A 144,179-nucleotide genomic window follows, 5' to 3' on the forward strand; every position below is an offset into this window, starting at 1 on the left:
GATGCCATGGGTGATATCAGAAAGAGATTCCAGTAAGAAGGAGCTGTACAAGCTTCCTGATAATATATAAATGGTATATTTGGGATATGCTAGAGAGATCAGCTCTGAGGGAGTGCGTTACATTCACAAGCAGGTAGTATTTCTGCCTCTACAGTGGACCTCCTGAAGCTCTACCCACTCATTGCCATAGGGTCAGGAATCTGCTGAGGCAAATCATATGTCAGATTCAATGATGGGAGTTCTCCTACTGAATGGTGGAACTTTGTATGGAAGGCTGATGCTATCTGAGAGTGGTCTATAAAAGCCCTAGTTGCAGAATAAGTATATACAGTGGGCTGAATTGAGAGTTGTATATGTGACGGTGCAGGAAAAACTGGGTTCTTGGCCTCAGAGACATGTTTGACTATACAGATGCATATACAGCCCAGGGCTGTACTGTAATCAGGCAGGCAAATGGTTCCTTGATGAACACATACATTAGAGAAGACTGGTAAGGGTGAATTTGTGGATGACCCTACAGAAACTCCTAGGAAGAAATGCATTTGTAGATGCTCACCAAGAGAACCCATTTATGGCACTGGAAAGCCAAGGCAGAGGACCCGGTCTGTCCCTGGGGAAAAACAGTTGGGTACATGAGCTGAGCTGGCACAGCAGTGCTCAAGCAATGCCACGGTGGATGAAACAATGGCATATACCAGTGTCACCCAGAAAAGTCACTAGTATGGTGACAGACTGTCCTAAATGATATCAAGAGAAAAGGCAATGTCCAAAATGACATTGGGAGAATTCCATGCGATCAAGGGCATCAGTGACAAATGGATTACATAGACTGCTGCTCATGGCTCCTGGAGTATTCCAATGAGTCTTTCAGGAATAGATAAGTGTTTGGGGTACCCCTGATATGTCTCATAGGGAATGCACTTCACCGTAGCCAGTTTAACAAAATGGGACCAAAAAGTACAATATATAATGGACATGTACTCCTATCAGTTACACAGGAGTGGCTTAATTGAAAACTAGAATAGGTAATTAAAACATTTAGGTTTGAATGACAGAGGGTGCAAAGGATAAGAGGGATGAGAAAGCCTGGCTAGCAGCTCAGTGGGTGTGCGCTTCATCAGAATATGAGAAGGATTGAGGGAAGAACAGCCTTAGGGAAGGTTACTATGTACTGGGAATAAGGTGGTGGGAAATGAAGCTGTGGCACTAATCTTTGTCTTTCACACCTCATAAGGCTTTCCTTTCTTTTGGCTTATCTGATCTACCGGTTTAGATTAGGATTACGTTTATCCTTCCAGCTAAATGGAGCATTACTCCTTAAAATACTGTATTCCTTTGAATTTAATTATATTTATTCCTAAGGTAATCGTAGATTAGATGGTCAATTTGCCTAATGTGACCAAGCTAAGATTCACCCTAAATAAAGCCTTATTGCCCAGTGGTAGAGACTGACCTGTTATTTTTTATCTCTGCAAACCTACTGTCTACTTCCAGGAATGGGGAAAGAAGGACCTGGTGAGGTTCTATTGTTACCTGAAGGGAAGAAAAAGCCACTTGGGACATTAGGCCTAGCAACAATTCTGGGAAGAAGTTGTATCTTCACCCAGGAAGGGCTCTCTACTGTGATTGATGGCTATTGTGTTTAAAGGGCAATGCCAGGGTGTTTTAAAGTCCAAGCCAGAGAGCTGCACCTATTGAAACGCTAAAGGCCATCTAAATTATAGTAGGATGTCACTGGAACATGTGTTCTTTATCATTCCCTTGTTGCCTGTGTGCCATGAATTTAAAAAGAGGTCTCATTTCTTGCTATATAGTTAGTGGGTATTGAGTAGATAAAAGACCAACACTGTATTCTCTCTAGAGGGTAAATGAGTTGTGCTCTACATTAATATGTGGGAATCAGTGTCAATAAAAACCTATTCCTTCACAGCTGAGTATGATTAGGTCTCCAGGCCAGAAGGAATCCTGAATTAATTGAACACTCTAGTGACCATCCCTGTCACTGAAAATATATAGTCTATGGGTAAGAGATGATTCTGCTGGAAAGGCTGGGGAAATTACACTGCATTAAAAACAAATGTTTGGTGTGCTAAGTATTACTGTTATATCTTATCGACTGCTATTTTGTGTAATATTTACAAGTGGTTTGCGTGCTAAACATTACCTCATCTACTGCTATTTGGCATAATAAAGTATTTTATGGGCTCACGTATGGAAATCAAAGAAAATCCAATGGATACTGATGATGACCCCCAGGGTGAAAAGATATTTTGGGAAACTGGTTTAAAACCCTCAATTGACATTACCCCCTTGGAAACTGATTGTCCAGACAAAATAGTAAATTAGGCCTTAGAGAAACTAAACACACGTATAAATGTCTCTAACAATTTTTGAAAGATACAAGTGCTAGTGAATGTGAGGGCAACATGCAACTGATAAAGTATCTAAAGATTTATGAAGCACATTGCTCAAGACTAACATGTTTAGGAAAATGATACCTACACTTTATTGGATAGCACAAATCTTGGTGGTTGCAGATGTGCTAGCTTGCTTTTTCCTGCATAAAAAACATTAGATGTGTCTGTCAGAAAAAATATCACAGAATATTTAAGGAATCCGTTTTGTGAAAATATGGACTTGAGGTCATGGGGGTGAAACTTCAAGAAAGAATTTAATATCAGCCTGATCTGACGCAGCCTCTCAGAGAACGATCTCAGTTGCCCACAGCACTCTTTCCTTGGAAGGAGTGGAGCTGAAAAAAATGAGAAATGGTACTTCTGTTTGTTGTGTGAAGTCAGCCCTGGGGTGGGAGAACAGGGATGATACAGTATAAAGAATTGGCAGAAAATACAGCTTGTAGCTTCTATGTGACAAGGAGACCCACATACACCTTGGATCTCATTAGTGGAACCCAAACGTCCTTGTGGTGAGATAAACTAAAGAACCGATGTACATGGAGTTGCTGAAAGAAAAGATGAGTTGAAGATGCTATAGCTCTGTATTTCCTGGCCTGTATCCTGTCATAAAGCTAAATAAACATGAAACCTATTGATGTTTTCAGGAAGACGTCCCGACTCTTTAGTGAGACATTCATTATATGACCCTGCTTCAACCTTTCTTATACTTCTCATTCCTAATCTTTGTATACCTACTAACCACAGATAGATAGATATTTTAAAATACTTGTACTTCCAAGAAGTAATTTTCTCTTATCCCTGAATATTTGCCACATTTTCTCCTTTGTTTACAATTACCCGTGAACCTCACCCCACCCCCGCTCACCTCAGTCTTAAAGGATGTACTTTGTTATAAGACAGTGACAATTATTCAGGCCTTATCATGGCATGAATGAATTATATCCCAAGACCCTCTGTTTCTCTTTGATCTAATTATATGGTCATCATGTAATCTTCTAATGATTTTTTATTTATTTTTTCAAATCTTTGTCCTGAACACCTTGATGTAATAAAGAAGAACCCAGATGGTGGGTACTAGAGTTCTGGTGGCTAGGCTAGTATATCAGTGTCTATGCAGTAACATTCCAAGTTAACATCAGTGTTTCATGATTTTATTAATGTCAATCAGCACCACAGGACCTAATAAATATGAAAGAACTGAGAAATTCAAGTTTCTTTTATCCATAAATCTAAGGACTGTGCAACTGACCCAAAGCATTGCAGCTAGTGAGGCTGCCTTTCTAATGTGATCTTCCTCTAACTGCAGTCATCAAGCTTGTTTTTATTAATGTATCTCTCCATGGTCACAACAACATTTTCTCTGAAACAAAACTAATAATGTTTTATCCAATTAACCTAGGCCAAAGAGAGCTTTGTAAATTGATACATATGACTTGATACTAAAATATATGCTTACTCAAGGGAATGAGAAGATAAATCACAAGATGGGGAGAAAACATTTGCCAATGATATATCTGATAAAGGACTGTTATCCAAAATATACGAAGATTTCTAAAACTCAAGACTAAGAAAACAAACAGCACCATTAAAAAAAATGGGCTCAAAGACCTTAACAGACACCTCACCAAAGAAGATATACAGATGGCAGATAAGCATATGGAAAGATATTCCACGTCATATATCACCAGAGAAATACAAATTAAAGTAACAATGACATACTGCTATACACCTATTAGAATGGTCAAAATCCAAAACACTGATGACACGAAATTTTAGTGAGGATGTGGAGCAACAAGAACACTCATACACTGTTGGCGGGATTTCAAAATGGTACAGCCAATTTGAAAGAGAATTTGGCTCTTTTGTGTGTGTGTGTGTGTGTGTGTGTGTGTGTGTGTAAAACTGAGCATACTCTAACCATACAACCCAGAAATCCTGCTCCTTGGTATTTACCCAAAGGGGGTGAAAACTTATGTCCACAAAAAACATGAACAAGAATGTTTACAGCCACTTTATTAGTAAGTGCCAAAACTTGGAAGCAACCAAGATGTCCTTCAATAGGTGAATGAATAAATAAACCTTGGTATACCCAGACAATAGAGTATCATTCAGAACTAAAACAAAATGAGTCATCGAGCCAAGAAAAGACATGGGGGAACCTTAAATGTATATTATTAAGTGAAAAAAAGCCCATTTGGAAAAGCTACATACTGTATGATTCCAACTATATGACATTCTGGAAAAGGCAAAACCATGGAGACAATAAAAAGATTACTGTTTGCCAGGGCTTAGGGGAAGGGAAGGATGAAGAAGAGGACCACAGAGGATTTTTAGGGTTGTGAAACTATGTGTGATACTAGTGGTGAATACACATCACTACATTTGTCCAAACTTATAGAATGCTCAACACCAGGAGTGAACTCTAAGGTAAACTATGAACTTTGGGTAGTTAGGATGGGTCAATGTGGGGTCATCAGTTATAACAAATGTACCACTCTTGTGGGGGATGTTATAATGAAGGAATCTATGCATAGGAAAGGGCAGGGGTATGTGGTAAAACTCTAACTTCCTCTCAATTACCTTGTGAACCTAAAACTAAACATTCTTTAAAAATCAATATGAAGAAACACAAACAGTAATTATTGCTCCCACATGGAAGAGTTATAGTGTAGTTGTTAAGACTATAGACTGTGGAGTCATAAAATCTAAGTTTGTATCTTAGATCCACCATAACACCCATGTGACCTGGTGCACTTGAATCTATGTTTCAGTTTCCTCATGTGTAAATTGGGGATAATAATGACGACAACTTCATCGTAGGGTCGGTGTAGGAATTAAGTAAAACAATGCATGTTAGGTGTGGAAAACTGTGCCTGGATCATGCAAAGCACTCAGTAAATACTGGCCATAACATATTTTGAACTCTCTCTTTTAAAATAGGACTCAAGTTACTAAGGGCATAAAATGATCTTGCAAAAAATTGTCCTCAGAGTGAAGGGAAGATTCAGTGTGTAGGCAACCAGGAATTGTGCTCAGAAACGAAAACATTTTATGAGTCATATGTACCAAGGAAATACTTCTGGTACTGGCTTCCATTTGGCTGATCAGCCAAGGTCAGTGGTTCTTAATTAGTAGAATGTTAGCTTTCTTTGTAAAGTAAGCTAAAGGTGTAGTGTGATGTCAACCGTATTTACTAGGACATGCAAGTAAGAATGTCACTCTGTGTCAGACCGCTGCTTTGTGTAAGATTGTAAATGATTTTGTTCAAATATCTATCAGAGAATGAAATAGAAATTTTAAAAAAAGCATAAAAAAGAAATGTGACTAAAAGAACAGCTAAGCAATAGTTAATATAATTTAATGATTACAAGAATGTTGCTAAAGACTTCTAGCATTTTAAAGGAACAACAAGGAAGCAAAGAGCCAATTGCCTAAGTAATAGTAGTTATTCCTTTAGTTATGGATCCCCCGTTCACTAGACATCTCATTGTCTCTTTCTTGTCTAATTACAATAATATCAAAATTGTCTCCATGCCTCCAAAATGGCAACCCTCTAACGTATGCTTCCCACTGCTATTAGAACAATCTTCCCAAAATACAAGTTTATCCCTTTGGTTCCCCTTAAAATTCTTCTAGTTTTCTGTTTCTTATAAAATTAAAATTCATTATGGCTATTGCTTAAACTTTCTTGACTCTTGGAACCCCTCATATCACAGTTATTTTCTTCAAAGCACTCTTCAGGTAAAATAAATATACAACAGTATGTTTTATTAAGTAGTTAATTCTGACAACTTAATAATGGTAATCTGTGTGGTATGATACAGATATTGTAGTGTTTCCTCCTGAAATTTAAAGTGTCCCATGGCACTCCTGTGAGTTTTCTGTGGCACCCTGGGGTGACTTGGTGCACAGTTTGGGTACTGTAACGCAGTGGCATATTTTTTTTCTTCATCAGCTACTTCTATTTGCTTAACTTAAAAACTGTCTCCCCTCCCTTTGAGCCTCCATTCCACTCATGGACTCTATTTTTTTCCACTTTCATTTCTCAGATATGCTGGAAGATTTTATACATCTGTAGTTTTTCTCATTCTGATTCCTTTACAAGCAATACTTTTCCTGTTCCTGTCTACCTGAAGAACATCTGCCTCATCATCAAAGTTCACCTCTAATATTACCTCTTTTATTAATATTCACTGCCCAGGTAGAGTTGACTTCTATTTATGCTTGCAGTTTACCTTGTACAGACTTCTATCATAGCAGCTACATTAGTTTAACTCTTTCTTTATGGCTTTTACTTTCATCTAGATTGTAGACTCCTTGATCAAGAGGCAAAACCACATCTAAAATCTCAAGGCTGAATCTATAGGATGCCCCTAATCCTCCTTAAGGTGTTTGCCTGAGAAAAGTCAAGGCTGCCAGCATAATTTAACTGCTTGTTTCAGCCACCATCTAAAGGTAGGGCCCCTATCTCTCAATTTCTGTGGGATATTAGGAACCTAACTTCAATAAATGTCACTTAGCAAACCCAGATGTGTTTCACATAGGTAAGTGAAAAATGAGGGGGGAATCGGCCTAACTCTACTAAGTTTCTGTTCAACCTCTTTCCTGTAGAAACATTCTCCCTGTAGAACACCCAGTCAACTCTGTGCAAATAGAAGTTGAGTTCAGTTCCTGTTGTACTCTTTTCTCTATCGAAATAGTTATTACTGATTAAAATCTGTCCTTATCACTTTTAAGTGAGATTAAAAACTGTCCTTATCACTTTTAAGTGAAAGTATCCAGCTTTTTAAAATTTATGACACCATGAAGAAGTTTTAAGGATCATTTAAAATTAATGCATTCAGTATTTCAACTATAACCTGCTAGAAAGATTTTAAACTTCATTCTCTTTTCAGTAAGTATTGATCTTATTTAAAACATGAATTTTCACATCAAAACCTGTTGCATCCTAGATAAAAAGTTCATATCTTCTCAAGTTGAAATTTTATAGCTTACAAAGGGAACAATGTAAATGTTGGAAAGCTTTTATTCAATATTCAGTTGACCACTTGTATATTTTAAAACATTTATAGATTGCATAAGTTATCAATGTATAAAATATGCATGCCACCAATTAATTAGTAAGTGTTAACTTCTTTTTTTTTTCTTTTGCGGTATGCGGGGGCTCTGGATGCGCAGGCCCAGCGGCCATGGCTCACGGGCCCAGCCGCTCTGCGGCATGTGGGATCCTCCCGGACCGGGGCACAAACCCATGTCCCCTGCATCAGCAGGTGGACTCTCAACCACTGCGCCACCAGGGAAGCCCAAGGGTTAACTTCTTAATGTGGGTAAAGGTCCTGACTTTACAAACACTAAATTAAATGCTCTTTAAAATATATTCTTTGACAGTGTATTGCTCAAACAAGGCAATGTCTTGGCTATGTCCCAGTGTAGTGCTTACCTCTTATAGACATGGCCAAGAAATGAGATTGTATCTAAATTCCCTTCCAGTGTTATATGTATTCTACTAAGGTGTAATATAATAGCTTCTTCTCTCTCCATAGGGATACTGAGTTTTCTCAATGATTTTTTTCAATTTTACAGGTAATTCAATTGCCATTAAACAGTTTCTTCTGGCTAAGAGTCTCAAGAGAGTCTTTGCTTCCTAAAGCTACGGACTCTTACAACATCACAGACCATGAATTATCAACAATTCATCACATATTTAATAACAACGGTACTTTCATCTCGTGTGCTTTAAAAAGATTCTTTTTTTCAGTAATGCTCAAAGCACCCTTGTGAAGGAGAGATGTTTTCCAATATTATATCTAATTGACAAATGGAGGAATCATTTGTCACAAGAAGTCACAGCCACAGAAGTGTGCTAAGACATGGAATTCCCAAACTGATGACCCCAAGGTCCTTGCTCTAAACATTCAGTTGTACAGGATATAATTATATGGGTTTGAGGGGAAAAAGAGGGCGAGAATACAGCTGTTTTTTCCTTGTCAGAAAATTGTTATATTTTCTATTCTAATCTTTATCTACAATAGTTTCATGGATACTAAGAGGAGGGGACTGGTATTTGGTGGCAGTCTTCTGTGTGCTAGTCACTGTTAGGCATTTTACAGTAGTACCTTGTCAGATCTACCTAAAGACTGTAGAAGGTGGCTATTCTTATCTCCATTTTACAAGAAAGAACTAAGTCATTCACTTAAGGTCACATAGCTATTAAATGTCAGATTTGGGTCACAAGCAGCCTGAGCTTCGAAGCCCATGAATCCCTTACCTGAAGACTCTTATCTGAAGATACTCCCTTCCGAATAGTTCTATATAAGAATTGAGAAGTGTATAGAATTATCAGATATATCTAATTTTAGGAAAATTACATACCATAACCTAAAATTATACAGTTATAGAATATTAAATATAGAATTATTTTAAATAATAAGCTCAATTAAAGCACTTAATCTGACTCAATTTACAACTGACCAAGACAGCCTTAATGTTCCCATCAGTTTGACTTAAGTTTAGACAGGTTTCTAACTGACTATGTGTCCCTGACCTCCTTCTTCTTAGAATATTGACTTTAGAAAACTTGTGATTGTAAACCCTTTCTCCGCCCTTTCTGAAATGTATATAAATCTTCTCCCAGACTCTTGCCAGTTTTATAACCCAGAAACCTCTTCCTCTAGGACCTAGGAGTCATTCCTTTGAAATGTAATCATGAAGGAAGAGAGAGCCCCTATCTCCTGGTGTCTTTGAGAGGGGAGGAGCCTAACTTCCATGAACATCAATTAGCAAACACAAATAGCCTGATCACACACCCCCCCCCCCGCCCCCAATTTGCAAACTCAAGAATAACTCAATGTACTCAACATATCCTATTGATTATCCTCCCATCTAACAACCTCTGTTCTCTAGTACCTTCTTAGTAGCCCACCCCAGAGCTCAAAAACTCTCCAAGCTCTTTGTCTAAGACAAAGCAGGCTATCCAACTTGATCTGTGCTTTCTCTACTATTGCTGTCAATGTATCAAAATAAAATCAGCTTCTGTTTGCATGTTTTGTTCAGTGTCATCTTATTTTCTTTAACAGAATACTTCCTATTCTATGTAATTTTTGAGAACTTTGCCTATTAATGAAAGCTCATATTAAATAACATAAAATCATATTTTGCTTTCTTATGCCTAGTAAATGTTTGTAAACAATCTCTATCTATTTCCATGAAAATGATATTCAAAAGGTTTAAATAAAATACTACTTAAGAAAGATTGTTCATATTTCTCTAGCAGTAATTTCAAACACTGAGTAGAAGATGATTTCCCAATTTAGGATCACTTTAAATGAACTGAAATGTCTTAAAAATATACATTAAAATATATATGAAGGTCATGTTTTTAATGGCTTTGCCTCTTTTTTTTCTTTTCTTTTTTTCTTTCTTTCCCTTCCTTCCTTCTTCCCTCTCTCCCTCCCTTCCTCTCTCTCTCTCTTCCTTCCTGCCTTTCTTCTTTCCTTTCTCCCTTCCTTCCTTCCTTGTTTCCTTCCTTTTAACTACTTACTTTTTCAAGACCCTACTGCCAACAACAATTACATTTTGTGGTACTAGTGTTTAGGACTTCAACACACGGATTTTGGAAGATACATGCAGCCCATAATACCCCTCATTCCCTAAATTCTCTCTTTTTAGCTCACTATTCTCTGCCTGGATTGCAGTTCTTGTTCTTAAAAAATGCTACCTCAAAGCTTTTGCTGTTTGTCCTCTTCCTTGGAAAGCTATTCTCCCAGACTTGCCTAACATAACACTTTTACTTCATTCAGAAATGTCTTCCCTGACATCCTAGCTGAAGCAACCTTCCTTATCTAAACACACCTCTTTCTACACATAACTTCCTCAACTTTTCTGACACACTGTTGTACATGTGTTAGTTTACTTGTTTGTCCACCTTGCTTCACCACCTTAGAATGTAAGATTCATGATGCCCTATTGTTCATGTTTACTGCTAGCATGCTTGTACCTGTTAGGTGCTGTATTAATCAGGGTTCTCCAGAGAAACAGAAGCAAAGGTACCAAGAGATAGAGAAAGCGATAGAGATAGATAGAGATTTATTATGAGGGATTGGCTCACACAGTTATGGAAGGCTGAGATTATGTAATCCACCATCTGCAAGCTGGAGGCCCAGGAAAATTGGTGGTGTAGTGCCAGTACAAGCCTGAAGGCCTAAGAACCAGGGAAGCCAATGATGTAAGTCTCAGTCTGAGTCTGAAAGCCCAGGAACCATGAGTGTTGATGTCTGAGGACAAGAGAAGATGGATGTCCCAACTCAAGCAAGAGAACAAATTCACCCATCCTTCTCTTTTTGTTCTATTCGGGCCCTCAACAGATTGGGTGATGGCAAATCTCATTGGTGAAGTTGACCTTTATTACTTAGTCTACCTATTCAAATGCTAATCTCTTCCAGAAACACCCTCACAGAAATACCCAGAAATTATGGTTTACCAGCTATCTGAGCATCACTTAGCCCAGTCAAGTTGACACGTAAAAATTAACCATCACAGGTGGTCACATATTTTGCTGATAGAATGGATTTTTTCTAATTGTGCATGAAATTCTGAGTAGGGCTGAAGACCACCTAAGAATGTAGACACAGAAAGAATGGGTGAGCCCTGGATAGACTGGATCTAGAACACTCAAGTTAAGTCTAGTTATTAACAAGCTGAATTTGTCATCATTTGAAGATCCATGAAATAGACCTATCATGACTCCTTTGGATTTATGAGGCCCAAAGTTTTCTTCGGTGAAAACTGCCATTATCAAGACAGCTATACATTCTTCTGACTGTAAAATCATTTTACTACCAGCAAAGCACACATTTCTGTAATTTTAAAACTCTAGGTTAGATTATAAATAATTATATATATTTTTATTTTAGCAAAGATTCAGAATATATCTCTTTAAGAAAAAAGTGTTAAATCATACAATCTTTTGAAAATATACATTCACATATTGGTTTTGCCCTATGATTGATTTGATTTCTAAAAGTTGTAAAATGCAGCTAAATTTGGGAACCAAGTTACTAATAAAGACATTTACTTTTGACAAAAAGTTAAGATTAATTGATTTAATTACTATGAAATCCAGGATTTTATGTAGTAATTTCATAAAATTTAGGATATGGAGTGACAGACTTAGAGAGGTCCAACTGTCTCTTAACCAAAATACTTATCTTAGTTCAGCATATTTTCTGCCTACGGTCTCTATTAAGTAGATTTGAACACTCAGAGAGTCTCAAAACCTATAGACTATGATTCATATTTTTAAATCATCAAATATATTTTCTTTATTTTAGAATGTGGTTTTCCTACAAATAAGAAGTTGTTTTCTCCTAATAGAAGTACATAATTGCTACTTGATAAGATTATCAATACACGGGTTAAAAATATAGGATATATTTAATATAACAAAAGAAGGATAACAACATAATAACTTATTTGTCAGAGTAGCTGTTTCCAAGTATGCTGAGGATTGGATGGGCAGGTTGTACATGAAATAACTAAGAATATGAGATTTTTTGAAGCATTTTAGGTATGTGACATAAGAGAAAAATATCTGAGAAGTATGATGCTATAGGCCAATTATAAAATTTAAACAATCTCCATTAAAAGTGATTTTTAAAGTATCTCATGCCTTAATATAATAAAGTTACTTTAGTATGAGCAGAAGACAAAGTTTTATTTAAAGACTGCCTACATGTACCCACAAAACTGTTCTTTGGTTTCAAATAAAAGACCAACAAACTTGGACAAAACTCTTCAGGACCACTCCGAGCAGATGTCTCACTGGTGGGTAATTTTAGAGTTAGCTTCTCAGTAAGCAAGCCAGTGAGTAAAATAAGTAGTTTTAATGCTGTTGTGCCTTTGTTTCCAAGGTTGAAATTTTTCTGTTTACAAAACTTCAGGAATGACTCAAGATTCAGTGCTTTAATCATGTTGTTTTTTTCAAACAGCTTTTTTCAGATAAAATCCACCCATTTACAGTGTACAACTCAATGGATTTTAGTATATTCACAGATATTTGCAACTGTCACCACAGTCAATTTTAGAACAGTTTCATCACCTTAAAAAGAAACCTGATGTGTTTTAATGGTTAATTTAACTTAATGATTAATTAAATAATTAATAACAATGAATGATTCACTAATGTAGTGATTAATTTAATAATTTTAATGTGTTCAAATGATACCTCAGCCTTTCTCCTGCAACTGTCCTAAAAGACGGATGAAGGAGGAATCTTTGTGGTTCGAAACATCCTCTATTCCAGTGACTTACCTCCTTCTCAGTCTGAGACAAAGTGGGTTTATAACTGAGACAAAAACAAAAAAGATAAAACTAACTCTGGGTCCTCAGTACAACATGAAAGTGTGACTGCCAATTAATGAGTCTAGATTCATGGGCAGTTTGAGAATCAGTCTATTCACATGCACTCCAGAACACATTTCTTTGCATCTTTTTAAATATGAAATGTCTTACATCTTTTCTCCTGGAGGGGACTAAATTGTGGTAAATTTCATACATCTTGATGCAAAAAAAGATCGTTATTTTCATTACAGTACATTGCCATCCTTAATGAAATTCAAATATTTTCTGCCTCATGAAGGAATCAAAACGGTGGATATATCAGGATCAGGAAAACACATGTCTTCCTTTACTTAGTTGATACATGCATATGAATATATTTTACCTTCTCTCTCTTTCACACCTACATGAAAACACACACACAATACACATACACAAAATACACACACACAGTATATAAAGAAAATAGTGCTAGTTAACATTGTTTCACTTGGAATGTTTTTTCAGCCATTTCCAGAATTAAGATTATATTGAAGGATCATTTTAAGTAATTACCATTTTTGTATTAAAATTAGTAATAAAGGTTCATTTAAATTTTTTATTTATTGCTTTTTCAGATAGTTTTGTAAACACAGAAAGTCCGAAAAACAGAAAAACATTATCTTATTGAAACAACATTCCTGTCCTACCTTTAACATTTTCTCTTTCCAACTCTATCATCCCTTTTTCCAATAGAAAATTACTTATAAGCAATTTCCACAGAATTAGTTACTCTTCATATACATCAACTTTTAATGCCCTAAGGATAAGATTTTTGAAGACACGTCTCTCTTGGGGACTTATAGTGCATATTAGCATTTAATGTTTTAGAAGGCTTAGAGTGAAGTCGCCTGTTTAAGAGAATCTTAAATATTCTTGGTCATAGAACCCTTTGTTCAAATAACATTAATTAACATACTATGGAACACATTTTGGGAAGAGATTAGACTGCTTTCTTATTGATGATTTTTATATTGTTTGGGGAATGAATACACTTGGGAATGCAGCTTTTTTCATACTTTATATTATATCCTTAAGATAGAGTTCTTAAAATTGAAATGATGGGTAGAAATTACAGACATTTTAAAAGAATCTGTGTAGGAGTTGTTCAATTGCTTCCAAAAGGGTTCTGCTGGTTACAACATATTTGAGTATGTTTCTTTCCTTGAACATTTGTGTGGATTTGTATTATCATATTTTAAATCTTTGTTAATGTAATAGGAAAAAAAGGGCATTTTACTTGATTTTAATTTATTCTATGAAATATCTAAGATTAGACATCTGTCTGAGATGTTCGAAAAAACCATATATTCATATCTTCTATTAATCATAAAATTTATATTTTCATATATTTTTATTCAATTTGAAAATAATTGTAATATCTGTTTAAGTTTTAGTTACTGTGACCCAACAAATGTTAATACAGTCATCCCTTCGAGTCTGTGGGGGATAGATTCCAGGACTCCTGAGGATACCAAAATCCGAGGATGCTTAAGTCCCTTATATAAAATGGCATATTATTTCCATATAACCTATACATATCCCCCCTTATACTTTAAGTTATCTCTAGATTACTTACAATACCTAATACAATGCTATTAAATAGTTGCTGGCACATGGCAAATTCAACTTCTGCCTTTTGAAACTTTCCGGAATTTTTTTCCCAATTATTTTTGATCTGTGGTTGGTTGAATTCAAGGATGCAGAACCCATGGATGTGGAGGCCCAATTGTATTTAGCTGTGTAACATTAAAGACACTAAATTATGCTACTTCTCTTTTTTGAATCCTAATAAATTTTGAAGTCATTGTCAAGGTGAAAAACAATTCAGCTAAGAATTCTATTTTAACTTGATGTTAGCAGTCTTTCTTTAGTTCCAAGGAGCAAAACCAGAACTGAGCTATTTTAAGAAAAAAACAGGAGTTTCATAGAAAGAAAAAGATATGCATAATTTAATGGTTGAGTAGAGTCTCTCTCAGAATTCAGAGCTTTGGACAATCAAGACACAGGAAAGCTGTTGATAAGCCAACCTCAAGATATTCAGACTTGCCATTCTGAAAGTAAGTCAAAGCTTTAATTAGATTTTGACTCAACCACTCTGTGGCTTGTAACTGATTCCAAATTTCTGACTCCCAGAAGAGATACTCTGATTATGCCAGCTCTGGAACAATGTAGCTGATACTAATATTGTAGATAATGTAGCTGATACTAATATTGTAGATAATATTAGTGACACCTTTTAGACCATAACTTCTTGGGTTCCCCATGAAGACTCCTGCCCTAGGAAAGTCAAAGGATCAGGTCCCATGTCATCAGAAAAGGTTGAAAGAAGTGATGTGCCAACTACAGCGGCACTACCTTGAAGTTGGAGTCCCATCCTCTTACTGTTTCATTTCCCATCCCTGCACATTCTGAGCCTACCATCAGAAGTTGGAGCCGGCTCCATATATCAGATCTCCGTTTCCCTCAAGAGAGGAGATATATATATATATATATATATATATATATATATATATATATATATATATATATACACGATATATATCTCCTCAAGAATGTTATATCAGAGTTAGGAGCTGATTTTGAACTAGTTTAGTTTTGTCCAAGATCCAATAATATTAGAGAGTCAATTTCTGCAAATGTGTATTGAATACCTTAAAAAAAAAAGCAAATTTTCTATAGAGAAAATACTCCATATATTTGGTATATGACAATTTGGTTCTTTATGTCCTCATTATTCTTTCACTGTTTAATCTTCCACAAACAAATAGTTGTATGTTACATCTTTTACTACAATTCTGTTTCTGAAAAGAACAGACCCTAGACCAAATCCAACTTGCAGATGTGTTTTGTTAGGTACACATAACTTTTTCTGTGTGGTAAAATACACATAGCAAATACAGTTTATCATTTAGATCATTTTAAAATGTACTATTCACTGGTATTAGGTATATTCACATTGTTGTGCAACCATCACCACTATCCATCTCCAAAACTTTCTCATTATCCCACACGGGAAGTCTACCCATTAAACAATAATTCCCCATTATCCCCATCACAGCCCCTGAAGACCACCATTTACTTTTCTGTCTCTAGGAATTTGACTACTCTAGATACCTCATGTAAGTGAAATCATATAATATTTGTCCTTTTGTGTTTTGGTTATGTCAATTAGCATAATGTTTTCAAGGTTCATCCATGTTGTAGCATGTATCAGAATTTCATTCCTTTTTAAGACTGAGTAATATGCCATCGTATGTATATACCACTTGTTATTTTATGTATTTTTTTATAAGAGCCATCTGAATGAATTTGAAGTTTTATCTAATTGTGGTTTTGATTTGCATTCCCACACAATGTTTTGAAACATTTAAAAAAGTAGCCAATATTGAAAAATCTAAAGGTTTTACATGGAAACCTAGGATTTCAGCTTCTTTGGAAAAACTAGAAGGTGTGATAATAAACAGTTCTACCTAGCAGCTATGAGCTGGAGCTGAGATGTTGTAGCCACCTTTAGATAGGACATATAGTTTCCTATACCAAGTAGATCACTTTTTCCCAGGTCACCCTACATGGTGTACTCATATTTTCGTAGCTCTTGTAAATAGTAAATTCACCTTCCCTGTCATCAAGCATCCTAGACAATATACACTTTCATCTGGATTTAGTCCATAAATATTCTGATGTTCAACTGCCATGGTGTTGAGATGACAATAATTGACTTAGGGCATAAAGAGAAATTGAGTAGGATGAGTGAAATGACTATATTTCAGTTGTTATGACCATTTTAGATCTATAAATATGAAGTTTTTGGTCAGCTTTTAATTCAGAATGTGTCCTAAATTGAAATTATCTCCATGAGTATTGCTATTTTGAGTGTTTTAAAAATCTAATTAAATTCAAGACAGATTTGGAAATTGCCTTAAGTACTTATGCAAGCAGTATTTGTAAAAACAAGAAAAAGCAAATAGCTATTTTAATGGGAAAAACACTCAGCCATGAAGACTATTTTTCTAAATTTTGATTGTAACAGGGCATGTTTGGAAGGGATCAATTCACAGTTACTACAACCAACAGCCAGCATCAGCATCCTTTCCCTCCTCATGGTATCTGCTTGAATCCATTGCAACTTTTCCTTTTGAATAAGGAAAGGAGAGACGTGAGATCATGGCAGCAGTGATGTGATGCATTCTGTTTCCCTACGTGGCCAGCTTTTGAGCCCTGATTGAGGGAGAAGTTAAAGGCAGAAACATGTAGAATAATTTTGGGCAAAATCAGAACTGCATGGGAACAAGGAAACCAAGTATGTTACAGAATTGAGGAGGAGAATGATTTTTTGCCTCTCTGTATGAAACACAGCATGCAGCTGGAGAATTGAAAACTTTGTCAACATTCAGTGGTGGTAAGCTTTGCATGAATATTGTTGATTTCCAGATGGGCATCATCAATGTGGATGCTTCTCTGTGCAACTTAGCAGGAAGAGGAATGAGACAAGCAGAAAGGGGAGCAGAAGAGTAAGTCCTGAGCAAAGGCTGTGTCGTGACTGTAGCTGAAAGACTGACATGTTAATCCAACATGTGAGAAAGCTATTCAGGAACAACCAGAAAAAATAAGGACACTTTGAGAGGTTCTAATTTTCAGAAGTTAGATTCCTGGGAATTCTTGCCATTATGATTTGGATAAGAATAAAAACTCAGAAAATTCACTATATAGATTTGGAATTGATGGGTTGTTCATTTGTATCAGTTAAAATGCTCTTTACTGCTTGTAACAGACAAAATCACTATTTTTACATGATTTCAAGAGTGAGAAGGATAGTCTTTTGCATAAAAATAGCCCAGAGGAAGTGTGGTATCCATGAGTCGTGGTTTACTTGGCTCTGCCCTTCACCAGAGGGCTATTTCAGGCTACATTAGGGAATTTTCAGCCATTGCAGGTACCATATTCAGATATGAATCCAGAGGGGAAAATAGAGGGAACTATTCCCAGAATTCCTCATAGACTTTGCTTGCAGGTCATTGGCTAGAATTTGGTAAAATGTACAATTGTAAGAACATAGTGGTTAAGAAAATGAGATTTCTAGGATTAGTTTTTTTTTTTTTTTTGCGGTACACAGGCCTCTCACTGTTGTGGCCTTTCCCGTTGCGGAGCACAGGCTCCAGACCCGCAGGCTCAGCGGCCATGGCTCACGGGCCCAGCCGCTCCACGGCATGTGGGAACTTCCCGGACCGGGGCACGAACCCGTGTCTTCTGCATCGGCAGGTGGACTCCCAGCCACTGCGCCACCAGGGAAGCCCTCGAATTAGCTTTGATTTATGAGAAAATCTCCCTGAGGTTAGGAACGGAGATCACTCTCCCATTAGTCACATGGGGTAGAGATTGAACTTAAACAGAAAAAGGAATTTGAATGTGGCAGAGGAAGGATGAAATAGATATCATGTAGACAATCAAGAGCATCTATCTTTGAGTCTACCTTTGAAACATTCAAGTCAGTGCACACTCTGGTCTCCCACAGGAAACCTGTGTTTGATCTCAAAGCAAGTTTGTCTAGTTTCCTGAACTATGAGCCACGCACAAAGGAAAGATGAAACCATGGGGACCATCTAAAGAAAACTCCCTGAATGAACATGTAAACAGAGTTAGCTTCCACAAGAAAACTTACACAAACAAACTCATCTCCAGACTAGGGAGGAGCAATGGAAGAAACACTAGCAAGAACAAAAGAAGAAAACAAAGGTTTTGCAAGCTCAAAGGAGACTCATTACGGTGGAAGATTAATTTAAAATTATTTTTAAATCTTTCAATATTATGTTTTTTTCTCACATCTTTCCCACTCCATCTCTCCCATTCCTTCTATATGTTATCACTTTTGGGGGGTATAATAGTTTTTGTAAGCTCTATTTACCACTATTAAAAAATACGCTGACGATATATATACTAAAGTACATAAAAGGGAAAAAAGTATGAGTGGGAGGAGAGTTTGGGAGGGTGGAAAAGAATTATATGACCTTGCTGGAATAGTTTTATAATTTATACAATTATGCCATGGAATACTACTCTAAATATTGGAATGGATCAAGTGGAGAATCAAATAACTGTCATTACTTTAATTCCTTATTTTTTCAACTCAATGTATTCATATATATAGCAAAAGTAATCTATTAAAAACATATTATATATCACCTAGCTTTCCTCTGTATGACTTCCAACATGTCAAATTCAATATAAATTCATATTTAATGATTTTCAATGTCATTTAGAGGGAACATCACTTTTCTGAAATTTACCTAAAACATTTATGTACATGCATTATATACTTATGCTAATTTTTATGTGTTCAATTATTTAGAGAGTAAGTCTATATTTGTTAAGAAGGTAACAAAAGAATAGCAAGATACGTCTGCACTCTAATCTGAAATAATTGGTTTACATTTGCAAACAGAATTGAGAACATACATATATCAGGTGATTTTTTAAAACTTTCTACCACAAGTTGTTTCAGACAATATTTGGAATGTCCACAAAGTAATACAGTTTAAATAGCAAATGCTTCTAGAGGAAATAGATCTTGAGACCAGTATTGAAAGAACGTGTCAGGCCAGGACTTAGGTTAAAAGAGGTGTGAAAAGAAGTTCTCCAAAGGTAGAAAATGGCCTGCAATTATGCGAGGGCAAAGACAAGTGATGTTTCCTGTCAGAAGGAATGCAAGAGAATTTGTTTGGTGCATTATAGAAATCGTGGTTCTTGAGATGATAAGAAAGGACACTTCAAAGAAACATCGTATTGAATGACTCAGAATCCTAGGGGCAAATGTGGCCATTTACCTCATTTGCTTGGCAATAACAGTTGTTTGGGGGAAATGTACAAAACGATTTTTAATGAACTCTAATCTGTTATAGAAAATCTGCAGAAAGTAATGAGTATCAGTGTTAACTGATAGTGTTTGGAAAAGAGCACAGACTTATGAACTTTACAGCTAACTCAAGATATTGTGGATGATGCCTTAATTCTGAGGAGGCTTGACAGCACTCTTGGAGTACTTGAAAAAAAAGTTTTCTGCAAATAATTCAAATTATATAGTTTAGAAATTTCAATTTACTAGGCTTTATTCATTTCTAATCTTCTTTAAATCAGTGGCACATATTTTTATAACTTTATTTTTATATTAACCATATTTCTCATTAGCTTATAGACCATATACTTTCTTGATAACATGATAAACTCATTTAAAATCCTGAAGATACATTCAACTAAATCTTCATTACGACTGACAAGCTGCAATTTTATCTGACAATGATATTTTAAAAGTTACCTGAAAATGAACTAATTACATTCTCCTCAAAAAGATTTAAAATGGTCATTAATTTGTGCATTTTTTTCCTCATTATACATACTTATTCTGTCAAGGTGGTATATACACACCTACAATTCTTTCTGTATATAATGAGCCACTAAATTTGCAATAGTTGAATTTGAATTCCAAGTGACAAAACTCCCATTAGAAATATTTGCACAACTTGCATCTCATGTAAAACTTTTTTAAGTTTAAAATGTGCTTAGCCAGAAATATATGAGCATTATGAGAAGTTTTACATAGTTGCAAGTGGCCTATAAATGCCTTCACGTCTTCCATGCTAATGTGGGTATTGCTATAAAAATGGAAAGTACACTGTAACAAATTTATCCAATTTGTGGTTCTCTGCCTTTAACATTGGTAACACATTGAATGTGCATAAGGCTCCCTTATTCATCTAATTAAAACATCACCATATCTAGGTCCCCAACTGCTCAATTCAAATGTATGTCTTAGCAGTTTACAGCAAAGTTGTTTCTCAGACTTAGAGGCATAGAAAAGAATAGAAAACTGCTTAGTTTTTTACCCCTAACCAATTTTACATATTTAAAATTCATTTATTATTAATTCAATAGGAGGAAAATTTTTCCTGCTGAGAGACACTTAAGTGAGAAGATCTAGTTCTTCATGAACTTGATGAAGAAAGGCCAGATGTCTTGTTATAAGTGCCTGACAATGTTTCAAATTTAAGATGCCTAAAACAAACTCAGAACCATTCCACCTAAATTAGCTCTCAGTTTAGAACTGGAATTTTTATTTTTGTCAGCAGTAACATTAATGTCCAGTTATCTATATATTACAGAAAGAAGTGATGTGGTTTGGACAAGGATGGTAGCTGCAGAGCTGATAAGAAAGAGTCAGGATTTGAAGATATATACAGACACACATACACACTTTAAATTCAGTAAAATTTGCCCTTTTTAGTATAAATTTCTAATAGTTTTGACCAATGCATTCAAGTAACTGCACAATTCCATCACTCCCCCCGCCTCAAAATTTTCTTTTGTCCCTCTGTAGTCAATGCTGAGACTACTAAGCCTGCCAAAGACATTATTCATTTATGTCAGTGTTTCTACAATTATTATTTCTATCATTTCCATTTGATTCCTTTGTATAATATCCGTCTCACTGCTAAAATTCCCAATATGTTCATGCATGTTGCTCACCTTTTCCATTAGAGCTTTTAACATGTTAAGAATAGCTATTTTAATTTTCCTGTCTAATGTTTTCAAAAGACTATCATATCTGAGTCTTGTTCTGTTGATCTTTTCTCTCTTGATAGTTGACCCCTGCCCCCATCCCTTTCCTCTTTAATGTCTTGTAGTTTGTGATTGGAAGTTTGTCACTGTGCATAGGATGAAGTTATATTTATGCTCGGGAATAAGCATGCCTCTTCTGCTAAACCTTTACTCTGGGAATTTAGTTAACCTAATTAGAAATTAATTTTAGTTTGGTTTTTGTTGTACCATATCCTCAGATTATTCTGATTTCACCTTGTGCTTAAGGTATAGTCTGGATGCCTGGAGGATTTTTCACACGGTTTATATTCCATTCTTAGTGTTCATCTTTCCCTATTGATCCTGCATATCCTTGCATTTGCCCCTCCCCTGGAGGTAAATGGCTAGGACTTGTGGCTCTCTTCTTGCTGGCTTTATGGTGAGGAATGTGGGACATTCTCTTTGTCCTCATCCATTCACAGTCTTAGACAGGTTGTGTGTTCCTCTACCTTGATGTTGGCTTTCTCTACTTTCTTTTTCCTGCCCACTGGTAGGAGCTAGTTGATGGGGCCAGGCCCTTTTCCTCTTTCCCCTAGAGCTTAATTGTGTTTTCTGTCCCCTAACTCTAACCACAATGGCTCTTTACCTGTGCTTTTAGGGTTTCCTACCTTTCCTTCAGAGGGGTAATTCCTTTGGTCCATATAGCAGAAAGATACTGTATAGACTTCCTATCTTATCTGCATCAGAAAAGGAGGCTTTCTGTAGTTTTCTACCCTTTTCCCTCCAAAAAAAGAACACCTTTCTGGATGCACACTGTGAGGTACAGCAAGTAGAACATGCAAGGACATACTATTTCCCTTATGTCTGAGTCTCCCAGGGGTTTTGTACTCTTATGTTAGCACACACTTGGCTGAATAGTTTAGCGTGGCAGAGTTTCCTGTCTCCTGTTCTCTGGCCCAGCTAAGCCAGTGTCCTGTCACTCCATGCAGATAGTTGACTTTACTTAGATTTCAGACTAGTTGATTACTCTGTGACCTCAGCTATCTGAAAGATTTAGCAAAAGTTATAGTCTTTTTGATTACCTTTTTTTCTTATTTTATGGTGAGAGTAATACTCTTTCCAACTTTCTACATCCTAATCAGACACTAGAAGTCTGACTCTGGATATACTTTGAAGATCAAGCCAAAAGAATTTGTTGGTAGATTGGATGAAATTTGGGAGAAACAGAGGAGTTAAGAATGTATAAATATCTTCTCATCGATGTTAACTAGTTCATTATAAGATTAAATATTATTTGACCTTTTAGTACAGAGAAAGAATTGAGAAGATTATGTGAGAGGGAAGATAAGAAATTTAAAGTATAGATAATTATTAGGATGGATGAAAAATAGAATACCCTACACTCTCCAAATTGGATTACCTAATGAGACATCTACAAATGTATATCATCCCATTATTGAAATATATTTAGAAAAAGTTTGTAAAATAGAGAAATAGCTAATGTTTTTTAAATGAGAGGCAAGACAAAATGTATATAGGATCATAATTCCATAAAAATTACACAAAGAAAATATGACAAAATGTTAACAGAGATTATGTATGAGTGATTTGTTTTCCTCTTGCTATTGTTATGCTGTTTCCAGACATTCCATGATGAAATTATTACTGTGTAATAATTAAAAGTAATTTTATATAAATGGATTGCATTGAAAGAGAATGTGGTTGATAGACGATTTCCTTGTATAAGCATTTCAATAGAAAGAAAGTGAATAGGAAATAACTAAAGATATAATTCAATATCAGAATATAATTAAAAGGAGAATGAAACATGATGGAAAATGTTACAGCTCAAGAAGTAAACAACATGGTCAAAAGATGAATTTCGTTGATCTCCTTTCTCTAGTTATCCCAGATTTAACCTGAATTTGTCTTTCGGCCAACCAGTACATTCCTTGCATAGTACTTAATTTCCTAATCACCAAGTCTAGACTACTACTCATATTAACACACTTGCTAAATGAAATGCAACTTCCTATATTCAACTCTCTTTCCCTTACTGAATCCATGATCATTCAGGGTACAACACTAGGTAACTTACTTTCTAAATGCCTGAGGAACACAATTAAGGTATATTAACTAGAAGATAAAAATAGGGGGAATTGTATTTAATCAGCAAATACTGGTCAGCAAGGTATTTGAGTCCTCTTAACTGACAGAATTAAAACAAGGATGTGGGAAGAGGAAGCAAAATCTTCAAACATGTTTTTAAACAATCTGTTTATATGACTGTACTATAGAACAGTTTGAGGGTTTTTTTTCCATTCCTTGGCTAAAAGCAAAGAAGATTTACTTTTCTTAAATCCATGTTTCTAGTCCATAGCTTTAATCTCAGTTTGTCACATGCATTATCAGTAACAATGAAGAGAAAATAAAATTTCAGTGGTTTAAAATACTTTTACAGTATTATTGAGAGGAAGAATGACCTGCAGTTATTTATCATTTATAAAGGATTGATAAAATATAATTTAAAAATTCAAAAAAAAATCACAAGTGGAAATTTCTTCTCATATGTTATCACCTCATTGGTATAGAAATTATATAATATTTACTCTGTATGCATTTTCAACACATTGTGATATTTTTACAAAGTATAAATAGCCACTTTATGATTGCTGTTCTAAATATCACTATGCACTTTTAAGCAAACATGAAACTTCCTAATTGGGGTCACTGAATTGAAAAAGATTGTTGATTCTTCTGAAAGAAAACAAAATGGAGAATAAATTTTAAATGAACTTGGACAAGAATCTGAACTTAAACTCAGCTGTATAACTACTGAATATATAAAAATGCTGCCATAAACATTCTTGACCAGAAGAAAAACTAAAAATTACAAGGGGAAAACCCATCGTGTGGTCATGTCAACTGAGTTTAGATTTCTCAGGTAATTTAGAGAGAAGCAGACAATTTTCATCCAATTTGACAAGCGAAATGGGACTTAAAAGAGAGGTTTTTATTGAACTTAAAATTTCATTTTAACCCTCAAAAATAGAAGTAAATATTAGGCAGAGCATGGCTTTCAGGCAAGGAAAAATAAATATACTTATTGATGAGAAGAAAGCATAGATCCAGCCTATCAGTGTCACTGATTCACTGATTCATTCAATTATCTAACAAAGTTGATTGATACTATCAGAGACTAATTACATCAATATTCGAACTCTTCTCTCATAGTATAGCTTGAAAAATATTTATGAATGTAAGAAATGAAAGTTTATTTCCAAAATACTTTGGAAATAGCAATACAAGATGACAATATATGTCATGATTCAATCATTAATTTATTTAACAAATATGTATATCATTAGGCAGCATGTGGCTAGGCATTAAATAAGTGGGGTGGATGGATGGTGATATCCTGGAAGAGAAAGAATCTAGTTTATACTAGAAATTACAGAGCAGGTGTCATGTTAGTGATGATGTTTGGGCTGTCTCAAAATAGGGGTACATTTAGATGGTTTGTAGAAGAAAATATTCCTTCACAAACAACAATGGACTTGAGGAAGGCAGACAACTTCAAGGAAGGCAGGTATAGGCATGGTACATTTAGGTAGCTTGGAATAAGTCAATATGTGTCACACCGGCTAGAGTAGATGACTTATTTTAGACAACAGTAATGGGTGAGGCTGGGGAAATAAAATGGGAAAAAAACTGTGGAGGACATCAAAAGTTCTGAAAAGCATGTTAAATTTTCTTGTGTAGATAACATTAAGTCATTTATGACTTGTGATTAATGTCTAATGTATATGAAGGCCATAGGAGTATGATACATGATGTGGAAGGGTCAGCTAAAAGGAAAGTATAAATCATCTTGGCATGACTCTTGCTGCTGTAATAATAATGATTCCAGAAGTATTTTAGTTGAGATTAATTGTATTTTTAAAGTGAAAGTTTTGAAAAATTGAAACCATAAGACATGGAAATATCTAATGTACACTTGAGCATTTTTGCATGAGAAAATTAAGATACAAACATGTTAACAAGTGTAATATAACATTAAACAAACTTTTATCTGAAGCACAATGCAAAGTAAGGTGTTAGGCAGAATGCAAAAGTTTTCAAACTAGGTTACCAAGAAACAGCTAAACTTTTCATCTCTCGCCTTTTTGGGGACATATAAAAACCTACAATGATATTCATAGTCAAACTCTTTGCACATTTAAAAATGTTTAATGACTATTTTATTCTGATTATTTAATAAATGAACTGCATTATAGTAAACAGAAAATTATTATAAAATTAAATGAACACTGCAATGTACTAAAACAATATAAATCTTCTAAAAAGATGAATCTAAACAAATAAGAAATAGCTAAAGAGTGATCAATAAGACCGAACTGTCCTAGACTTTAGGAAAACTAACATTTTGTGTATGATAAATATAGCATTTTCAACCATGTGGAAATGAAGAGTTTTGGGAATAATTGTTTAGATATTTATATAAAAATAAGCAATATCTTCACAATATATAAGAACATAAATACCCAATTAATTAAAAATAAAATTAAAAGTAGAAAATAGCGAGAAAAACAGTGAATTATTTCTATTTTTTATTGTCATGTGACATGATGTAGTGATTATAAGTGAAATATAATTGAATAGAAGGTTAGCTCAAATAATGCAGGACTTGTACTTATTTTATTTGTTTTTTGTACCTAGAAGAGTTCCCAGCATGTGGTAGCAAAAAATTTTACAATTTGTATGAAAACACAAAAGACCCCTGAATAGCCAAAGCAATTTTGAGAAAGGAAAATGGAGCTGGAGGAATCAGGCTCCCTGATATCAGACTATGCTACAAAGTTACGGTCATCAAAGCAGTGTGATACTGGCACAAAAACAGAAATCTAGATCAATGGAACAGGACAGAAAGTCAAGAGATGAACCCATGCACCTATGGTCAACTAATCTATGACAAAGGATGAAAGAATACACAATGGAGAAAAGATAGCCTCTTCAATAAGTGGTTCTGAGAAACCTGGACAGCTATGTGTAAAAGAATGAAATTAGAACATTCCCTAACACCACACACAAAAATAAACTCAAAATGGATTAAAGACCTAAGTGTAAGACTGGATACTATAAAACTCTTAGAGGAAAACATAGGCAGAACACTCTCAGACATAAATTGCAGCAAGATGTTCTTTGATCCACCTCCTAGAATAATGAAAATAAAAACAAAACAAGATAAAAAAACAAATTGGACCTAATAAAACTTAAAATCTTTTGCACAGCAAAGGAATCTATAAACAAAACTAAAAGACAACCCACAGAATGGGAAAAATATTTTCAAATGAAGCAACTGACAAGGGATTAATCTCCAAAATATACAAACAGCTCACGCAGGTCAATAGCAAAAACAAACAAAAAAACCCAATCAGAAAAATTTGTGGAAGATCTAAATAGACAGTTCTCCAAAGAAGACATACAGATGGCCAGAAGGCACATGAAAAGATGCCCAGCATCACTAATTAGAGAGATGCAAATCAAAACTACAATCAACTATACCTTATACTTGTCAGAGTGGCCATCATCAAAAAATCTACAAACAAGAAATGCTGGAGAGGGTGTGGAGAAAAGGGAATCCTCCTACAGTCTTGGTGGGAATGTAAATTGGTATAGCCACTATGGAGAACAGTACGGAGGTTCCTTAAAAAACTAAAAATAGAGCTACCATGTGATCCAGCAATCCCATTCCTGGGCATATATCCAGAGAAAATCATAATTCAAAAAACCACATGCACCCCAATGTTCATTGCAGCACTATTTACAATATCAGGATATGGAAGCAACCTAAATGTCCAGCAACAGAGGAATGGATAAAGAAGATGTGGTACATATATACAATGGAATATTACTCAACCATAAAGAAGAATGAAATAATGCCATTTGCAGCAACATGGATGGACCTAGAGACTGTCATACGGAGTCGAGTAAGTCAGACAGAGAAAAACAAATATCACATGATGTCACTTATATGTGTAATCTACAAAAAAGGGTACAAATGAACTTATCTACAAAACAGAAGTAGAGTTACAGATGTAGAAAACAAACTTATGGTTACCAGGTGGGTAAGGGGGAAGGGATAACTTGGGAGATTGGGATTGACATATAAACACTACTATATATAGAAAAGATAACTAATGAGGACCTACTGTATAGCACATGGAACTCTACTCAATAGTCTGCAATGGCTTATATAGGAAAATAATCTAAAAAAGTGGATATATGTATAACTGATTCACTTTGCTGTACACCTGAAACTAATACAACATTGTAAATCAACTATACTTCAATAAAAATTTTTTTAAAATGTAATGTATATTTTTTAAATGTTGGGGAATACTGAAGACATTTTTAAAAGATTTGAGAGTTTTAACATCACAATCAAAGGCTAAAATACAGTAAGTCCCCTGCATACAAACCTTCAAGTTAGAACTTTCAAAGATGTGAACGCTTGTATGTCCAAGCACATTAGTTAGTTCATGTGTCTGGCATACATTGTCATGTGCGTGTGTCCTTCTACAAGTGATTGGGCTTTTCTGTACTTTACTGTATAGTACTGTATAGAGTACAGTAGTACAGTATCTTTATTTCAAGCCCAGGATGTCCAAAGCAAGCGTAAAAGCAGCAGTGATGTAGCTGGTACTGCTACCAGCCCCTGTATGCCAGCTGTTGTACTGTACTACTATACTTTTCAAGGTACTGTACTGGAAGATTAAAAATGTTTATTTTTTGTTTATTTATTTTTTATGTATTATTTGTGTGAAAAGTATTATAAACTTATTACAGTACAGTACTATATAGGTGATTGTGCTAGTTGGGTACCTAGGCTAACTTTGTTGGACTTACGAACAAACTTGACTTATGAATGCACTCTCAGAATGGAACTCATTTGTATGTATGGGACCTCCATGTATCAAGTTATATAATAGAAAAATTAAAAGGCAAGTGAGAAAATAAGGAAACAATTTTACATGAGTTAATATCATAGATAAAAACACATTAAATCACTGAGAAATAATTGCCATCATATTAGAAAAAGAGAGGACAGGCTATGAACAAAAATTTCAGTAAAGAAAACAGTTTATGGTCAATAAACAATTAAAAAGAAGTACTTACATACCACTGATATTTAATGGTACAACCATGAGAAATAAATTTTTACTTCTTACGTAGTCAAAAGTTAAAAATTACCATTCTTAGTACTGATGAGGGTATATAGGAAAATTATATACTTTCAAAATTTGGAGGTGGAAATATAAAATGAAGCAACATTTCGTAGGGGCAACTTCGCAATGTGTATCAAGCATTGTACAATTTTCATGATTATGTACTACAATTTTTAAGAATTTAAATAAACAATCCTTATATAAATATTTGGCCATAAAGACTGTTTATTTTGGCATTAGATATATTTGTGAAGTATCAAGAATAATTTATAAATACAAAATAAATTATGATACATCAGTGTGAAGGAGAACTATGCAATGAATGATGTTGGTGTAAACAATTACTTGATTACACGCACCCACACACAAGAGCCCTTTTAGATTTTCACACATAGAATCAAATTCAATTTTGTTTACGTAACCCATGTGTTTCAAAGAATCTCATAAAGTTAATAGTATACGTGGTTTTGATTTCTATAACAGTATACCTAGTTTTGATTTCCATAATTACAGGATCTACTGTTGTCTTAGCCAAAGTTTTTCTTATGTTATCTTGGTTAAAGGTAAATAGAGGAATGTAAAAATGAATGAAATTACAAAGACAAATTGGATGACCCATAATCACAATAAAATATTTTCAATACCTCTTTCAATATTTAACAGACAAAGCAGACAAAAAGAAAAAAGCTATAAAATACTTAAATGATGCCATTAACTAATAATGCTGATTGACACTGAATAATGCTTATTAACATTTACCTAACAGACATATGAAACCTGACACCAAAAGATTAGGCAATGCACATTATTTTCATGCTTTCTATTTTATTAATTTATTAATTTCTGTTCTTTTCTTTATTATTTCTCTTTGCTACTTCCTTGAGTTTATGATGATGTATATTCTCTAAATTCTTGAATTGGATATTTCCTTAATTAATTTCAATTATATTTTTTGTTAAAAAATATAACTTACATACTAATAGTAGAATTATAAACTGACAGAACTTTAGAAAACCATTTGCAATATTGAATAACAGTTAAGCTGCACGTGTGGTAGCACTCTATACTTCTGCTTAATCCTGGGAATATACCCTAGAGAAACTCACATATGTGCACAAGGACATTATGTACAAACATATTTATTGTAATTTTGTTTGTAATAGGAAAAAATGAGAAAAGCTCAAATATACATTAAATAGATAGACTGTATATTAATCATCTATTAGAATACCACATAGCAGACAAAATTATTGAGCTAGATCTTCACGTATAGTTTAAACATATGGATAGGGATTAAACAAATGTTAAGTGAAAAAAAGTGAGTTGTAGAAAGATGTATAGTATGGTAGCATGTTATGCAGTTTATAAATATGTATGTACACACAACTGTATGTACAATATTCACATAAATGTATATGTACTATATATGTGTTTGTGTGTGTAATGCATTGTGTATGTGCGTGTGTGTGTGTCTACATACCTGTAGAGTAAAACTATAAAAACATGCTTTCGGATGATACACAAAACATTTAGGATAGTTGTCACTTCTAAGTAAGGAAAAGAGATTGCAAACACTAACAGAACAGATTTAATATGTATCTGTAATATTGTATTCTTATTATTTTGAGTAATCTAAATTTAAGATACAAAAATGTTACAAATTAACAAAATTTAAGGGAAGAAACATAGGTTTTTGTTATATCATTATCTCTGAAATATTTAATAATTAAAAAAATAAACAAGGGATCACCGGACACCCCCTTATCCATTTGTATTTTCCTTGTGCCCTAACAACCTGCTTGTGTACTCTTGTTATCACCTTTATGGCTTAACATTAGTGTGTATTGCCTTCCAAACTAAACTGAAAACCCTCTAGTTCAGGCACAATGTCAAAGAAGTTTTGTATCCTAAATGAGGTAATACAAATTTTTGGAGAAATGTAAGCTAAAAATACTGCTTTCTTAGCAGTAATAATTTGTGTTTTCTAACTATTGAATTGTAGGTCCTTGGACAACAAGCAAAAATAACTAACAGAAAAAGACATGATAATCATAAAAGGACTGAAACACATGAAAATATTTGCTATTGAGACAAACACATTTTGTATACATTTACCACAGCATTTTTAGAAGAAACAGAATAATTTTAAACACAATCCTCCCTTCTGGATTTGTAGAATAGGTGCCAACCACCTGTATAAAATGTGTAAAATTCAGTCCCTTGCAGACATTTCTGTATATTCAATAAGGAGTAGACATAAACACATTTATAAATATGACATCCTTTTAGAAACAAAAAGCTAGATTGTTCTTTCTGGGACTTGGGAGACCTCTGTAAGTGGATCTCAAAGTGAGAATAAGGAAAAAAATGAAGGCTGAAGCCATTATGAGAACTGCCGTAACAATTTCCTAACTATAGGAAATGTTTTGGGAAATGTGAAGAGTCGACTGAAGAAAACACACAATGTGAGATCTGTGGGTTCAGTTTTATTTGGGGACTTCCTGAGGACTATAGCATGGGAGGCAGCCTCTCAGAAAGCTCTGAGGAACTACTCTGAAGAGGTGGCAGGGAAGGTCAGTATATATATGATTTGGCAAAGGGGGTATGTGCGATCAAGCACACATCTTGGTAGAAGGTTGCTGTTAGTCACAAGGAGCAGATGTATCCATTAATGATCTTAGTGCTTTTCTAGGTATGAGAAGATGCAAGAAATTGGGTTCATAAAATTTTCTCCTGAAAATATCTATCTGAAGGCCTGCTCTGCCGGTTTTTCTCAGAGCACAGAGTGCCTCATTTCTGATCACCACTCTGAACTCCTCTCAGGATCAGAAAGTACTGTGGCAAATGATTAATCCTTGTGGAGCCAGATGGCAAGTGTCATTCTTTAGTTGTCAGAAGCATATGGAATAGAAATGCAGTATCAAAGGTTATGAACCAGTTTCTCCTTCTTTGTCTCCATTTGCTAATAGTGCTTCCTTGCTCAGCCAGGGAACTTCAAGGTGTAAACTGTTTCATAGAATAAAAGAGAAATAGTCTAGTCTACTGATTCAAACTAGTCAGTACCTCTGGGTATTTCTTTTTTTACTTCTCTGCTTATGGATATTTTGTTTGCTTCTCAAAGAATTTTAATATTTTCTGACAAGATGTTTTGTTACATTCCTTTTGGAATTATTAAACAAAACTTTTTTTTCCCCTTCTTTCTCTTTAGTCACTTTTATCTTTCACTCTGAGTTACGTGCTTGATTGTCTCCTGCCTGGGACTTCCCAGAGTGTTAATGATTGTAAATCAAAAGATAGTAGCTAATCTCAATCTTCCAATCACTAATATCTATAAAATGGTTAACTAATAAGAACCTGCTGTATAAAAAAATAAATAAAATTCAAAAAGTTAGAAAAAAAAAAGATAGTAGCTGTTCAGGAATGCAACTTTAAATGAGCTTTGAGTCTTAAGGGGACTATGTTTTGTTTTGTTTTGTTTTACTAACAATAAAAGGAATTTCATTTTCAATTTTATGCCTTGAAATACATCTAACTGAGATATGCAGACTTTTAAAACATATGTCATCAATAGGAAAATGCTTTGATATGTATTTTTATATCAATGCTTTTGGGAGGCTTATGCTTTATTCTTGAACTTTGAAAATTAATACAAAATACTCTGAAAACTATGTTTTACTCTCAACAAATTAAAATGTTTATCTTAGGGGAGTGCTGAATAGGATATCAATGTAAATTCTAATATATTAACCCTATTTCATATGCCTGAATACCCTTAAAACTAAGTATTATTATTATACTTGAGAAATAGCAGGTCTTAAAAATTTTCCTATCATTTAAGAAAAAAATTTATGCCATCTGTGACAGATGTGTAATTCAACACAGCTTATAATGATTTTAAAATAATTCCATAGGGCTTCCCTGGTGGCGCAGTGGTTGAGAGTTTGCCTGCCGATGCAGGGGACACGGGTTCGTGTCCCGGTCCGGTAAGATCCCACATCCCGTGAGCCATGGCCGCTGAGACTGCGCGTCCGGAACCTGTGCTCCACAACGGGAGAGTCCACAGCAGTGAGAGGCCCACGTACCATAAAAAAAAAAAAAAAAAAAAAAGAACTTCTATATTTAAGAATTATATCTGATTGTAAATGTAAATTAGTCTTATTCAAACAATAAGCCTGATATAATGCAAATTAATTGTATTAGGATGATTTCTGTGCTAATCAACTGAAAATGCTAATGCAAAGTAGCTTAAAAGGTATTTTCCTGATAAAGTAAAAGTCCAAAGATAGAGTTAACTCCAGGGATGGTATGAACATATTTTGAACATTCACTCAAGAGCTGAGGTCCCTTCCGAACCTACTTGGCTAGCATGAACTTTACTCTGGCCAGTTTCCCCATGGCTGCAAATTTTGCTCACATCTCCACAAAAAAGGTAGAGAGACCTTTTCCAAAGCATGTAAAATAATACTTCTCTTTACTCTGATTGGTCAGTTCAGAGAGTAGTGTGTCTGCTAAAACCTGTGCCAGATAAAATCACCAGAGACAGAAGTGGATTGAATATCAAGATAATGAAGCATTAGACCATCAATTGTATAACCTTTTCCTAAGGCACAGACAGAGGCCCTAGCAATGTGATCATATGTTCATATTTTCTTTCTTGAAAACTTTGCAAAATAAAATATTTTAATCCAAATTAATTAAGACTGCTGTGTCTGAACTTTGACTTTCTCTGTCACAACTACCCTTCATTTCAGGTGTTGTTCAAGTTTTGAATATTTGGGAGGATCCTGCTAAGGAGAATTTGATTGGAAGTTCCCATCGTTTAGGGTTAATGGTATATATTCATGTGGTTTATAGTCACCTTTACCTTTAGTTGGTATAGTTAACACTTTGCTAGCCTTCCAATTTACTGCTCATTGTATGTAGGTTGAATTGTAATATGCATATATCTTAAGATAGCTGGTGTGGGAAGGGTGTGGATAATTATGGGAAAAAAAATTAAATGTAGAAAATAAGAAATAGTCTGTGAAATATTCTTTCAACACAAGAACAGTAAAATTGTTAGCTGAGGATTCAACACTCATCTTTAACTTATTAAAGTGGAAGATTATTCATGTCTGGAATACATTTCATATTGTAGAATAAACAAGTATAAGTAAATTATATTTTTTCCTTTTTGATGGAAATTACATGAAACAGAATTTTTCAGAATTTCTTAGACACGTGCCAGTAGCAAAACTAAAAAGAGAAAGTGATTATCAACGGTAAAATCAAAGTTGTTTGATTTTAACTTTTTTGAATGAAAGATTGAAGCATATTTTTATTCTCTCTATAGAAAATAATACTACAAAATTATTTCAAAGGAAATGGTGATGAAGGGCTATAGATTTTGAAAAGGAAGGAAAGTGTAGAGATGAGTCAAGCAGTTCATTAAAATTGTATTTTTCTGCTTTAATTTTAGTCAGCTTTAAATTTTTAAAAATCTGTTATTAATTTTCTTGTTTTTAATATTGAATCATTCATATGTTTACATTTATAGTTTGCATTATTTTTCTTATACACAGCCCCCAAATTTTATAGTTTTCAGAACCCCAAAAATCTTGATCCTCTTGACCAAAGGGATGCTATAGAGACCAATCAGGATTCCACTTTGGAGTAAAAAATAGAGTTGATTACTGGATATGATTTGAGTTCTTACAGGACAGTGAATATACAGTTTGGGTAGGCCACTAAGATGTCCCAAGTCAGGATAAATGATGTAAAGTAGATTAGTATAAAAGTTAATTTGTAGTTTAAGACAATATTGGTAAGTATTAAGAAGAGAAGAATCATCTGTGTATATGCAACATGATTCTCTTTTCCTCCAGATAAATACACTAAAAGTATGAATTTATAAATAAAGAGAAGCATTATTAGTCATCTAAATATTTTGCTTTAGAAAGAATGTATATGAAGACAGTTGATAGAGATATCTTTTCTGTACCAATCTTATCTCAACAGAAAATATATGGCCCACTGAAAACAGGATAATTTTGATGTGATTATTGACATAGAAAAAAGAGTGGGTGTAGGTAGATCACAAAGACTACTGCAATAAAGTTGCCTTGGCAGCAGATGACCTGGTACCACCCCTAGGCCTAGGGGTACCAGGAGATGTAATTGGAACCCAGAGAGAGAGTAGGGTGTCATCTGCTACCTAGAGTGACTTTTGGTTCAGGGATTAGCCAGTTTGAGCTCACTTAGAAAGGGAAAAATAAATACCCTTACCTTACTCTTTTCTCTTCCTTTGAACTATTGCTAGATTTCTCTACTGGCTGAACTCAACTGGAAGTCAAAGGAATGAGAAACCATGGATATGATTCATACAGGTCAACCTCCTGGGTTAGAAAGCAGGATAGAGAATAGATATGGAGGAGCAAAAGGCACTAGATACTGGTGAATAAGTGATGATGATAAATGATCAGAACAATGTCAGTTTAACTTAAATTTGTGTGTTCTACAAAACTATAATTCAAAAAAGATACATGCACCCCTATGTTCATAGCAGCATTATTCACAATAGCCAAGACAAGGAACAACCTAAATTTCCATTGACAGAGGAATGAATAAAGAAGATGTGGTACATATGTACAATGGAATATTATTCAGCCATAAAAAGGGTGAAATAATACCATTTGCAGCAACATGGAGGGACCTAGAGATTATCATAGTAAGTGAAGTAAGTCACAAAAGAAAGACAAATACCATACAATATCACTTATATGTGGATTCTAAAACATGACACAAATGAACTTACATACAAAACAGACTCATAGACATAGAGAACAAACTTGTGGATGCCAAGGGGAAGGGAGAGGAGGCAGAGACAGATTGGGAGTTTGGGATTTGCAGATGCAAACTATTATATATAGAATGGATAAACAACAAGGCCCTACGGTAAAGCACAGGAACCTATATTCAATATCCTGTGATAAACCATAATGGAAAAGAATATGAAAAAGAATGTATAACTGAAACACTTTACTGTACAGCAGAAATTAACAAAGTATTATAAATTAACTATATGTCAATAAAATAAAATTTAAAACATGAAATGTAAGAAAAAACATTAGTTTGTCCTTGAATTGACTGATTATTTACTGACGTGGATAATGGAGATATTCCTATTGAAAATTTGTGACAGAATGGTTTTTTCCCATTGACACTTCCAATCTCATGAATAATTATATTTGAAGAGTCTACACAATTCATTTTACAGTTGTACTCATAACAAAATAGTAAATAGAAGAAAATTATTTTTGAAGAGTAAAAGTAGTTCTGTCATTTCTTATAGCATTTCTCTGCTCAGCTTTTAGGAGACATCATGAAAATGTATACTAAAATTTGAATATATAAACTTAATTATTCCATTCACTGGTGCTACAAAATATAAAATATTTCTGGGGAAACTTTCATCTGTTTATTTGATCTTCTCAAAATGATAAGCTCAATATGGATCCCAAGGTGAAATTTCATATTCCCCGCAATAAGACAAATCTCCACTGAACTTCAATTCATTTTATCCAGCTATTAAGGGGTGGTAGATTATATGATAAATGAGATTCAGTTTAAGACCTCAGTTTTCATATATATAATATATAACATATATAAAATATATAACACAGATTATATATAACATAGTTATACATCTTAGAGATTATGATGGACCACTTTCTGTATTTCTTTATTACTATTCATTGGAAAAAAGCTTTCTCAAAAGAAACAAAGATAATATTGCCATTGTGTTTATTAATTATCGCTGTATTGCTTCTGCATATAGTTTTGTTCCTCCACATTATTTCAGAGGGAGTAAATTGTATTAAGGAAACTTTCATCTTCAGGCTTGAAAGAACTCTAGCAAACAAAGTAAGCCAGTATGAGAAATTTATTTTTCTCATACTCTCAAAGCTAAAATTTATTTAGCTTTGCCATGAAAAAAAATGTAAAAGCTAAATTCAGGTTGATGTAAGGAAAGAGTCATGAACTGACTTTATGGACTAACGTAAAGAGGCTCCCTAGCTTTCTGCCATAGTTGAATCTGGGATCACATGGCCCCTTGTTTTTGAGAGATCTGGCAGCTTTTCCATTGTTGAATTAAAGGAGACACTACTTGTTCATCTTCCTGCCTCACTCATATTCTCCATTCCTTCCTTCCCTTTCTACTTTTCTTTAACAAATATTTACTGAGCACTTACCCAAGGATGGCTCTGGTGATATGATTATAAACAAGATATGAATGATCTTTTTCTTCAAATATTTTCTAAATAAAAGTAATAAAGTACACTAAAATTATAATATAATTTTCATTTTCTATGTATTTTATAGATAGGGAAACTGAGATTCAAGAGGTTAAATACATTGCTTAAAGTTACAAATCTAGGCTGTAACTGCAGGCAGCCTGACACTAGGATTTGTACTTCCAGCCATGTGCTATATTGCGTCTCAGAGGAGAAACAGAAGTGAGTGATTCTGATGACAACCAAAATTTCAATCATGATATAGATGAAGAAGTTTTAGATTATGATAACTGAGAGTTGCTTTTATGAAATTAAGCCTGATGAATAATAAAACACTAATTTGCCTTCTGTGTGTCAGTATCACTTAATTGGAAACAACTGTATTTTTTAATTGTATCTTTTGTTACACCAAGCATTTAGTCCTCTTTGGAAATGTAGGTCTTTTGTTTTTATTATTATCAACTGAATTTTGGGCATAGGTGACTCCAACTTTTAAAGTACTCAGGAAGCTTGAGTAACATCATAAACATAATCATCTGATAAATGATTTTCTGGAATCCATTTATAGAATCAGCTTAGAGCTATGCATACTAATTTTGAAGTGGTTTCATTCCTGGAAAATGATAATTTTATTTTGGATATTTATGCATGAACTATTTTATGATTGGATAGTTCCATTATTAAATGTACTGCTTCTATCATGCCAACATTTACCACGAATAAAGATGACTATCATTTTGGCATTTCTTATTACTCAATATTTATTATGATTATTGCTATTGATTTCAAATGCAATAGCATTCTCTTTTCATATAACTTTTGAAACATATTCAGAAAAGTTGTCTAAAATATAAATAAAGTGCACAAATCCTTTTCATTTGCTAGAGCAATATACATTCACTGAGACCTTTTTTTTTTTTGGCTAATACATTTGATGCTTTGGAGGTAATTAGAGCAAGAAAAATTAGTGCAGGCATAAATAGAAGCTTGACTTAATTATTCTCAAATTTCATTTTCAAGGCTTCCATATTGTCCTGTCTAAAGCCAGTCATTGATCTCATGTTGATTTTTGGCATCCAGCACTACACCTATAAGGTTGACTCTCCTCTTCTGCTTAAGAGAATTCCTTCTCTTCTGATTCATATTATATTAGCTCTTCTCTCTTATTTCCCCACCAATTAGTTTCCGTATCAGAAAATTTCATACATATAAATTACTAATGATTTAATGAGTTATGTGCCACGACACCTCATGTGGTAGCTCTGCACTTTAACATAGGGCTCTTGGAAAGAGAAATATTTTAATCTATGAGAAAAAATATCAAAGAGTTAATCAAGTCCAGGAATCACAGCAAGTCCCATACAGGATAAATCCAAGGAGAAACACACCAAGACACATATTAATCAAACTATCAAAAATTAAACACAAAGAAAACATATTAAAAGCAGCCTAGGAAAAACAACAAATAACACACAAGGAAATCCCCACAAGGTTAAGAGCTGATCTTTTAGTAGAAACTCTGAAAGCCAGAAGGGACTGGCAGGACATACATAAAGTGATGAAGGAGAAAAACCTACAACCAGGATTACTCTACCCAGCAAGGATCTCATTCAGATTTGATGGAGAAACTAAAACCTTTACAGACAAGCAAAAGCCGAGAAAGTTCAGCACCACCAAACCAGCTTTAGAACAAATGCTAAAGGAACTTCTCTAGGCAGGAAACACAAAAGAAAGAAAAGACCTACAATAACAAACCCAAAACAATCAAGAAAATGGGAATAGGAACATACATATCGATAATTACCTTAAATGTAAATAGATTAAATTCTCCCACCAAAAGACACAGACTGGCTGAATGGATACAAACACAAGACCCATATATATGCTGTCTACAAGAGACCCACTCCAGACCTAGGGACACATACAGACTGAAAGTGAGGGGATGGAAAAAGATATTCCATGCAAATGGAAATCAAAAGAAAGCTGGAGTAGCAATTCTCATATCAGACAAAATACACTTTAAAATAAAGACTATTACAAGAGACAAAGAAGGACACTACATAATGATCAAGGGATCGATCCAAGAAGAAGATATAACAATTGTAAATATTATGCGCCCAACATAGGAGCACCTCAATACATAAGGCAAATACTACATCCATAAAAGGGGAAATTGACAGTAACACAATCATAGTAGGGGACTTTAACACCCCACTTTCACCAATGGACTGATCATCCAAAATGAAAATAAATGAGGAAACACACAAGATTTAAATGATACATTAAACAAGATGGACTTAATTGATATTTATAGGACATCTCATCCAAAAACAACAGAATACACATTTTTCTCAAGTGCTCATAGAACATTCTCCAGGATAGATCATATCTTGGGTCACAAATCAAGCCCTGGTAAATTTAAGAAAATTGAAATCATAACAGGTATCTTTTTCAACCACAATGCTATGAGACTAGGTATCAATTACAGGAAAAGATCTGTAAAAAATACAAACACATGGAGGCTAAACAATACACTACCTAATGACCAAGAGATCACTGAAGAAATCAGAGGAAATCAAAAAACACCTAGAAACAAATGACAATGAAAACATGATGACCCAAAACCTATGGGATGCAGCAAAAGCAGTTCTAAGAGGGAAGTTTATAGCAATACAATCCTACTTTAAGAAACAGGAAACATCTCAAGTAAACAACATAACCCTGCACCTAAAGCAATTAGAGAAAGAGGAACAAAAAAACCCCAAAGTTAGCAGAAGGAAAGAAATCATAAAGATCATATCAGAAATACATGAAAAAGAAATCAAGGAAACGATAGCAAAGATCAATAAAACCAAAAGCTGGTTTTTTGAGAAGATAAACAAAATTGATAAACCATTAGCCAGACTCATCAACAGAAAAAGGGAGAAGACTCAAACCAATAGAATTAGAAATGAAAAAGGAGACGTAACAACTGACACTGCAGAAACACAGAGGATCATTAGAGATTACTATAGGCAACTCTATGCCAATAAAATAGACAACCTAGAAGAAATGGACAAATTCTTAGAAAGGCACAACCGCTGAGACTGAACCAGGAAGAAATAGAAAATATGAACAGACCAATCACAACCACTGAAATTGAAATTATGATTAAAAATCTTCCAACAAACAAAAGCCCCATAACCAGATGGCTTCACAGGAGAACTCTATCAAACATTTAGAGAAGAGTTAACACCTATCCTTCTCAAACTCTTCCAAAATATAGCAGAGAAAGGAACACTCCCAAACTGATTCTACAAGGCCATCATTACCCTGATACCAAAACCAGACAAAGATGTCACAACGAAAGAAAACTGCAGGCCAATATCACCAATGAACACAGATGCAAAAATCCTCAACAAAATACTAGCAAACAGAATCCAACAGCACATTAAAAGGATCATACACCATGATCAAGTGGGGTTTATTCCAGGAATGCAAGGATTCTTCAATATACACAAATCAATCAAGGTGATACACGATATTAACAAATTGAAGGAGAAAAACCATATGATCATCTAAATAGATGCAGAGCAAGCTTTCGATAAAATTCAACACCCATTTAGGATTAAAACCCTCCAGAAAGTAGGCATAGAGGGAACTTTCCTCAACATAATAAAGGCCATATATGAGAAACCCACAGTCAACATCGTCCTCAATGGTGAAAAACTGAAACCATTTCCACTAAGATCAGGAAAAAGACAAGGTTGCCCACTCTCACCACTATTATTCAACATAGTTTTGGAAGTTTTAGCCACAGCAATCAGAGAAGAAAAAGAAATAAAAGGAATCCAAATTGGAAAAGAAGAAGTAAAGCTGTCACTGTTTGCAGATGACATGATACTATACATAGAGAATCCTAAAGATGCTACCAGAAAACTACTAGAGCTAATCAATGAATTTGGTAAAGTAGCAGGATACAAAATTAATGCACAGAAATCTCTGGCATTCTTATACACTAATGATGAAAAATCTGAAAGTGAAATTAAGAAAACACTCCCATTTACCATTGCAACAAAAAGATTAAAATACCTAGGAATAAACCTACCTAAGGAGTCAAAAGACCTGTATGCAGAAAATTATAAGACACTGATGAAAGAAATTAAAGATGATACAAATAGATGGAGAGATATACCATGTTCTTGGATTGGAAGAATCAACATTGTGAAAATGACTCTACTACCCAAAGCAATCTACAGATTCAATGCAATCCCTATCAAACTATGAATGGCATGTTTTCACAGAACTGGAACAAAAAATTTTGCAATTTGTATGGAAACACAAAAGACCCCGAATAGCCAAAGCCATCTTCAGAATGAAAAATGGAGCTGGAGGAATCAGGCTCCCTGACTTCAGACTATACTAAAAAGCTACAGTAATCAAGACAGTATGGTACTGGCACATAGACAGATAGATCAATGGAACACGATAGAAAGCCCAGTAAGAAACCCGCACACATATGGTAACCTTATCTTTGATAAAGGAGGCAAGAATACACATTGGAAAAAAGATAGCTTCTTCAATCAGTGGTGCTTGGAAAACTGGACAGCTACATGTAAAAGTATGAAATTAGAACACTCCCTAACACCATACACAAAAATAAGCTCAAAATGGATTAAAGACCTAAATGTAAGACCAGAAACTATCAAACTCTTAGAGGAAAACATAGGCAGAACACTATGACATAAATCACAGCAAGAGCCTTTTTGACCTACCTCCTAGAGAAATGGAAATAAAAACAAAAATAAACAAATGGGACCTAATGAAACTTCAATGCTTTTGCACGGCAAAGGCAACCATAAACAAGACCAAAAGACAACCCTCAGAATGGGAGAAAATATTTTCAAATGAAGCAACTGACAAAGGATTAATCTCCAAAATTTACAAGCTGCTCATGCAGCTCAACAGCAGAAAAACAAACAATCCAATCCAAAAATGGGCATAAGACCTAAATAGACATTTCTCCAAAGAAGATATACAGATTGCCAACAAACATGTGAAAGAATGCTCAACATCATTAATCATTAGAGAAATGCAAATCAAAACTACAATGAGATATCATCTCACACCAGTCAGAATGGCCATCATCAAAAAACCTAGAAACAATAAATGCTAGAGAGGGTGTGGAGAAAAGGGAACCCTCCTGCACTGTTGGTGGGAATGTAAATTGATACAGCCACTATGGAGAACAGTATGGAGGTTCCTTAAAAAAGTAAAAATAGAATTAGCACACGACCCCGCAATCCCACTCCTGGGCATATACCCTGGGAAAACCATAATTCAGAAAGAGTCATGTACCAAAATGTTCATTGCAGCTCTGTTTACAATAGACAGGACATGGAAGCAACCTAAGTGTCCATCGACAGACGAGTGGATAAAGAAGATGTGGCACATGTGTACAATGGAATATTACTCAGCCATAAAAGAAATGAAATTGAGTTATTTGTAGTGAGGTGGATGGACCTAAAGTCTGTCATACAGAGTGAAGTAAGTCAGAAAGAGAAAAACAAATATCGTATGCTAACACGTATATATGGAATCTAAAAAAAAAAAAAAAAAGAATGGTCATGAAGAACCTCGGGGCTGGATGGGAATAAAGATGCAGACCTACTAGAGAATGGACTTGAGGACACGGGGAGGGGGAACGGTAAGCTGGGACAATGTGAGAGAGTGGCATGGACACATATACACTACCAAATGTAAAATAGATAGCTAGTGGGAAGCAGCCGCATAGCACAGGGAGATCCGCTTGGTGCTTTGTGACCATCTAGAGGGGTGTGATAGGGAGGGTGGGAGGGAGGGAGACGCAAGAGGGAAGAGATATGGGGATATATGTGTATGTATGTCTGATTCACTTTGTTATAAAGCAGAAACTAACACAATGGTAAAGCAATTATACTCAAAGATGTTAAAAATAAATAAGTAAATAAATTTTTTTAATAAAGAATGACATTTTGTCATTTGTGACAACATGGATCATGGGTATTATGCTTAGTGAAATAAGTCAGACAGAGAAAGATAAATACTGTATGTCATCACTTATATCACTTATATGTGGAGTCTAAAAAATAAAAGAAATGAATAAATATAACAAACTGAAACAGACTCACAGATATAGAGAACAAACTAGTAGTTACCAGTGGGAAGGGGTATGGGGGGGAAGGATATGCTAGGAGAGGGGATTAAGAGGTACAAACTACTGTATATAAAATAGATAAGATACAAGGATATATATTGTACAGTACAGGGAATATAGCCAATATTTCTTAATAACTTTAAATTGAGTATAATGATATTTAATCACTATGTTGAATACGTGAAACTAATGTAATGTTGTAAATCAACTACGCTTTATTAAAAAATGAAAACATCGTATTGACTTTCAAATAAAAATGTCCGATTAAGCACAAGCATTTACTTCCTAAGCCTATTGTACCACGTTGAAAAGGAGCCAAAAGATAGAACAGTACAGTGTAGGAAGTTTATCAGAGGACAGTGCTTTTCTGGAAGGAGAAGGCTGATGGAAATGTGTGACAAGTACTGAAATGGTGTGGAGGAAGAAAGTATGAGGATGCTCTATTGGATCCCAGAAGTTAGAAATTGGATTCAGAGTAACCTGGGATAAAAAGAGGGGTACAGGACAAATTTGGCTGCTTTCCAACCCAACAATGCTCATCATTTCCGTACACAGGTATTTATTCCAAGACCTAAAGGCAGCCAGGCATTTATTCTAAGACCTAAAAACCCAGGGCATATCTCCACAAAAAGTAATTCTAGAAAACATGATTTTGCTTCTAAATTTTGGTATGTGAGAACTCAAAGCCTCTTGGACACTTCTGCTCAGCAATATGAAGTTACACTTTAATTAATTCTGCTGATATAGATAGACCTTCTAGTAGTTAAGGGCCTAGATTCTGAAGCCAGAATGCCTGAAGTTCAGTGGAGCTTATAAGAGTAATAATACATTTGAAGTTCTACAAAGTTCTCAATAAGTGCTCAATTAAATTAGTTGCTGATATTATTATAAATTTAGGGAAGATGTCTAAAGGACATTAGCCCTATTTGTATAACCACAGAAGAAGAGTAGTAGATTTTTTAGATCAGGGTTCAGCAAACTTTTTCTATAAAGAGTCAGATAGTAAATATTTTTGCCTTTGTAGGCCATGAGGTCTTTATTGCAATTATTCAACTCTGTTTATGGCAAAAAAGAAGCCATAGGCAATGCAAAAATAAATGGGTGTGGTTTTGTTTGAATATATCTTTATTAAAAAAAAAAGACAATGCGGGCTTCCCTGGTGGTGCAGTGGTTGAGAGTCCGCCTGCCGATGCTGGGGACACGGGTTCATGCCCCGGTCCGGGAGGATTCCACTTGCTGCGGAGCGGCTGGGCCCGTGAGCCATGGCCTCTGAGCCTGCGCATCCGGAGCCTGTGCTCCGCAACGGGAGAGGCCACAACAGTGAGAGGCCCGCGTACCGCAAAAAAAAAAAAAAGAACTTCCCAGATACTCCTCCTTCAAGGAAGGACCTGGGCCTCACATGTTGGGATGGTTGTGGACACATGGAATTTAGCTGCCAGCCTCTTCAGTGATTGTCCCAGCTGCAGAGTGTCTCACCCAAGGTCACATCCTTTCCTGGAGTGTTCCACATTCTGTAACTGCCAGATGTGATAGTATATGTATGTCTGACCATCTCCACCCATCCGGGGATATTCTAAATGCTCATTCAATTCCAGAGCTGTTCTTGAGGCAGTCTTTTAAGGCTGCACTGCAGATCAACTTCTTCCTCTGCTCAATCCTGCTTTCTTCCCCTCTCTTCTGCTGGTGTTGATCCCAAAGGCACCCCTTAATACATATTTTGCCCACTAAATTCTGTTTCATGGTCTACTTTCCCAGGAGCCTATGATTTGAGGAAAACAGGGATTCTGAAAGAAAGACCAAGATAAACGCACAGACAATCTGACCTTGCAAGAAAAAGAGAGAATTGAGAGAATAGAGGGGAAAGTAAAAGAAATTAAATAAATAAAAAGCAATGCACAAAGAATTAAGAAGATACTTCAGCCATAAAAGTATGCGATCCAAAAATAAACTGAATAAAATTTACAGAATAAAGAACATAAGAGTTGAACATAAAACATCTGAGGATATAGGGAAAGTCAGAGAGGACCTATCTAAGCGAGAATACTTTTTCCAATGGGAGTTTTAAAAAAAGAAAAGAGAAAATGGAGGACACTAAAATATTAAAGAAATATTATCATGTACCTAAAATGAATCCCCAAACTAAATTGTGGAAGATATTTAATTTTCAGTAACAACCTAACTTTCCTTTTAAGCTTCATTTTGTGGAAAAACTTAATGGGGTATGAAATGGAGAATTCTTGCAGTTTTAATTAGCATTTCCTAATTACTGATAAGATTGAGCCCCTTGTCATACGGTTACTGGCCATTTAGAAATTGTCTATTGTAAATAGTCAGTTCAAGTCTGATGCCCAGTTTTTTGTGTGTTAACTGTCTTCTCTTTGATTTATGTGTTACTTATATAACTCATATATAACTTCTTTGTAGGTTATGTGTATTGCAAACAGCTTATATCATTCTGAGTTACCTGTTCATTCTTTAGTAGTTTATTTTGATGAATAACCCAATTTACCAATCTTTGTCTTTATAGTTAGTGCTTTTTTGTGTATAATACTTAAGAAATTTTGCCTACCCCAAGTCTTGAAAATATTATGTTTTCTTTTAGAAGTTTTATTGCTTTATTCTTTATATTCTCATATAGAATTGATTTTCTGTATGGTTTGAGAGATTATATGGGTATGTAAATGACCCAAAGCTATTTATTTATTTATAAGTCTGTTTATTCTCCTATTGTTGTCTAGTGCCACTTTCATCATAAATCAAGTGTTCAAACACATTAGTGTCTTTCTAGACTCTATCATGTGCAATTAGAGTGTTTACCTATTGAGCCTATTCTATACTGTTTATGTCATTTAAACTTCTTTTTTTTTTTCAGGATTGCCTTGGTTATTCTTTTTCTCACTGTTGTGGCCTCTCCCGTTGTGGAGCACAGGCTCCGATGCGCAGGCTCAGCGGCCATGGCTCACGGGCCCAGCCGCTCCGCGGCATGTGGGATCTTCCCCGACTGGGGCACGAACCCGTGTCCCCTGCATCGGCAGGCGGACTCTAAACCACTGCACCACCAGGGAAGCCCCCTGCCTTGGTTATTCTTAACCTTTTGAATAAGCCTTTAAATTTGCAGACATCCACACACACATACACACAAAACTACAGGAATTTTTACTGATATTTCTTTAATCTATAGGCCACTTTGGAAAGAATTATCATATTTACAATTCTGAGACTTTGATTTATAACTATGGTACATCCCTCCATTTATTTAATTTCTCTAATATTTTGCATTTATTTTTTTCCTATAGGGTATTTGATATTACTTGATACTAATGAAAAGGATACATTTAAAATTTTTATTTTCTAATTTCTATTGAGCTATATTTTAATTTTTATATTAAACATATACAGAGTGCCCTTGCTAAATCTACAATTATATTCTTCTGTACATTTTTTTGTATTTCTCTGTACAAAATTATGACTTTTATAACTAATTTTAGTGGTTTTTTTCTTTCTTTACAATCCTTATACCTTTCCATCCCTTGTCTTATTATGCTCAAAGTGATCCTTAGAAGACTATTGAACAGAAGGGGTGATACAGATCATCTTTATCTCATTCTTCATTTCAGGGGAAATTGTTCAGTATTTCACCGTTTCATCACCTATCAAGATGTTAGCTGATTTCTGCTTTTTAAAATTTTGTTTCTAGACACTTTTTATCTGATTAAGAGTTTTTTTATTTCATAGTTTATTATCAAATGGCTTCTTTGCATTCACTGAGATATTTTCCCAGTATTCTCTCTGTTCTTTCTCTATGTTGAGTTGCATTGATTTTTAAATATTAAATGCCCTTGACTCTCTAAACTAAATCCTATTTATTTATGATATATTATTTTTTGTATTTACTGGTGACTTAGTTTACTAATTTTTTCTTTTTTTTTTTTTAGGATTTTTATACTATATCCAGGGGAGGAGTATGTTATTTTCATTTAGTCTCATTTCCTATTAAGATTTTATATTTTGTAATGTTTGGGCTTTGATTTTTGATTTCTATCCTGTTGCTCCCATATAAGAGGTATCAACATTTGAGAAGACATAAGAAGAAACAGTGGTGTGGATAGAGGGGGTGGGTGGGTTTAGGACAATGTGGTAGGCCTGATATCTGAGGTTCATTTAAAATTTGTGGTCATGACTCTGGAGGGTGAACAGTTAGCATACTTGTAAGTCTTCTCCATCCACTGCCAGATGCTCAGTTGCAGTATAATGTAGATGGAGAGTTGGATGTCGTGGTTAATAGATATGATACAAAAGAGAGAAAGCCATGGGATGAGAACAGGCGGAAAGAGTGTCCTGAGAGGGAGGCTTTTGTAATAAAAAGAGAAGTTACAAAACAGTCTGATTTTAAAGGTAGATAAATATGAAAATATGATAAACACATGCTAAATTTTACCCATAGACACATGGCATATAAATAAAATAATTAAAACTCCGAGAAAAATAAAATCCAACACAAAACCAAAAGTAAAAGATCTAATTAAAGAAAACAATGTTCTACATGTGGAGCAATGTAAGGTGTTTCATCATTTTAAGCAATTGGTGGAATGTTACAGATGGGAGTTGCAGTGATCTTGATGCTAAGAATATGCTCCTTAGAGTATCTCAGTGTTATGATATTGCGATACTAGCACACCATCTGGTTTTATAATAATCAATAGCCACATGGTTTTACTTATATACTGATGTTCATGGGTTTTCAACTTTAAGAATCAAGATGAAACAAGACTTCATTGTGATTTCCTATTTATATATACATATTATCTTTAAAGAAACTGATCATTGGATAAGGTTCAGGGTGAAAGGGAGGATGAAAGGGCTGAGTCAAGAGCTTTCATCAGTAAATAGAAAGGTGTTATTGGATGTTAAAATGGTAACCTACAGTGTAAATAGATATTGTCTTAGTGATGTGCTAGAGCTGGCCTGCATTGGATTGCTAGAGCTAATGGCTAAATTTTCAGGACTTTTCCAAGTCAGTTCTCTGGTAACTTGAAATTAGCCATGGTGAGAATATTCATGAAATATTCCCACCATAGAAGTCAGCAAAGGCTACAAATTGGGGCTTTTTTTTTTTCTCCTCAGTGAACGCACTGTTAAAATTTTACCAGCACATCCCTGGTTATAACCATGGGACAACTGTAAAGATAGAGATAATTACCTAGATTTTTTAAGTAAGACAAATCTCTCACTGTCAACTCTTGTGAGGGAGTAATTAGATATTACTGAAATGCATAAATCAGGAAATACAGCCTTGAGCTACTAGAAAACAGAAAAAGAAATGTTTAAAAGAAATTGATTCAGCAGATTGTAATTGGGATTAGGAAGATTGGGGTGAGAGATTAATTTTTTGTTAAGACATTTTCTGTTCTATATGCTCACTAACCACGTCACACTGGAATTTCTTTTTCTTTTTTTTTTTTTTTGCGGTACGCAGGCCTCTCACTGCTGTGGCTTCTCCCGTTGCGGAGCACAGGCTCCGGACGCGCAGGCTCAGCGGCCATGGCTCACGGGCCCAGCCGCTCCACGGCATGTGGGATCTTCCCGGACCGGGTCACAAACACATGTCCCCTGCATCAGCAGGCGGACTCTCAACCACTGTGCCACCAGGGAAGCCCTGGAATTACTTTTAATAAGTCTAAATATATTAATTATGTAATGAAATATATAGATTTATGAATTAAATTTAAAGCTGCTTTCCTAGAGAAATGAATCATTCCATGCCTCTGATTTTATTTTCCCATTATTACTGCCAGTCATCATTTAGACATAAAAATTGAGAAATGCACCTAAATATGAAATGTAATTACAAATAGTGTCTACCCTCATAGTTACCTAAATCATTTCAATGGGTTAAGTGCTTTCAATTCACTTCTCAGGCATAAGAATGATGTTCCTGACATTCTTTGGGGGATTCTAATCTCCTTTCCTCCCTGTGGAAGTCTCATTTGTCTTTCTAAATGCAGAAGGTGGGCTGTGGTTGAAGTGCAGCTGCCTTGTGGTAAGCAGAGCAAAATACATACAGCAAAGGAATCACAACCTTTCTGCAGATATGTTCCTGTAAGGGGAGAAGCAGATCTTGAAGTTCCAGCTGAAATTATTCTAGAATGGTATGAGAACTGAATTGTATTTTCCTTCTCTCCACTCTGAATTATTATTTTATTGCTTCCTTCACAAATTATCTGGCCTTTTTTCCTCATTTTAATTTTTATTGCTATGAGACTGTAGAATCTATTTTTTTATAGGGCATGTTCCAGGAAGAAATTCATTTGCATGTGTTTCTTATTTTCAGATTGACTTTTATGCTAGTTTCAATGTGAACTTGAGAACCCAGCTGAATTTCAGAGATGAACTCTTGATGGGAAAAGAAAAAAATTTGTTTCAGATATGAGTCACAGTGTGTCAAAATCATATGAAAAGGGGAAAACATATTTTTGGGTATCCCTCACAGTTATAAAAATTGTAATGTGCAATCAATTTTGTTTATGAATGTATGTGACTTAAATCATTTTTTTAAACATCATTATTGGAGCATAATTGCTTTACAATGGTGTATTAGTTTCTGCTTTATAACAAAGTGAATCAGCTATACATATACATATATCCCCATATCTCCTCCCTCTTGCATCTCCCTCCCACCCTCTCTATCCCGCCCCTCTAGGTAGTCACAAAGCACCGAGCTGATCTGTGTAGGGAATTTTTTTTTTTTGCAGTAGGTGGGCCTCTCCCGCTGCGGAGCACAGGCTCCGGACGCGCAGGCTCAGCAGCCACGGCTCACGGGCCCAGCCGCTCCGCGGCAATGCGGGATCCTCCCGGACCGGGGCACGAACCCGTGTTCCCTGCAACGGCAGGCGGACTCTCAACCACTGCGCCACCAGGGAAGCCCTGTGGGGAATATTTTTAAGTGGACTTAAAACTTTACCTTTTTGGGGAAGAAAAACCTCTATATTTAAAGACACATTAAAAACTTGAAAATTACCTACTTATTTCCCAAAAGAGAAATAAAAATGTCTTAACTTACTTTTCAAATCTGTCACAAGAAAATATTTTCAAACCTGTGTTCACAGTAAACAGAAAACTGTCACATTCAGTAGAAAAATCAGGTTTTATATTTGGTTGTCAAAATAGATAAGTGGCATCTGTGACGCAAGATTCAATTTTATCTTCCTTTGGTGCATAGTAACATAGCTAAAATTTATAGGCTGGGACTATGGTGGAAGTATAACCTATCAATTGTTAGAGTTTAAAATATGACTTATACTGAATCAGAATATTAAAGATAGGAGGCTTCTTAATCACAATTGAATCACTTTCCTCCAATTTAGTTGTAATAAAATTGACATAAACACAGTTTCAATGTGATTAGTTCTGTATTGTGGTACTGTAGGAACAGAAGAGAGAAGCAGCTAACATAAGCTGACATGGTTTGAGGAAAAAAATCTCCAATGTGCTGGCTCTGGTAGCCACCCAAGTAAAGAATGAAGGAAATACGTTCCAAGTATAAGAAAATGTACATGAATAGTTATTTATGGGGTACAGTCTGTACCACTTATGTAACTTGTAACAGAAATCCAAAAGACAACTGGCTTTGACAATAAAGCTATAATTTATGTCACTTAACAGAATGTTAAAAAATGTAGTGGCATCCATTTGTGATATGAATTACTCTCTGGCTTAATTCCTTACCTATTTTTGTAGTGTGTTGTATGTTTTCTTAGTTTTTTGTGAGTGTTTTATTTCTTTGATTGACCAGATGGTTGCTCGTAGCAGCTGGAAAATATGTTTTTATACTGAAGTCTAGTAACAGTGGAAGAATACTTCTCACAGAATATTGGAATGCAAAGCCTTCAGACTGGGCACTGTGCCCAAACCTGGATGCATCATAGTTGCCAGGGGAATTTTATGAGTTAATTGCATTTAGCTTTGGATCCATTGGCATTGGCAAGAAGTTTTGGATTACGATGACTAAAACAAATAAGTGTCCTCTTGAATCTAGCAAGAGGGTTAGCTTCCCATTAATCAGACAAATTTAATGGAAAAGAGTGGATACCTTGACACTGCAGGCACTATAGGAAGTTTCTATACCTACATATTGCTCTCCCCAACACCATCCCCCTCTTCTGTGCTTTGTTTTGTTCTTATATCACTATTTATGAGGCCTTATATGTTATTTAATTTTTCTATTCATTTTCTGTCTTTTCACAATTAAATATGAAATCCATAAAACAGAGATTTTTATCAGTTTTTATAATGGATAAATCGCTAGTTGATAGTCAATAAATATGACTTGACTAAATGAAAGAATAAATACAAGTAGAACAGAAAAATCTAGGGTTGCTTCCATAACGTGTGATTACATGGATTTAGTGACCTCTAAAGACTTAGGAATTGGGTTAGAGATAATACCATCAAGGATGTACATGTCAAGAGTTACCACCTGTCCCTAGGAAACCGAAATGATTGGCCACCCTAGTATCAAAGTGCCTGGGAGAAATATGTCCAGAGAATGAATATTTGTTGAGTTACAAACATTTAAGTGTGATTTTAATAGGGTAATGAGTTTTCCCAAGATTATGTCGATGTGGAAGAGACAGTTATCTTCCTGTCTAATGTGCAGAGTGTAGGCTTAAAGGCTTGTTATGCATTTTGCTTTGTAGGTGAATTGTGAGTGCTAGAAGAATGGTCTGAAAATTCCATAGGTCTGGCTCTGTCCGTGCTTTAAGAGTATGAGTTAAATGCAGTGTTTGAAGTTTCTACCCTCTCAAGATCAGCTAACTAAGAAAGATTCCAGGCAGAAGCATCAGTAAAGGAAATAAAATATCATGGAAGGAGTATCTTAGGACACAAGAGAAGCAGTTATCAAGCAAATTTTGATTTTCTGGAGAGGTTAGCAAACTTTTCAAGATAAAGAAACCCTAAGATGCCCTTATTTCAAAAGTCACAATGAACTACATGAAAAGTCTTGTTTACTCTACACTGTTGGCAGCAGAGCTAGTTGTAGTTGATCCCCTGGTCTGCAAGTTACATTACAGATTTGCAAATAATGAAAGCACTTAATACTAGAGTTTGAGACATTGGGACTTATGAAATACCAGCAGTGACACTGAAAGGCAAATGGATATATGGATCTCAATTATAAAACACTGCCTGGGACTCTGTTGGAAAGCCTTAGTGTTTTGATTAATTTGATTAAATGTTGAAATAATAATATTTTGCATTGATTGTGTTAACAACAGAAGATTAAAATGATTTCACAAGTTTCTTCTTGCCTATTTAATGTGTCTACTAGAAAATTTTTAAAAGATATGATTTGCATTTGTGGCTCACATATAATTTCTATTGGACAATATTGTTCTATACTTCTTAATCTCTCTCAATTCAACTACAAATACAAAATGAGAGAATACAGTGTGTGTGTGTGTGTGTGTGTGTATGTGTGTGTGTGTGTGTGTGTTGGCATGCTTGGAATTATTAAGTTAGTAATCATATTGTTTCCCCTTATCCATCTAGAGCTTTTGTCTGATCCTAAATTTAAAATACTAAATACCAGTGACATATCATGAAAGTACTTTTAGCTTCTTTATACACATAAAATGAATATTAAATAGAGTACATTATGGAGTGGAATTGCCATTTTATTTCTAAATAGAGAAAATGTTTTGTAGAAGTATAGAGTAAATCTTGGAACATTTTCCCCTAACTTTTATACAGCACTCTCTTAAGAAAAGAGAGCAATTTAAAGCATACGTCGCAGATGTTACAAGTATTATTTTAATGAGAGCTTTCAAATATTGATACCACTTATCATGTAAAATCTTCTGAACTCTGAGATCATGTTGAAATTCCATAAAATATATTATTACAGTGTTCATGTTTAGTAATGTGGTACTTGCTGAATTTTGTACACAATTCTAAATTAGAAAATATAAATAAAGATTGTCTTCAACTTTATAATAATAAATATTTACATCATTCTTTCCATGAAAGGAATCATGAAAGGGAAGAACCTGCAACCAAGAATACTCTATCCAGCAAGGCCCTCATTCAGATTTGATAGAAAAATCAAAAGCTTTACAGACAAGCAAAAACTAAGAGAATTCAGCACCACCAAACCAGCTTTGCAACAAATTCTTAAGGAGCTTCTCTAAGAGAAAAAGCAACAACTAGAAACAGGAAAATTAAGAATGGAAAAGCTCATTGGTAAAGGCAAATATACAGTAAAGGTAGGAAATCATCCACACACAAATATGATATCAAAACAGCAATTGTGAGAAGAGGAGAGCACAAATGTAGGATATTGGAACTGCATTGACATGTACACACTGCTGTATTTAAAATAGATAACCAACAGGGACCAACTGTAAAAAATAAAAATGAATTAAAAATAGAAAGGAATCATTTGAAATGATTATGTGCCAAATACTTTCCTAAGTTGAATTCTCACAATAAAACTATAATTGTTTACTATAAATACTCTTTTTTTACAAACCAGGCAACAGATATACAGACAGGTTGACTAACTTATACAATGTCTCCCAGCTAGTCAAAGAGTAGATTGGGGATTCAGCCCTGGAAGTCTGGTACCAAAGTCTCTACCTAATCACCATGATATACTCTCTCCTAGCAATGATATTTTGATAATATTTTGATCATATTTCATATCTAAACTATTTTGGTAATCATAAAATATAGCTCATTATAATTACATTTAAACTTTATAATTATACTTTTCAACAAAATAAAACAGACTAACGTATTGAACACTGACCATGTGCCAGAGACAGTGATAAGAACTTTGCATTTATTATCTTGTTAAATCTCACAACTGGGACCCCCAATTTAAGGATGAGGAAGTTGACAACTCCATAGGTTGAGAGCACAAGCCCTGATTGTGCCTGAGGCCAAAATCCTGCTCTTTACTGCATAGAACTAGAGACAAATTGCAAGAGATAAAATCTTGGATGTTTGGAGACCACCAAATATAGAGTGGTGATGTGAATTTAAATATAGGACTTGCGGCAAAATTTAATATGAAGTAAAGAAAGGACAAACTACTGGGCATAAGAACAGAGAATGAGAAAAAATAAGTGAAAATGCACAAATAGAAGCTAACTTTAAAAAAGAATTGGTTCTTTCATTTAACCATATAAGTGGAAAAAAAATGAGTTCCAAGAGAAAATCAGATGGTAAAGATACAGGAATATAGGTAAAATTCTTATATATTACAGCATATATTCCTTTGAAGTTACTCATTATATAGTATCTTTATAATGATTATCTTTATGATCTTTATACTAGTTTGAGATGTTCACATTTGTTTTAACTAGGTCACCTTCAGTGCGTTCTTGAATACAAACTGCTTTTGATTCTTTGAAATATGTGCTCTGAGGCCCTGAAGGAGGTTTTCTGAACAAAGAGGAATTATCATGCTCTTGGTACTATTTGCTATTTTCCTGTGGGTTTCACTTAAAGGTTGATTGAGCCAAACTCTCTGTAACATCCCTATTCTAGAAAAAGATTCAATCCATTTGGTAATTAGTGAGATAGGGACTTTGGTGGTTAGTAGAGCAGGTAGTAAAGATATTTATGGCTTGCACAATATAAGAGGTTATAAAACCACAAGATCAGATCTCTTCACTTCACCCTTTTTGCCTGTGGTCTTTAGGACATCGTAAGTGAACTAATTGCTCTTTGTAGCATAGAGCGTGAACTCAGATTATGAGCAGTGGGCAGTAGGCGTGTGCAGCTATGTGTTTAAATGTACTCGAAGATTAATAATGTCAGAGAAAGGAAACAAATGTTATTTATGAGGACCTTGTTGGGTTTAGACTCTGCATTATAACATGGTGTCCTCACAACAACTCTCTAAAACAGATATTATTACCTTTTTACATTTGGGAAACTAAGGAACAGGGAGGTTAGATAACTTGTCAAATAACACACAGCAAATAACTAATGGGATTGGGCCTCAAACTCCAGTCTTTTTTATTTTAAAACTCAGTTGCTGCAAATCAGCAGTTCCTCAGGGGAATACAACTTAGTTGAAGACTTACAAATTCTCACCCATGTATTCTTTAGTCTTTTAGAAAACACTTATGGTTTCAAATTTACAGCCAGCTCCACACTTGACACATAGTGGACTGAAAGCTACTGGTTTGGGGCTTCATTTTTGGAAACACCACTATCATAAGCAGAAAGGAATTTATTTGGACTTTGTCTCAGAATGACTAATCAAAAAAATTATCAGATACCTCAAAGATGAATAGCATAGTGGCAGACATAGGTCACACAACTGAGTGTTTTGTACTACATTTTCTTTTTGAATTTTATTATTTTTTTATACAGCAGGTTCTTATTAGTTATCCATTTTATACATATTATGTATATATGCCAATCCCAATCTCCCAATTCATCACACCACCACCCACCCTCCCACCGCTTTCCCCCCTTGGTGTCCATACATTTGCTCTCTACTTTCTGCCCTGCAAAATGGTTCATCTGTACCATTTTTCTAGGTTCCACATATATGAGTTAATATACAATATTTGTTTTTCTCTTTCTGACTTATTTCACTCTGTATGACAGTCTCTAGATTCATCCACATCTCTACAAATGACCTAATTTCGTTCCTTTCTATGGCTGAGTAGTATTCCATTGTATATATGTACCACATCTTCTTTATCCATTCACCTGTTGATGGGCATTTAGGTTGCTTCCATGACCTGGCTATTGTAAAGAGTGCTGCAATGAACATTGGGGTGCATGTGTCTTTTTCAATTATGGTTTTCTCAGGGTATATGCCCAGTAGTGGGATTGCTGGGTCATATGGTAGTTCTATTTTTAGTTCTTTAAGGAACCTCCATACTGTTCTCCATAGTGGCTGTATCAATTTACATTCCCACCAACAGTGCAAGTGGGTTCCTTTTTCTCCACATCCTCTCCAGCATTTGTTGTTTGTAGATCTTCTGATGATGCCCATTGTAACTGGTGTGAGGTGATACCTCATGGTAGTTTTAATTTGCATTTCTCTAATAATTAGTGATGTTGAGCAGCTTTTTATGTGCTTCTTGACCATCTGTATGTCTTCTTTGGAGAAATGTCTTTTTAGGTCTTCTGCCCATTTTTGGATTCGTTTTTTTTTTTTTTTAATATTGAGCAGCATGAGCTGTTTATATATTTTGGAGATTAATCCTTTGTCCGTTGATTTGTTTGCAAATATTTTCTCCCATTCTGAGGGTTGTATTTTCAACTTGTTTGCTTTGCAAAAGCTTTTAAGTTTCATTAGGTCCCATTTTTTAATTTTTGTTTTTATTTCCATTACTCTAGGAGGTGGATCAAAAGAGATCTTGCTGTGATTTATGTCAGAGTGCTTTTCCTATGTTTTCCTCTAAGAGTTTTATAGTGTCTGGTCTTACATTTAGGTCTCTAATCCATTTTGAGTTTATTTTTTTTTATGGTGTGAGGGAGTGTTCTACTTTCATTCTCCTACATGTAGCTGCCCAGTTTTCCCAGCACCACTTATTGAAGAGACTGTCTTTTTTCCATTGTATATCCTTGCCTCCTTTATCATATTTTAGTTGACCATAGGTACGTGAGTTTATCTCTGGGCTTTTTATACTGTTCCATTGATCTATATTTCTGTTTTTGTGCCAGTACCATATTGTCATGATTACTGTAGCCTTGTAGTATAGACTGAAGTCAGGGATTCTGATTCCTCCAGCTCCATTTTTTTCCCTCAAGATTGTTTTGGCTATTCGGGGTCTTTTGTGTCTCCATTCAAATTTTAAGATTTTTTGTTCTAGTTCTGTAAAAAAAATGCCATTGGTTATTTGATAGGGATTGCACTGAATCTGTAGATTGCTTTGGGTAGTATAGTCATTTTCACAATATTGAATCTTCCAATCCAAGAACATGGTGTATCTCTCCATCTGTTGGTATCATCTTTAATTTCTTTCATCAGTGTCATAGTTTTCTGCACACAGGTCTTTTGTCTCCCTAGGTAGGTTTATTCCTAGGTATTTTATTATTTTTGTTGCAACGGTAAATGGGAGTGTTTCCTTAATTTCTCTTCCAGAATTTTCATCATTAATGTATAGGAATGCAAGAGATTCTGTGCATTAATTTTGGATCCTGCAACTTTACCGAATTCACTGATTAGCTCTAGTAATTTTCTGGTGGCATCTTTAGGATTCTTTATGTATAGTATGATGTCATCTGCAAACAGTGACAGTTTTACTTCTTCTATTCCAATTTGTATTCCTTTTATTTCTTTTTCTTCCCTGATGGACATGGGTAGGACTTCCAAAACTATGTTGAATAATAGTGGTGAGAGTGGACATCCTTGTCTTCTTCCTTATCTTAGAGGAAATGCTTTCAGTTTTTCACCATTGAGAATAATGTTGGCTGTGGGTTTGTCATATGTGGCCTTTATTATGTTGAGGTAGGTTCCCTCTATGCCCACTTTCTGTAGAGTTTTTATCATAAATAGGTGTTGAATTTTGTCAAAAGCTTTTTCTGCATCTATTGAGATGATCATATAGTTTTTCTTCTTCAATTTGTTAATATGGTGTATCACATGGATTGATTTGCATATATTGAAGGATCCTCACATCCCTGAGATAAATCCCACTTGATCATGGTGTATGATCCTTTTAGTATGCTTTTGGATTCTGTTTTTTTTGTATTTTGTTGAGGATTTTTGCATCTATGTTCATCAGTTATATTGGCCTGTAGTATTCTTTCTTTGTGACATCTTTGTCTGGTTTTGGTATCAGGGTGATGGTGGCTTCATAGAATGAGTTTAGGAGTGTTCCTTCCTCTGCCGATTTTTTGAAAAGTTTAGAAGGATGGGTGTGAGCTCTTCTCTAAATGTTTGATAGAATTCACCTGTGAAGCCATTTGTGCCTGGACTTTTGTTTGTTGGAAGATTTTTAATCACAGTTTGAATTTCATTACTTGTGCTTGGTCTATTCATATTTTCTCTTTCTTCCTGGTCCAGTCTTGGAAGGTTATACCTTTCTAAGAATTTGTCCATTTCTTCCAGGTTGTCCATTTTGTTGACATAGAGTTGCTTTTAGTAGTCTCTTAGGATGCTGTATATTTCTGCTGTGTCTGTTGTAACTTCTCCTTTTTCATTTCTAATTTGTTGATCTGAGTCCTCTCCCTCTTTTTCTTGATGAGTTTGGCTAATGGTTTATCAATGTTGTTTTTCTTCTCAAAGAACCAGGTGAAGTTTTATTGATCTTTGCTATTGTTTTCTTTGTTCCTATTTCATTTATTTCTGCTCTGATCTTTATGATTTCTTTCCTTCTGCTAACTTTGGGTTTTGTTTGTTCTTCTTTCACTAGTTCCTTTAGGTGTAAGGTAGGATTGTTTATTTGAGATTTTTCTTGTTTCTTGAGGTAGGCTTGTATTAGTATAAACTTCCCTCTTAGAACTGCTTTTGCTGCATCCCATAGGTTTTGGATCATCGTGTTTTCATTGTCGTTTGTCTCTAGGTATTTTTTTGATTTCCTCTTTGATTTCTTCAGTGATCTCTTGGTTATTTAGTAATGTATTGTTTAGCCTCCACGTATTTGTGTTTTTTACGTTTTTGTCCCTGTAACTGATTTCTAATCTCATAGCGTTGTGGTCAAAAAAGATGCTTGATATGATTTCAATTTTCTTAAGTTTACTGAGGCTTGATTTGTGACCCAAGATGTGAACTATCATGGAGAATGTTCCACGCGCATTTGAGAAGAAAGTGTAATCTGCTGTTTTTGGAAGGAATGTCCTATAAATATCAATTAAATCTATCTGGTCTATTGTGTCATTTAAAGCTTGTGTTTCCTTATTAATTTTCTGTTTGGATGATCTGTCCATTGGTGTAAGTGAGGTGTTAAAGTCCCCCACTATTATTGTGTTACTGTCGATTTCCTCTTTTATAGCTGTTAGCAGTTGCCTTATGCATTGAGGTGCTCCTATGTTGGGTGCATATATAATTATAATTGTTATGATTTCTTCTTGGATGGATCCCTTGATCATTATGTAGTGTCCTTCCTTGTCTCTTGTAACATTCCTTATTTTAAAGTCTATTTTATCTGATATGAGTATTGCTACTCAAGCTTTCTTTTGATTTCTGTTTGCATGGAATATCGTTTTTCATCCCCTAACCTTCAGTCTGTATGTGTCCCTATGTCTGAAGTGGGTCTCTTGTAGACAGCATATATATGGGTCTTGTTTTTGTATCCATTCGGCGAGCCTGTGTCCATTGGTTGGAGCATTTAATCCATGATAATTAAGGTAATTATCAATATGTATGTTCCCACGACCATTTTCTTAATTGTTTTGGGTTTGTTTTTTGTAGGTCCTTTTCTTCTCTTGTGTTTCCCACTTAGAGAAGTTCCTTTAGCATTTGTTGTATAGCTGGTTTGATGGTGCTGAATTCTCTTAGCTTTTGCTTGTCTGTAAATCTTTTGATTTCTCCATCGAATCTGAATGAGATCCTTGCCGGGTAGAGTAAGCTTCATTGTAAGTTCTTCCCTTTCATCACTTTAAATATATCATGCCACTCCCTTCTGGCTTGTAGAGCTTCTGCTGAGAAATCAGCTGTTAACCTTATGGGGGTTCCTTTGTATGTTATTTGTCGTTTTTCTCTTGCTGCTTTCAATAATTTTTCTTTGTCTTTAATTTTTGCCAATTTGATTACTATGTGTCTCGGCATGTTTCTCTTGGGTTTATCTTGTATGGGCTCTGTGCTTACTGGACTTGGGTGGCTATTTCCTGTTCCGTGTTATGGAAGTTTTCGACTATAATCTCTTCAAATATTTTCTTGGGTCCTTTCTCTCTCTCTTCTCCTTCTGGGACCCCTACAATGTGAATGTTGTTAAGTTTAATGTTGTCCCAGAGGTCTCTTAGGCTGTCTTCATTTCTTTTCATTCTTTTTTCTTTACTCTGTTCCACAGCAGTGAACTCCACCATTCTGTCTTCCAGGTCACTTATCCGTTCTTCTGCCTCAGTTATTCTCCTATAGATTCCTTGTAGTGTATTTTTCATTTCAGTTACTGTATTGTTCATCTCTGATTGTTTGTTCTTTAATTCTTCTAGGTCCTTGTTAAACACTTCTTGCATCTTCTCGATCTTTGCCTCCATTCTTTTTCCGAGGTCCTGGATCATCTTCACTATCATTATTCTGAATTGTTTTTCTGGAAGGTTGCCTATCTCCACTTCATTTAGTTGTTTTTCTGGCGTTTTCTCTTGTTCCTTCATCTGGTACATAGCCCTCTGCCTTTTCATCTTGCTATCTTTCTGTGAATGTGGTTTTTGTTCCACAGGCTGCAGGATTGTAGTTCTTCTTGCTTCTGCTGTCTGCCCTCTGGTGGATTAGGCTATCTAAGAGGCTTGTGCAAGTTTCCTGATGGGAGGGACTGGTGGTGGGTAGAGTTGGTTGTTGCTCTGGTAGGCAGAGCTCAGTAAAACTTTGATCCACTTGTCTGCTGATTGGTGGGGCTGGGTTCCCTCCCTGTTGCTTGTTTGACCTGAGGCAACCCAACACTGGAGCCTACCTGGGCTCTTTGGTGGGGCTAATGGCAGACTCTGTGAGGGTTCATGCTAAGGAGTACTTCTTAGAACTTCTGCTGCCAATGTCCTTGTCCTCACAGTGAGACACAGCCACCCCCTGCCTCTGCAGGAGACCCTCCAACACTAGCAGGTAGGTCTGGTTCAGTCTCCTATGGGGCCACTGCTCCTTCCCCTGTGTCCTCACATGCACACTACTTTGTGTGTGCCCTCCACGAGTGGAGTCTCTGTTTCCCCCAGTCCTGTTGAAGTCCTGTAGTCAAATCCCACTAGCCTTCAAAGTCTGATAGTCTAGGAATTCCTCCTCCTGTTGCCAGACCCCCAGGTTGGGAAGCGTGATGTGGGGCTCAGAACCTTCACTCCAGTGGGTGGACTTCTGTGGTATAAGTGTTCTCCAGTTTGTGAGTCACCCACCCAGCAGTTAAGGGATTTGATTTTATTGTGATTGCGCCTCTCCTACCATCTCATTGTGGCTTCCCCTTTGTCTTTAGATGTGGGGTATTGTTTTTGGTGAGTTCCAGTGTCTTCCTGTTGATGACTGTTCAACAGTTAGTTGTGATTCCGGTGCTCTCACAAGAGGGAGTGAGAGTGTGTCCTTTTACTCCGCCATCTTGAACCAATCTTCCTGTACTACATTTTCTGAGAATGCTGTCCTATCTTTCCACCTATAGCAACTATCAGGAGGAAATATTCTCCATCTCTGCTGATATTTTTTTCAGTGGAATTTTATGATAGCATCATGCTCCTCCATTTCATCCTCCCACTCATTCTGTCCCTGAGTCCTGGGAAGGAGTGACATATAGGTGGTGAATTTGAGAAGAGTGCTGTGTGCTTGGCTTGGCACTGCCCTTCTTTCCTCTTAGGAAGCCAGTCAGCCTGCAGACAGCATGTTCTCTCTCATTCCTCCTGAGAGGCTGGGCTCCTGAATGAGCCAACCCTGTTGTGGCTGGAGGTGCATGATTGTCCACTTTTGGTCTCAGGTGATGCATTTCAATCTCATATGAAGCTCTGTCTCCCAACCTAAACTTGATCAGCAATAAAGGTGATATTTTAGTTCTTATGTTATAGTACTTTTTCTTTTTCTCTCTTGGTTCAGAAATTGAAAGGATAATACAGGTGGTATTTCTCTTATCCCCCGTATGGCTTTATTTTCTGAGAAAACTAAGGAATGAAAGAAGCAGTGGAATTTACAGACTTAGCAGGTGGAGAGGTTTTGCTGTGCTTGGCTTTGGACTTCCCTGTGTGGACAGCAAACTGTGATTTTAGCAGCTTGTCAGTACAAATCATAGGTTAGGTGGGATTTTATAGTTGTGAGGTTTAAGATGACCACCGACATTTAATCTTGGTGGGTGATGGTGCTTATATTGACTCTGTTCACAGCCCATGACTATTTCTCTGGGGACCTCCATACTCATAAAACAAGTGTAGCCTTCCTCATCTCATTCCCTGACAGCAAAAGTTGAAAGATACACAATTTGCCTAACTTAAAAATGATGTGAGGGTGAGAATCTTGAACAAGATTTCCAGCTGGCTGTGCCTCAGGTTGCAGCCTGAGAGGCAACACACCATTTCTAAGAACGACTGACTTAAGCTAAGGCTAGACGAAGTGGGAAACATTTTAGGAAAAACATGAGGGGGCTTTTAATAAGTTCCTTAGAGATGTATATGAGTGGGGGATTTAAATGGCCAGGATCTGTATTCCCATTTATTATGAAACAGTGAGGCTCTAGCTTTATTTTGTTAGTGCTAAGCTTAGCCTGACTTTTTAACATTAGGTGTCTCAATTTTGTCCTGCATTCAAGTCCAGGAAGAAAACTTCTTTGGAGAGACCAATTTTGAAGTCAAGGGAATAGTGTGGTGGTGCAGGTATTGTCTGCTTCCTGAGGGAACACGACTGAGAAATTTTTAAAATTCAACACAGAATTAAATACCATGACCTACAGAGCACACAGAAGGCTCTTTGGCTCTCATGGTCCATAAAGACACAGATTTCAGAATCAGCAGTAGTAGCTTCCATCCAGAAATCTGCTCAGGGTGACTTTGCTGCTGAAGCAGTAAGGTAAGGAGAAAGCTAGACCTAGGAGGCATACATCTCAGGCTTAAACAATTCCCTAACAGACAATCACAGAAATTTTTGTGGTGTACACACTAAAAATGCTTTTATTCATAAGGCATTTTAAGGGTTCTATAATGAGAGCAACCTGCAATGCAGAGTGACAATCATGAACCGATAGTTCACAGGAGGTGGTGTGAATACACTGGATTGAATGTATATTAGTATCCTATTCCTGTTGTCACAAATTACCATACATACAGTGGCTTAAAACAACACAAATTTCTTATCTTATACTTCTGGAGGTCAGAAGTCTGAAATGAGTCTTATGGGCTAAAATCAAGGTGTTGGCATGCCTGCGTTCCTTACGGAGGCTCTAGGGCAGAATCTGTTTCCTTGCCTTTTCCAGATTCTAGAGGCTGCTTGCATGTTTTGGCTCATGGACCCTTTCTTCATCTTCAGACTCTGCATCAGCCCAGTCTCTGCTTCCATCATCACATCTGCTTTCTACTTGGAACCTCCTGATTCCCTCTCATAAGGACTCTTGTGATTACATCGGGTCCACCTGCATAATCCAGGACTATCTCCCCATCTCAAGACTCTTAATTTAATAAGATCTACAAAGTCCCTTTGCCAGGTAACTAATAGGTTTATAGGTCCAGAAATTAGGATGTGGTTATCTTTGGGGTCATTATTTAGCCTAACACCACAACAAAAAGTGTCTCAAATAAAATCTTGTGACTAGTGTGCCATGCTCACAATGCTATTTGAGAGGAGATGAATATCTTTATGCAATTTGTTATTGGAGTATTAATTGTCATTTAATCTAATGGAAGGGACTCTGAGATATTAATGAATATAGTCGGACATTACTTGGGATACAAAGTACAATAAGAAAATACTTTTCATTTCTGACTAAATCATGGCCTTGGATTTAATGTGCTATCCTTAGTCATTTCTGAAGTTTGGAGGTCAATAGATAAAAAGGCAAATGTGGAGACAGGAAGGTCCTCAAGGAAGCAGTGACCCCATGGATGATGTAACATGGGTTCCCTCTCCTAAGGGGCCTGAGTACACAAAGAATGATTTAAGAGTAAGGATTAGCCCATAGGTGAAGACAATTAGAAGCTGGGGAATATTAAGAAGGCTTTCTCCTCCAGTTCTGATATTTCCTTCCTTGTTTGAGATAGCCCAGTTTGTATAACACATGGTCTTTCTCCTCCCATTTACTCAATCCTCCTCCTCTGGAAAGTTGAGGTGATTTATCTGGATGGTATATTTTAAAAGAATAACTGGGAGGGTTTGGTTCAACTTCAGTCTTCTAAATTCTTTGAAGTCCACCTGCTCACAGAGAGCTGTGGTCTTTATTTTGTCCTAGGGCCAGTTCTCTTGATATGGAGAGAGGCCTGCCTTATTCCAGCACTACTGTAATTTGGTAGATATGCCTTATTAATTCTAGGGTTCAGTTAGCATACCCATTCATCCTATTTCTCAATTTATAAAACATCCAGTGGGAATGGAGGATGTTATTTATTTGGTCACCTTAAAGATCACAGAAACAGTGAGAACAAAACAGAGATTTAGCTCAGGATTTCCATGCAGCATCTGTGTTTCAGCAAACTGTTTTCTGAGATGTTTTCTCAGGAAAGTTGTTTTATATTCAAATATTTTTGGAAAACATTGGGTTAAACAAAGTTGAACAAGAGTTTTATTTTACAATTTCATTTAATCTACATTAGGAATTCTCAAAGTCTTTGATATGCTATTAGGTATTGTGATTCTCTGAAGCATATGGAGCTTTTGAAATTTATTTGTTTTTCCATAGACCATTGTTTGTTTTTCCATAGATTGTTTTTGCTCCCTTGGGGTTTAAAAACTTATATACAATATTTGGAAACTTGACTATTGGGTTAAATAATGCTTTCCAAATATACTTGACTTTTTATTCAAATGAAACTTCTTCAATTACCTACCTTGGAAAAATCATACCCCGAAGAATTTTTAACATGTATAGGTATACACAATAACTAAAATAACTAATGAAGCCTGCCATTTTGAAAAAATACAGAGCTATATTTTCTGCATTAATGAAAATAAAAAATGGTTTAAGAACTGTTTATTAAGTTTGTAAACTATGATGAAAACTTGCTTAATGAACTACCCAGTACATTTAATATCACAGGTCACAAAACTCCAAGTGAGAAAATGCACACTACATTTAACCTCATGAGCTAAAAAACTCCAAATGAGTTTCTGTGCATTGGCAATGACACGAGAGAAAACTGCTTTGTTGTGCACTTGCTAACTGTGGGAGGTTTCTTTTGGTTTCATAATGAAGGTAGTTGATGTCACATTTTCTCCTTTGTGTTTGGATTTCTTAAAAAAGCATCAACTCAAGAAGTTAAAAAAGCAAATCTTGGATGAACTTAAAGAAGAAGGCATAAATAAAATAATAGTAGAAATTAATATAACAGAAAAAAAAATATCAAAAAGACAAGAGCATCAAATAGACAAGATTATCATATCCAATACCTGATTCCTTAAAAGACTAATAAAATAAATTAAATTCAATATTAATTAAGAGAAAAAGAAATCACAAAGAAGTAATAAAGAGAATTTAAAAACACAAAACTATATGAGAAATAAAACTAAAAATTACAAGTGATTACAAAAACAGCTTTGCATCATTAAGCTTGAAAGATTAGATGAGAAGATTAATTTCCTTGAAAATGTAATTTAAAAATCCTGTTTTAAAAAGAAATCTAAAAATGGCAAAGACATTCCCAAGTTAAAATTTTTCCTATCCCAAATTCCAAACACAGTTTTTATAGGCAAGCTGATATCAAGAGAGATATGAGTCCTAACTTTTATAAGCTCTCTAGGCAAACTCATTTACTGGATGTAATATAATTTTGAAACAAAAAGAAAGAGATCAAACTGTGAAAGGAAAATTATACAAAACATCACTCTGATATAAATATAAAATCCTGTAAGCACATTGACGAAAGGAATTCAGAAGTAGCTCAAAAAAAGAAAAAGATACATGACTAGATTTACTTGCAAGCCATAGAAAATCCATTAATATAAATCTCAACATTACAGGGAAAAACTCATATCAATGTGACTGCAATGATTTGATAGTTGCCAAAAGCAGTTGAACTATTCAAAGCTCACTTGTGATTGATGAAATAAAAAGCAAAACTTTTTGTTAACTAGAATGTGAGGCTTAAGATCCTGGTCAAAGTAAATCAGCCACCCCATCCCCATTCTCTATTTCTATTTCTATAGCTTTTTCAACTGAATGGAAGCAACTGATATTGGAAACAATTGACTTAATTTTGTAATATGGCAGGAATTCCTGTTAATAACACTTTTTTCAGCAATGTACTGGAGGTAGTGAGTGAAATAAATCAAGAGAAATAAAATATATGACTGAATAAAACCCAAACCTTAGATAAATAATTGAGGAGGATACACTGCCACACTTTACTACCTAATAAAAAACTCAAAAAGTTTGTTGGAGGAAAGACCCATACTTAAAAATCAATTCTATTTCTTAAATTGGTAATAAGTTGTTAGAATATGAAGTTTTTTAAAAGGCAAAATTCATAATAGCAAAAAATTTATTATCTAGAAATGATTTATATAAAACTGTAAAACCTTGGGTGGCAAAAATCTAATTTTTGTTTGTTTATATAAACAATATAATTAACCAATTTTTTGTACCTTTTATTCAGCAATAAATGATATTGTTCATAGGGCTTCCGTGGTGGCACAGTGGTTGAGGGTCCACCTGCCAATGCAGGGGACACGGGTTCGTGCCCCGGTCCGGGAAGATCCCACATGCCACGGAGCGGCTGGGCCCGTGAGCCATGGCTGCTGAGCCTGCGTGTCCGGAGCCTGTGCTCCGCAACGGGAGGGGCCACAGCAGTGAGAGCCCCACGTACCGCAAAAAAAAAAAAGATATTGCTCATATATACTCATATATGCAATCAAAATATAAAAACTCATTCTGAAATGGTATATATCAAGTGCAGAACAGTGGTTATTTCTAGAGAAGGAGCATACAGGTGACAATGTAAATTTTAAAGAACTTTTTAAACAGATCTGATTTATTTTTAAGAGGGTTTTTTAAAGAGAGATTTTGAAGAGATCTGTATTTCCTTACGGCACCAGGAAAAATTGTATCTAACTTTTAAATTTGTTTCCAATATCTTCTGTAAAGCATCACTTCATCACAAGAAGAGTAGCACATAGTGTTTTTCTTGATCAATGGCAAGGCACAACTGTGGACTAATTTTTTCCCCAGAAATTTAAGTGATAAAACTCTACAATCTCTTTAAATCTTCTTTTTAGCCACAATTGATCAAGGTCAGATTTGTAATTGTAAAACAATAAATTAGCTAACGTTTAATTTGGGGTCGATTCATTGATCTTGGTGTCCCTGGGATAACATTTGAATCAATAGTGACAGCAAACTTTGATTTTGAAATAGTCCTTTCTCCTATAACCTAGGCCCCATGAAGTATATTTTAAATATTTTACAAATAATATAAGGCCCCAAATAATAACCCCAAGTTACCCATTTGTTAATGGTGAATAACCATTTATGGATACCTCAGTTTGTGCTGCCTAAATGTGCTTCATTAAAGAAGAAGTGTACATTTCCTATGGGGCGTGATCTCAGTTAAATTCTCACATGAACTGTATGAAGATTCTTTTCATTTTACAATTAAGGAACACTTTGTTTAATAAAGGTTAAGTAACTTTCTCAAGTATGCATGGGCAGATTTTTTAAAAGGGCTCATAAATTGTAGCAGGAAGTTAAACCCACATTATCTGACTCTAAATTCTGGGCTGGTTCCACTATATATTACTAAATATGAAAACACACCAATGTTTGATTATGGTGTCTTAGGCTGGATGTTGACCTACTTTGGAGGGTCATTATCAAGAACAAAGTATATTTCTACTTATGCTGGGAATTTGCCATAGGTTTGTTTTTTCTTTATTCCTGCTCAGTGTCTTTGATCCATCACATTCCGGAGGAAAGATGACTCAGCAATAAAACCTGTGATGGACTGCCTGGGCTGATACACTCCGATCCATAAAGGTTGGAAGTACTGCTGCATACTGGTGGCTGTAGGTATTGCAATGCTCCCTCTCCCTGACATGAATGCAGTCCCAGATTTGCTTGCTTTCTCGGTATCTCTAGCTCTAGCTTTCACTTTTCCTTTCTTTCTCATACATGTTCTATGACATAGCTTCTCCCTGATGATGGATTTTGATGGAATACACATTTTTGTAATTGAATTTTCAGAAAAATATGCCTTCTAAAATTCAACTACCTGCTGTGATACTTTAAACATCTCAAAATTGTCAAGATTAGGAAGTCACTGTAGGTTTCAATATTATTTTTAAAAGGTTAATGTTCACATTAAAAAAATTATGGCTTAGTTTGATTTCTACTGTTAGTTTGATTTGTGGCTTCAGAATCATCATAGGTTTGATGATATAAGATTATGGACTTGGAATTATCAAAATTAATGTCTTATTTTCATAAGACTTTATATATTAATGAAATCTTATATATAACATTCTTCTCCAAATTTTATATATTAGATACTAAATATTAAGAGGTTCTCAAAGCAAATGAAAATGATCAAGACCAAGAATAAACCATTTTAAGTTCTGCTGTATTCTCTATAATTCTAAAAAATTGTCAGTCATGTTGATGAAATATACTTTGAGGATGTCATGGGTCCAGTACTTAGGGAAACTATGATATCTCCATGTCCTTCCCCTTTTTTACCAATCCCTCTTATTACACTTTATTTTTTTTATAGAAGAAAGAATAATATTAAAAATAAGCTCAGGTGAGTTATTTTTTTCTCATTTTTTTAAAAGCAGAATCTTGTCCTAAAAAAGAGTAAAATGAAATTGAATTAATAAAATAAATATACTTTAATTTTTCATATGGTAGACTGGGATAACACAGGCAAGAAATCATATTCAATGGAAGTAATGGGAATCCCTTATTGTGAACTTCCTACAGGAACAACACTTTCATTTAATCTCAAGTAATCTTCACAGCAAACTCACCCTTCACACTTCAGTATTATTGTCATTGCTATATTCCAGGAAACAATACAAGCTATTGCTTGCCCAAAGTCAGGTAGCTAGTAAATGTGCAGTCAAGATATAGACACAACATAGAGAATCCTAAAGATGCTACCAGAAAACTACTAGAGCTAATCAATGAATTTGGTAAAGTAGCAGGATACAAAATTAATGCACAGAAATCTCTGGCATTCCTATACACTAATGATGAAAAATCTGAAATTGAAATCAAGAAAACACTCCCATTTACCACTGCAACAAAAAGAATAAAATATCTAGGAATAAACCTACCTAAGGAGACAAAAGACCAGTATGCAGAAAATTATAAGACACTGATGAAAGAAATTAAAGATGATACAAATAGATGGAGAGATATACCATGTTCTTGGATTGGAAGAATCAACATTGTGAAAATGACTCTACTACCCAAAGCAATCTATAGATTCAATGCAATCCCTATCAAACTACCACTGGCATTTTTCACAGAACTAGAACAAAAACTTTCGCAATTTGTATGGAAACACAAAAGACCCTGAATAGCCAAAGCAATCTTGAGAACGAAAAATAGAGCTGGAGGAATCAGGCTCCTCCCTGACTTCAGACTATACTACAAAGCTACAGTAATCAAGACAGTAAGGTACTGGCACAAAAACAGAAAGATAGATCAATGGAACAGGATAGAAAGCCCAGAGATAAACCCACACACATATGGACACCTTATCTTTGATAAAGGTGGCAGGAATGTACAGTGGAGAAAGGACAGCCTCTTCAATAAGTGGTGCTGGGAAAACTGGACAGATACATGTAAAAGTATGAGATTAGATCACTCCCTAACACCATACACAAAAATAAGCTCAAAATGGATTAAAGACCTAAATGAAAGGCCAGAAACTATCAAACTCTTAGAGGAAAACATAGGCAGAACACTCTATGACATAAATCACAGCAAGATCCTTTCTGACCCACCTCCTAGAGTAATGGAAATAAAAATAAACAAATGGGGCCTAATGAAACTTCAAAGCTTTTGCACAGCAAAGGAAACCATAAACAAGACCAAAAGACAACTCTCAGAATGGGAGAAAGTATTTGCAAATGAAGCAACTGACAAAGGATTAATCTCCAAAATTTATAAGCAGCTCATGCAGCTCAATAACAAAAAAACAAAAAACCCAATCCAAAAATGGGCAGAAGACCTAAATAGACATTTCTCCAAAGAAGATATACAGACTGCCAACAAACACATGAAAGAATGCTCAACATCATTAATCATTAGAGAAATGCAAATCAAAACTACAATGAGATATCATCTCACACCAGTCAGAATGGCCATCATCAAAAAATCTACAAACAATAAATGCTGGAGAGGGTGTGGAGAAAGGGGAACCCTCTTGTACTGCTGGTGGGAATGTGAATTGGTTCAGCCACTATGGAGAACAGTATGGAGGTTCCTTAAAAAACTACAAATAGAACTACCATATGACCCAGCAATCCCACTACTGGGCATATACCCTGAGAAAACCAAAATTCAAAAAGAGTCATGTACCAAAATATTCACTGCAGCTCTATTTACAATAGCCCGGAGATGGAAACAACCTAAGTGCCCATCATCGGATGAATGGATAAAGAAGATGTGGCACATATATACAATGGAATATTACTCAGCCATAAAAAGAAATGAAATTGAGCTATTTGTAATGAGGTGGATAGACCTAGAGTCTGTCATACAGAGTGAAGTAAGTCAGAAAGAAAAAGACAAATACCGTATACTAACATATATATATGGAATTCAAGAAGAGAAAAAAATGTCATGAAGAACCTAGGGGTAAGACAGGAATTAAGACACAGACCTACTGGAGAACGGACTTGAGGATATGGGAAGGGGGAAGGGTGAGCTGCGACAGGGCGAGAGAGAGTCATGGACATATACACACTAACAAATGTAAGGTAGATAGCTAGTGGGAAGCAGCCGCATGGCACAGGGACATCGGCCCGGTGCTTTGTGACCACCTGGAGGGGTGGGATAGGGAGGGTGGGAGGGAGGAAGACACAAGAGGGAAGAGATGTGGGAACATATGTATATGTATAACTGATTCACTTTGTTATAAAGCAGAAACTAACACACCATTGTAAAGCAATTATACCCCAATAAAAATGTTAAAAAAAAAAAAGATATAGACCCACCTATTTTGGACTATAGTACCCATATTTGCTATTACTCTATAATGCCACAGTGAGTTTCAGAAAGCCATTTGCTAACTTGGATTATCACTTCATACATATCACGAGTCCTGTTTTTCAGTTTGTAAGACATGTGAGACAATCAGAAGCCACAGAGTCATGATATCTGCATGATAACTAAGTTAGAAGGTAATTAGGGAGATGCATGATCATTTGCCATTTTAATTTAAATGAAAAGTAATGAAATGCTGTGATTTGAGTAACATCTAAGAGCACAAATGAAATTATTATTAAATCAGCATGCATGTGGTTTATAGACAGAACTAGTAGAGAAAACTATATTGTCATTTGCATTCTTCTAAGAAGCATATTTTTCGTTTAATTTTATGTAATGTCTTATTTTATTAGTGTTATTAAAACATTTTCCAAAAACTGACATTTTCATGAAAATTGTCCTAGTTTTCAAAAATCAACTTTTTAATACGCAAGAAAGATATAAGTGATCTGGCATGATTTCTCCGCACCTGACAGCTGTGGGTTTACCTTCATCTCAGACCCGGAAATATGGTAGATATGAGTCCAAAGTGTAGATATAATTACCCAGGCATTTAAATGGTTAGGCTGTCTTATTATACAGATAGCCCTTCTTTTTTCATTAAGTCAGAAACTATGAAAGGGACAGTAGTTTACAGTCCAAACTGAAGGAAAATAGAGGTCATAGACCTATGCAAATGAAAGAAAAGCCTGGAACAGGAAGATAACCATTTTTTACCTGCAAGTTTCTAAATTATTGTTTAAGGTGAGGAAGTTGAGAAGCTGAGTCTTAGTTAGAGAGCTGACCAAGCAGGCTGGTGTCAGTTCACATCCTGAGGTATTCAGGAGTGGAATGAGCCCAAAAGAATGTGCATGAGCTGGAAACAGGCATGGGGTGAGAAGCTGGGCAGAAGTGAACAGGAGAGGGCTCAGCTCAGTAGCGCATTTTGTCTATAGTGCAGGGGGTGGGATGCTCGGACTTAAAAAAAAATCACAGTACACAAGAAGGTATGATAAGTGAGGTGTGAAGAAATTAATCATTTCTAAGTAAGCAAGTAAAAATAAGTGTAAAAGGGCAATAAGAGTGTTAAAATTGAGATTCCAGATGTTAAAATTAGACAGATTTTTTTAAATGTATTCACCAAATTCTTGGATTCATCCATCCATGTATATATCTATCCACCCATTTAACAAAAATTCTTTGTGAGATAGTAGGATGCTGGGGATTCTGCATGAATATAATAGATATGGTCCCTGTCATCACTAATTTTACATTCTTCAGAGATATAAATTAAACAAATAATCTCATGCAACTAAATAGTTATAACTGAAATATATGCTGTAGATGCCAAGGACAGGATGCTGTGAGAAAGAATTAGCAGTGAAATAACCTGAAGTTTGTGAGATCAATGAATAGCTAGCTCTTTGAACAATGTCACTTAACCAGAAAGAAAAGAAGGAGGTAACCAGGAAATGGGACATAGGAAGTGAGCTTCCATACAAAGACCCTGATTATTTGCAGAAGGTAGAGATCATTTTGGCTGAACTAGTAACAGAGGGAATAGAGTGACATAAAACGATTGTGAAAAGATAAGCAGTGATCAGATCATTCAGGATATTTTAGGACATTTTTTAGAGGTACTTAACTTTCTTAGCCAAAAACCTTCCTAGTATGAAGACAGACCTCAATCCACGTAAGAAAAAATAGCCATGGTGTTTCAGGAAAATATTAAAAATGCTCAGCTTTAATAAATATTCTGGCTAAATTAATGAATATCAAGATAGGAAAAAAACCTGAAAACTTTTAGGTAGTAAAAGAGTTCCCCTCTACTTAGATTGGGGACAACCAACTTTGCTTTAGACTTTCACACAGCAACATTCAATGCTAGAAGACAAAGTAGTAATACACGCATAGTTCCAAACCATAGGAGATATTAGCAAGGAATATTAACCCAACCTCAAAGTAATTCAAGGATAAAGACAAAGCAGATATTTTCAAACACCAAGTGGTTAAGGAATATGGAATCCATGAGTGCTCCTTAAAAAAAAAAAATCCACTGTATAAGGAAATGTACTCAATTAAATACCTCAGATAAGCAAACCAGAGAGCTGTAGTAGTGATGTCAAACAGCAATAAAAATAGCCAACCCTTCTTAAATGGCTCCTATGTGATAGGTGTGTCCTAAGTGGTTTATATGTGTTCCTTCATTTGTTCCTTATATGGCCTCATAAGATAATTCATGCCATTAACCTGCTCTTATGAATAGGGTAACTAAGACACAGAGAGGTCAAGACATTTCTCCAAGGTCATGGAACCAGTGACTAGAAGAGCTCAGGTTCAAACCTAGGTATCTACTCCAGAGCTGCTTGATATACCATTATGAGAGCTGCTTTTCTAGGCTAGATATATCCTGTTTGCCTTCTAGATCCACTTTTTACCATTCTTCATTTTGACTAAATAGACAGTTATCAACAGGCTCACTTGCCTTCTAGACCCCTCTAGAGCATGGCCAATGAGGGACACCATCAAGAGATGAGAAAGTGAGAAGGAAGTGCGGTCAGGGCTTAAATTAAGCCATGAAATTTTATTTTGAATGTGAAATTAGCTTTTCAAAAAATAACACTGAAACCTACAATGACTTCCCAACCTTGTCAATTTTCGATATGTTTAAAGTTTAACTGCAGAGATTTGAATTTGAGAAGGTGTATTTTTTCCAAAAAATCAATTACAGAACTGATTACTTTGGCACCCACCTTGCCACATTATTGTGAAATGGCTATGTCTTTCTACAAAGACCAGAGTTTAGGTGAACTCTTCATTCTGTCATCTGGTCCATGTTTCAATCACCATAACTTGTCCCTTCAGGTTTAGGGTTGGTGAGATCTTCAATGTTACTAGCCTCAGGAGTTCTGCACTATCTCTTTTTGGTTTACCTGAACTCTTACATACTTTGTAAATAGTCCTTTTATTCAACTCTTATCAACTTATCCAGTTCGATAGTTCTATGTCTTTCTTACCAGAATCATGTCTGAAAAATCCTCTAATAAAACATTCAATTATGTTTTAGGAAAGGTTATGCCATCATGTTAAATGGTGCTGCTTTATTTTGTCAAATACATAGCAAGCACTTTAATGCTCAGCACATAGTGAAGTGCTTAATTAGTTAAGTACTTATTGACTGTCTGTGGATGTTGAGGCTTTTAATTACGATGTTAAAATAATATGTGATTATATTTAGAGTTTATCATATTATTTCTACAGTGCTGGGGAAAAATGATTACTCTTTCAAAAGGCATGTTGGAAAACCCATTCTTAAAAATTAGCATAGTTAATCATTGTGACATCATTTCATAAAGTATGATTTCCATAAGGGTCTAAAGTCAAAATAGACTATAAGAAAGAGGTGTTCATTCTTGCCAAATAATACTGAAAGACACTACAGTTGACCCTTGAACACTGTGAGGATTAGAGATGCCAACCCTCCACGCGGTAAAAAAAATCCCAGTTCAACTTTACAGTTGGCCCTCCACATCAGCAGTTCCTGCCTCTGTGGAGCCAGCTAACCACAGATGGTGAAGTTCTGTAGTACATACTTAGTGAAGAAAATCTGTGTATAAGTGGACCTGTGCAGTTCAAACCTGTGTTGTTCAAGGGTCACCTGTATTCTGAGTGATTGCTTTGAGCAATAGCTTATCTTTACCTCCGATTCTGAAAGACCCTAATATAAATCCATGATGGAGAACTCCTCATTGTGGAAAAAATAAATGCTCATCTAAGAAGGGACATGGCTATTTACTTAGAGATTATTTAATCCCGAACTATTATTCCTTGAGGCCCTGAGAAATAGAGTAAGTACACCGTTTTCTGGACTCTTAAATTATTATTCTTTCCAGTACATCCCACTCCGCTATGGACAGGATGCCAGTGAGAATGTATACTTCTCTAGAGTTGTTACAAATGGTTAAGTTTAAAAGTTTTGTACATTTACATTGTAGGCAGCTGCTAAGCCACATTGAGAGATGGTTCCTTAAAGAGAAAGCCCCTTACTTCTAAAAGGGTCCACATAACTGTGTGGCACCCTGAAAAATGGAAGCCAGGAATGCCACTTCCAGGCCTGGCCCCAGAGCCTCCCACGTGATCCCACAGTCTCCCTTTCTCTCACTTGATGCCTGTCAGCCAAATATAAAGAATGCAGCAAAGAACATATAAAACCTAGGGAATGGAGGATCATTTGATTAAGGGATCCTGGATCATTGAAGGGATACATGAACGGGATCCACTTATGCCAACCAGATTTTAATCTGTGATTTGAGCACAACTTTTAAGTTAAGATACTGGTGTTTGTGGTGTTTGTTGTATTATACTTAGACTTCCCTGATTCATATAGAAATTTAGGGTAACTCTTATCTTGATAGAAGCAGTCTACAAAATAATAATACTTTTAGCAATCATGGAATACTAAAAGGATGCTTATTAAAAGTTTATTCAAAATTGAATGATTAGTCTTCAACAATGCAAGAAAATAATAATTGATAAAAGGAAAAGAATGGGCAAAGTCAAAATTGTCATTAGTGATAAGAAATGAGAAATTAATAGAATTAATATAAAGATTTAGAATTACTTAATATAAGATTGTAATTAGCAGTTGCATTTCTATATTAGAGCAACAAACAGAATGTTTGTTACTTTACCAAAAACAGTGACATATAGGTTTAAATCTAATGGAGAATAACAGAAGGAATAAATTTAACAAAGGTGTGTAGGAACTTTTATGTTGAAAAAAAGACAGTGAAAGAATTTTAAAATACCTAAATAAATGGAGAGATATGCAATGCTCATGGATAAAATGGCTCAGTATCATAAAAATGCCATTTGATACCAAATTGATCTTTAGATTCACTGCATTTTCAAGAAAATATCAACATGGTTTTAGGGGATCTTGTCAAGCTGTTCTCAAATTTATGATGAAGATCAAAAAGCCCCAAATTGTCAATACTCCTGAAAAAAATCACCTACTTAGGAGAGGGAGGGAGTTACGCTCAACCAGTTATTAAGATTTATAAATTGATAATAATTAACAAAATTTGGCAAAGTTATTGGCACAGTGGTATGGAATTAGGCTTTAATAAAACAGAATAGAACAGAATAGAGAGCCAGAAACATACGATATAACACAAATCAACTTTGCTGATCTGTGGGGGAAATTCACCATTGCATAATTGCACTAGAACATTTGTTTATCTTTGTAGAAAAAATAAAATGTATCTCTTAGTATTCAAAGAGTGAAAACAAAGAAAAATATTGAAACATTTGATAATATTAAGAGCTAAATCTTCTTTTGATTAAAATACATTATAAAAATGTAATAAGATAAGACAATCTGGGAACTGGCATTTGTAATGCAAATAACTCTAAATGAAATGTCTTACAGAAAACTCCTAATTTTTAAAACTAATAATTTAATAGAATAATGAGCAAAAGTCATGAACAGATATTTAAAAAGAAAGGAAACATGAATGGCCAATAAAATATGAAAAGATATTCAACCATGTTTACGCTTAGAGAAACGCAAATTAAAATGACACTGAAATACTTCATACCCAATAGAGCTGCAAAAATGTAAAAAAGCCTGACAATACTAAATGTTAGCAATGATGTGAAACAACAGGAATTATATTACCCTGCTATCGGGAGTGTAAATTGATCTAGCCACTGTGAAAAACATCCTCACGTTACCTAGTAAAATTGAATGTATGTATCTGATGACCTTGAAATTTCACTTTTTATGTGCAAATTCTGGAGAATAGAGCATCTAAGACATATACAAGGATATCCATCATGATATTAGTTGTAGTAGCAGAAAACCAGAAACAACTTAAAACTTTACCAGTAGTAGTGTGAACAAAAGCAAGATTTTAAGACACCAAACAATGGAATACTATAGAGGAGTGAAATGGAATGAATTACAAAAAATCTATCCACATGACTCAGTTTTAAAATTTTATACTGAGAGAACATGCAAGTAATACAGAAATATACACATATGATTCTGTTTATAAATAGGTCTAGCATAAAAGTAAATGCTTTTAGGGAAAATGTACATTTTTGGTAAAGCTATATAAAGGAATAGCAAGGAGATGATTATCCTGAAATTCAAGAAAGTGGCTTCCTATAAGATTAGGTAGGGAAGCAACATAGGGGGACTTAAAAGTGAGTCATATTGTTATATTTCTTATACACTATGTATATAGGCATTCTTCCTATTTATTATTATACAAACCTATTATGTATATGTATATATATGCATACATATACAATTAAAATTTTTATATGTGTAATCTTATACAATTAAATATGTAATCTTATGTGAATAATTTTTCTCAATTAAAAATTAAGAGAAAAAAGTATGAGAAATAAATTATGAACTATTGTTTTGCATGTTTAGGGAGAGAGAGCTACAATGCAGTGCTGTGAATAGTTTTTTGGGAGTGAGATAATTGAGTTTGTTTACAGACTGAAAGGCAAGTGCAGAAGTGAGGATAAGATTGAAAATATAGATGCAAAATGAAATAATGGATGAAGAAGGTCTTCTAAAGAAATGAAGTGGAAGAAACCTCAGTGCAGGGAGAAACATGTGTTTTCTCAGAAGAGTTGTCTCTATTTCCAAGAGGAGAGGTAAGCAGGGGAAGGTGAGTATAGTCACAGGTAACTTGGTTACTTTTGCCTTAGGTGTGGAGGGAATTCACACTTTTTAGTTTTAATTCTTGTTTATGAAAAAGAGTCAAATCCTTTGGTTCAGGGATTGTGAACCCTGAATTACTTTTTATCCTTGTGACTGAGATTTGTCAGTACATTTTTTATTCATACTATCTTGTCTTTGGTATCAGGGATGATTTGGCTTCAGAAAAAACTTTCAACATGGACTTGGGGATTACTTATTAAGAAACGTTATACATATTAAAATGCATGGGAAATATAACGGAGCCTGTGTTTTGTTGGGACTGGCCAGAAAGGCAGATGTATAGGAACTGGGGCAGGTCAGCTGTGGAAGAAGGAATAGGTGGTAGGAGAATAGGAACTCATTCAGGTTGAGTTCTGGGATTGAGACGGACCAGAAATGGCAGTTTACATGAGTATCACACACAGAGGCTTTAGGTATAGTTAGATGAAATAAAAGACAACAATAAAAGGTCAGAAAAGAGTGGAGAGCTATTATTAAAATATGTAACCTCAGAAGTGGATTGGAGAGTACCAGTTACTCAGAAAATTCTCAAAATGAGTAACATATAAGGAGTTTTGAACACTTGACATTTAAAAAAAAACTTTACTGAGGTATAATTGACATAAACTGTAACATATTTAATGGATACAACTTATTGAGTTTGGGGATAAGTACACACATGTGAAACCATCACCAAATCTATGCCATAAAGTAATCCATTATCTCCAAAAGTTTCCACCCACCCTCTTTCTTTCTTTCTTTCTCTTCCTTCCTTCCTTATTATATTGTATACATATTTATATATTATTTTTTTGTGATAAGAACACAACATAAGATTCCCTCAGCAAATTTTCAAGTATATAATACAGTATTGTTTACTATAGGCACTATGCTGTATTTCTTCATCTATTGATCTTGTGTAACTGAAACTCTGACTAATACATTCCGTTTCTCCATCCCCTCAGCCCTTAAGAACCAGCATTACACTCTGCTTCCATGAGTTTGACATCTATTTTAGATTTCTCCTATAAGTGGTAGCATATAGTATTTGTCCTTCTGTGTCTGGCTTATTTCACTTTGCATAACGTCTTCCAGGTTCATCCATGTTGTTGCAAACAGCAGGATTTTCTTGTTTTTTAAGGTTGAATAATATTCCTTTGTGTGTCTATACCACATTTTCTTTATCTGTCATCCTTTTATGGACATTTAGGTTGCTACCATGTCTTGGCTATTGTGAAAATGCTGCAATAAACATGGGGGTGCAGATAAATCTCTTCAAGATCCTGATTTCAATTCCTTTGCGTATATACTCAGAAGTGGGATTGCTGGACCCTCTGATAGTTCTATTCTTAATTTTTTGAGGAATCTAAGATAACAATGTTGGTGAGAATGTGGAGAAAAGGGAACTCTCATACACTGTTGCTGAGGATGTAAATTGGTGCAGCCACTGTGGAGAATAGTGCTTGACACAGTAAGTACCCTCTCTCTCCCTCCCTATACCCCTCTCTCCCCCTCTTTTGTTCTCTTCCTCTAATAGAGATAATTATACTTATACAATTATGGTTAATTACATTCAAAATCATTCTATATATTTTATTATTATTAAATATTTATTATTATATGGAATAAACTTTTCTTTAAAAATTCCTTCCTGAACTTTGGTTTTGTGACTTATATCTTAAGGACATAGCAAAGAGCTTTTGAAAACACTAGGTTCAATGACATGCTAAAGTTTAGCTAATTCCTTTATAATGGGTGATATTTTTATAAATTTTTTCATCCAAAAAAGAACTAGTTACACAAATACACACTGTAGAAAAACTACATATAGTTTAAAAAGGTTTTAAACACCAAGAATTTCAAAGCATCTTTTTTCTCCCAATTTTTGGTAATAATACTGATTTAGGATTTTCTACAATTTTTGAAAATTACTGTCCAAATTTATTTATTCATCAAAAGTGACAAGCATTCTTTAAGTCAGGTGCAAAATGTTTAAAGCTTTATATTTTAAAAAATTCTTCAGTTAGGGAGAAAGACAAAACACATTTACAATTAGAAATGTATCTTGGGTCCTGCTATAAATTTGAAAGGCCAATTATGAGGACAAGATGTTGCTTTAGCCATTTAAACATATGATAGTTATACCTAGCTGTTTGTTACACCTGGCAAACCAAGATGAACATTTTATAGAGCAATCTGTTGTCACTTGTACTGCCTGCAGTAATGTGAGATTTTCATTTTCCTGGAGAGTGCTGCCTCACTGTGGATAGATTAGGAATCACGTAAGTTTGACAAGGGATTAGCTTTGGCAAATACGCTTCATCGAGCTTTGTATACAAATTTTTCTCACATGTAACATGAAGAAATATCCACCCATTTTACAAGAAATGTTGTAAAAGATAGTATCTTCTCCAGGGAGAGCTACTTAATTATAACTAGTAAACAGGCCTTTTCTGACTTACAATATCTTACGGATTTTGCTTCACAAGATGTTTCTAAGGCATCAAGATAGAATGGTGGAAAGAAGTAATATACATAATCATAATCCCTTCTCAGATAAGTTAGTACATTTAATCTCAACTACTGCAAATTCAGGATGCTGTCTACTCTTGTAATGAACTCATTTTCACATTTAATTTTGTTTTTTACATTATTTTGATTGATTCTAAGGCTGCCGTGATTGAACCTAAATAATGAAGATGATGAATTAAATTACATTATCATGGCTGATTTCATCAGAGTGATTCCACAAAAAGTTGACACTAGTAATAAAAATGGAGTTAATAATTCAATCAATTATTATAGACAATGAGGCGATTATCTATTTCCCATTTTATTTTAGTACATCTGTATCCTCATAACACTGAAATAATTCTCTTCAGGTTGTAAAAGCAAGTCACAGTAGACTAAATCACTTTCTTTTGAACATTAGAACTATGTTACAGAATCATGGGCTTAAATAATATTCTTAACAATCCATTCTTCAACAACCCTGATTATAGATATAAAATTTCTCTTAATTCTTTGCTCTTCTTACTATTCTATAGATTTACAGGTCACAGTTCTTATTCTAAAATATTCACTTATTATCGAGAGACACATTGTTTGGAATGACAGTGATTTTGGAAATAAGTAGCTCCTGTGATTTATTTTTTTAACATCTTTATTGGAGTATAACTGCTTTACAATCGTGTGTTAGTTTCTGCTTTATAACAAAGTGAATCAGCTATACATATACATATATCCCCATCTCTCTTCCCTCTTGCGTCTCTTTCCCACCCACCCTATCTCACCCCTCTATGCAGTCAAAAAGCATGGAGCTGATCTCCCTGTGCGATGTGGCTGTTTCCCACTAGCTATCTATTTTACATTTGGTAGTGTATATATGCCCATGTCACTCTTTCACTTCGTCCCAGCTTACCCTTCCCCCTCCCTGTGTCCTCAAGTCCATTCTCTACGAATGTGTCTTTATTCCTGTCCTGCCCCTAGGTTCTTCATAAACTTTTTTTTTAGATTCCATATATATGTGTTAGCATATGTTATTTATTTTTCTCTTTTTGACTTACTTCATTCTGTATGACAGTCTCTAAGTCCATCCACCTCACTACAAATAACTCAATTTCATTTCTTTTTATGGCTGAGTAATATTCCATTGTATATATGTGCCACATCTTCTTTATCCATTCATCTGTCGATGGACACTTAGGTTGCTTCCATGTCCTGACTATTGTAAATAGAGCTTCAATGAACATTGTGGTACATGACTTTGAATTATGGTTTTCTCAGGGTATATGCCCAATAGTGGGATTGCTGAGTCATACGGTAATTCTATTTTTAGTTTTGTAAGGAGCCTCCATACTCTTCTCCATGTGGTTATATCAATTTACATTCCCACCAACAGTGCAAGAGGGTTCCCTTTTCTCCACACCCTCTCCATCGTTTCTAGATTTTTTGATGATGGCCATTCTGACGGGTGTGAGGTGATATCTCATTGCAGTTTTGATTTGCATTTCTCTAATGATTAGTGATGTTGAGCAAACTTTCATGTGTTTGTTGGCAATCTGTACATCTTCTTTGGAGAAATGTGTATTTAGGTCGTATGCCCATTTTTGGATTGGGTTGTTTTTTTGATATTGAACTGCATGAGCTATTTGTAAATTTTGGAGATAAATCCTTTGTCAGTTGCTTCATTTGCAAATATTTTCTCCCATTTTGGGGGTTGTCTTTTCATCTTGTTTATGGTTTTCTTTGATGTGCAAAAGCTTTTAAGTTTCATTAGGTCCTATTTCTTTATTTTTGTTTTCATTTCCATTACTCTAGGAGGTAGGTCAGAAAGGATCTTGCTGTGATTTACGTCATGGAATGTTTTACCTATGTTTTCCTCTAAGAGTTTCATAGGGTCTGGCCTTACATTTAGGTAAATTTAGGTTCCACAGCAAGAGAAGCCACCTCAATGAGAAGCCCAAGAACCACAATGAAGAGGAGCCCCCTCTCACTGCAACTAGAGAAAGCTCACGCACAGCAACAACAACCCAACGCAGCCAAAAATAAAAATAAATAGATAAAAAACTAAAATTAAAAAATTAAAATTGCTTTTTTGTTTTTCTTTCTCTAATTGCTTTAGGTGTAAGGTTAGGTTGTTTGAGATGTTTCTTGTTTCCTGAGGTAGCATTGTATTGCTATAAACTTCGCTCTTTGAACTGCTTTTGCTGCATCCCATAGGTTTTGGGTCATCGTGTTTTTACTGTCATTTGTTTCTAGGTATTTTTTTTATTTCTCTTTGATTTCTTTAGTGATCTCTTGGTTATTAAGTAGTGTATTGTTTGGCCTCTATGTGTTTGTATTTTTTACAGATTTTTTTCCTGTAATTGACATCTAGTTTCATAGCGTTGTGGTCAGAAAAGATAATTGATACGATTTCAATTTTCTTAAATTTATGAAGGCTTGATTTGTTACACAGGGTATCATCTATCCTGGAGAATGTTCCATGAGCACTTGAGAGGAACGTGTATTCTGTTGTTTTGGGATGGAATGTCCTATAAATGTCAATTAAGTCCATCTTGTTTAATATATCATTTAAAGCTTGTGTTTCTTTATTTTCATTTTGATCTGTTCATTGGTGAAAGTGGGGTGTTAAAGTCCCCTACTATGATTGTGTTACTGTCGATTTCCCCTTTTATGGCTGTTAGCATTTGCCTTATGTATTGAGGTGCTTGTATGTTGGGTGTATAAATATTTACAATTGTATATCTTCTTCTTGGTTTGATCCCTTGATCAATATGTAGTGTCCTTTGTCTCTTGTAATAGTCTTTATTTTAAATTCTATTTTGTGTGATATGAGAATTGCTACTCCAGCTTTCTTTAAGTATTTTAAATATGTCTATATACAATATAGTAAAAATATTACTTAGTAGAGATTTCTTGAGTTTGTGATATTTTGTAACCAAGAAATAGAAATTCAACTTGATCTAGTTTTGACCCTCTTCTGGAACACCTGTGTAACTTAGGGATCAAGGAAGTGTTGAGCATCAGCGTTTAAGAAAAGCAGGGAGAATGCTCAGCCAGGCATGACTGATGTTAGGGGCCTTCATGCCCAGGTAACTTTCCTGTCCCTTTTCCCTGCTTCTTTCAATACATTGATTTCATTCTATTTCAGTGTGGAGCATCTTGCTCTGTTGCCAGAATATATTAATACCTCACTGAGATTTCTTGAGTTCAGTAGTTTACAATTTTAGCCAAGAATAGAAACTCTCACAAATTCAGTTCTAAAAACCTTGGGGAAAGACTCTCAAGGGTAAGGTTCAGTTGGTGTCCAACACTAGGCCAGAACTCAGAGAACAGGTGACCCTGTGCTAATGTGGTTATGCCCACTAATCCCACCATGAACAGTGCTAAGAAAAGGGTTGATGGGGAGAAATTTCATAGATCTTCACCGTTCCAGGATTAGATATCACTATTCATTGAGAAAAGGGACATTAACTCTTTTCTTTAACTTTCTTACAGGCCAATATCAGCTAGGTATCCTCTTCTTGGAAATTCAGATCTGTTTATATGAATGTGCTAACTGTTTTTGATTGTTCAAAATCCAGAGCCTCTCCATAATTTCCCTGACTTCCTGGCAGCTTATGCACTCCTGCTTCTAGGGCTCTCTTGTTCATCCACTTTTGTCAGTCTGCACAGGAAGCCCAGACTCTTTAATTTTGGTGGGGAGGATGGAATCAGTTTGCACAAAGCTCTGTGTGTGTCGGGGCATGTAGGGACTGAGTTTTATAAACATTGAAAGTGCAAGTAGAAGGAAAGACTCAAATTTCTGAGTGCAAGCATACTGCCCCTATGTCAATATCCCCTAACTATCTCCTCTCTCATGCCTCAACTAGTTCTGAGGAAACCCTCTTCTGTTCATACATGGAACATTCCTCTATGTTTAAGAAACCTCCCCGTAAACGGCATTAGGATCTCATTTTCTAGGTACTCAAATATTTATTTTCTCAAAGCTCATTTCTTTTTCCAAAAAGGGATTCTGATTGCCAAAATGTTCTCCCCATCTTATTTCACTATAGCCATCAATTTTGACAGTTCCTGATGTGCTGTGTTAGTAATCTGGGTTCCAAGCTGAAGTTTCTGATACATTTGAACAACAACAACAAAAAAACTGTATATATATATATATATATATATATATACACACACACATATATATAACACATATTATTTGTTTCAAATGTAAATACATATACACATATAATAACATATATTGCATGTTTTTAATATATATGTTATACTTGTATATATATAAATATATATGTGTGTGTATGTATATATATATATATATATACATATAACCTCTACTGTGATCTACTGTGAACAGGGCTCTGAGAACTTTTATAAAGGTAGTGGAGGTGAGTGTAATGGACCTTTAGCAGATCACAGTGTTAGCTATCAAGGCATGATACAAGAATGTTACTAATAGCAATAATAGCTGGCACTTACCTAGCCCTTGCTATTAGCTAGGCACTGTTCTAATTGCTTCATATACAATAATTATCCTAATTCTTACAACCTCCATTTAAATACCTATTTTTATTATTTCTCTTTCACAGATGGGGGACTGAAAAACAGAGAAATTAAATAATTTGTTCTGGTCACACAGCTCAAAATTGGGATTTAAACCCAGGCAATCTGACCCTGTGTCTCTGCTTTTAACAGAACAGTAGCATCAATATAAGAAGATACAGAACAGTGCTAGTCACTGAAGTCCTTAGAGAGATGCTAAGCACAGGAGACCTGGAAGGGATGCTCACTGAAAGTGAAGATGCCATCCCAAGAGACTGGGCTGCATTTCTTAGGGTGATGACCTTGGTAGAGACGGTTACATGGCAGGACTGGGGTTTGGGGGAATAGGCATGGTGGGTAGATGAAAATGATGAAGGACCCTGAGTAGTGTAAGCTGTGTTTCCTCCACAATCTTCAGTGCATCACCAGAAATATGGAAGACACATCTCTAAAAGAGTAATTAGTAATTTGTGGAAGATAGCAATATGGTCATGGTTAACATAATGGTCAGCATGGGACCAAAAGATAGAACTCACTTGAATTAGGTGTGGGCACAGAGGAAACCATGGTGAAATAAATTTAGGAACTCACAGAAATTTTAGATATTTGCATATATGTAAAGCATAATCTGGAATATATATCAGTAAAAGGGCAATGTATTTCAATGTATGTATTAAAAGTTGACTATTTTGTTCAAGAAGCCATGCCAGGAAAACTTATGAAGCAGTTTGTACACCAAGTCTAGAAGGGGCAAGTAAATACACAACTGAATTACTGAGGAGCCTTACTAGAAAGCCTTTAAACTTCATGAAGAACCAGAGGACCCCTTGAATTCATGCTGCTAGTGTAACTAATTGGAAATGAGGGGAGAAAATAGACAACACAGGAGGAATCTGTTTTCATTTGAAAGACTGGATTTGCCATGGGTACTACTCAGCATTCAGAAGTGAAATCTTGGTGAGTAAGGATCCTAAGTGTGGCAATAAGCAGATCTTTCCTTTTTGGTCAGAGGTTTCCCTAAAATAAACCATGGCTCTGAAGAGACATCCTGATTTTCCTCTGCTTGGTGAGACTTGACATGTGGGATGACCTGGAAGATCCCAGTGATAGCTAGTTACACAGCTGTGGCACGATTTATGGAGTATTTATGAAGCACTATGAAGTATTATAGGAAGAAAAGGTATTGCCCAAAAGTCAAAGAAGACTTCATAGAAGAAAGGGTGTTTCACGTGAGTTTTAAAAAATGGGTGTGATTTCAACAGATAGGGCTGCAAGAGTTTTTCCACTCAAGGGAACAAGCAGAAATAAAATAAGAACAACAATCCCATTTTCCATCACATCAAAAAGAATAAAATACCTGGGAATAAACCTAAGGAGGCAAAAGACCTGTAGTCAGAAAACTATAAGATGCTGATGAAAGAAATCAAAGATGACACAAACAGATGGAGAGATATACCACATGCTTGGTTGGAAGAATCAATATTGTCAAAATGAGTATACTACCCAAAGCAATCTACAGATTCAATGCAATCCTTATCAGATTACCAATGGCATTTTTCACTGAATTAGAACAAAAAAATTTACAATTTGTATGGAAACACAAAAGATCCCGAAAAACCAAAGCAATCTTGAGAAAGAAAAACAAAGCTGGAGGAATCAGGCTCCCTGACTTCAGACTATACTACAAAGCTACAGTCATCAAAAGAGTATGGTACCAGCACAAAAACAGAAATATAGATCAAGGGAACAGGATAGAAAGTCCAGAGATAACCCATGCACCTATGGTCACCTAAATCTATGACAAAGGAGGCAAGAATATACAATGGAGAAAAGACAGTCTCTTTAATAAGTGGTGCTGGGAAAACTGGACAGCTACCTGTCAACGATGAAATTAGAGCACTCCCTAATACCATACACAAAAGTAAACTCAAAATGGGTTAAAGATCTAAATTAAGGCTGGATACTATAAAACTCTTAGAGGAAAACATAGGCAGAACACTCTTTGACATAAACCACAGCAAGATTGTCTTTGATTCACCTCCTAGAGTAATGTAAGTAAAAACAAAAATAAACAAATGGAACCTAATTAAACTTAAAAGTTTTTGCTTTCTAAGCAAAGGAAACCATAAACAAACAAAAGGACAACACTTAGAATGGGAGAAAATATTTGCAAATGAAGCAATTGACAAGGGATTAATCTCCAAAATATACAAAGAGCTCACGCAGCTCAATATCCAAAAAAAAAAAAAAAAAAAACCAATAAAAAAAATGGGTGGAAGATCTAAATAGACATTTCTCCAAAGAAGACATACAGATGGCCAAAAAGCAGATGAAAAGATGCTCAGCATCACTAATTATTAGATAAATGCAAACCAAAATTACAATGAGGTATCACCTCACACTGGTCAGAATGGTCATCATCAAAAAATCTATAAACAATAAATGCTGGAGAGGGTGTGGAGAAAAGGGAACCCTCCTACACTGTTGGTGGGAATGGAAATTGGTACAGCTACTATGGAGAACAGTATGGAGGTTCCTTAAAAATCTAAAAATAGAACTACCATATGATCCAGCAATCCTATTCCTGGCATATATCTGAAGAAAAATGTAATTTGAAAAGACACATGCAACCCAATGTTCACTGCAGCACTATTTACAATAGCCAAGACATGGAAGCAACCTAAAAGTCCATCAACAGAGGAATGGATAAAGAAGATGTGGTACATATGCACAATGGAATATTACTCAGCCATGAAAAAGAGTGAAATAATGCCATTTGCAGCAACATGGATGACCCTAGAGATTATCATACTAAGTGAGACAGAGCAAGACAAATATCGTATCACTTACATGTGGAATGTAAAAAATGGTACAAATGAACTTATTTACAAAACAGAAATACAGTTACGGATATAGAAAACAAACTTATGGTTATCAAAGAGGAAAGGGGGGAGGGATAAATTAGGAGACTGGGATTAATATATACACACTACTATATATAAAATAAATAACTTATAAGGACTTACTGTATAGCACTGGGAAATCTACTCAATATTCTGTAATAACCTATATGGGAAAAGAAACTAAAAAGAATGGATATATTTATATGTATAACTGATTTACTTTGCTACTTTGCTGTACACCTGAAACTAATACAACACTGTAAATCGACTGTGCTCCAATTTAAAAAAATGAATGAAAGGAAAATCGGGTTGGTGTGGGGAACAGCGAAGTGTTGAATTTAGCTAAAATGTGAGCTACAAGTTAGGAAGGATGTGGTGAGTAATCCAGGGGAAAAGATATGTCCAGGTGACATTAAAGAGAATTTAAATATCAGGATATTAAATAACATTGGTATCTTATCAATTATGTATGAAGTAGTAACTAAACATTTTGAACCAGTAATGGCATGACTGATTGAAATAGACGATTTCAAATTCAGCTTTCTCCTAAAATGGTTCATTAAGTGACAGAAATAATAGTTATAAAATATTTTAAGAACTCACAGCATGGCTTAAGAATCAGCTAAGTATATTTTTAAATCTTCTTATTTGGTTGAAAAAAAGACAGATTTATTCTTTTAGAAGAGAAAGTTATGTGGCATCAAAAAGGCCACAGAGATAATATATATAACCTATATATAACAATATTTTATAATAATGACATTTATCCTCTTTTAATTAACATTTTCACTTGCTTAATTATCAAATATTATACGTTGGGATCATTAAGTCTGTGTTTTGAAAATTATATATGTTTTCCTCAGGAGTTTATACTTTACAATTCAAATTGCCAGCAATCCTACGATTTCTCTTAGAAGAACAAAGGAACTTTGTTACATATGTACACTTATATAATAGTACAAATGTATCAGCCTGCTTATAAAATTTTACCTGATTAATTTTGGTGTAATTTTTATTATCTTATAAGATACATACAGCATAAGATACCTATACAGTAAGATACCTAGTTTATTATAGCATAGATTATCTGAGTACCTATACTTGAACATACATGAAGTATACAGCACAATGAATTTTTTGCAAAGAGAATACAGCTGTGTAACCACCATGCAGATCAAGAGGTAGAAATCACTGAAACCTCAGATTCCTCCTTGTTCTTTTTCTTAGCCATTAACCTTGTCCCACAAGTATAACCATTACTCTTAATTTATGACATGGATTGTTTGTTTTCTTTTCTGTATTTGAGCTGCATATATACATGGAATCACATAGTATTTATTTTCTGTTTGATATCTTTCATTTAACATAACTGTGTTCAGTTTCACCCAATTTGTTTCATGTAGCAATAGTTCATTTTGTTCCTTTTTGTTCTCCTTTATTCTGTATGTTATGACACTGTATGAATATACTAATGTCTACTTAATTATGATACTTTTGTCTCTAGTAAAGTTGCCAGATTTTTATTATTATGCATAAAGCTGCTAAGAACAGTCTTGTTTGTGTCACCTCATGTGTCAATGTACTCATTACTCATTTGTGTTTAGTATATCGGGGGATGGAATTATTGGAATATAGGGTATGCATATATTCAGCCTTAGTTTAACTTGAATCTTTATATTTACCCTTTCCAGGGGTCATTGGAGGATGCATTTGTCATCATTCTGGTAGAACAAAAAATGGCTCTTTTGTGGTTGCTCTGGCAACATCACTGGTACTGTTGTATTTAGTACTTATTTTTAGGACACTATGGAAATTTCATATGTAAATACAGAAGTGAAGCCAGCAAAGTATAACAATTTGATTAACATCATATATAAAGTAAGAGATTTGGAAATTAACTCAGAATATGCAAACCCTCAAGTCATCATAAAATTCCACTTAAAAATTGATCAAAAGGCAAGATGTTCTGGTGGAATGAGCATGGCTTAGGAGTCAGAGGAACTAGCTGGATTCCTGTGTTTGCCACTTAGTGTCAAGAACTCTGAGGAGTCTGAGATTTTACCTTACTTGCATGCTAACAATTTTGCCTGTCCAAGCTTCATGGATGCTGGTAGAAGTCAAAGACAAAGGACAGTTTATTACTTACAGTAATAGCATTAGTCAGAGTATAGTCATACCTACGTATCCTTGGGGAATTGGTCCCAGGACCCCTGCAGATACCAAAATCTGTGAATGCTCAAGTCACTTATATAAGATAGCATATTTACATATAACCTATGAACATTCTCCTATATACTTCAAATAATCTCTAGATTAATTATAATACTTAATATAACATAAATGTTATGTAAATAGTTGCTGGTGAGTGGCAAATTCAAGTTTTGCTTTTTTGAACTTTCTGGAATTTTTTTTTCCAAATATTTTTGATTCATGGTTGGTTGAATCCTCAGCTGTGGAACCCATGGATATGAAGGGCTGACTGTATAAGCATATTTGTACTAGTTCCCCAAGGCTTGATCCCCAGAAAGTGACATGACGAGGGCAAGATGACACCTGCACACACAGTTGGTTGCATTTCTCTGAGTTTAAGGAACCCATCTTTCATAAAGGGTAATAAACATGTCTGCTCTCTGCTCCAGGTGGACACAATCTATCTTATCTTCAATGGCTGTGAGACAGCCTGCATTTTGCTTTAGAGGGAGACACTGTATCTTCAAAGACTTAGCTACACTAATGTCCTAGAAAAGGTAATTTGGAAAAAAGATTATTCAGTGCTTTGCTTACAAGATAGGCAAAAATGCAAGAGAATTATCTCCCAGTAATAATGACTCTATTTTTACACTATCCTGGCTTTTGGCAAGTTTTCCCACACATACACTACTCTGTTGGCTACTCTGACTCATCTTTCTGGCAGAAGTTGTGACAATGTCTGCTAAATTTATCTTCTATAGCATTTACTTAAGGCTACACTCAATAGGACATCCAGCATCAGAATAAGGTCAACTTATAGCAATTACCATAACTTTGCCCCCAGGATCCTAGACCCAACTAGGTCCAAACTAGGCTTTCTTAGAGTTGCCATTAGGAGAAAGAAATAGGCATTATACTCAGAAATAGTCAAGGGAGAATCCCAGATTTTCAAAATACATCTGTATAACTCCCCATCCCTTTTGTCTTAATAACTAGTCAGCTGGCATTCAAGACAAGATAATCTCTTTCTGTGAATAATCACATTTAACGATCAACTACCTGACTAAGGACTGTGGACCAAGAAGTGATAAGGAAGGCAGAGTCAGAACTATACTGTGTCTACTTTGAGGAACACGCTCAATAATATCAGATCCCTGTGACGTTAGGCAGCATGGAAGGTCCATTGAATTCCTTGATTATCATCCCACTGTTGAGTGAAGTTTACAATAAAAGGACATGTTTGTGAGTCTGAAAAAGGTTGTAAAAGCTGAAAACATGACACAGATAGCTTTAAAGACCATGATGGTATGGCCAGAGTCAATTGTTCCCATTGGAGCAGGAGCTCTGTAACTTGAAAAAATGTCAACAGTGGCTGGGGTACCACTTGATCTCCCTGGGTTTGGGGTGGGGTGGTCAAAGGTCCAATGTCAGAAATCTTCCTGCAGTGGGTAGGAGCGATGCTCCATACATAGGCAGGCTCTCTCATCATCAGACAAATGCATAAGCTTTTGGCCGGAGTCCTATGTCTGACATACAATAATAGACTCTGCTTAGAAACATGGAGTCCTTTACCTTGTGCGCAGGCTATGATGGTGGATGTGTTGCCATTTCTAGTGCACTGATGGATACAGGCAGTAATGGTGGAAATCTGGGTGGTGTCGACTTTTCAGGAGCTTGATTCTAATTAGTCCCATCAGAAAATGGGTCCTTGTTGTGGGCATCTAACATGAATGGTCTAGATGGTTCAATCAGAAACAGCAATTTGTTTCTATATTTTCCAGCTCATTACAGGTTGTCTTCAGTCTTTCAGTAGTTTTCAAGTGGGAGAAAAAAATAACTTGGCCATTGGCAATAGCCTAAGAGCCAGAAAAATATATATAACAAAGTTTGTCTTTGGTAGTATTGGCCAGAGCTTTGAGAACAGCATTGGGTTTTGTTCATTGAGCAGAGTGACCGTGTCCTTCTTCATGGGGTGGGCTCAGCCCAGGCAGCCCACCTTCAGATTTCAGCACAGCTAATCATCAGTGAATCAGGCCCAGGCATTTAGGGGAACCTCTCTGAATTGAAGCCACTGCTAAGGCAATGGCTGTCCTTCAGAGGGTGGAGTAGGGAATAAAGTCCACCCTCCTCCAAAAAAAATATAGCTATGAAGTTGACACTTTTCATAAGCAGCTGAGGGCCACTGGGGCCAGGACAGCTGCATTCTTGAATACATTATTCAATTTAACAAATAGATCTGGTTGGGTCTTTCCCATATTGCTAATAACTGAGTCTGAGTTGAGTCACCCCAAAAATGCGGACGTGAAGCAGGAGAGTCCCAAAGGTTACAGGGGTTAGACACTCAGTTTTGACCAGAACCCAGTAGCAAGCTAATGGCTGTTTTTCTGGAGCGCCGTGCTGGTCACTGTGTGTGGGTAGTGACAAGGCCAGTACCCAGAAGGGCGCTTCTGGATGGAGATTTCCTCTCTTTGCCAGAGACACCAAACAGCACAGTCATCAATCACAGAGACTTGTAACTCAAAGGGAGCATTAGCATTGGGAGGCCTCCATGGTAGAACGAATAGCACAGTTTGCTGAACAGCTTTCCACTCAGACCAACTCAAAGATGCTGGCTTTCCAGCTGGCTGATATAAAGGCCCAAGTAGAATTCCTAAGTGAGGTGCACCCTTTCTCCTGCAACTAGAGTGCAATCAGGGGCTCAGCTCCTTTTTTCTTGGTCGGGGACTGAACAGACAGCAGTTTTTCGCTGACTGCAGAAACCTAAGAGATCCATGAGGAATTGTCTTCCTATACCTAATAGCTGTAAAATTTAAGAAAGCCTCCACACACTTCTGGCTTTCAACTTCTTTGTACAGAATATGGAGATATAATAAAATTTGGAGATATTTATTAAATGCCTGTTAAATAGGTTTTCAGTAAGTTGAGAAAAATTGTGCAGAAAAATTTGTGTGGATACATACAATAATAAGATAGATATATGGATTAAATGTTAAATACTATAACTTTCAGTTAGAATTTGAACTTTCTATTAAAGAAGCTAATCACATTATTCTTAGCAATGTGAATTTATTGTGTCATCCACTTGTGACTAAGTGCTGAATGTGAAGATGTCTTTCTATGAAGTCCCAGATCTCAAGACCTTCTCTTAAACAACAACACATATTACCTGCTTGTATGTATTCTTTGGTTTAAATGCACATTCACGTACACATGTATATTAATAAAACCAGACAGCCCTCAAGATGAAAAAAAATTTTTTAAATCAGGTCTATGTTTTCTAAGTTCACTCTATGTGCCTCTGTGTTTTTTGCTCTTTATTAAAATTAATACACTTCTTAGAAACTATTCTGTAGATTGTTTCTTAACTTTTACACTATTACCCTTTCTTCATATTCATTTATGCAATTCATTCATTCAGGCATTGGTCAAGCATACTGATGTATCATTTTTTTACCATTTCTGGGTACCATCCACTTCACCAGAAATTTGAATGGATATTACGGAGATATAAGAAATAATTTTTACTGACCAGTTATTAGCAATATAATTGTGGAGACCAATACATGGTGTTGCAAGTAAAAGGGTTAAGGGTAAGATAACATTAAAGAAAGGAAGGATGAGTAAATGTGAACTAGATAGGATAGAGAATGCTACAAAGAGAAGCCCAAATTTAAAGAAAAATGAAATTTATAAAGGACAGAAAGGTGGAATTTGTAAAGCATTCAGAGGACACGTAAAATGAAAAGTATTGTGATCTGTGAAGAGAATAGATTGGCTCTAGGAAAGCTGCTGCTGTAACAGTGGCCTAGCTTTTGCATCCTTGGGTCAGTGGTGAAACGTCATAGTTGATTCAGATATGAATTTAGAGAAGACTGTGGAATGTATATTTAATAAACATTAAATAACTTTTCCTTATAAAATTGACTGTCAGGTATGACAGTAATTATTAGCTATCTACTATTTGTGCTCCCCTTCCATTAAATAATTTTGCTCTAGGAAGTGGCTTGCTATTTCCCAGCACCTACTACCACACCCTTACCTCTAAGTGGGGACCTGTAATTAGTTCCAGCCAATGGAAGGTGAGGGGTACTGGTGTGTGTTATTTTCAGACTGTCTAGAAATGGTTAAGAAATGAGTATGTTTGTATACATTCCTCATAGAAATGTGTGTATGCATTTCTCATGGTATCTTTCCTCATCTATTAGCTGAACAGAGGATTTCAAGGCCCTAGAAAAAGGCAGAGACACAAGATGGAAACCTGGGTCCCTGAAGGATCATATGGAATGATCAGGTCAGAAAGAAATAAATACTATTGGGTTAAGCCACTGAGATTTTGGAGTTTGTCTTTGTAGCACCTAGCTAATACAGCAGTATATTTGTCTCAACTAATCAGACAATTAAATTTTAATAATAATATTATCAGAGCACTGTATTTTTATTCTTCTTTAGAAAGAGAGCAACCAAAATTTGACTTAATGTGACTCAATACACAGAATTCCTTTTAATAGTCCATTCTCTGAAAGTCAATGTTCTAAAACAATAGAAATAACTTTTTAGAAATAAATTTATGTATGGAGGCAAAACCCCCCACAAACAAAACAAAACAACAACAACAAACCATGCAGCTAGGCAGACCGAATACTAGCGTGAGGATCTAAAGGATGGTGTGCTGAAAACTGTACAGGTAGACAATGCAGGGGAACTCTGTAAAATATGTTTATTTCAAAGTCTACTGCAAGGTGATTTAGGAAGCATTTCCTTTTTATAGCCTCATTTTAGGCAATGTCCAGTGTCTTTTAGCCAACAATTTAGCTGCTTCAGTAGATTTTACTGCTTCTTTCTAAATTTGTCAAGTTGTCCTTTGCCTATAGCCTAGAATATATATAGCTAGAATATATAGCTGGAATGGATGGCAAGAGAATTGTCTCCAGCTGTGATTGCTCTGTTTCCCTATGACACCCTGAGCCCTCAGTGTCAAGGCTTTTCCCAATGCTGTATCAACGCTCAGATTCAAAGATTACTCTGTTTTGTTGTTAACTGGTGGTATATCATCCCCTGAGCTCATCATTTCAGGAAGTTTATCCTCTGTTATAGTGTCCTTATGTCCTAAACCCTCAGTGCATTATTTATATTACTAGCAAATAGACCTGATTTTAAAATGTAGGGCTCTGTTTTATCTTATTCGTTCCCTTTCTCTTTTTGCCACCTAACTAGTGATAGGTACAACTTTATAGTATCTGAAAAAGCATGAGTATTTTTAAGCTAATCTGGCATATTAGATGTAGACTTGTAAATTTTAAATCTGCAATATTTCCTTCAATGTGGAAATGTAATAGATGTGATTAAGACTAAATTTATGTTTTCATTAGGTAGTAAACATTCAATACATTCCAATCTAGTGCATAAGTGTGAAGAGAAGGTTAAAAAAATGTGTGACTGTTTATAGGTATCTTGTAAATAATGACCACTTATTGATTAAGAAAAACAATCTACGCTTTGCTACACTAAATTAATCTTACATGACCTTATATAAAATGGTTGAAAGACATTGTATCCTTGCTATAACATCTTCTTAAATTGTAAACACATAGGATTTTATAAGCATTTTATTGTTTTATCTGTGTGTATATCATGCCCCTTTTTATAAAGATCTGAAGAAACTTTCTTTTTAAAAAGACCTTTCTAACAAATTTAACTAAATGGAGATACAAAGGGAAATGAAGATGAAGGAAAAGAAGAAAGTATTCTAACTATGGCTAACTCCAAAGTTACAAGGATGAGAGAACAATTTGTGTCCGAGCTTCCGCAAAGCCATGTCAACTGTGTCATTCCAGAAGCACCAGTCTGAGAATCAAACTCATGTTCAAGTTCCTGTTCTGCAGGTCAGCAAGTTTGGGCAAATCACATTGCTTCTTCAAGCCTCAGTTTCCTCATATGGAAAATAATGGGTTAAACTAGGTCACTTCCAAAGTGTCTTCTAGATGGAAAACTGCTCACTGTATTTGCTAACAGAAACTCATAACTTTCTTGTAAATGAATTCATGAGAATGCTCAGTCAGGAATTTGCTATTTGTTCCCTAGCCATTATGCTAATATCCCTACGATTCCCCTCTCCCCCAACCTAACTTCAGAATGTACTAATAAATCTCAGAATACTAAAACTTACTATGGAAAGGATTTTTGTTTGTTTTAACGGAATTCTTTTCTATGAATATGGCTTATTTGAGTAAACTTATATAAAAAAAAAGATGTTTGAACTGGCAGAAGAGGCAAATGAGGAATAACCCTACATCTGGTTAAGTTAAAAACACCAAGATTACTGTGCATATAGGAGATCTCCTTTAATTAGTTCTTCTCAATCAGAAGTAGAAGAACCTTTGAATAGAGCATGACATTTATTTTCCATTGTATTAACTTTGTAACAAAATACTACTTGAACAAAAAAAGTTCAATTTGTTAAATGCATTTAAGAAATGCATTTCTTAAAGTATGGAGAAAATGCTCTTTGACATCTTAGAAACTGCTGTTTTTACTTACAAACAAATTATACCAAATACAAATGATACCAGGCTTATAAATAGGCTTTTCTTAAAGTGCCCCTTAAACAGAAACAAAGTAATTGTTTCCATACTCCTAGATATTTCATCAAAATTCTCTTTTACCTCAAGTTTCTTAAAAAGTTACTTGGATAAATTTTGGGTTTTGACCTTTATGAATATTTAGTCTAGCTACCACACCATCCCTGATTGCTATATCCTCTTATGTATATGTATTTAATGTCTATGGAGTCATTTACCCTCACTTTTTATTTAGTAGTTTTTTTCCATTAGTACCTGTATCTTTTTGTGTTTTCTGTTGAACGTCAATGAACGATTTTTGATACCTTAAAAACGTAGTTTTACTATGTGGTGGAGCTATTTTCTACTTTCACACCAACCCACCACCACCTATTCCTTGAGTCTCTTAACATTCATTGGGCTGCTGAGCATATTTAATAGCATCATGATAGCAGAAATCTAATTTTTCTTTAAAAATAATTATATGGTTTATATGTCTTTGCTAGAGGTTAATATGCTGAATCAAGTTTTGTTTTATTTTTGATAACATTGATAATTTCAACAATTATCACTTAAAGTAATATTGGATGTAGTAGGTATTAAATTGCAGGAAGACTTGCATTTCTAAGAAGTTTTATCAGTTAAAAAGGATTTGGGTTGGGTAAGATAGAAAATCCAATTAATAGTGCCTCGAAAATGTCAGGAATTTATATATTTTAACTGTGATGACCAAGGAACTGTTTAAAAGTGACATAAATGAGATATCCAGAATAGACAATGTTTAGGTTTGTCCTTGGCCTGGAATTACACTTCCATCTCTCTATAAATTCAGTACCCCTTGGTAACAAATCATAGATATTTAGTGAACATTTTATTTCTATGTAAGTACTCAGTGGAAACTTTCATTTTGAAATTCCAGTGTCATACAATGTCTTGGACCGTATTTAAGTTATACCAAACCATACTTAGGTAGGCAAATATTGCCATGATTGGTAGTATTGAGAGTGAGACCTACTGCCCTGCTGAAATAGTCTGATGACCTTCAGGGAAGATGTGAAAGAGGAAACAATTATTTCTGAACATTACTGACTATTTTAAAAGGCTACCAATTTTGACTCCTAAACATATCCAACATGACTGCTCGTTCCAACCCTCTTTCTTAGGTGAAAGGCAAAGGATAAGTTCTTGTATCTCACAGAATAATTAAATGTATGTAATTAAATAGGTCTTAAAGACAAGTATATATGATCATAGTTATCCAAATATTCAAGGGAGAACAAAACAAACAGGATTCCCATTTTTTCTTATATAATCCAGATAACTGAAAAAAATAGTAGCCACCTATTTTTGAGAGTATTTCAGCACGTAAATCTCTTGACTGTTGTCAGTTGTCTGATGTACTTTAAATCATGGAGACCTTGTGTTCATTGCAAAATGTTACAACAGGAAAAAAAAAAGTATGTTCTCTGCTATTATTAATCAATAGCCCATAATACCAGCAAATGCTTAACTCAATCTATGCTGTCATTAATTCTATATAAAATGCTTTTGTTAGTTTAATGCAGTTGAATATTCACATCTCTGTAAGAGATATTACCAGTCCCATTTTTTTAGCTGATTGGAGATTTTAAAGAGTTTACCTAATTTGACATGGATATGAGATAGCAGATCAAAAATTGCACATGCCCTGTATTACTCTCCAATTTATTTTACTCCATTATTCTAAATCTCTAGGTCATAGGGGTTTCAGGTCTAAATAGAACAATTTAGACCCAATATTATTTAAGACCGATTATATCCATCATTTGTACTGAATTATAATTATACATATTAATAAAAAGAAATAGTGGCACAGTGACACGAGTTACCAAAAATCATTTTTTGATGTGTGTGTGTGTGTGTGTGTGTGTGTGTGTGTTCTCTAAAACATGTCTGTATAGGAACTTTTTAGTAGTTGTGTCTGATATTCGTGGAACTTGTCTGAATAAAATAAACCACATGTGGAACAGTTATTTTAGAGAAATGCAGAAAGCTATTTAATTTTTTCACTATCTCTCTTATTTAGCTATGGCACTATACTATTCAATCTATGCTGTGATGGAACAGTATTTTAAACGCTTTTTCTCAGAGAAATCTGCACTTTCTTTGTAGATTCCCTGTTGTCCTGCCATTCCTCACTTTGGATGAACCCACCTCTATTGGTTAGGAGGAAAACAATTTAACAGTAAGCTATCACAATTCCTCTAGCCTTAACCCAGTTTATAAAAGAATCAGGAGAATGAACCTCAATCATTCTCGGTCTTGGGATTTTTTTTTACAGGTGGTGGATAGAATGAGCAAGGCAACCTAGATATGCAAATCTATGCTTTAACACCTACCTTGATGTGACCATTTAGCAGGAGAAATGGCATGTCTATGGTACCCAAAGGTTCTTTTGAATTTGAAGGTCTGAGTCAATTCTTTCAACCTCCATTAAAATGTCTTACCTTCTGCCCTTGGTTTTTTAGAATTCCACAACCTCCTTCCAAACTTCTCCCCAGATTACCCCAAGGTGAAGCTAGCTGTATGCAGGAAGGCTCAGCTTCCAACTAATGTTTACTTCACTTCCATGTTTGTTTTTGTTAAAGTATTATTATAATAGTGCAGTTAGCATAACGAAGAGAATGATTTCTGTTAAGTAGCTGGGAGTAGGCATGTGGACAATTTGTCTTTCCTGGAAATTAACAATTCTCTGACTTCTTTTTTTCCATGATTTTTCTCTCATATTCATTTTTTCCTCATCAACTGACACTGATGCTCTTCCTTCCTCCTGTGTGATAGGTTCCTCAATTCCCCTCTGAATTATCCTTCTAATTATTAACTCCTTAGAAATTAGGTTGAACATCTACTTCCTTGTATCTAAAAGCAACATGCTAGTAATGTAAAGGCAAGATACTAAGGCTTACTAAATTTTATACTCATTTATTCTCTTTAGTGCTTGCATCTCTTGAGAACTATAAATCTTTATCATGCAGTCTGACTGTAAGTCAACACTGTAAAACTTCCATTGCTTTACGTACACAGAAAAGATTCAGAACTCCCAGAATCTGAGGGGAAAGTGTGCCTTCCCATTGTTGCATTAACTGTGTGTCTCAAACAGGATGATTTACGGCTGCTGTTCTTCCTGCTTTTAAATTATGGGATACTGTAATTTTCACTTTGTCTTTATCAACTAAGTTTTGGATTATTTAGTGCACTCTCCAATTTGTAGTGAATATATGAATTTCGATTTAAATTTTTTCCAATTAATAGACTTAAAGATGTAAATATTGAAGTTCAAAGATGAATTATTCATACTCACATTACTGAAGCAGAAAAATACGTATTCCCAACATATTGACAGCTTCACTGGTTATCTTCTACCTATGCATTTATGCTATTTAAATAACTTGCAATATAAGATTAAATAAATATAGTAAGTTTACTAGATTATTTTATGTCACAGCACATTATTTTATTATAAAATTCATATATATGGTCATATTCATCTCTTGAAATATTAATAAAACTCATGAGCATCATTGATAGAGTGAACACTACTGAGATTTAAGTGCTTCAGAGGTAGCTTGAAAGCTTATCTCAGTCACTTAATAGAAATTTGACACAGAAATGAATTGGAAATACGATATGTGTGTCCTGTGGTTGTATGCAGAACAGGAGGTAATATGTGTAATCATTATCCTCTATTCCTCTTAGTTCTTGATGCTGATCTAAAATTCAACTGCCTGAAATTCTATCTGTGGTCCTAGTTCACGCCTTTAAATTGATACTGAGTTGGATCAGGTTCAGTTTGCACCTAACAGATATTTAATTATTTAAAATAGTTATTATGTTCTCTCTCTTCCTAAGGACCTGGGGAGACAGGGTTGGTCGCAACAGGGTCTCAAGTGGCTCTGAGCATCCTAACAGTGGAGAGAAAGTTGCAAAAAGGGGATAGTGTTGATTGTCTTTCTGGGCATGGAGAGAGAAAGGTTTGATAATTTTGATTCACTTTCCAGCAGATTCAAGTCTTAAGAGCAAGCCTGGTTTAACCCTAGTACACTGGGAGGATCCCATACTTTGCCCAGGAATCTTTTTCATACTAGTTTTCTGTACTCACTGAAATTCTGCCACTGGAATATCCTGGGAAGGCTGGAAATACTCCCTAGTTTAGCCTGGCTGCATGATTTAGACAGGCTACTCATGTCGCTAGATCTTTGCTCATCTATGAAGGAGGAATCATTATGGTCTCTCCTACCCTAAACATTTTATGATTCTGACGTGGTACCCCTGCATAAAATATATCATCTTACTTTGATATACAGATTGGAATAATGTTATTCGATGGAATCTCAGAATTAGTGATCCTATTTTTTATGAATACAAAGCAAAAATAAACAGGAATTTTACTTTATTTATTAGAATAAGAGTTGAAAATATGACACGATTTTATAGACCTAGGGACTAGCATAATATAAATGTGGAGGTAATTGTATTTTGAGAGGAAACACTTCCCTTTATTTAGATGTTACATGTGTGTATAAACACCCATTCTCATATTGCCCTAATAATCTATGTGTACATAGGTATAAACGTATGTGTATGTAGGTATTTGTACACGTGTATATATGTATGCATTTCCTATTTTCTATGTAGTTGTATCACTGTTAGCTTTGTTCTGCTTGTCGCTTGCTGTAGGCCAGAGACAGCAAGCTGCTGATGGCAGCATTTCTTTTAGGCTTAGACATAGCCTGAATTGGGCAAAATTTGTATCCAATTTGATCCTCCTTTCCTGGTCTGTTATATTTTGTTTTCTTTTTGGTATTTCCTTTTCAAACACCTGGGACAGTCATTTTCAAATACTACCACAGAAGAAAATAGATTATTAAACTTGTTTACAATGAGTCAGGGAGAGAGACTAATAAGGGTATTAAATCAAAACATAAAGACTAAGTTTCTAATGATTGGATTTCAAACATTAGGAAGAGAGCAAAGAGTGAATTCACCAACCTCTTCAAAACCTACAGCTCCTATACATGCCTAATATCTCCATCTACTCATGAGTCTTACCCAAAGGAGAATTGAAGTATTAAAATTTTAAGTCACTTCATGTTTAAAAATAGCCACACTGCATAGGTTTTAAATATTTGATGTAGAAGGTATCTTATATGTTGAGAAAGAAAAAATACATGTGAATTTGATAGCAGCTACTAATAAAACAATCCATATTTCCTCTCACTATCTGGCAGGTCCCCAGTCCCTTTAACATTTGAAATCTGAGTGGGGACAGACAAGGCTTGTGGTATGGAGAGTATTATTAGCCTACATAAACTTTGCTAGGCTTACCTAACATACCTTAAAACGCAGTCCCAGACTCAGAATTTCTAGATTCACTGGAGTTCTCTGATAATGTAGACTGTCTACACTTAACTCCTAAAGCCTGATAGATCTAGATTATCATTAAGCTCATCAGTCTCAGACTCTATTCTACTGATATTGCATGGCAAATAGTAGTGCTGTGTCTTATTTGACATACTTCGAATGTCTAAGATGTCTGAGTAACTCTAAGAGGGAATTGCCGAAATACATAAGAATTAGAGTTTCATTTACTGCACACTACATTCTCAGCACAAATCTTTAAGTGCTGACTGCAATTTGGCATTAGGCCATGAATGAGTAGTTACTGAACATTTTGGAAAGTCACTGTATTTGGATTGCTGTGGTTAAAATACGATAATTGGACAAACTAAAAACTGTAACTGTTGTTTGTGTGTATATGTATGTTTGTGTGTATTTGTAAGTCGTGTTGTGATATGATCTTAATTCCTTGGGAAACTTAAATCATGTTATTTAAGAAAACACATTATTTCACTATGTATATATTTATTATTTATTATTATACTAGGCTCACTACTTTTGGGGGGCCTAGATAAGACGGATTTTTTTCCTATTTGTATTTTCCTATTTTAGGCAAGCACCTAAAATTTGCTTAGTAGTCATGTTAACAAGTTAATCACCTTCCCTATTGGTATGTTTGTCAAATTTCAAAAGTATGTCCTCTTATTTTCAGAAGAGAGGTAGTTTATTCCAATCCAACCAGGACCACCTAACCCTTATACCCCAAAAGGCACTTGGCTGCTTTTTGACCAAGAGAAAAGAACATTTAAAATTGAAAAATAAGTATCAAATAATTAAATACATCTCTTAAACATCATTTTGCTTTTGACAAGCAGCTTGCCCTTGATTTCTTTCTATAGAAGAATGAGAGCTTTATGCCAAAACCATAAAGTCAAAGGCGATGCCTTCTCCTTTCACAATCTAACCAAGGAAAACTAAGCCGCGATAACAATCCCTAGCTTTTGCTATCAAGTTGTAAAAGAAGAAAACAAGAAATGCCATGGATCTTTATCTCTGTCCTTTGAATAGGATTTCTTTAAACCAGAATGTGGGATGGGGAACCCTATAGAGATCCTAGTTTTCAATTTTAGATAATTATTTTCTTCACACATTTAATATTTTTATTAACTTCCATGAGAACAGGTACAACATTGACAATGTTTGTATTTCTTCTGACAATAAAAAACTACCTTTTCTCATTGACCTCTTCCTGGACAAGCCTCATCCATTTTATAAAGTGGCAGGAGTAGTCCTCCTCAGCTCAATTGTGGAGGGAGGCTCTTCCTTGAACATTGCAGCGAGAGACATAGAAAGCACATTTCCTTGTGTAACGGGGTGTAAGAGAATTAGTCACAGCAGGAAAACAGGAGTGATTCAGGGTAGATGCCATGGTTCTTTTGAAGCATAAGCTGAGGTGATACCATAAACTGGAAGCAGGTGCAGTTCCTGCTATTTTCTACAATACATGGATGCGACTGATGGAAAATTTACTCTCTGTTCATAATATCACCTACTCAAGAAACAGACTTAACTACGTACACCACTGTTCCCTCTCATAAGCATTTAAAATAGTGCATTTTAAAAATTCTCACTTTTGAAAGAGATTTTTAGCATTACTAGATTAAAGCTACTTAACGTTTAGATCATGGACTTAATAATCTGATGAAGGTTATTTTCTGTCTCTCTAGAAAAATGTGGATATATTGTATATATATCCACATTTTTATATATATCCACATTTTTATATATCTACATATATATCCACATTTTTATACATTCACATGTATATCCACAATATATCCACATATTGTATATATATCCACATTTTTACATATAAATTTTCAAGAGTTTACTGAATCCATACAGCCCACGGACCCCAGGTTACAGACTGGTATCTGAGATTACAAAATGTGAACTTTGATCTTTGATTTAAGCATTAAAGATTTAAGATTAAGTAACTCTAATCTTGTGTGTAGTAAAAACAAAACATTTCAATAAGCCAGCATTTTCAAAGTGTGTTCTGCAGATAAATAGTTTTGTTGAGTGTTAAGATATTTTACATTGAAAGTATTTCCTTGGTTTCATTGTCAAATAAGTTTTTAAGAAATGCTGAGTTAAACAAAAGTTAACAATTATAAACAGCTTTCTCTTGAACAGGGATTTCTCACAGCTTTTAATATTCTAATCTATGTTTTGATTCTTCAAGAAGGGAAATAAGCTCAGAGAGTTTGCAGAATATGTTTGCACATTGAACCTTTTTCTTTCATTGAGCATTTCAGAGGAATGGTATTTCTCTGAATCTCAAGAATTTGGGAAATGCTGCAATAACCTTTTCCAAATCATGCCACAAATATTTCTTTTAGAAATGTAACTCCTTTGGACAGCTCTTTTAAGTTGTTTGAACACAGCTGAATCACGTTGATTCAAGCATACTGATACATCTTGAAGCTCTCACAAATGAGTTTCATTGATATTTCAAATTTTAACTGGCACTGACATGCAAACCAATCAATAGGGTATTCCTCTTATAAATATGATCACATTGTATTTAAAAAACACAAGAATCTAAAATAAGTGAATGTGAGGCACTTTTGATTGCATTCATTGAATAAGCCCATTTAATAAGTGAAACTGCAAATTGATTTCTTAAGAAACAGATCCAATATAGGTTTAGTGTCTTGAGTGGAAAGTCCCTTAGAGGATTCAGAACCAAATTCCAATCATACTCTGATTCTGAACTTAATTAAAAGCTCTTCTGTGTGTCAGATTAGAGTCATTTCTACTTATTTGGTTTTATTGGAGTTATATGAACATGGAAAGACGAAAGAGTCATTAATCTAGGACAACATCTAAAGATGCTAGACTATTAGTCCTATTCAGCATCTAAAACAGTAAATATATATATAATTTAGATCAAGATCGGTGTGTTACAGTATAAGCTGATCCAATGGTAAATGGACTGAGCCAATTTTGCTTAAGTATATAAGCTTCTTACATGGAATAAGTTGATTGTTTTTGAAACAATCAATTAATTTATGACATTTAAATTTACCACTTCAGTGACTTGATGAATTTAATGACACTTCCAAAGTACTTAAGATATCTTCATTTAACAGCTAACCAGGAGAATTTAGGCCAGAGTATGTGTAAGTATTCAGAAATCTTTGAATAAAACTTACTCTAAGAAAAAGACAAATACCATATGATATCACTTATATGTGGAATCTAAAATATAACACAAATGAACTTATCTATGAAACATAAACAGACTCATAGACAGAGAACAGACTTGTGGTTGCCAAGGGGGGGGAGGGTAGGGGAGAGAGAGACTGGGAGTTTGAGATTAGCAGATATAAACTGTTATATACAGAATGGATAAACAGCAAGTTCCTACTGTATAGCACAGGGAACTATATTCAATATCCTATGATAGACCATAATGGAAAAGAATATGAAAAAGAATGTACATGTATGTGTCTGAATGTAACTGAATCACTTGGCTGCACAGCAGAAATTAACACAACATTGTAAATCAACTAGACTTCAGTAAAAAAAAAAAAAAAAAAAATTTGCTCTTCCTCCATCTTGGTCTCTATTTCTGCCTCTGTCCCCATCTCTATCTCTGCCACATCTACTTCTATATCCATATCTACAGCTACATGTGTATCAGCATATAGCATCCCTCTCTCCCAGCCAAGATCTTAGGAAATATAGATTTTCCTCTTACAGATTTTTGTCTTTTTGCAAATAACTCATTCATATTTATAAAACACATTTTCAGACAGGAATTATTTCTAACGTCTAACTTAAAAATGTGATTTTAATATCTTGGTTCCCTTATTTCCCAGATTACATTCCACTATAGATTAGGTACAAGCATATTCTATCAGGACTCATAATTATAAATGAAATTGCTCCAGAATAGTTTTGTCTGTGGTGAAATCATCTTACCTTTAGTTATGTCCTTGAACGGATATAGCCTAATTACCAGCTCTCAACTGAAAATGAGTACCCCAAGCTCCTGCTGCTATGGAGCCTGCCTTTCATTTGTTTCATTTTTCTCATCAATGAGGCAAGTGTAGCATAAATCTGTGAGACACAAAACTGAGACCAGAGATTCAACACTTTCTATGGCTAAATTAAGCAGAATGTCATAAAAGCAAATGCACTGCTGTCTGCAAAGTTAAGGGAGTGGAGTTTATAAAACTCCAATATTCTGGTCAAGAGAGAGTCTCTGTATCACACCTGTATAAAATTATACATTTCCAAAGAATTAGAATGTGATGAAAACCACAACTCTAAATGTATAACAATAGCTTGACTTTTCTCTGATTCATAAATGGAATTCTCTGGGTCTTGGAGTCATTATTAATAGCTGCAATCATGAAAAGAATAAATACAGAATGTTAAATAGACATTTTAAATTTTGTAATTAATATACTGTTAGAAAAATAAAGGTTTGATATATTTTATTTACGTGTCAATAAAATACACTCTGCAAAACAGTTAACTCACTTTGGATTCATATTCCATACAAATGGCATTATTTAAAGTCTTTTAGAATGTATGAATTTGGCTGGGAAAAATATGTATGAATGTTCTCAATTTCTATACTCTTCCTTTAATTGGCTGATAGGGGAGCGATAAATAATGATTGCATTTTCTTAGATTTCTGTATATAGGTTTATGCCTTATGTTCTCCCAAAGGTTGAGTTTCTAACAGTATAGGTATGTGAAACTTACTGAGAACTGTGTACTGAGTATTCAGAGAGAAAAGAGTATTGAGCCTAGAAAGTGTCATAATTATTCATGTTGTTTTCCTCCTTGAGGGAGTGATCATGGAGTGCTCTGAGTAGGGACAACAGGAAGCCTGCCTAATTCTAACTTTGTGGACTGAATTCTTCTGATTCTTGTACATGCAATTTATGCACACCAGATAACTGCTTAATCTCAGTATTGCTGAGTTCACTTAATTTGAAAAACAAAAGTATTTAGACAATGGTATAGAGTTTCAGTAATACCAGTTTAATGCTTTCACAGAGAAGAAATCAAACATTAATTTTAGCTGCCTTGTTTAATATTTGCTTCCTTTATTTCTGTATGAATTACTATAGATCCTCTCTAACAAATTTTCTTTCAGCAAGTTATTGATTAGATTTGTAACATTTTTGGAACTGGGCTCCTGTTTTAACATAATATATCTCAGCTGAGCTATATGTTAATGTCATCACTGATCATATGTAAAGTCCTCCCTGGAGAATTTACATTTATGCTAGATGTGTTGGTAATTTATTGGAAAGAAAATCCATAGTATAATTATAAAACAACATGGGCGACCTATTTTTCTCTATTGATTCCAGTTAAAGGTATCGTTGTTTTGTTGGTTAAGCTTCAAGGTGGCTCTGTATCTGCTTACACTCAGAGTATAATAAAGAATTACCAGGATGAAAATAATAACAGAAAAGCACTTCTGAATATATTTTATCCTAGAGGACGACTTAAGTTTTGGGGTGAGATGTGGATGGTCATATCTGTCATGCAGTGGTAAGCTAGACTGCTGAGGATAACTTTCTTAAAGCATTCATTCAGTTGTACAAACAGAATACAATTTCTAATTAAAGAGAGTAATGTTAACATAATTAAATTGTAGGTTAAAAGAAAGGTGACTTGTATGTATCCATTCCTCTAAATAAAATGTACAGTGAAACTACATATCTAGGAAGTAGAAAAGTCTTTCTCAATCACCAGAGCCAATCATTATTCTCTGAATATTTTTAGACCAGCGGTGCCTAAGATTGGCAAGAACCATTTTCTAAGTCTGACTTGTAAATAAACTGGAAGTGTCATGCTGCTTCAATTCAAATTAAATATTTACTGAGTGCATATAATGGGGAACAGCAAATTGTAGGTGATAGAGAAGGTTTTCTTAAACTGATCCTTTTTCCCATTGGTGAAAACTATGTATATGGATATTTATGCCATTTTATTTTGGCTATATGAAATAACAACCAGAAAACTTAACAGAATTGAAGCATGGGTCATTGTAGGTAAATGAAACATCTAAATGAGAGCCATTTCAGAGAACCCTGGGTGTTTGAGCTAGTGGCTGAACTAAGGATGGCTATTTCCCTCAAGGTTTGCTAATTATTTCAGCCTTGCAAATTGACTGTGAACTAAAATAATTTTAACAGGAAATGGAAACTGGATGATAAGGGGTATAGGAAATGGGGATCTCTGAAACAAGAAGACACTGTCTAGAAACTCTTCTAAGGGGGAAACAGAGCAGCTAGTCTTCTGATTGGCTTACACAGCCATTAATACAGGAAGATTGGAAACCCTAGATATAAAAATGCCAATATCCACTGAAGGCTAACAGTGTGTGACAACTGAAATGTAAAGGACCTAGAAAAACAAAAAATGTGAACAGGAGAAAAGTATGACTTGTAGAGTTTAAAGCCAACCATCTTCCCAACAGTGTGATGGAGACTGTAGTAGACCAATGGAAGAAGGACTGAAGCAGAGGGGACCCAGATCACAGGACTTTCTTTTCAATGGGGGGTGGGCAGAGGGAGTGGGTCATGGACTCCGGGGGCTAACAGAGAGGCTGCAAAGAGACATGAGTGCGGTATCTGAATATTCAGTGCAAAGTATCCTGCAGTGTAGGAATAAATTCAGTGGACAGAATATTCTCTATTTAAGAAGGTAAGGTAACAGGAAAGGAGTCAAGACCTAAGAAAAGACTGAGAAATTGCTACTGGCAAGGGCTGATGCTCAGTCCACATTTAAAAATGGGAATATTTTCTCAGTTAAAGTACAAGGCAGCTGATTGTTTTCCTGCATCCTGGAATGAGGCTTCTGGATATGACCTGGTGAGGAAATCAGGTACTCTAGATTGGAAATTAGATCAACAAGAATTTTATAAGACTTTCTTATCCACTGTAAATTCCTTACTTCCTTATTTTTGTGATTCTTCATTTCTTCAGATTGAGGATCTTCAAAATACTAAAACCAAAAAGATGGGAATGATTTGGTAGCTGGGAACGTTTAGGCTCTTCTCCAAAGTCAATCTGTGGAGAAGAGGTATATCCCAAAATGGCAAAGAAAGCTAATAACTGTAAAATGGGAAAAGAAGTAGGCTGAATGCTTCAGAGTCAGTATGATGAAAAAGAGGGCTTCATAGGATACAGGCTTGGAAATCTCTGGTACTTCATCTCAGGGAGACTGACATTAGTGGAGGACATGCCCCTATTGTGGTCATTTGTTATGTTTACTACTGTGCCTCCAGACACCCTGCCTATTAGAGGGAACTTCCAGGACAGCTGGCAAGTAGGCCCCTGACCAACTCCCCCAGCTTCTGGGAGCCAGGGCATGGGCATAAGCTAAAATGCTTGATACGCCTCTGTAGAGCTCTAAATGTGGGACAAGTGATGCAAAGAAGAGCTCAGAGTTAATTCTAGTGAGAACAGCAGGAGTGGCATCTGGTGCTGTGGCAGCTGGGAAGTGGTGTATTCACGTCCGGTACCAGCCACGGTGCAAACGTCAGCAGGGGCAGCATGGCGGCCCATGCGCTACTCCTTTTGGATAAATTTTAGCTGCAGTTCCTGCTCCCTAGACAACTTAAGTTCTTTCCAGTTTTCCAAGTCTGTATTTTTAGCCTTTGTGTTGATTCTGTGAAATAATGCCTCTTGCTAATAACTTCTTTTCACCTAATATTAACCAGGGTAGTGCTTCTTGTATTTGAAACTAGGAATCCCGAAAAACCATTTTACTAAAGAAGAAATTGTTTGTTGCCATAATAGTGGAGGGAAGACCCACCTTGAGAAGAAAGCTGTAGAAGTGATGAGTTATGTATAAGGAATCGGAGATATCTTAATGCGGATATTGGCCTGGTGTGAGCTGTAGGCCTCCAAATCCTGTCGCTACCTTATAGCTGCTATTTGCAAGTTAACATCTTTTGATTTCTTTCTTTATAATATAAGATGATAATACCTACCTTGTATAATCATTAAGAGGATTAAGTGACATACATAAGATGCTTAGAAAGAGGCCTGGAACATAGTTACTACTTAATATTTATAATTATTGTCCTTATTTATTTGCAATCCTTTTCATACATTTTTATTGAATTATAATCACACATAAGGTATACGCCAGGCACTGGTTTTGGCACTGCGGATAGAGGAGTGAACGTGAGAGTTACAGACCCTCATGGAACTACATTCTAATAAGAGTAGAGGATTTCCATACTTAGAGATGGTGAGTGGCGCAGATGCTGGAAGGCATCCCGGATGAGCAAAGAAGCATAGAAGCCTGCAAGGCCAGCTCACATTTGGGGAATGGCAAGGGTCATGTGTGGCTTCTCCCTCATCCAGCTACGTGGGAGACACAGTAAAATATGCTGGGGCAAAGGAACCCAGCTGAATATCACTGATACACGAAAGTGTGCAAACTTTCCCACTGTCCACTGAGAGGCCTCTGACACAACTTTTTGTCCTCCTTCAGAAATTCTAAAGTGAGTCCTCCTCAGACTGGTAAAAGGTAAGGTAATTTCATAATAAAAAGTAGAAAGAGTAGCATGAAGAGGGATTAAAAGCATCAAGGTTGGAGCCTGAGTTCTCATGGACTCAAGAGGAGCAGGAGTGGGCAGGAAGCAGTGGAATGTATGGCACCGGTGTGTGGTTACACAGCAGTGAGAACGTTATACAATAAAGGCCTGTAGTAGCTGTGCAGAGCTGAATCAGTATACACGTCATCCCAACCACATGACGCCTTTGCATTAATGTGCTTTGAGTTGGTAAAAGTCAGAAAGAAGTATTGGAGGGTGTTCCCCTGGTGATGCTTTGTGCTGCTTGACTTGCTCTGGGAAGCTTTACTGGGGGGGGGGGGGGGGCGTGTCGGAGGGGAGTTGAGAGAAGCAGCTCTCATGGGAAAACCTGGACATACCTTGACCCTGGTTTTCTTCTTTAACCACCATTCTCTTTTTCTGTCCAACAGACCACATTCTGTGAAGAGTTTCGGAGTTGTGTTTTTGTACTGCTACATTTGAATTATTTTGAAACTACTTTTGGTTGAATGCATTATTTCTGTAGACCAACCAAGATGTCACTGCAGATTAAACCTAAGGGCTCAAGTCCTGAACAAAGTCGTGAAATGAAGAGAGGGCCAGGTGAAGGAATGTGAACTTCATTCTGTACACAAGAGGCCACTTAGTGAGGCGATAAAAGCATGAGATTTGGGGTTACATATACCTGTGTTCAAATATATTTCTAGCTACAGGATTGTTCAAGCTGCTTAGGGTCTCCACAAAATAAACACTAAGTCAAGATCAGGATTAGAATCAAGTGGGATAACATATATGGAGTACACTGTAATATCTAGCACCCAGGTGTAATGTTTATGGGGATTGAAGTGTGGGCCCGGAGGTCAGGAAGAAGAATACAGATAAATATTTGAAGAAATGATGGTGAAAGCTACGCACTAGAACAGTCTGTCTCCTGTTTTTGTAAATATAATTTTATTGGAACACAGCTACCCCCATTCCTTTAAGTATTGTTAATGGCTCTTGTCATGCTGCAATGGCAGACTTGAGTAGTTGTGACAGAGGCCATATGACTCAGGAAATCTTTAATATTTGCTGTTTGACCCTTTACAGAAAAAGTTTTTTGACCTCTGGACTAGAGAAATAGATGGTTGGATAAGAAAATATGAAAAGAAAACTGAAGAGTCCTGAGCCTGTGTATAAGGAATGTCTAGGTACAGGATATATTTTTGTTTGTTTGTTTTTGTTTTTCGTGGTACGCAGGCCTCTCACTGTTGTGGCCTCTCCTGTTGCGGAGCACAGGCTCCGGACACGCAGGCTCAGCGGCCATGGCTCACGGGTCCAGCCGCTCCGTGGCATGTGGGATCTTCCCGGACCGGAGCACGAACCCGTGTCCCCTGCATCGGCAGGCGGACTCTCAACCACTGCGCCACCAGGGAAGCCCGGTACAGGATATTTTGCTTTCATTTTGGGGCTATCACTAGTACTTCCACATTTATAGAGAGAAGATAATAGGATCCTCAAAACAGTCTATTAAAAGGATAGTAGAGACAGATGAAAGTGTATCCTTTTACCAAGTCCTGCTCCTTTTGCATCAAGGAAATCCAAGCAGGGGCAGGCTGTTTGCAGAATTCAGCCTTTCTAAGGAGGCTGAGTATTCTCTAGCTATAGGAGGAAATTCACAAAGGTAAAATTCCAGAGATTTCCTGTAACTGAGGCTATAGCTAAATCAGTAAAGGTTTATTAGTCAAAAACCTTGGTGGCAAAACTCACAGTACATCCACTGTCCTAATGAAAAATATATAAAAACATAAATAGGTGATATATAGTTTAACACCGTGCTATATATCTTAAGCTTCATTGACAAAGTGAAATGACAAATATTGGTTTGGGTGATAATGTTTTCAATCTACCTCTCTATTTGGGATCTAGCTTAATCATATTTACTCCAACCTGGAAGACAGAAACTTAAATTGCAAAATGAAATTTGCAAAATTTCAAGCAACTGAACTAACTATCCTACACATGGATGGTCCCTCAATTACTCTACATCTAATACTGTCTTATAACTTTCCCATTAAATTAAATATGTTTGTTCTCCCGAAGACACCCTTGATGTTGGTATTTTGGCTTCAAGGTCCTGCAGATTTAATGTTTGTGAACTAACTTTAGATCTCATTGACATATCCTGACTGAGAATGTAGCCCCTGAATAATGCTTACTCATTTGAACATCTGCTCCTACACAAATTTTACCGTCATTTAAAAAAAAATTACCAGAGCATACTTAATAACTATTATTTTAGAATCTAAGTGCCACATGACAAAGTCAATTTAAAGAAACAAAATGATTATCTGTTTGGTGAATTTTTACTCAATTAGTTCCATTCCAATTTCATATTTAGTTTTTATTTGTGTGTTTTCATTTGAAAGACTTTTATTTGAATGCCTATTATACTTGAAAGTAAACAAGTAAATTATACATTATCCATTTTACTGATGTGGAAAAAGCTGGCATGACTTGAGCAAGGGATTTTTGTTTTTATTTTCCTGAAATCTTTCGATCATAAAATCATTAAATCATTTTTCCCAAATATTCAAGCATTATGCTTTTATCTATGCATCTTGATGTGTTCAGCATGAACGTTCATTTTGGCTTTTGACTACTTGCTTAAGACCACAGATGAAGGTGAAAAAAATTATGTGTCTCTGAGAGATTTATAGGAATATGTTAATGAAGATTTTCCATGCAGTTCATTCTTGATTTTTCTTTAGTCCACAGTAGATGAGTTTCCAGATGAAATTCTAGTTGAAGTTATAAAACATATGAAAATTGAAAACTCAATAAATCTTGCTTAAGTAGTCCAGGAAGAACATTCATCATGCTGCTCACATTCTCCAATCATCACATTCAGAATCCTTAAGCAATAATGTGAACTATCTTCATTTGATTAAACAAAGATTACCTATTAACATGTCAAGACCGACTAAATGAAAGTCCCATTCTCCAGAATAACTGTCTTAGTAATGACTTGTATGGATTCTAAACGAAATTGATTCTGTTACATTTATAGGAGAAAATTGCTCCCAATCTGAATACAAAGTGGAAACACTGGCCTCATTATTTCACATCTTAAACAGTGGGAAAAATCAGAATATATTAAAAATATTTTTAAAAAAAACAGATACTATTAAAAATTTATAAAGCATCTAGTTTCACAGGACATTGCTCAGCAGTCCTCTCACTGTTCTTCCTTTATTTATTAAAAATGGCACAACTCTTGAATATGAAGTGCCCAAAGACATAGTTGTTAAGTTGGACACACCGTTTTATGTAGTAGCACCATTTTATGTAGTGGACACACCATTGGACACACCATTTTATGTAGTGGACACACCATTCTGGACACACCATTTTATGGTGTGGACACACTATTTTATGTAGTAGCAACGTGACAGAAATATATGTCAGACCTGATATAAGTAGTTTAGTTTATCCTACTTTTATTTGCCTACGTATACCAGCTGCTGCAGCTTAGATTTCTCTAAGGAGAGAATGAAGTGAAAAATTTTAAAGTATATGCTGTGAGGAATTTATAGACTCACCACTGGCAGTAACCGCTAAGGAGTACACCTAATATAGTGCATTATGGCAGCATCATTCAATGTGCTGTAGCTAAGGGCTTGTCAGCACTTCTATTTTAAAGTCCTCTTTTCTGGTGTTTATGATTTGGCCAGTATGAATTGCTGAGGCTTGAAAATAACAGTTGGTGAAGATTGAGGTGCGCAGAAAATTGTTTCATTTTTGAGCAGTAGAATGAATGGCAAAGTGGTATAAAGGAGTCAAATCAGCTCAACTAATTTAGGACTTCACCTTGTAAAAGGAGGGGAGGGAGAAATCTCCAGCTTAGGCTCTTATGTGGATTGTTCACTAGATGTTTCAAACACGTAGTCAGAAGTGGGAGAATTTAACAAGAAATTGAGTTTGGGATTAAGAGGAAAAGCCAATTGAAAATGAAGAAAATCATCTTCTTTATAGCCTTGTTGTCATACGTGATATACATTTAACAAGATATCATTTATTTAACAAGAGAATGCTATCGTGTGAAACACAGTGTTAAGCTTTGGGGAAATGGGTTATATAAAAATGAGATATATTAATATCTGGCATATCTAGGAATAAGGAGTTTGTGTCCTCTGTGGTGGTCATCTATAAGCTACCATAGAGGTTTACATGCCATCTCAGAGTGCTGACTCTGAGCTTACATTCTAGCATTAAACCAGAGAAAAACACAGACAAAATAAAAATCTTTGTGTGTCTTTACTTCTATGTCAAGAGCAACAAGAGAGGAAAGTTGCGTGGTGGGAGCAGAAGTGAGAGACAACAATTAGTTGTCTCTCATTTGAGACTCTATATCACAGTATAGAAAGAGACAGAAAAACAATCCCTTAACAATATATATAGTACTACAGTCCATGGTTCCCATCAAAGACTGTTCTTATCCAATTGTAGTGGGTTCTATTCACTTCCCCCCTTTTCAGGAAAGTGCCATGACACCAACTCCTTAAATATCTAGTGTATATTCATAAACCACAATTCTATAACCAAGCAGGACCCTATGGAGCCTTCCTGGAACAGATCCCAATCCCCCACCTGCACTTCCGCCATGTCCTTCACCTGCCTCTTGTCTGTAGAAAAACTTTAGCTTCCTAGGCGTTCCCCAAGTTCCAAAGAATAAATGTAATCATAGAAATGAGAAACAAAAGCAGTCAAACAAAACAAAATAATAATACTCTAGCCATTAAATTAAGTCAAGGAAATCCAGTTCTTCCTCGAGGACTACAGTTAATACTCTTAGCTGTATCCTTTGAGCTATTTTGAAGATACTAAAATCCCCACTGGGTGGAAAAAGTTAACTGTATGCTGCCCACAAGCATGTAAACCTCAGACCAATTAAAACCAGAAGGTTGATGATGGTGACTCCGATTACCTTACCACCAACAATCAGAAGGATGTCCATGGCCTGCTCACACACTCCACAATCTCCCTCCCTCACTGTACCTTTAAAAACCTTTCCCTGAAAGCCTTCAGGGAGCTCAAGCCTTTTGAACTCTAGCTACCTGGACTCCTTGCTTGGCACCCTGCAATAAATGCTACACTTTCCTTCACCAAAACCTGATGTCAGTAGATTGACTTTACTGAGCAAGGGCAAGAAGACCCAAGTTTGGTTTGGTAACAGATCCACTCCGTGTCATCAGTAAATTGGTTCAGATTGAGCCTCAGGACTGAGCTGAGTCAACTAGAATCACCTTCCCAAGGGCTCAGAATTAGGAAAAAAGGAGAAAGTGGCAAAGGATACTATTCTGCAGAGAGAAAGAGAGGAAGGGAGCAGACATACAGAGAGATGTAAAGATAATAGAGCATAATCCTGGTAGGTTCCTGATTCTGGTTTGTTCCTGAGGCCCAGCTGCATATCTGTTTTTGAATTTTCTTGATACTCCAGTAACCATTAAATTAATCCTCTTCTTGCGTTAAACTTCTTAGCACCTATTACTTAAACTAGCAATCTCACTACTGGGCATATACCCTGAGAAAACCATAATTCAAAAAGAGTCATGTGGGCTTCCCTGGTGGCGCAGTGGTTGAGAGTCTGCCTGCCGATGCAGGGGACGCAAGTTCGTGCCCCGGTCCGGGAGGATCCCACATGCTGTGAAGGGGCTGGGGCCGTGAGCCATGGCCGCTGAGCCTGTGTGGCCAGAGCCTGTGCTCTGCAACGGGAGAGGCCACAATAGTGAGAGGCCCGTGTACAAAAAAAAAAAAAAAAAAAAAAAAAAAAAGTCATGTACCACAATGTTCATAGCAGCTCTATTTACAATAGCCAGGACATGGAAGCAACCTATGTGTTCATCAACAGACAAATGGATAAAGAAGATGTGGCACATATATACAATGGAATATTACTCAGCCATAAAAAGAAATGAAATTGAGTTATTGGTAGTGAGGTGGATGGACCTAGAGTCTGTCATACAGAGTGTAGTAAGTCAGAAAGAGAAAAACAAATACCGTATGCTAACACAGATATTTGGAACCTAAAAAAAAAAAACGTTCTGAAGAACCTAGGGACAGAGCAGGAATAAAGACGCAGAGGTAGAGAATGGACTTGAGGACACGGGGTGGGGGGAAGGGTAAGCTGGGACCAAGTGAGAGAGTGGCACGGACATATATACACTACCAGATGTAAAACAGATAGCTAGTGGGAAGCAGCTGCATAGCACAGGGAGGTCAGCTCCATGCTTTGTGACCACCTAGAGGGGTGGGAAGTTGGGGGAGGGACACGCAAGAGGGAGGAGATATGGGGATATATGTATAGCTGATTCACTTTGTTATAAAGCAGAAACCAACACCCCATTGTGAAGCAATTATACTCCAATAAAGATGTTTAAAAAAGAAAAATTAAACTAGGATTCTAATGAATACACAAGTTAACAAAACCATACCAATATGGTAGCAGTTATTATTCCATTTCATACAATCATAAGACTTGATTCATTTCTCTGATTTCTCATATATTAAGCTTTTCTACACTGTAGATCAAATTAATGAACTATTCTTTTTTTTATAAATTTATTTATTTATTTTTGGCTGTGTAGGGTCTTCGTTTCTGTGTGAGGGCTTTCTTTAGCTGCGGCGAGTGGGGGCCACTCTTCATCGCGGTGCGCGGGCCTCTCACTGTCGCGGCCTCTCTTGTTGCGGAGCACAGGCTCCAGATGTGCAGGCTCAGTAGTTGTGGCTCACGGGCCTAGCTGCTCCGCGGCATGTGGGATCTTCCCAGACCAGGGCTCGAACCCGTGTCCCCTGCATTAGCAGGCAGATTCTCAACCACTGAGCTACCAGGGAAGCACTAATGAACTATTCTTGATCTTAATGTTTCATTCAGATAGAGTCCAGATTTACTGAAGCCTATTTTTACCACAAATTTTCTTGTTTCCCTCCTCTGATTGTCTATTACTTTTTGATGTTTTTCTCCTTGGTGTCTTTTCCTCTAAAATCTGAACTCTAAAGTCTTATTATTTACCTGAAATATAAAAGCTCCAGATGGCAGATTGATCCTAGTCTTTGGTTTTGGTTTCTTTTGATGATAAAAGAAAAAAGCAATACAAAAATAATAAAAATCTCAAACAGGATTAGATAATAAGGGATATATTTCAAACCTGGGTGAAAAAATAGGTCTTATTTCTAAGGAAACCAAACCAAGCTAGCTTTTTAGGCCCCCTCTTTGGTAGTCCCCCAAAGCTCTAGCTTTTTTGAATGAAGTTGCAACATGACTACAGCAATTCCAGGCTTTCTACAACACATTACAACATCCCAAGGAAAATAGAGAATCTTTTCCAGGACCTCTCCAAAAAAGCATGGGATTCCTTTTAATGCATCGGTCCAGACTAGGTCAGGTGACCATCTGGGCCAAAGGGAATGAGATGTGCAAAACTGGCTTAAATCAGTAAAGGTCCGCTCTTAAAGTCAGGAAAAAGGAGAATCTCAGTGCAAAGGAAAATAAACTTCTGATAATAGGAGAGAGATAACTTCTCAAAGAATAATCATAATACGCCTGGTGATATAAAGAGGGAAAAGGTATTGGGAAGGTAATGAGAATACAGCTGCAGTACCATATATCTTCATCCTTTCCCAGAAGTGAGGTTAGTTTAGAGGATGTAGATCAGATGGTATGAAATCTCCATTTGTGTGAGAAGACGACGTATGGATGGGCCACAGAAGAAGAAAGATGCAGGATATAGGAGCTCCATGGCAACACAGGTGGTACTTACACAGGCAGGTAATAGTGAGAGTGCAGACCACTAGAATCAAGGCAAGAGGGGCATAGAACTGCTAAAGCAGAACGCAGCAGCAGCAATAAATCTGGGAGAATGTGAGAATCCCAAATCTGGATCTGAGCTCCCCAGACCACCGGGGAATGAAGGAATCAGTGTCAAAAGAGGAGAGACTCTGAGAAGTGTTCGCTAATAAACAGAACACTGTAATTTACTAATAGAGGAAAGGACTGTTACATACTTAAAAATGCAAGTTAAATTATACTGGATGACAGATGTCTTTACTTGGCTTTTCAGTCACTCGTTTCACAAGTTTGTATTGTTTACTTATTTACTGTGTCTCATGCTGGCTCCAGAATTTACAGATATAAAACAGACAGGACCCTGACCCCCTGACGCTTATAGTCTAGGGAACCTAGAATTACACTATTAAAATACTCTAATAAACATCTCCCCAGATTGCTCTGGGAGCACATAAGAAGGGCATCTAATTCACCCTGGAGGTAGAGATATTGGAAGACTTTTGATGGAAGGGACGCTGAGGAAAATCCTAAGAAATTAGTAAGAGGTAGTTAGGTATGGAGAGTTGGCCAAAGTGCTCTAGACACAGGCAGTGCTTTTGTGCAGATCCTGATATAAAAAAAGAAAAAAAAAAGGTCAATCATCTTCCTATTTCTTCCCACCAGGGACAGACTTGAGTGGGGGTCTGAGAATTCATAAATATCCTATAATGATCCTTATGGGACCTGTGAACTACCCCTCAATTGTATCCAGAAATGTATTTGGGTAAAGGAATCTTTATCTAAACAAAAACTTTAACCCAATTATCATATCTGCAAAGAGGTTAATGACACACAAAAAAAGTTTAAGTTGAAAGAAAATTTCAAAAAAGAGTAGAGAATCTCTAACTGACAGGTCTTCTAGAGGAAAACAAGAGAGGATGATTAGAGCTTCTAAAGAAACTCACTGTTTCTAAAGGCCCTCCTGGAAGTAACTGATGTGACCCACCCAAGTGGTCTCAACTCTAGCCCCTTAGATGTTACCTCTTTCTTTATACCCTTTAAAAGCTTCAGCTCTGCTCTTAGAAAACAGCTTTCTATAAACTGCCTGCAGGCTCCCCGTCTACATCCTCAGATTGTATTACCTCTCTGGGAATAGCTTCTCTGGTGTTTTGTTGATAGAGAAAATTAAAAGCATCTCGTCTTAGCTGCCTTTAACTGCTGTTGTAGTTCATTTTGTTCGGCCATGAGATGGAGATGGCTCCAATGTGCTCCACTGATGAGGGGTTTGTTCCCATGCAAATCTCCTAGGAGCCCTGAGGAGCCTGGCTACCTCTCCTCACTGAATTCCAAGTAGGGGCATCACAACACCTCCCGTGATATATATGTCTCCTTGTTTGCCCTGCAGTGTAGTCTTGGCACTTCATTTCTTCTGTCCTCCACATAGACATGATGGACCCACATCCCATACCCTCTGGGAGCTGGAATTTAAGAGAGTGGTCCTGACACTCTGTCTGGCCATGTCCCACCAGGTCAACTGATTCCAGTTCTCTTTTCTTCTGCGCTACGTGTGGCACAGAGAACTTAACAACAGTGCTGCCGAAGCGGACATCCCAATAGGGAATACAATTCTTGTCCCTCCCTCTTGAAGAAAATCCCAATATCTATGATTGCTTTTCTTCAAGTCACATTCCAACTTCTCTTTGAATAGAAGGGGACTATTCTTTCTCCTACTCCTCATAGAAAAAGGAAATAGTCACTCACAAGGTTGGGGTGGTGATCTGGGGGACCTCAATTGTGGCATCTCTCAATAGACCCAGTGGAGGTTGCTGGTTTCAGTTGCTGGTGACTCCTTTAGAACATGGCAAGCTTTGCTATTTTCATCGTACTCTTAAACCTACCTTGTCCTCTCCAGTTCTCATGGCTGGACCCACTGTTTACCTTACCTGCAGATTCAGCCTTGCTCAAATTCACTGGACAATCCAGAAAGAGAAACAAAATAGTACATTTGAGCACAGTGGAGTGGGACATTTAATAACTAAGCCTCTCTCTCATTTTGGAGGCAGATATAAAGCCTTAGTACAGGCCCATGTGCCATTATTTCTGAGAGGCAGACTTTTCCCACTTGTGATAATAGGGCTCTGAAGCAGTGGAGAAATGAAGTCTGATGTCGCACATATATTGCCTTGGGACACATGGGCTACAGAAGTCCTCATGAGCTGAGAGTGGGGGGTGGATGTGTAGGGAACATATTACTGTGCCAAAGGACGGGAGACAAAGAGACATTGAGACTCTATTGAGCGGGCACAGGGAACTGGATGACCCACAGGTCCTATAGACTGTGGTCTATTTTTCTACTTACCTGAGGAGACTGCTGAATATCAGGAGGCAAACATTCTATTCAGCAACTACTTTGATTGTAACCACCCGATTTGTAAAATGCACGTTTGCTGGGTTTTTGCTTCATCCTTTTACAGAGATTGAAATCCTGGCTTACTCTCCTTAGACCATCCCTGAGTGGTGATGATTTGCCAAGAAATCACAGACTGCTGCTGGCTTTCCCTTTGAAAAATAGCTGTTTCAATTAATCTGTAAATGACCACATTTGAAACTTTAGTGGAAAATTGCCGTTTAGTATCTGCTGTCTATGATCTGCTCCCCATTTTCCATTTCTATTGTAAGAGAAATCACTTTATGTCTCGGTGGAAAGCCGACCTTGCTACCCACACTCAAGGCTGTAAACGATGAATGCTCACTTTTCCCAACGCCCCTTTGAAGCCAGAGCTTCACCCAAACTAGGCTTGGCTACTCCGATGCGCCTGCCCTGAACTTTGATGGAGAGAAGCAAGGTGGTGGTGGGTGATGGCTAAGTCAATGGCAACAGTGAATCCCCAGGTCCAGCAGTTTCAGATTTTCCAGTGGGGCTTGAAGTGTCTGGAGGCAATGCCAGTGGGGGACCAGACATGCTCAGCACCAGCCGGTCTTCAGGAGCAGTGGCATCATGTCCTTGCCAGGTGCCCTTTCTTTGGTACAGTCTTTTTCAGTGGACTTGGCCATTGTTCAGTCTCCCTGGCCCCCACCAATTTCCGATCCTGGTTCTTCAGCATCCCAGGTGATTCTGAGAACTAGCCAAAATCCTATTCTGCTTAAATCAGCCAAAGACAATTTCTGACACTTGCAACTAAGAAGATAAAATTTTTCTTAAGAAAAATATGGTGTTCCTCTTAAGTAAGAGGAACACCATATTCTGGCTGGCTGGGTGAATTTCTACTATCAGCTCATATAGCTGACTTTGCTCTCCAGTGAATTTCATATTTGGGGCTCTATTCCTTCCAGTCTATTTTCCTGGGGAGAAATTAAACCCAGAAAATGGTAGAAATCGAAGAAATAAAATTAATATGGTAATATTTATTATCTGGATACTTCTTTTAAGGAAATATTTTTAAAATGTGATTATACTTATGGAGATGAAGAATATATTATATTATTTGTGGAGATTATCTTTCATATATATATGTCAAAATGTATACAATGGTACATTTAATATGTGCAATCTATTGTATGTTGATTACACATAAAGCTGTTAATATTTTATAGCAAGCAAATACTTCTTTATTAGTAAAATTAATAACTAATATTTGTAAATCTTTATACTCTGTAAATCATGCAAAGAAAATTCTTTCAAAGGAGTCTGAAAAGGATACCAGATAATTGGAAGTTGTTAAGTGATGACAGTGACAATATTTTTAATTGCTCAAACACATCACTTGGAGAATTAAAGAGTCTTTGCAATGAATCAATTTCTTCTGAGAAAGAAAGAAGCAGACCTTGCCAGAAGGGACCCTGCCTGGTACTCACAGCTGGGCTGTGATGTTTTCTTATTTAACATTAACAATTTCACAAAGAAGGCCACCATATTACCATGATGGATCAAGGTAAACACATGATCAATGTGAAGTTGAACGTGAACACACACAATAAAACCCAAACACCATCCAAGCCATAGAAAGGACTAAAGATCTCCCCGTCCTGGCTAATATGAGTCACTTCTGCCTCTTTACCAATCACAGTATAAGCCGCTCTCTATTCTTCTCCACTTCAGAAGAGAATGATCACCCCTGCTTTCCGACGGCATTCATTCCAGAGCAAAGCCCCACTACTACTTGAACCCTCTCCCAAGTCACCTTACATGAGCCTCAATCCTATAACATGTCCTCCTAACACCCACTTACTGAGACACCTCACAGTTCCCACAGTGCACTTTCTCCATCATTGCAAAAAGTCAATCAAGACAAATTTGTTCAATTACATGTATGTTTCTAGTGGTCTTTTGTTCAGGGCATTGGCAATCCAAATGTAAATTGTGCTAGTTTTAAAGTACACAATGGCCCAGAAGCATATCTGTATTTATCATTAATGCTTACTTTTCAGGGATATTTTTCCTACCAAGACATTATATGCAGTGAATAATATGATCCATAAAATTTTCTCAAAATTAGAAAACTTAATGTTATAGAAATAGGTAATCCTTTTTTGTTGCTCCATCAGAAATCAGGGTTTAAAAAACCCCACATTTTACAAATGGCTTTCTGTAACAGGTACATTTTTCTCTGCTGCCCTCTTGTTCCTGGTATTAATTACAGAACTGTAAAAGCAAATTATGCTTGTCAGGAGCCACCTGCTATTCTGTTGCTTGAATGTCATATTGCTATTTAGATTTAACTTCAAGTGCGATTTTCAAGTTGCAAAGGAAACCCAGGCCATTTTTCTTTTACATCCAAAAAAATCGCAATTGAATCTTTAGGTCTGAATAGAATCTTATTTACACAAAAAGATAAGCTCATGTTTCTACCAAAAGAAATCTAAAGAAAAGAACTCTGCTGCCCTAACAAAACTGAATTTGCTAAAGTTCACATTGATGTTACTATCATTTTTAGATCCTCTGGTCTGGAATGTAAATTTATAGCAATTCTTTTCGTTGATAATCTTTAAAAATAAACAGGTGAGAATAAATATAGATTTCTCACTGAAGGTAAATTTTAAGCTGAAGAAATATGCTTTCATCAGTCGTCTTGCCAGCAGCTATCAGCTTTGCACCAGTCCTAATAAATTTTACAGAACCACAGAGTGGAAGGCCTCCAAATGAAAGCAAGAAGGTGGGTGATGTTGCTTGTCATGCCTCAAATAGAGCGACGTGATGCTCAACAGAAGAAAGGACAGACATTTTTTATTTAGTTTTGCTATGGTCAAAGATGGATGCTGGAAACCTATAAGAGAAGGTCTTTAAAATATTCAGAATATTTGCAGGTGAATTCAGGTAGAGAATTGGAAATTCATTCAATTTTTAAAGAAACTGTTTTCTTAATGTATGTATGACATGTATTCCCACGTGCAAAGTTGAAAAATTAGTATATTAGCCTATGTTCACAGAGAATGCAATTTAAATAATCCAGATATATTAAAGTGCTTTGCGTCTTAGCAAACATAACTTTTCCACAGTTATTAATCAAAGAGAGAAAGCCATAAGGCTTTTTGGATGAGAAATGTCAAAGGGTCATTTCTAATATGGTACAAACTGCTTGATCATTAAAAACTTCCAGCAGTGACTCTTAAAGTAACTCAGATAACGATTCACAATTCTTTTTTTTTTTTTTAATAGATCCCACCCTCCCTACCCTACCTGTCTAGGTCATCGCAAAGCACCGAGCTGATCTCCCTGTGCTATACTGCTGCTTCCCACTAGCTATTTTACGTTGGGCAGTGTATATATTTCACTGCTACTCTCACTTCGCCCCAGCTTCCCCCTCCCACCCCATGTCCTCAAGTCCATTCTCTATGTCTAGGTCTTTATTCCTGCCCTGCCACTAGGTTCACAGTACCTTTTTTTTTTTTTTTAGATTCCATATATATGTGTTAGCATGTGGTATTTGTTTTTCTCTTTCTGACTTACTTCACTCTGTATGACAGACTCTAGGTCCATCCACCTCACTACAAATAACTCAATTTCATTTCTTTTTATGGCTGAGTAATATTCTATCGTATATATGTGCCACATCTTCTTTATCCATTCGTCTGTCGATGAACACTTAGATTGCTTCCATGTCCTGGCTATAGTAAATAGTGCTGCCATGAACATTGTGGTACATGACTCTTTTTGAATTATGGTTTTCTCAGGGTATATGTCCAGTAGTGGGATTGCTGGGTCATATGGTAGTTCTCTTTTTAGTTTGTTAAGGAACCTCCATGCTGTTTTTCATAGTGGTTGTATCAATTTACATTCCCACCAACAGTGCCAAGGAAACCATAAACAAGACGAAAAGACAACCCTCAGAATGGGAGAAAATATTTGCAAATGAAACAACAAAGGATTAATCTCCAAAATATACAAACAGCTCATGGAGCTCAATATCAAAAAAACAAACAATCCAATTAAAAAATTGGCGGAAGACCTAAATAGACATTTCTCCGAAGAAGACATACAGGTGGCCAAGAGGCAAGTGAAAAGCTGCTCAACATCACTAAACATTAGAGAAATGCAAATCAAAACTACAATGAGATATCACCTCACACCAGTCAGAATGGCCATTATCAAAAAATCCAGAAACAATAAATGCTGGAAAGGGTGTGGTGATTCACAATTCTTAATGCACATCAATGAATATTTTCTTCTCTATAAATATTACAGCAATAGTTTAACTCACAATATACCTGAAACAGGAGCTAGCAAAAAAGTATTGCATTGGTTGGTAAAGCTAACTAAAAACAAAACAAAAAAACAACAACAAAAATCTTTCTTTTCAGGTTAAGACTGCCTCCCTGATCTTGTGTACTCTGCACGCCTTCTTTTTGATTTCCAGTGCACTGACACACCAGGTCTCAGACTTCCAAGTATTTCTCCATTCAGAGTCAGAGACTTCCCATTTTTTTGTTTGATTTTTCTCTCTGTGTTCCATCAACCATTAGGCACCTCTGGCCTCTGCCTTTTCCACACGGTCTTGTCTGCGCTTTAGCTGATATCCTACTCACATATAACTTGTTAGCGTTCTCTGACATCTAGTAATGCCATAGGGGCGGGTTGGAAAGGTATTTACTTGTGCGATACATATTCTTTTGGAGGATATGTAGCTAAATTCAGATTTAGCTGGCTGCCATTATCATATCAGAAGCATGAGGCCAAAAAATTGATTTTGTTGGGATGATCTTTACTTCTTTTGAACCACAGCCTAAGGACTGAGTTAATATAGGAGAAAAGATAAAACAAAATGCAAGCAATTTTATGTTTATTCTCCTTTCCACAGATGTTTTTCAAGAACAGTGCCTACCACAAAGTAAAGGGTCAATAAATAGTTATTGAATGATGAACAAATGTTAAAGGAGAAAGGATTCATCTGATTTATATTCTTATTTTTATATTAAGTGACATTTATTGGTTAAATGTATACAAGGCATATGATATTTAAGGGACGTATAAATACCACATTGGAATAATAAATTTCCCAGTGTTCCCTTCATCTTCCCAAAAAAGCCTAGAGAGAGAGCCTTAAAAGGAAACATATATCAGTTTTGCAATCTGTACATCAGTTGATATTCATAATAGGACTATAGGACTTTATAGCTAGCTCTGTGTTTCCCTTTATATCCCTTAAAAGGAATATATTCTTTTATATATGCATTGATTTTTTGATACATATAATTCTTTCATTAAAAAAAAATCCCTTTAAGTCTTTTAGACACTTGTTTGAAAGTACTGATGCACTGGGAGGATGAATCAATTCTAAGTGAGTCAATTTCATTTATTTTTATCAAGATCCCTTTTGAGAAAGAGACCTCTAATCATCACCATAAAAACTGCTAATAAAAAAAGAAAAATGTATTTTGTATTGATGAAATAATCATGAAATTTATACACAATAATACTCTGAGCAATTATAGTTAATCAATGTAATCAGGTATCAGTTTGTCTAGTCTGCCCTTAGTAATAGAAACTAACAATAGTTGATTTTTAAAAGAAGACTGTTGACAGTAATAAATAACCAATGATCTTTTCTAATTTATCCTGAAACATCTATCATTTATGATTTGTGGGTACAGACATCTTTAACTCAGAGTTTCATTAAAGACAGATAGGCTTGTCTGTGTACTGTTCCAAGCCCCTTAGGGTATTATTTGAAATAATTCATTGCATTCATTCACTGCATTCATATTGCTTCAATTAATGAAAAATAATGATTATAGTCAAGAAAATTCAATTATTTTTAAACTAGTACAGCTTAATCATAGACTTTTTTTTTTCTGTGTTCTCTCTCCCGTGCCTTTTTCATTGACCTATAGCTTGACCACTTTCTCAAGTTACTAGTCTTATCTCAAGATTAAAAAGGGCAAAAACAACAGCAACAGCAATAAGAATTCTCTGTATTTGGTGAAAACTGAGGCACTCCATCTCTTCCAAAATATCAGGCACCTGAATAAATGTAATGCTATGAACAAATTTATGTTGTGAATAAAAATATTTTGGTGTGCCAGATTGTTTTCCTGTTACACTTCTGATGTAGTTCTTCTGGTGAATTTCTGTTAAATTTCTGATATATTTCAGAATATTACCACGAATAGCAAAATTTAACTTTTTTACATCTTGAAAACTTCAAGTAAAAGTTCATGCATTATCTTTAAAGAATGACTTGCCTATCCATGTAGCTTATGGGAGACAGAGATCTCATTTATTTACAATATTCATGTTTTCAGTGAGTGATTAGTAAACAATTATAAAAGATATATGATCAAACTGACATAATAAGTGAATTTATTCATGTGTATCCAAAATGGCTAATTTCACTTACAGAAAAGGAAAAGAAAATCTACAAATAACATAGTAACATAGCTGATATAGCATTATGCTAATTGTATCATTGAGTACCATGAAACTAAAAACTTAACTGCTTTTTATCCTTTCTAAAAAACTATATCAGATATTTTATCAATGAATAGGCAGAAGTGGTCATAGGCAGTGTTAAATTTGGGGAAAATAAACAACTTCCACTAAAAGTTGAAAGTCCAAGTTATTCTTGTTTAGTTTAGCCCTGGGGGCAAGCCTGGTTTAGGGCAGGCTGAAGATGAACCCAAGCACAGCTGTCCACTGGTACCTATATTTGAGAATCTTCGGGTCAGACAAAAAAGACAGGATTTTCTAGGAAACCATTAAATGTCACAAACATCCTTAAAATATAAGATAACATTTAAATGTTTCTTCTACTGTTTTGGGATAATTATGACAATAGAATATTTTGATTGTATTAAATATAATTTTTAAAAGAAGCTCAACCAAGTTTTATATCCCCCTCAAACCGATACATTTCACATCACAGGATAAGAGGAATTTGTAATGTTTACCAGTCTGAGAAAAATCTCTTTAAAATCGATCTTTGAAATTTAATGTTATAAGTTCTCTCTTGTTTAGAGAGAGCTGTGCATTAAACCTGGCCAAACTACATTAAAACAATCATGACTATATACCATTACTGTCAATCACATCTCTTCCAAGCATTATAAAAGGGCCAAATACACCTCCTGCCCTTGAAATGACATCTAATTAAAGACAAAACAGTTGGCATTTGCTTTAAAAATATAAGTGGATTTTAGTTAGGCTTTTAGCCTATGAAGAAAAGACTAAATTTTATAAAAGATTTAAAACTAGTGTGGTAGTATCTAAAGTATTGTAATATTGTCTTTAGTATAGAACATAGGTAAGAAGAATACCATTTTGGTTAGTTTCTAGATCACATTTTGACCTGGTATATTCGTGTCATTGCTTATTTGAAAACAATGGATTCTTATGCTTGGGCTAGAGAAGGAAGCCATCACTGACATTTGGCAAGTAATAAATACAAGAGGTTGAGGGTGCCTGCTGTCGGGTTAAGAGGAAACATTATAACATGATGGAGAATATAAGTTATAGTAGGGAAGGAGAGCAAGAAGGATAAGCCTGGGTACCCAAAAAGTTGATGAGAAAAAAAGAAGGGCAAAAAATTTATAAGTTCTATATGTGGAATGGAAGGTTGGAATAGGAGATTAGAGACAAGTTCAAAATGCTTTTCTCATTGGGCTATAATTTGACCATTTTGTCAAGTTAGCAATCCTATATTATGTAAACAATTGGCTAAAACACATTTCTCTGTGATGATCGTACAATACTCAGTCTAGATTTAATGAGGCACTCAGTTCTTTCAAAAGATTAGAAAACCCAAATAACTAACTTCACAGTAAAATATAGCTGTTATCAATGAAAAGCTATCCTCCTGGTGAATCAGTTTTATGTATTTGTTCTCAATCTAATCTCACGGATAGAAAGAGTTTGACCCGAAATTTCATTTATTTGTGAGTTGGCATGCTTTGCTGAGCAACTGTGGAAGCTTATGGCCCAATTTTCATGAAGTCTGGAGGCTAAAGTGATCTCCAAGGCACATGGATGTAGACCAGAGGTATAGCATTTAGATTCTATTCTTGATTTGCTTAGAGATGGTGCAGGGAGGAAGTTGCAATGTTCAAGCAGACAACTTTTCAGGGCCAGAAACTTGCAGACGTGTGTTTGGGCAATAAGTACATAGTGATACTAATCAGTGGCACTGTTATGGAGTAAATTGTATTCCCTCTTATTCATATGTTGAAGCCCTAACCCCTATATGACTATATTTGGAGATGGGGCCTTAAAAGGGTAATTAAGGTAAAATGATATCATAAGGGTGGAGCTCTAATCCAATAGGATTGGTGTTCCTACAAAGAGTATGAGACACCAGAGAACGCTGTCTCTGCCCTTGCACAGAAAAGGGGGGCCTTATAAAGACACAGTGAGAAGGGAGCTCTCTACAAGTCAGGCAATGTCTCACCAGAAACCAACCCTGATGGAACCTTGATCTTGGACTAGTAGCCCCCAGAACTGTGGAAAAAATAATTTATGTTTTTGAAGCCACCAAGTCTGTGGTATTTTTTTTATGGTAACCCAAGTAGACTAATACAGGCACAGTATTTCAGGAGACATAACTAGAGTTAGAAATAACATTTGCGGTCATGGAAGGATTATAGAACAATGGCCCATTTAAGGATGAAACTCTGCAATTTGGACTTATTGGCACCCTATTATAATTAGTAAAACCCATAATTATTTGGTACTTTGCAAGTCTCTTTATACACAGACATTGTTTTATTTAATCCCATTAATAATTATATGAGGTACATATTCTTAGCCTCTTCAAGAACAAGCCTTGGAAAGAAAGGTAAAGTAACTTGGTCATGTTTCACTGGCAATAATTCAACGAATCTGATTTTAAATCAAGGTCTCCATGACCCAAATCCTCTATGACTCTAGATTCTTTGCTACTCTATTAACGAGTCACAATCTACAGTCACTTTAATGCAATGTCAGTAGTGCCCAAACCCAAGTGTATTGAAGAACAGGAACATCTAGAGACCATTTTAAAATGGCCATTTTCAGGTCTGACAAATGCAGATTTTTAATTCAGTGGATCTGCGATACATCCCTAAAAGCAATTAGGATATTCCCCAATTCTTTTTCAATTCCCTTATTTACAAAGTAATGTCAAAATTTCTTTTCCTTTTCACTACTTCTCTTTAGAGCTGGGATGTCCAGTATGGTAGCTACTGGCAACATCTGGCTACTGAGCAATTAAATGTGGCTTGTCTGAATTGAGATACAAAATAAATGTAAAATACACATTAGATTGTAAAGACTTAGTAAAAAAAATAATGAAAATAACTAATACATTTTTGTTGGTTACTTTTTGAAATAATTTTTAGATGTACTGTGTTAAATAAAATATTCTATTGGAATTAATTTCATCTGCTTGTTTTAATTTTTTCCTCTTAGTAACACTGCTTTATGATTAAATACCAATTTAGAGCTAACTGCTTCTTTAGAAGAGACATTTATAAAAGAGGGAAGTGCTTTGTGAAAAGATAAAGGAAATGCAATTAGTTGGTTTTGCAATGCCCATTTATGAAATGTAATCATTCTAATTGGTAGGTCATATATACTCAACCGTAAAAACTAGGTAAAATTTTCTCTAGTGGTGCCCTACTATATACTTTAGTATTTCTCTTTTCATACTCAGAATTAGTGTTTCCTGATGAAAAGGGCTTTAGGAAAGACTTGAAAGAAACCATTAGCCCTAAAGTCCTTAGAGAAGTTGTCAAAATCAGAATTTTTTGTTATAACATTACATTTTTTCTAATACGCAGTACTATTTACATAGGCATTCAAAGCATAGTGGATACAACATTTTTCTGTCTCTGCTGTTGCATGATAATTACACTATTTCTGATAGAGGTAAGCATTCATCTGAAAACACATTCTGCTGAAGCACAGAATTTCATATAAATGTCTTAGGTCACAGACTTACTGTAACACTGTGCATTGACTGTAAAAAGTCTTAGTTTTATGATATTAAAGTCATATTATTAAATTTTTCTTAGAACTATGATTTCGAGAGTAATAAACTTCATTATTAATAGGACTCATACCCAGTTCTAAGATCTCTCATTTTTAGCTGGAGAACTTACATACTGTCTGCATTTTAGGCTTTTCTTTTGTAATGATGCATTAAGATTATTTACTCTGTATGTTTTTTAAATGAAGTAATCGAGGTATTGTATCCATTTTGAAAGGTATTTGACAGAGAAAAATGCTGGTAATACAGCTTACTCTCTTCCTCCTCCTCTTTCTCCTTTTCTCCCTCATTTGCCTGTTCTGCAAACATTTTATATTTGGTTCCAGACATATACCTCACCTTTGAAAATAGTTGCATTTTTTTTTTTTTTTTTTTACGGTACGCGGGCCTCTCACGGTTGTGGCCTCTCCCGTTGCGGAGCACAGGCTCCGGACGCGCAGGCTCAGCGGCCATGGCCCACGGGCCCAGCCGCTCCGCGGCATGTGGGATCCTCCCGGACCGGGGCACGAACCCGTGTCCCCTGCATTGGCAGACGGACTCTCAACCACTGGGCCACCAGGGAAGCCCAGTTGCAATATTTTTATACGTAGAAAACAAAATGTCTACTTCAGAGAGCATATCTGTTAGCAATGAGGTAATAAACCCCCCGAACTTAGAATTCAAATCAAATTAACTCATGAATCTATAGGCTATGCTTAAGGCTGGTGTACTAGTTCCTTACTGCTGCTGTAACAGATTACCACAAGTTTAGTGGCTTGAAACAGCACAGATTTGTTATTTTACAGTTTTGGTGGTCAGAAGTCTGAAATGGGTCTAACAGGGCTAAAATGAAGGTGTCCGCGGAGCTGTCTTCCTCCTGGAAGCTCTGTGGGGAGCATCTGTTTCCTTCCTTCTCCAGTTTCTAGATGCCCTCTGCATTCTTGGGTCTATGGTCTCTTCTTATACCTTCAGAGCAGCAGTGTAGTATCATCAATCTCTCTTTCTCTCTGATCTCCTTCGCTGGCCTTCCTGCCTATCTCCTCTAAGAACCCTTGAGATTACATTAGACCTACCCAGATAATCCAGGATAATCTCCTCATGTTAAGATTCTTAATCTAATCACACCTGAGACATCTTTTGTGTCATTTAGGTATCACTTATATATTTGCAGGTGCTAGGAATTACAACACGGATATCCTTGGGGATCATTATTTTGCCTACAAGCTGGGCACAGCTAATCCCCCTTAGGGTTCCACACTGGATTGAGGGTCAGCCAGCTCTGCTTTGGGGGTTTGTTGCTGGCTTTCTTCCAAGTGTCTCATCCTATGAGTCTACCACAAACCTGCATTCACAAAGGCCAGCCTTGTCATGTTCACACAGCACGAGCACAGTCAAATTGCCAAAGACACGGATTCAGGGAAGCCATTAACTGGGACCATCAATGCAATTAGTCTACCACACACTAAAGCTTAGTTAAAGGAAAATATAATTACACAAAATAAATTGACAATCTTGAATTGGTATCTATTTAATTTATCTAGCTCGTGTAGCATAATTCCATTTAAAAATTAAAAGGTGCTTAGCTTTAGGTAGCCATATCTACATCTCTCAAGTTACCAAGGGGATTATAAATTCAAATTGTACCTTGATTATAGCTGGGCCACTCCTTAGTCTGAGGTCATCCCTCTTCAGACTACACTCTAGTGATTCAAATACCTTGCATTTCTTTGTTAGTAGTTACTTGGACCTTTATATTTATATGAAAAAATAAGTCTTTTTTGAAAGGTGGCAGGTATCAGCTGCAGGTATCCAACCAGTCACGAACTGTGTGCCTTTGAGCACGTTACGTATTTTAAAATGTTAAGTGCTCAATAACTATTCCCAATTATCAAATCTATTATATCCAATGTGATCGTCCAGGGATCCGTTTCTCCTGAGAGGCAGAGCACACCAAATAAACTGAGAAGGAACTGGAGGATATATGTTAATATAGGTTGGCATATACACATACTTGTGCAAAGATTATTTTGACTGTCAATTCTCACTATAAGATTTTCATAGTGAAATAGGAATGTCATGCCATATATAACACACACATTTTATGATGTGACCTGTGAATGAATGATCATTTTCAAAGGTTTCTGTTGACTGAGGAACTCTGTACCGTGTACAGAGATTTTGACTTACAGCCAGCTGCTAAAATTTCAGGCTGAATTCCTTTTGCCCTATCCAGGTGATAGGACCAAGGGAGTACAAATATTAATTCAATCACTAATTTATTTGTGAACTAACCATTAAAATACAGTATTTATTTGGTATTGAGCATACTTTTATGAAGATGTAGAACCTCATATGATTCATCTAACACTGATTCTAAAAAAACTGTCATGTCAAAAATTTTTAACATGACTGCACTTGAGTAGCTAAATTAAGGACTATTTGTAAAACATGATTTTAGTTTAATTTACCTCTCAGAGAAAAATAAGTTAGTTACACTGCGGCAGATTTCTACTCTTAAAACTAATTTTAAAACGTTTTAGATGTGTACGAATACAATGGATGCGAAAATGAATGTTTCATTACAATGTAAAGCCTGCCCTCTAGTGGTACCAGGCTGGTTATAAATTCAGGGAAAACAGTTTAATGGAAGATTATAATACTCAACAGTGGTTTATCATTTATTTTCTTTCAGAAGTAGCATGCTAAAAATATAACTACTATAAGCAAATGCATCAGCTCCACTGAAATGTTTATAATAGCAAAGTATCTCTACTGCACATGCCACTTAACAAATTTTTAAAAACAAATGTATATTAAATGACATGGAATATTTATTAAAAGTTAAATTAAAACACAACTTTGGGTTTCACTTCTGGTTTTCCTTGTAACGTTTCCCATATTACTTGTCCCAGTTTACTTGTTATTGTGATGATTGACATCGAATAGGAAGTCATTCTTAGTGGCACATGTGACCTGTTGTTGGGTCAAGTGGATAAGAAACCTGTATTAATAAGCTTGAGTCTATTCCACTGACTTATCTGGTGACTGTGGCCTAAGTCACCAGATTATTTTTCTAAACTGCCTTTATAATAGTAATTAGAAATCTAACGGATAGAGAAAAATCTGGCTGAAAGATATTTGTTTATAAAAATAAAAGAACACAGGAAAATGCTTACTTTAACATACTAGGCCCTTAACACCTTGTTAACTATAGAGGAGAGTTAATTAAACTGGATAATTCTTGAACAATTTCAGAGGGCACATGGGGAAAAGAGGTTCCATTTCCTTGTTAATTCCACTGTGGAGATTTTAAAAATAAAGTGGTAGTTTGAGGCTCCAAGATACATTAAACTTATTGATCTATTACCCAAATTTGTTTCTGTTGTACTTTATGGGCTTAGCTTATTTGAAAGATTGCTTTTCTAGGCATTTTGCAAAAGTTTTATGTCCCTTTCCCTTGTTGAAATATTTATATGTATACAAAATGAGTTTTTAGAAAGGAGCAATCATTTTTCTGACCCTGTGCTTAGAAAAATGATCTGTTAATATACCTCTAGTCTCTGCAGAGTCACATGACCAACCTAACAAAAAATAAATAAAGCCTTGGCCCATAAAGGGGTTTCTAAAAGATTCTTAGAATGAAGGCTAAATATTTTAACTGTGTTTAGTGTTCAAGAAATACTATATGTAATTTTTGTCTGTTTCTTTTATGTTTTCTTATCAAATTTAGAGACAAATACTGCATCCATTTAAAGAGAAAAATTAGATACAATTTTTATGGATGCATATACCGTGAAACCACCACCATGGTTGATGTACAGGATATTTCCATCACTTCCCCCAAACTTCATTGTGCTGCTTTGCACTCTATCCTTCCCTCTGCCCCTGCCAGGCAACTGCTGATGTGCTATTTATCATCATAGGTTAGTTTCCATTTTCAGTAATTGTGTGATTTCATTTCTCTTGATTAAAGATCTAGGAGTGAAATGAGTAAATAATATGTTAAGTGTTTGTACAATGTTTAGGAAACCTCCAAACACCCCATCAGCAGAGATTTTCAATGGTTTCACATTTTTGCCAACCCACTGTATTATCAGTCTTTAATTTTAGACATGCTAATATGTGCATAGTTTTTTGTTTTTTCATTTGCATTTCCTGACAACTAATGGGGTGGAGATCATTTACATGTGCTTATTTGCCATGTGTTTATTGTCTTTCAAGGGATTTTTCTATTTCAGCTAAAGTGTTGAATAATTTGGCCTACAATTGTTCATAACTTATTTTTTATTCTTTTAAAGTTTGTAGAATTTGTAGTGTCAGTCTTTCATTTACAATATTGACAAATTGTGTTCTCTCTCTTTTTTTCTTCATCAGTCTAGCTCCATGTTTATCCATTTTGTTGATCATCTCAGAGAATGAACTTTTGGCTTTGTTGAATTTAACGGTTTGTTAGTTTTCAGTTTCTTTGGTGTCTTCTCTTGTGCTTATTATCCTCTTTCTTTCACTTACTTTGACTGGACTTGTGGATTTGTGACTTTCTCCTTGTAGTTCTATTTGCAAATTTTTGCTTCTGTATCTTGAAACTCTTTTATTAGAAGAAAAAAGAAGCAACTCTCAGTTTCATTGATTTTCCTGTTTTTCTGGTCTTGATTTCAGAAACTCTGGTTTTTATTATTTTTTTCTTCTGCTTTCTTTAAGATTTCTTTGCTCTTCCTTTTCTTGTTTCTTAAGGTGCTTAAGGTATTTATTGATTTTTTTTATTTTCCTTCTTTGTGATTATAGACTTTTATAGCTATAAGTTTCCCTCTAAGCACTGAGTTTGCTGCATCCCATAACTTTGGTAGGCTATAGTTTCATTTTCATTCATTGCAAAGTACTTTCTATTTTTTGTTGTATTTTTTTGAACAGAATTGTTATTTAGGAGTGTGTTGTTTAATCTCCACATATTTGTATATTTCCCAAATTTACTTCTGTTAGTGATTTTTAATTTAATTCCATTGTGGTTGCAAACTATATCTTGTATGATTTCAATCTTTAAATTAATTGAAGCTTGCCTTTAAAGACTAAGATATAGTCTATCCTACAGAATGTTTCATGTGCACTTGAGAAGAATGTGTATTATGCTGTGGTGGGATGGAGTCTTCTATAGATGTATATTAGAGCCAATCAGTTTGTAGGTTTGTTCAAGTCTTCTACTTCCTTGCTGATCTTCTCCCTAATTGTTTTTTCCATTATTGAAAGTGGTACACTGAGTTCTCTAACTCTTACTGTAAAATTGTCTACTTGTCTATTCGATTCTGCCATTTTTTCTTTGTGCATTTTCAGGCTATTTTTAGGTGTACACATGTTTATGTGTTATGTCACCCTGACTGATTGGTCCTTTTATCATTTTAAAATGTACTTTGTCCCTACTAACAATTTTTACCTTAACATCTATATTAGTATAACTATTCTGGCTCTCTTTTCCTTATTTTTAGCACAATATCTTTTTTCGTCTTTTTATTTTTAACTTATTTGTGTCTTTGTATCTAGGATGTGTCTCCTGTAGACAGCATATAGTTGGATCATGATCTTTTATCCATTTGATCCATTGCTACTATTGGATTGAAGTGTTAGTTCATTTTTATTTAATGCAATTACTGATAAGGTAGGTTGATGTCTGTGATTTTTTCCCCTGTTTTCTGTAAATCTTGTCTCTTCTGTTCTTCTATCCCTCCTTTACTTATTGTGTATTAAATAGATATTTTATAGTATGTCATTTTTATTCCCTTGGTGTTTCTGTTACTATATTTTGTGAGTTATTTTCTTAGTGGTTTTCCTGCAGATTAAAATCAACATCTTTACTTATAATAATATATTTCAGACTAATATCAGCTAAATTTCAATAGTATTCAAAAACTTTCTCCAATATATCCCTGCTGTTCTCCCTTCTTTGTACTAACATTATCACAAAACTACATCCTTTTATACTATAATCCCATCAACATAGTTTTATAATTATTGTTATATGCAGTTATCTTAAATCATGTAGGAAAAAAAGAATTACCAACAAAAATATACTTATATGCCTTCTATATTTACCTATGTAGACTGGTGCTCTTTATTTCTTCACAAATGATACTGTGTGTATCATTTTATGTCCTTTTATTTCAGCCAGAAGGATTCCCTGAAGTATTTCTTATAAGGCAGGGCTGCTAACAATGAATTTTCTGTTTTTGTTTATCTTGGTATAATCTTAATTTCGCCTTGATTTTTGAAGGGTAGTTTTGCTGGATATAGATTTCTTGGTTGACAATCTTTTTCTTTTAGCACTTTGAATATGTTGTCCCATTGCCTGCTGGACTCCATGGTTTCTAATGGGAAGTAAGATTTTAACCTCTTTGAGGATCCCTTGTACTTGATCAGTAACTTTCTTGCTGCTTCTGAGATTCTCTTTTTCGTTTGGCTTTCAACAGTTGTCCTGTGATGTGTCTAGATATTTGTGCTAAGTTTATACTAGTTGGAAGTCATTGAGCTTCTTGGATATGAAAATGTTTTCCATTAAATTTGGAAAGTTATTGACCATTATTTCTCCAGAAAGTCTTTCTGTCCCTTTCTCTCTCTCTTTTCCCTAACAGACTCCCACTAGATCTTGTACATTTGATAGTGTCCCACAAGTCTTTAAGGCTCTGATAACTTTCCTTTATTATGTTTTCTTTATGTTACTAAGACTGGGAAAACTTATTTGACCTATGTCCTAGTTTGAGTATGGTCCCTCCAAAATTTGTGTCCATCTAGAACATCAGAATGTGAGCTGATTTGGAAAAAGAGTTTTTGTATATGTAATTAGTTAAGATGAGGTTATACTAAGTTAGGGTTGGCCCTAAATTCAATGATTGACATCATTATACATTTCTTTCCCTTCTGCATATATGAGTTTCTTTAACTCTTTGAATGTATTTGTAATAGTTGATTAAAGTCTCTGTCTAGCAATTTCAACGTGTGGGCTGCCTCAGGGACTTTTTTTGTTGACTTCTTTTTCTGTCTAGGCTTCATACTTGCCTATTTATTTAAATATCTCATAATTTTTTTGTAAACTAGATACTTCAAATAATATAGTATTATTCACAGTAGCCAAGCTATGGAAAAAACTCTAAATGTTCATCTATGGATGAATGGATAAAGAAAATGTAGTATATACACACAATAAAATCTTATTAAAAAAGAAGGAAATCCTGCCCTGTGTGACTACTGAAACTAGAGGACATTATGCTGAGTGAAATAAGCCAGTCACAGAAGGACAAATGCTGCATGATTCCACTTACATGAGGAATCTAAACTCGTCAAACTCAGAGAAGCAGAGAGTAGAATGGTGGTTTCCAGGGGTTGGAGGGAGGGAGAAATTGGGAGTTGTTCAATGAGTATAAAGCTTCATTTAGGCAGGATGAATAATTTTTAAAGATCTGCTGTACAATATAGTGCTTATAATTAACAATACTGTACTGTTCACTTAAAATTTTTGTTAAGAGAGTCAGTCTCTTAAGTGTTCTTACCACAAAATGAAACAAAAACAAAGGTTTGTGAGGAGATTTTTGAAGGAAATTTTTGGAGTTGATGGATATATGTATTATCTTGATTTTGGTAATGGTTTCATGGGGGCATGCCCATACCCAAACTCATAAAATCATATACAATAAATATGTTTAGTGTCTTGTATATCAATTATACCTCAATAAGGCTATAAGAAAGAAAGAATGAAGGGAAGAAGGAAAAAAGAGAAAGAGAGAAAAAGAGAGAAAGAAAGAAAGGATGAAGGAAAGAAGGAAGGAAGGAAGGAAAGAAAGAAAGAAAGAAAGGATGAAGGAAAGAAGGAAAGAAGGAAGGAAGGAAGGAAGGAAAGAAAGAAAAGAAAGAAAGAAAGAAAGGCAATTCTAGAAATCAGATCCTCTCCTCCCCAGCATTTTCTGTTGTTGCCTTTGTTGTTGCTGTTAGTTTACTGATTTTCCTGGATTAATTATATACAGCCTGTATTCTTTGTCATATGTGACCACTGAAATTTATGAGTGAATTGTTTAGTGGTCAGCTAAAGATTGGACAGAAATTTCTTTAAATGCCTAGATCAAATAATTCCCACATTCTTTGCTGAGGAGCTGTGTGTATCTCTGCATTTGTGTTGTGGCTTTACATCAATGCTATGACAGGCAGTTTACCACTTTGAATTAGCCTTCACTTCCTGCTTGCACACAGTCTCAAGGTCAGGCAGAAGTGAGAGACTAGGACCCCCTCAGTCCTTTCCAGAACATCTGCATAGCCCTGATCATGAGTTTTTAGATTTCCTTTTAGATTTCTGGAATATGTCTTCACTTTCTTAAAAAAAAAAATTATTGAAATAGAGTTGATTTACAATGTTGTATTAGTTTCAGGTGTATGTCTTAGCGTTTTAAAGCTTGTAATGAACATCTCAGTCCCTAGCTTTTTAAGTTCTTTTGGTCAGCCTCTTGTTAACTCCAATAAGTTATGCAACCTGAGGCAGATGTGAAGTTAAACAATTGCTTTTGATTGTTTTTGACAATTGCCCAGAGGATAGGAGCTCCTCACTCAAAGTAAGACATTTGACTAAGGCCAAATAAAGACAAACCCTGAGAATGGTGCTTTTTAGCAAGCTGCTGGTTAGGTAAGATCGTGACAGATCTCTGGGGATGGGACTTTTGGTGAGCTGCTGTCATTCTGCTCCAAACTGCTGATTTTAATAGCTATTGTATTTGTAAGACATACTTTTTAAGGTTATAACAGAGCTGAGAATCAGGTAAGGGCAAGTTAAAATTCCAGAAATCACACTCTTCTTCCAGAGATTCAACTGTTTTTCTTGTATAAACATGACTCACCTTGTTTAATCTTTTAGTTAATGTCCTGAGTTCAGAAAAAGTTGATTTCGACATTTTTATCAGAGTACTGGTTGCTTTAATGGAGAAATGGATTTTCAGAGGTCCTTACTCTGTCATTCTGGAAGTCAAATTCCTTCAAGTTTTAAAAGCACCATTGGTTCTTATTTGTCATTAGCCTAAAACTGTGAATTAATGTAAGAATTTACATTTGTAGAATTCTCTTTTCCAGTTCAAGTATGTAATTATGCTTCATTTTTTTCAGTTCATATATTAAATAGCTCAGTTTTACTGTATTCAATTTTCCTGTTATATTACCCAATTGCTTTGTACTAGTCTGAAGAAAAGCTTTCTGTATTTTTTCACATGGCCACTATACTGAACTCTCAATAATTCTAATAGCTTTCAGTTTATTCTCTTGGGTGTCTAGTGGGATTCTTAATTTCCATATGCAATCTTAAGGGTTGTTCTGTATACATATTTTTTCATTAATTAAAGCCAGGCTTGAAATAGATTTCTTTAAGGATTATTATGATTTTTAATTCTGAAACACTAGCCAATGATCTCAAGGGTCTACCCTCCAATGCTGTGTTAAGTATGAGTCCAAATTTTGTGGTGAAGGCAAAAAACATCTTGGTCAGTAAGATAGATAGTTCTAGTTTTGCTGGGTGGAATATGCCAAGTAAGCAAGGGCATGTGGGAATTATTTTTTAATATTTATCTATTCTCTTGCAGAACTTGTATGATACAGGGCTGGGTTGACAGTGAGGGAAATGAGGTACCTGTCTCAGGAACACAATTTAAGGGATTACCAAAAAAGCTCAGTAACCAAGATAAATAATATTTAATAAAATATTTAATAAATAAAACATAATACAAAATTGCATGACAAAAAATATCTAAATTTTAAATAAAGACAGACTTAGCACCAAGCCATGTTAGAGCCTTAGGTGCTCTAACCAATAGAGCAATAGGAAAAACCAATAACTGTTCTAATCACTTCATCCTAGTCCAACCCCTGAAATAATAGTTATACCAGTTATACCAGTAATTCTAGTATTTTATTTTATGTTATTTGGTTTTATTTTTGAATTAGAATAAATTTAGTATCACGAAAAAAGTAGACCTTTATATCAAAAAACAATCTTATATATAGTATTTTCACAGGCTATAATTTCACTGTTGGAGAAATATCCATATATAGCATCCAATGGCACTTGGTATAGGATAGAAATTCTTCAAGACTTTTAGAAACACAAGCATGAAAGGGATTACCAGGTGCTGCTGGCCCAAACAAGGAATATTGTGTCACTCCCCTATATGTAGTCTTTCTAAAAGATTCAACAGATTACAATGAATAGGTACCTAAACCCAGTGACTAAAGATGACACATAGAAAAAAGTTTTGAATAACAACTCTACACTTTTTGTTAATTCAAAAAATATTGACACAGCACTTATGATTCAAGCATGTGCCAGCAGTGAGCAGAGAGTATTGGGCCATATATGCAAAAATTTCTGCTCTCATATTCCTGTGGAGAAGCAGGGCATAAATAACATAAGTGAAATATCTAGTAAATGGATGGTAGTAACAGAGAAAAAGTAAAGTGAGAGTGTTGGATGTGAGACAGGTTCACATTTCAAATAAGAAGGCCGGGGAAGATCTTACTGAGAAATGACATTTGTGCCAAACCCTGAAGGAAGTAAGGGAGAAGGTCATGAAGATATTAGCAAGGAGAGCATTCCCACGGGGAGAAGACCTAGTGCAGAGATGCAAGGAAGAATCATTCTTGGCAAGTTCAAGAAGAAGTGTAAAAGCAGTGTGATTAGATCAGAGTGAGCCAGGTGGAAAGAAGCTGGACATGAGGTTAGAGAGGGACCAGGGGTGTAGGTGGGGGACCAGGGCATATGGATAGAAAGAACTTTGCCTTTTATTAAAAATGAGGTGGGAACACATTCCGGAGTTTTGAGTAGAAAAGCAACATGATTTGCATGAACAGTTTTAATATGTTCTTTCTGCCTATTGTGCTGAGAATAGGTTTCAAGGTACCAGAAGTGTAACTGCTGCTATAATATAGATAGAAGGGTGGAGCAGTCGCGGTTAGTAACATTGGAGGTGGTGAAAAGTGACAGAATTCTGAATTTTGAACACAGAATCAGCAGGATTTGGTTATTGAATGATTGGATTTGGGATCTTTAGAGAAACAGATGAATCAAAAATGATACCAAACATTTTGACTAAAGCAACTTTAAGAATGGAATTGCCATTAACAGAGGAGCTGGTTTGTGGGGGAATCTCAGATGTTCAGTTATGGCCATTTTATGTTTGACATGACATTCCAATAGAGGCTTTACTAAGCAGCTAGATATTATGGAGGCTGAATGATAGCTCTCCAATGATGTTCATGTCTCAATCCTTAGAAACTGTGAATGTTACCTTATGCAGGAAAAAAAGGACTTCACAGATATGATTAAGAATCTTAAAATGGAGGGATTATGCTGGATTATCCATGTGAGCCCAGTATAAGCACAAGGGTTCTTATAGGAGGGAAACAGGAGATTGGAATCAGTAGTAGGAGATGTGATGATGGAAACAAAATGTTGGAGCCATACAAACATGTGGCCCTGAGCTAAGGAATGCAGGCAACCTCTGTGCTGAGAATTTTCCACTGCTGTCTAAAGTGCATTTAAACGAAATTTGTTTTATCACTAATTATTAGAGGAGAAATGTAATATGCATTAATTAAAAATAACTCAAGCCAGAGAGATGAGATTCTCCTGATTCTATTTTCAGAGATTTTTGTCAAAGGAATACTAAGACAGATTTTGCATAATGGAATTATAAGAAAAGAAAATAATGTAATTATAATTTTTTTAAAATTATGTATTTGGTATAAACTGTGCCCCACTAGGATACCAAAGAGATAAATTTTCTTTGGCTCATCTAGTGCTGTTTTAATCTATATTAACACTAATACTACAGAGGTTATAGATCTCACATTTATGTTATTCTAAAAAACATAATAATTTTCATACTGAAGACTGTATTCACCTTGGTGAATACTAAATGAAAAGATATTCAATTTTCAAAGTACATTTAGATTGTCTACAGAACCAAAGAGCCATGAATTTATTAAAAGTGCATTATTAGAATCAAATGTAATTAGTCCTCAAATTTATGATTTCACATACATATTGACCAGGAAAAAATTGACAGATTATATACATACATGCAAATAGCACGGATTAAGGGTACTGGTTCAAGTGTTATGCAATGTTATCTGGCCCTGATTTAGAAAAGTGAGGAGCATTTGCTCCACATAAACTGAATGTTATATCAATGTGAGTTTCTGTATCTTAGTTAACCTTAACTATAACCAAGGGGTGCTTGGTTAGCGTTTGCACTATCTGAATCAGGAATCTATACTTCAGGGTGCCTAAGTACTTCAATATCATTCTTGAAATGTATATGTGCAGGTGTTATTAATTGTCATTAGTGATTTTAAAATCTTTTTTTCATTGATGAGATGAGTGGTGTGAAAAGACACAGTATGGCTAGAAAGATTTTACCAGTTCCCCACTAGCAAGTTTAACATTCTCACAGTAAGGAACCCCCACTAAATGGAGACTTTTTCTGACCAATCTGATTAGAGGTTTTTGGCTGACCCTGCCATCAGAATTTGGCTTCCTACAAGCCAGGTGAAAGATTTACTCCAAGAAAGAGAAAGTAAACAACTGTATTTAACGTCGCTAAAGGGTCAAATAAATGAGGACTGGCGCTTGACTGTTGAGTTAAATACCAGAATCAAGAGAAGCTTGCTTTTAGAATTAGAGAGATAAGAGTGGATGTGAAGAATCCAATAGAATGAAAAAAAATATGATTTTGAACAAAGAGGAGTAAATTGCTAGAATGATAGAATTAAGTTGTAAATTGGGATGAATTCTTGTGCACAAGTAGGGGACAAAACTTTGGCTAGGATCACTGAGAATTCAACCAGAGGAACAGGAAGAAAGACAGGGAATATTTTCACAGAGGCAGGTAGATTTTTTTTTTTTTTTTAAACATCTTTATTGGGGTATAATTGCTTTACAATGGTGTGTTAGTTTCTGCTTTATAACAAAGTGAATCAGCTATACATATACATATGTTCCCATATGTCTTCCCTCTTGCGTCTCCCTCCCTCCCACTCTCCCCATCCCACCCCTCCAGGCTGTCACAAAGCACCGAGCTAATATCCCTGTGCCTTGCGGCTGCTTCCCCCCAGCTATCTACCTTACTACGTTTGTTAGTGTGTATATGTCCATGACTCTCTCTCGCCCTGTCAAAACTCACCCTTCCCCCTCCCCATATCCTCAAGTCCGTTCTCCAGTAGGTCTGCGTCTTTATTCCTGTCTTACCCCTAGGTTCTTCATGACATTTTTTTCCCTTAAATTCCATATATATGTGTTAGCATACGGTATTTGTCTTTTTCTTTCTGACTTACTTCACTCTGTATGACAGACTCTAGGTCTATCCATCTCATTACAAATAGCTCAATTTCATTTCTTTTTAAGGCTGAGTAATATTCCATTGTGTATATGTGCCACATCTTCTTTATCCATTCATCCGATGATGGGCGCTTAGGTTGTTTCCATCTCCGGGCTATTGTAAATAGAGCTG

The sequence above is a fragment of the Phocoena sinus genome, chromosome 12 (genome assembly GCF_008692025.1).
Source record: "Phocoena sinus isolate mPhoSin1 chromosome 12, mPhoSin1.pri, whole genome shotgun sequence".
Taxonomy (NCBI): domain Eukaryota; kingdom Metazoa; phylum Chordata; class Mammalia; order Artiodactyla; family Phocoenidae; genus Phocoena; species Phocoena sinus.